Source organism: Geotrypetes seraphini, chromosome 1, assembly GCF_902459505.1.
Source record: "Geotrypetes seraphini chromosome 1, aGeoSer1.1, whole genome shotgun sequence".
NCBI lineage: Eukaryota > Metazoa > Chordata > Amphibia > Gymnophiona > Dermophiidae > Geotrypetes > Geotrypetes seraphini.
In genome coordinates, this window is record NC_047084.1 from 166,007,218 (window position 1) to 166,118,911 (window position 111,694).

Here is a 111,694-nt window from a genome sequence, read left to right on the forward strand (position 1 = left end):
CTCCAAATGCATTCGGCCGAGCAGTCTTGGAAGTGGCTCTTCCCTCCCGGGAGGGACAGCAACCACTAGCACAGCCTTGACAAACACTGATCAAGTAGGGGGTTATAAATATCGACAAACACTGTTCAAGTAGGGTGTTATAGATATTGATTAAGTAGGTCTTCCAGCACTCCTTCCTAGACTGAATGTGGAATAGGCAAGTATGAATTCTCACATGCAAGTACGATTTGTCACTGTTGACCAGTTGGTTTCTCACTGTTCATTGATTGTCATTGACCAATTTCACTGTTCTGTGAGTTAAGTAGGTCTTCCAGCAATCCTGTCTAGTCTGAATGTGGAATAGGCAAGTATGAATTCTCATATGCAAGTACGAATTGTCACTATTGACCAGTTATGAATTTTCACCGTTGACCAGTTGGTTTTCTCACTGTTCATTGATTGTCATTGACCAGTTTTCGCTGTTCTGTGAGTTAAGTAGGTCTTCCAGCACTCCTGTCTAGACTGAATGTGGAATAGGCAAGTATGAATTCTCACATGCAAGTACGAATGGTCACTGTTGACCAGTTGGTTTCTCACTGTTCATTGATTGTCATTGACCAGTTCATTGTTCTGTGAGTATTATTGCTCAGTTAACACAGCACTTTATCTAAAACCATGTTTCCACAACTTCACCTGCTTTGCCTGATTACCCTGCCCGGCTTGGCCTCCACAGCCAGGCGAGGGATGCACAAAGCGCTAAGGCGCAGGTCCAGTCGGTACATCCCTCGGCTAGGGAGTCACCCATATGTGGCTGACTCATCCTGCTTGTCCTAGGAGAAAGTGTAGTTACTTACCTGTAACGTAGGTTCTCCGTGGACAGCAGGATAGTCAGCCACACACCCCACCCGCCTCCCCATACGGCCGACCTGGCCACAGATAGGAACATCCTGGGGATTAGGGGGAAGCAGGGGGAAATGGGTAGGGCTCGGGCATGCCCAGTGGGGCCCGGGCACTGCACGTGCTCAGAGAAAAAAAAAAAAATCTCTCTGAGCTATTGGAGAGCTTATCCGCAAATTGGGAGGTATTGGGACAACACTCATATGTGGCTGACTATCCTGCTGTCCACGGAGAACCTACGTTACAGGTAAGTAACTACACTTTTTTCATTCATTCAGTTAATTCATCTGGTTTGATGGTCTTTTCATCTACCCAGACAGGAACATTTGATCCTCTATTTCTGAGTGGAGTGGAATGGGCAGATGTGAATCACTTGTTTACTCTTTCCAGAAATACTAGGACTAAGAGACTTGCAATGAAGTTACATAGTAAATTTAAAACAAACTAGAAAAAATATTTCTTCACTCAATATGCAATTAAATTCTGGAATTCATTGCTGAAGAAAGTTGCAAAAACTGAGCAGGGTTTAAAAATCCTCTATATTAAAACCCTAAGCACGCATGCGCACTTACAACGCCATGTTCCCTGACAGCGTGATGCGTGCCTCCGTGCCGAATTCGATTGGAGGCGCGTGGGGCGGCTTGCGATGGTTTACGGCGCGTGCAGTGATTTCAGCGGTGGTGGTGGTTTGATTACTGTGCTGCCACTGCTGGGACACCTCTTCTCACCTACGCACCAGCAAACACAGCAGCCTTGGGGCATTTGCTAGGCCGGCCCACTTCGATAATGTGAGGTGGGCCGGCCTAGCAAAAGCCCCAAGGCTGCCCGGGCTAGCGGATGCTGGACAGGGGGAGTAGGGAAAGGAGAAGGCCTACTGCTGGAAGAGGTGCTGCTGGACAGGGGGAGGTAAAACAAAGGGAGAAGGGCTGCTGCTGGACAGGGGGAGCAAGGAAGGGGTGGTGGTGGACAGCCGAGGAAAGAGAGAGACAGAAAAAAAGAAAGACAGACAGACAGAAAGCGGCCAAGGAGAGAGAGAGAGAAAGAAAGAAAGAAAGAAAGACAGCCACACGCATCTATTCTAGCACCTGTTAATGTAAAGGGCCTAAAAGAAAAGTTCTTAAGACATTATTAAGATAGACTTGGGGAAATCAACTACTCATTTCTAGGATAAGCAGCATAAAATAATTTTTGCTCTTTTAGGATATTACCAGGTACTTGTGACCTGGATTGGCCACTGTTGGTAACAGGATACTGGGTTTGATGGATCTTCGGTCTGTTCCAGTGTGGTAATTCTTATGTGTATATATTTTTTTAACCTGTAAACCACTTTGAAGCACTCAGACCAGGAGCAGTATATTCATCCGAGTATATGTGATTAAATTAAACTAAGATAATATGGTTTCAGTTCTATAATTGGGTTTCTCCATTTAAGTGCTGCAAGGACACACAGTAGGAGACCAGTCTATAATGGTATTAGGGGCTTGATTCACTAAGGGCACAGATCACTGATTCACGAATCGCCCTCATGCATATGAGGGCGATTGGAATCATGCCCCCAACCGACTAGAGCGATCCCAACCCATGCACAGACCACCTGTAGATGGTCTGCATGTGCGCTGGCCCTCCGTGCCCGGCAGAGCAGCAAAATATCTTTAAAAAAAATTTTTTTTTTCACAAGCCGGTGGTTTTAACCCGCGGGTTAAAACCACAGGCTCGCAGTGCGGGGAAGGGCAGGAGAGTCGGGGCGGCAGGAGAGATTCGGGACCAGAGCGGGGCGGCCAGAGCAGCAGATCGGGGCTGACAGGAGTAGGAGATCGGAGCTGACAGGAGCATGGCAGCCAGAGCAGGAGAATGGGGGGCAGAGAGCAGGGTTTTTACACAAGTGACTGGTCCTGAGCAGTCGCTTGTTTTTGGATCGGCCAGCCCAGTCGGTGGTGCCTGCTTTTTGTTAGTGAATCGCGGCTCTTCCTACTTTGCATGCCGTTTCCCCTCATTTGCATGCACGGATCGGAATCGGATCGGAGGTGATCGGCCACGAGGTTAGTGAATCGGGTCGGAGGGAAATTGGGTTACAAAGGGGGTCACAAACTGGTTTGCTTAGTGAATCTAGCCCTAGGTGTCTTGGTTCCATTATAGATTACTAGCGTGGTATAACCAAATTTTGGAATATGTAACATTTACATGCCAATAGTTGCATCGGCCTTAGAGCTGGCAGAAATATGGGCGCCTAAATGTGGCAGGGATGTAAATTTGAGAATACAATTCAAGCTAGCTTGTTTAATGTTTAAAACAATTCATGGTGATAATTTCTTTCGTTTGGTTCATATGTTAAATTTCCCATCAACATTTATTACAGCTCGGAAAGAGAGAAACCTGAAGTTAAATTATCCATTGGTACAGCTGGTTTGCACTAAAACATATTTGGAAACTTCATTTCTCTATTAAGGGAGTTAAAACATGGAATTCTCTTCCATTAAGAGTTAGAGAAATGTAGGGCCTCTTCTATCAAACTGCGTTAGCAGTTTTTAGCACAGAGAGCCGCTCAGAATGACCTGCGCTGCTCCTGATGCATCCTAGGAACTCTATGAGCGTCGGGAGCAGCGCGGCTCACCGTGCTACAAACCGCTAGCGCAGTTTGATATATTGCTTATTCAAATATATTCATATTCACATTCATAATCTTCTTTCGCCATCCATTAGAGCAAAAATCAATTTCGGCTTGTCTTAAATATCAGCAGTGACTCAGGCAGATAGCAACACTCGACGGAGCGTTCGTTTCACAAGCAGCATGAGTGAAAAGCATTCAGACAGTAAGCAGCTCCCGATGAAGCCGTTGTGACATGGATGCGCCGTCGAGCGTGGCCCTCTGCCTGAGTCACTGCTGATACCCTCCGCAAGTGGCTCGCGTACCCCTAAGGGTGTTGAGAAACACTGCACTAGTTAACCTACCCGACTACTTAAGACACTTGTGTGACGCTTTAATAGGATTTCCCATACCAAGTGCTGCTGTTCTACAGACAGGTATGTACTGTTTCATTCAAATTTTGGAGGTGGGTGGCGGTCAGTGACCATTGGGGGAGTGTGTGGGGCTCGTTACTTAATCCCTTTTGTGGTTATCTGGTCAGTTTGGGTACCTTTTTGGCACTTTAGATGTTCCCCAAACAGGTCTCGTTGGAAACGTCTAAGTTCCATCTAGGTCAGTGGTCTCAAACTCAAACCCTTTGCAGGGTCACATTTTGGATTTGTAGGTACTTGGAGGGCCTCAGAAAAAATAGTTAATGTCTTATTAAAGAAATGACAACTGTGCATGAGGTAAAACTCTTTATAGTTTATAAATCTTTCCTTTTGGCTAAGTCTTAATAATATTGTAATTTATAGCTAAAGAGACATATGATCAAGTAACTGTTTTATTTTACTTTTGTGATTAAGATAAACATACCGAGGGCCTCAAAATATTACCTGGTGGGCCGCATGTGGCCCCCGGGCCACGAGTTTGAGACCACTGATCTAGGTCAGTGGTTCCCAACCCTGTCCTGGAGGACCACCATACCAATCGGGTTTTCAGGCTAGCCCTAATGAATATGCATGGAGCAGATTTGCATGCCTGTCATTTCCGTTATATGCAAATCTCTCTCATGCATATTCATTAGGGCTAGCCTGAAAACCCGATGGGCCTGGTGGTCCTCCAGGACAGGGTTGGGAACCACTGATCTAGGTTGTCCTGGGAAAGGTTTGATTATAGCTGCAGGACTTCCAAGTCTAAGATACCAGGAGCGGTGCTATGTAAAGGTGGAATCAGCCCGAACTATAGAGGAATTACTGCTACTACTATTAATTATTCTATAGTTCTATCAGATTTACGCAGCGCTGTACAGAGTCACAAAGGAGACAGACCCAAGGAGTTTACAATCTAAACAACAAAAATGGACTCCGCCTTCTTTCACCATCAGTGAGTGGAATTGGTGTTTGCAAACATGAAGCAGGGCACTCCACAGTTATGCATTAGCCATCTTGGACATGCTTCCCCATCTGCCTTTTTAAGTTTTTATCCAGTGTATATAGATCAATCGTACATCTGTTGTATGGTTAAACTAAATGTTCCTTTTGAATTTGGAGTTGCATATGTTACTTGTGCAGGTTTTCTGGTGGAAGACACACGTGCGTGCTGAAATTGCCTAGTCACTGTGCCAGTGGCAGCCTGTGAAACAGAAGATTTGTATATCCTCCCCCTCCCCCCACTATGTTTATACTCATTAACTTGAAGGAGTTAATTTTGCTGTATTAGGTTACCCCCTGCTCCAGTTTTACTGACACAATAGCCAGAGGTGTAAAGAGAAAGTATAAAAAACGGGAGGTGGGGGGTGGTGGTGCAGAGAAAGTAAATAATCAGAGGGATGTGTGACTGTCAGCAGCCCATATAAAAGCTTCTGTGCATCCGGGCAAAGTTAAGCAGAATATTTTCAGGAAATAACCCACTGCATGATCCAGAAAATTATTTTCCACAAGCATCATGAGCGGCTGCCCTTTTATGGGGAAAAAATATCAGTAAGTAATACAAATTATTCATATTTTAAGATAATTTGCTGTTAAACTGGACTACCTGCATGCACAGAACTGCAACAAATTAATTTTTGGCTGCAAACAATGCTCCATCCTGTCCCAGTTATTAATGTCCTTTCAGTAAATTTGTCTCTCTCTCCTTTTTCCCTATTTTTATGTAGGTTTACTTTTAATAAATTATCTCTCGAGGACAATGGAGAGGAAGATAAAGCCCAGGAGGGACTCAATAAGGCCAGCAGAGGGGGTCTGATCTATGGAGACTACCTGCAAGTAAGTGGCCAGAACTGGCACTGCCCTGCATTTTCAGAGGATCTAAACCCCCAGGTTTCCCTGCTCTGTAGCCTCAGATCCATGGCGAAGAAGCACATTCAGCACTTCTAAAATTTCACATACCTAAGGATTTGGGCAAATCTCTGAAAAACAGCAGGGTCTCCTTTTTTTGTGTGAATGATTTTGTTTTAAGACTGTTCAAATTCTTCAGTGGGGGGTAAGATACCCTGCTGGAACACAAATGCTGGAAGCCCATTATTTCAGACTGGCATTCCTGACCAGTGGCGTAGCGAGGGTGAGAGGCCCTTCCCCCACCCTGTACTCCCCCCCCCCCCCTGCTCCTTCCCTGGCCCTCCTGCCGTGCAAACATGCCTCTTCCCTTCCCCCATACCTCTTTAATGTTCCTGGCACGAGCAGCAACCCTCAAGCTGCTGCTCGTGCCAGCGTCGGCTCTTCCTCTGATGTCATTTCCTAGGCGTGAATCCAGGAAGTGACATCAGAGGAAGATGCTGGCGCGAGCAGCAGGTTGGGGCTGCCGCTCGTGCTGGGAACGTTAAAGAGTTACGGGGAAGGGAACGGATGCGCCTGCGGTAGTGGAGTCGGGGAAGGAGCCGGGGGGGGGAGGCGGAGCGTAGGATGGGTGCCCCCCCTTACTATGCTATTGTTCCTGACCCTATTACTGGGCTCTTTTAGTAAAGTGTGCTAGAATCTGGACTTAGTGCATAGTGCATCTTAATGCTGGACTTTACTGGACACTAAGGCCCTCTTTTACAAAGACGCGCTAAGTGTTTTAATGCGGATTTAGCGTACGCTAAATCAATGCATGCGCTAACCCCTAACGCGTCCATAGGATAGCATGCACACGTTAGTATTTAGCACGTGTTTTAGCGTGCTAATATTTAGCATGCGCTAAAAAACTTAGCGCACTTTTGTAAAAGAGGGGGGTAAGGGGCTGATTCTGGAAGCCACGCCTGCTGTGTGTCAATCACGGACAAGTGCAGCTTCCAAAATCATGGTGAGCTGGAAATGTAGGCAAGGGTTAAACAGGCCTACATTTCCAGCGCCTAGGGTCCTGTCAGAATTGTGGCCAGCGACACATAGTGACGCTGAACTCTGGCACTGTCCCTAAACACGGCCACTTCAGGGCTTCAGCGTCACTAGGCGCCGCTAGCTGCCAGGGACCTAGGCGCAGGTCCTGAAGACTGTGTAGTGGTGGCTATTTTTGTTTTTACAAAGGTTTAATTGGGTTGTAATCGCGTGACCAATTATCAAGCCACTTAAACCCAATTAAACTCCTTATGTTAGACACCGGTAGGCGCGATCTAGGCATCTGCCAGCACCTAACGTAAGGTGACTTGTTTGTGAATCTGGGCCTACGGCACCTAGAAAAACTGGCGCTGAAAAAAACCCATTGAGCGCTATTCTATAATGGCGCTTAAAGTTAGGTGTGGTTTATAGAATATCGCTTATGCCCAGAAACCATGCCTAAATTTAGGTGCATCCATTTGCACCAACTGAAACATAGTGCAAATCCTCATAAATAAATTCAGCGCGGATCCTCCTTATGTGTGTAAATCCAAGCAACGCCTCTGATCTGTCCATGATTCTCCCATTTCCCGCCCCCTTTTTCGACTCACATAAAATTTAGACACAAATTCTGTGCCTAAATTAAATCGTGTAACTTTTAATTAAAACTAATTAGCATCAGTAATCGCTCACTAAGATACTTATTATTGCTCAATTAAATTGCACATGCAAATTGGACGTGCACTCAAATTTGCATAAGCAATTTTTAGCACCTTTTATAGAATTTGAGGGTGAGTCCAAATTCAGCATGGCAGTATTTAGACCTTTGTATTTTAATTTTCTGCATAGTCCATGCTAAAGGTCCTAGCATTGAATTTCCAGGTTCATTGCCAAGTTTGGTGTCTTACGGTCTGAGCATTGCCTCCAAGTTTATTTACATTTTAATATACTGACCATCATCAGTTTACAAAGCTAACAACATGAAAATAAAATGGGGTAAAAAATAATACATGAAGTAGATGAGGACGATGACGTACATGAGCTTGTGGGAGAGAGGGGGAGGAAAATTTTTAATTACATCATAAATAAATAAAAGTAATTGAAGGTATGAGAGAAGAGGAAAATATTCCAGGAGAGGGTGTCGCGTCATAGAAGCGGTTCATTTTGTAGGCTGATTTGCAGTTGAAAAGGGGTATTGTCAAGCGCTATGAAATGCGTCTTGGAATAAGAAAGTTTTTAGTTTAGTTTTGAATTTATCAAGAGAATTTTCTTGGCGAAGGTGAGACGGCATGCATTCCATAAAGTTAGGGCTGTTATGGAAAAGTTTGTATTTCTGGTGTAGTAAAGTTCCTTGATTAGTGCGACAGTCAATAAGTTCTGGTCTGCTGATCTAAGGGACCGTGGGGGAGGAGTAAGGAATAATGAGTTTATCGAGAAAGGCTCCACTGTCTTTATTCTGGAATATCTCGATCCAAAGGATTTTTAAACTTTGCATTGCATTTTTTAAAACAAAACAAAGAAAAAAAAAGAAAGATCTTCTTACTGTTCCTCAGCTCACAAAATTTAAGGGGCCTATTCCAAAGCCCATTTTTACCATATCCCCAACAAGTGCTTTTTTATTTTCACAGATCCCATGCTAATTCATAACCCCACTTTCTTTCCATGGCATTCTCCTCAACAAAAAAAATTTAAAAATTGTTTATGCATGAGTACCATGGGCAAGTAGAGCTTACCACAAGACGGTAAGTCTTTTATGACATGCTAAATATGAATTTGGGTTTAGCACAACGGCTTAGTACAACGGCTTCTAATTTTGAAGTTACACATTACTCAGCTTTCCACCCAGTAGCTCTCACACTTGGAAATGTCTTCCATTAGACCTACATCCTGAATTTTGTTAAGCACTCTTCAAGGCCAGTCTAAAGATATGGCTGTTTAGATCTACAGTATATTTATGTTAGACTCTACAACCTACATTCAGCCATTCTTACATTATACTGCAATTCTAAACTGTCTTCCTGGCTGGAGATGTGACGGGGAGTTGCTTTGGAATAAGAAGACTCAGCGTAACATTCTGTACTCAATTATATTCATTCTCCAAAAATGTATTTTTATAATATTTTAATTTTTTATGCCAGCTGTTTATTATTATTATTTGTGTGTATTTTATTGTGATTTTAAGATTTGTGAATAGTTTACATATTTCAGTTGACATGCAGTATATCAAATGTAATAAACCGTAAACTATAATAGTAATGCAATGCAAAGTTTTCATCAGCTGGGTTAAAACTTTGGAATGCTTTGCCAGAGCAAATGCGGTTGTGTGAGGGGAGCGCAATGTTTAAGAACCTATTTGGTATTTTCATTATTCTGATTCCTTTACATTGGATTGCGCATAGATCCCATCTCGCCAGAAGTTCTCAAAAATTAAAACTTATATTTCCTTCCCTTAGGGATAAAAACAGATCCATTAGGAGACCCAGCTACTCTTTCATTTTCAAACTGACAGAGCTTTGGAATAATTTACCGCTTGCATTAAGAAGTTTAGGACCCTTTGTTTCATTCCGGAAAGCTCTGAAGACTTTTTTGTTTACTAAGCATTTTGGACAGTAACCTTTTTCTTTTTAACTTAGAGGTTTTGTATTATATTTTCTTTACTGTTAACCAAGTTGAGCTCCATTTGGTTGATGACCCGGTCTAAACAACTAAATTTTAGTTTAGTTTAAAATTATTGAAGACTTGTTTGTTTATAAGTGCTTTTATGTGAGGGAGTGAGAGGGCTGAGAAGCAGAGCAGATGATGACGATTTGTTTTACTAAATATGTATGTATTGTTTGTCTTTTAAAGAATCATGAATGCTATTTGGAAACCGCTTAGATATTTTTGGCGGGATATACATTTTTAAAATACATGAATAAATATAATGTGGGTTAATTCACAGCTTAATGTGCCTTAGCTTAATTTAGGGGCTCTTTTACCAAACAACGGTAAAAAGGGTTATTTTTACATGCTAAGTCCATTTTTTCTGCTGAGGTAAAATGGCTGATTTTTCTATTTTCCTTATTAATGGCCATGTGCCAATTTTGCCATTAGTTCATGAGCCGCTACTGCCACCTATTTTACAGGTATCAGCACAGAAGTTCATGCCCCCTCCCTCCTTCCTTCCTTCTTTCCATCCTTTGTCTGAAGTTTGTGCTCCCTCCCTTCCTTCTGTGCCCCAACGCGCCTCTTCTCTCTCATGTCCCAATGCACCCCTCTTCATCCTTCCCTCCCTCTATTCTGTGTCCCAAGTTCGTGACTCCCTTCCGCGGGTTTTTACCTGTTGTGGCTGACTCCCTCCTCCCTGCCACACTTCTCTTCACAAAGCCACAGCCTCGTTTCCTACACACAGCCTGCGGCTGACCCGCATTAAACTGTTTTCTGGTATTGTACATGTTAGGTATTTAAAAAAAATATTTTTTACAAGGGAGCGTTCCATGGGCAGAGAATGGGTTTAGAAGCGTCAACCACCAAACACATTTGCATTTGCATGAACTGGTTAATGCAGAGTTACCACGAGAGTATTTAGGACAAGATTCTATATATGGTACCTGTCAGCCTAGCATTGCTAGCCGTCAGTATTTTGGGTCTATCTGCATCAATATTCCAGAGTCAGATTGATATAATGTCCCATAGGCCTCTGCTGACATTGGTTAGGCCAACAGAAAATACTGATGGCTAGCAATGCTAGGCTGACATCTTATGTGAATTCTGTGCAGGAGCATTTAGGGTCTATCTGCATCAACATTCCAGAGTCAGATTGATATAATGTCCCATAGGCCTCTGCTGACATTGGTTAGGTCAACAGAAAATGCTGACGGCTAGCAGTGCTAGGTTGACATCACCTAAGCGTGCCTACATTGTAGGTGGTGCTCTATGCGGTTGTCAATCAACTGCTAGGCGTCATTTATAGAATCTCCTAGTGGCACCTAATGTACCAGTACTTAATCTCGGACGCCTAGCAACACCTAAGTCAACCACGCCTATTCTTTACCCCTAACCACACCTACTTTTCAGGTGTTGTCAGATATTGAAGGGTGCTACGACTTAGGTATCGCTAGGTGCTACCCAGAGTTCCATGTGGAACACTTAATTGGTTGTATTTTTTAATTTATCAATTAACTTCAATAGCACAGTCAATTAGCATGCCATTTAAGCTAATTAACATAGTTTGGGTTGCACGCAAATTTTTGTTAGGCGGCCACAAGTAGTTTAAAGAATCTGGCCCTTAGTACCTCCAAAATAAGAGCTGGTAAGTCCTGGAAGAGGGAGGATCAGGGTTCCACCTCCCAGTAACCCCATCTCTGGGATCCTCTTCTTGAGAAGGAGGGTTGGGGCACCACCCCAGGTATATTTATCTTCAAATCCACATCCAATCTTTTTTTGAACTCATAGCACATATTAGGATCCCTAAGGAAGGCGTGTTCGTCAAAACACTGACTGTATTGGGTTCTCTTCATCCTATGCACATGTGGATTGTTCCTATATTTCTGAAATAGACTGAATTAAAACCTACATCAAGAACATCTCTTCCACAGTTTCTTTTGTTTTTGGTTTAACTTTTATCAGGTAACATGTGCTATTGTAAATCACCTTGAACCTGTACTGGAAAAGTGCGAACAAGAAGTCCTGATTAGATTAGACTATTGCAAACATTAGCACACTACCTGAAAAAAAAAAAGATAGTCGAAAAATGCCTTAAATACTGCTGTATTAGAAATGGGCTTAGTCTGCAGGAAGTCCCATGTTAAAATGCACTAACTGTTGGATTCCGTATACTGTGGCCAAAGTTACGTGTGCAAATCTGTACGAATTACTAATTTGCATGTGCAATTTAATCGGTTATGAAGCACCAATAATTGCCAATTAATGAGCAATTATTGGCATTAATTGGGACTAATTCGAATTTACACGCACTACTTTCTAAGCTTATTCTATAAAGTGGTGCGCTTAAATTCTAGTACGTGGATCTCAAAAGGGGACATGGCCAGGGGAGGAGTATGCGTGGCTTGTGGGCATTCCTAAACGTTGGATGCACTGTTATAGAATACCCCCAATCCACGTATAATTTAGGCACAGGCATTTAGGCCTAAATGTTAGTCATGTGGATGAGCGCTACACATGACTCTGTAAACTGGGGAGTGTGTGGCGCAGTGGTTAAAGCTGCAGCCTTAGCACCCTGGGGTTGTGGGTTCAAACCCAGGCTGCTCCTTGTGACCCTGGGCAAGTCACTTAATCCCCTCATTGCCCCAGGTACATTAGGTAGATTATGAGCCCGCCGGGACAGACAGGGAAAAATGCGTGAGTACCTAAATAAATTAATGTAAACCGTTCTGAACTCCCCTGGGAGAACGGTATAGAAAAAAAAATTAAATAAAGTGCCTAACTCCAGAGCGCCGACCTTTACGGTCCCAATTTTTTTAGGCGGTGTATGTAGAATTTAGCCCTAAGCCCATTTCCCAATGTGTTTTAGTAAAAGGGCTTCTGAATGTGTGCAAAAAAATGAATATCCCTAAAAAAAAAAAAAACCCAACCCATGGGGTTGATGTACTAAATCGCAAGGAACCTCACAGAAAAGATCTAGTACTGCAAAGGTTTTCTCCTAGTGCAGGCTCAATTAGACAATAAGGAATTGAGAATCCCTTAATTTATCTTGCAATAAGGTCTATGATAATTGTGGACTTGATCACAGGAGAGCTCAACTACACTTCCTTCCTTCTTTTAAAGCTTGACAAAATACTCTCTGCTCAGGAACTTCAAAGTGAGCTAAAAGGAAACAAGATCCACGATGAACACTTATTTATTGTCACACATCAAGGTAAGCAACAGCAACATCTGGAATCAATGTCATAGCTGGGACTCAGTAGACCCTGGGTGGGAAGACTAAGGTAGGCCTCTCCCATTTTGCATGTGCATGCCCCGCACTCTAGCCCTGGGTCCAGCAACCCCACCAGGTCCGGTCATCTCAGCTACTTACCTGCCTATGGGGACCTCCACAGCATCAGAGACAGCGCTGTAGGCTGTGTCTATGGCTGGCGAGACCTTTCCTTTGCTGCATGGGTTGCATTAGTGTGGTGGGACATAGCTGAGGAAAAGTATAGCCAGCTAGAGAGGCAGGTTTTAGAACTTTTTCTGATGCTGTAGATTAGAGCAGTGGTATTCAACCCACCTAGTCCTCTAAGTCAGTAGTTCTCAAGGACCACCTGGCCAGTCGGGTTTTCAGGATATCCATAATGAATATGGATGACAGAGACTTTGAAAACCTAACTGGCCAGGTGGTCCCTGAGGACTGGGTTGAATACTACGGGCTTAGAGGACTAGGTGAGCAGGTAAGTAGCTGGAGGAGGGATTCTTTAGTTAAGCTGTGGCAGATTGCTCTAAATATCTCAAGCAATAATATTTTTTGAACAATGCAGTTACATGGAGATGTTTTGATTTTTTAGATTATTGTGTTTTACATGGAAAAGAAAAATGTAGATATGAATGTTGTTTGGACACAACCAGGAGAGCCAGAGAAAAAGGGCAAAGAGCAAGTCAGACATTCCTGTGTGGCAGCTGCCATGTTATGTGTGTTATGATTGGGGAGGGAAGAGAGAAAGAAAGAAAGGATGCACAGTCAGAAGGAAGTGTAACCAGAGACTCATGAAATCACCAGACAACAAAGGTAGGAAAAATTATTTTATTTCAATTTAGTTATCAAAATGTGTTTCTATATTTTGCACTATTTTTTTCTGTTTGTCTGTAGTTGTTACTGAGGTACATTGCATATTTTAAAGTCATCTGCCTTGACATCTTTGAAAAAACCTAAAATATAAATGATAACATTTTCTCTGCATACAGTGTGCTTTGTGGGTTTTTTTTGTGGTTACCATTATGTATTAATAAGATTATATTGTGTGTATATGAAAAATAGATGGAAGAAATTGCATTACAATTAGTATTATTATTATGAGGGTGGAGTCAGGTGCGGAGTTTGGGTGGGTCAGGGGCTGAGTTTGGGTTGGATTGGGGCGGGGCTAGGGTGGGATTGGGGGGGCGGGACTGAAAATTAGTAGAAGTCCCGTTTTGAGGAAAAAAAATAAATGGTCACGTTAGGCATCTGTCCTTCAGGATTCTATAAAGGACACCTGTGTTCAATTCTCAAAAAATGCTTAGGCGGCTGCTAAGACTGGGTGTCCTATACAGAACTTCCCCCTGCATGTCATGGTCAGATGAAGTCCAAAGTGGTCAGTGCCTTTAAATTCACTGATCCCCATGGACTGAATATCATGAAGATAAAACATAATGGCAAGGTAAGATCATAAAACCTGTCTAGTTTTCATGACCACACAGCAGCTCTGAAATTCTCTGTGCTTTTCTCGTCTTTTCTTGAATTCAGATTCAGGTTGATTATCTTTTATGTGAAGTTCTAAAAACCGAAAAGCTCCGAAAACTGAGGGTTTTTTTTTTGAATGCTGATATATTACTAATCTATACAATAGCTCAGTATTGGCATCAAAAGTAAGCCCTGGTCCCCCACAGTGACCTTATCTCATTGATGTACCTCTGAGGTGTCCCAGGTGGTGATAGCAATTCATATTTGTTGCCTGCTGCAGCCCCGCAAGCTCTGCTCTGTCAAGCCCAGCTAGGGGAGGAAACAGGAAGTGATGTCAACAATGGCAGACTGTGGCACAGAGAAGCCTGCATGGCTGCAGCAGGCAATGAATATGAATCTCTTCGGCCACCGGCAAAACCTCATTCCAAAAACCGAAAAATTCAAAAATCCAAAAAGTCTCTGGTCCTGAGCATTTTGGATAAAGAGTCATAAACTTATACTATCCTGGTTTTGTAATTTGCAGTGAATTTTTTTTTTCCTTCTGTTTGTTTGCCTATATTTAGGCACCAGATATGTACATACATGCTGAATTTCCACTTAAGCACTATTCTATACATAAATGTATATCTTTTGAGGGTATAGTAGTTTGAAAAGTTTGGTAAAAAAGCAACATAGCCTCTATCGATGGCTATGCACGTAGGCTCCTCTTTTACTAAGGTGCGCTAAGCGTTTTAGCGAGCACTAAATCAACGCGTGCGCTAACTCCAGTGCATCCATAGGATAACATGCATGCGTTAGTGTTTAGCATGTGTTTAGCATGCGCTAATATATACCACGCACATAGCGCACCTTAGTAAAAGAATGGGGTTAGTCCAGTGAATTTCAAGTTTTTTTTCATAAGCTATTATTCCTAAGATACACAAAAACCTGGAAACTCGCTGGACTAATCCCCTCCTTAACTAACGTGTAGAATTTGTATGAACGTCAGAGCTGTTATTGCAGCTGCCAGCGCTAAAACCCACGCTACATGTTAATAAAGGAGGGGGGTAAGTGTATAGGCCTCAATGGAGACTACATTGTTTAACTTGATTTTTTAGCAAACTATTCAATCCACCCTTGTAGATAGCACAACGTTTTTTGGGCGGGTGTACAAATGGACATGATACAAGGTTATGTCTTCAAACATAAAGGGGAAGACGAGTAAAATGTACTAAAAACAAGAAAGGGAGAACTCCAATTCAAAATAAATCTAAACTAATCAAAGTTCAAATAATTAAAACATTCAGGAGCCATTCATCGTATCCAGCAACTAATCAGTATCTTTCCCATAAATTGTTTTATTTCTCTGTAAATAATCATAGTAACAATGATTTTCTTGTTTCAGCGTATGAATTATGGTTCAAGCAGATCCTATGGGAATTAGATTCCGTTCGGGAGATTTTTCAGAATGGCCATGTAAGTAATCTGCAAATTGGAACAGCAGTAGCTAATTTTATATCCTTCACGTTTGTAAATTTATTGGTAGAAAGAAATCAGTAATAGATCTTTTTAAAATCTTATTTTATTGGTTATAACCACAACATTTCATTAACACAACAATGAACATATGGGCCCGGATTCTGCAAAGTGCGTCCCGATTTTAGGCAGCTGCCTATATTGAAGGCGCCTCTGGGAGCCTAGGGAGGCCTGCAAGACTGCCTAAGCTCGCCTTAGGCTAGGTGGTAGCCTTATGTGAACCTAGGCGGCCCTATGCGTCTCCCTAGTAGAGTGGGAGATGCTTACAATGTAGACCAGCAAAATGCTGGCCTACATTGTAAGATACGGCCGCTATATCTATCACGGCAAGGGATATCCCTGCCACAATAGGTATAGCGGCCCCTGATCGCCATCAGGAGTGTCCAACCCCTCCTGCCGGAAGGCCGACCAACCTCCCCCCGATCGCCGGCAGGAGGGTGTCCAACCCCTCCTGCCGGAGGACACCCCCCCTCCTAACCCCCCATTGGACCTCCCCCCCACTAACCTTTAATTGTTGGATGGCCGGCCGGGTCTTCCTACCATCCGTCCGGCAGGCCCACCCTGTCAAAATGACCTGCCCCTTTCAGACCCATCCCCGATAAGCCTAAGGCCTGATTGGCCCAGGGTTTAGGATCCTGGGCCAATCAGGCCTTAGGATTATCAGGGATGGGCCAGAAAGGGGCGGGCCCACCTCATTTCGACTAGGTGGGCCTGCAGGCCAGACAGTAGGCAGACCTGTCCGGCCAGCCAACGATTAAAGATTAGTGGAGAGGTGATCTGGAGGGAGTGTTAGTGCGGGGGGGGGGGGTGTATCCAGAGGGGGTGTCCTCCAGCAGGAGGGGTTGGGCACCCTCCTGCTGGCAATCGTTGGGGGGGAACAGGCGGCCATTATACCTATCACGGCAGACCCTTTGCCACGATAAGGGTAGCGGCCGCGTCTACACTAACCCGGTTCTGTAACCGGCATCTTTAACATGGACATCGGTTACAGAAACGGGTTTATTGTCCCGGGCGTCCTATACAGAATCCAGGTCCCGATGTCTAATACAAATGCATATATAGTCATTTCATATCTACATCATACCTTATAAAAGCATCAAAACACAAAAAACATAGCAGTGAAAAATTATAAGACTTGATTTATTTCTAGAAGACTGGGTTGCACTAGTAAAATGCAAATAAAGGGGTCATATTAAACAGGAGTTAACTGTTGGGTCTGCTGAGAAAGTGTTCATAACATGATCAAATTTGAGCTAATATCTGGAAAGACATCGCTACAGAAATCTACTGTAGTGTCACTTTATTTTCAAAAGGGCTACTATGATAAAATGAGGAAAATTGTTAAAAAGAAGCTAAAAGGATCAGTAGCAAAGGTTAGAACTGTAAACCAGGTGTGGATGTTATTTAAAAATGCCAACATGGAAGCCCAGACCAGATGTATTCCACATATCAACAAAGGTAGAAAGAAGAGGAAACAAGAGCCAGAATAGTTAAAAGGTGAAGTGAAAGAGGCTAGTAGAGCAAGAAAAATTTGGAATAACTTGCAGGTTTCATGGCTCCACAACAATCTCTTCCTGATTGGGCTGATAACTTTTCAGCAGCCCCTCGTATGTACTGGGTACTACCTAGCTTCCGAAAGGATATGAAAAAAATAATAAATTAGGGGGGTCAATATTCAAAGGGGTCCTTTTTACTGAGCTGAGGTAAATGCTAGCGTGCACTTACCAAAGATTAGAAACGCTTATTACGGGATGCGCCTTTTTTGTCCGGTAGTAAATGGACACTTTAACGCGTGTACAGCGTGCTGAAAAAATAATTTCTATTTTTCTGCAAGGAAGCATGTCAGGGGGTGGAGTGGATGTGACAGTGCTAATTGCTGTGTGCTAATTGATTAGAGTGAGGTTAACACAAGGGACCTTCCTGCCTACAAAATAGCAGGCGCTAATTTTTTAATGGCCATACACTAATGTCAAAATTAGCGTGGCCATTAATTCGGAAAATTGACTATTTTCTGGCCATGGGAAAAATGGCCTTAGTGCATGGTCAAGACCTGCATAAGGAGCGCATCAACGCCCCATTTTGCTGAAGTTTACTAAAAGGACCCCCAAAGTGATTTAACTGGGCAGGTGAGGCTCTTGGCTAGTTAACCTCCCCTTTTACTAAGCCGCGATAGAGGTTTTTACTGTGACCCAGAGTGCTAAGTGCACTGATGCTCATAAAATTCCTTTGAGTGTTGGAGCATTTAGGCCCGGATTCTCTATGGGGCGCCTAAATCGATGGCCACCTACAGAGCGGCTGCCGATCGCATGCCAATCACGCAATAATACTGGATTGATAATTGCGCCTCCGCGAATGATAGGCGCTGGAGATGTAGACCAAGGTTCTCGTGCCTACGTAGGTGCTTTAGGTCCTTTTACCAAGGCTCATTAGCCGTTTTACCGCACGTTCATTATAGTCTATGGATGCGTTAGCGTTTAGCGTGCGCTATTTAGCGCACACCAAAACGGCTAGCGCGCCTTAGTAAAAGGACCCCGCTGTTTGCTGATGAATTAATCATCTGTCATCAGAAATGTGTTAACAACTCTAGAGTAAGAGATAAAGTAAAAGCACCCCCTCTTTTACTAAGGTGTGCTAACCGATTAGCGTGCGCTAAACGCTAATGCGTCCATAGACTAACATGCACGCGTTAGCGTTTAGCGTGCGCTAAATCGATTAGCGAGTGCTAATCGGTTAGCGCACCTTAGTGAAAGAGGGCCACAGTATATCGTTCTTGAAGCATCAGCTAGAGGCCGTTGACTCGCAGAGAAGTCACTCTATCCAAGGCTCATGACATGGGCCTCGTTCTACAAGCCCTACAATATATTGTGCATGTTTAGGGCAAATGTTCTAAATATTTATTACCTTACTGCTAAAATATCCCTCCCCCCTCCTTTTATCAAGCTGCGTTAAGGCTTTTTATTGCAGGCCGCGGTGGTAAAAGATCCAGCGCTCACAGAGTTCCAATGAACATCAGATCCTTTACCGCCACGGCCTACAATGAAAAAACCCTAATGTGGAGGGGTTGCCATGTAGCTTATTTGGAGAAACTGGAAAAACTGGGATAGGTTAAGTTATTCATTTTGGTGGGAAACCCTATGTTTTACTTATAAAATGGAACGTTGTTTGGGCATACAACAGGGACGATTTAAGAATTTTATGGATGTTTGGGAGCTATTGGCTAAATATTGTAAAGAGGAATAATTTTTCATTTTGTGGACATGTAAACATACACATCCTGGAGGGGTGGGGGGTGGGGGAATGGGAATGGAAATGGTATTGATATAGGAATTTATGAATAGTTTCATGAAGATTTTAATATATTTGTATTGGGTGGAAGGGAGGGGATAAAAATAATAGAGCATTAATGTTATACATTTGTTGTGCTTGGTTTGTAATACCCATATTTGTGATTCATTTGTTGCACAATTGTAGCTTAAGAATCAATAAAGATTTATAAAAAAAAAACAAAAAACCAACAACCCCAATATGGATTGGTAAAAGAGAGACTAATTTGCTTATTTTCTATTCCTCTAAGGTGAGAGATGAAAGGAACATGCTTAAAGTCATTACTCGAATTCACCGCATTTCCATGATCCTGAAATTACTGGTGGAACAATTTTCGGTACTGGAAACAATGACGGCACTGGATTTCTTTGACTTCAGGTAAAGTGGAATATGTATATTTTGGTGGGGGGTACGTTATCAACATGGGCTACCATTAAGATGGGTTATTTTATCACCAATCCTGCTATTTTAATAAGACTGGAACCTGTTGATTGCTGAGAAGCTGGCTTGAATAAAGTTGGGTTAGTCTCACAATTGATCACCTGCTACTGTAGGTATTTGCCACTGCAGTTGCAAAAATAAAAAAATATGAAGTATTAAAATAAAAAAATGAAGTATTTATTTTCTTTCTCCATGGGCTGGCTGCTGCCTCACTTCCTCTTCTGCTCTGCCTGCTATATTGCCCCATTGCCCCAGGCACATAGATAGAATGTGAGTCCACCGGAACAGAGAGGGGAAAATGCTTGAGTACCTGAATGTAAACTACTTAGACTATAAGTGGTATATAAATACATAAGAACATAAGAAATGCCTACACCGGATCAGACCTGGGGGTCCATCCAGTCCAGCGATCCGCACACGCAGCAGCTCAGCCAGGCGTACCCTGGCGAATACTAAAATAAAAAACCTCCAAAATATTATTGGGGCTGTGGTAGGGTTGCCAGATTTTACAATTATAAAATCCGGACACCCTAGGCCAGGGGTGCCCAAATGGTCGATCGCGATCAACCAGTAGATCGCAAAGGCAACGTGAGAGTCGATTGCATTGCCTTTGTAATCTTGTTCTTGCTGCCAGGCCAGGCACCGGACCCCAAGCGCCGGACCCCAAAGCCTTCACCTTCGACGTCAATTCTGACGTCAGCGAGGAAGTTCTGGACCAGCCAATCGTTGCCTGGCTGGCATGGAACTTCCTCTCCGACGTCTGAATTGACATCGGGGGGGAGGGGGGGAAGGGGCGGAGAAGGCTTGTGGCTCAGTGTTTGTACACGCCAGGCCTGGCTCGGGGAAGCAGGGAGAAATCAGCGGGGTGGCTTGGGGGGGGGGCAGGGAAAGAGAATGAATCGGGGAAGTGGAGAAATTGATGCGATGGCTGGGGGGTGCAGGGGGAGAGAGAAAGAAAGACAGAAATAAAGAGGAGGCAGGGGGAGAGAGAAAGAAAGACAGGCAGGCAGGGGGAGATAGAAAGATAGAAATAAAGAGAGGGGCAGGGGGAGAGAGACAGAAAGAAAAGGGGAGGGGGAAGAAAGGCAGAAAGAAAGAAATATTGGATTTACAGAAGAAGGAAGTGCAACTAGAGACTCATTAAATCACCAGACAAGAAGGTAGGAAAAATGATTTTATTTTCAATTTAGTGATCAAAATGTGTCTGTTTTGAGAATTTATATCTGCTGTCTATATTTTGCACTGTGGCCTCCTTTTACTAAACCTCGATAGTGGTTTTTAGCACAGGAAGCCAATGAGTGTCGGGAGCTGTGAGGGGCATTCAGCGCAATTCCTTGTGCTAAAAACCGCTACCGCGGTTTAGTAAAAGGGGAGGGGATATATTTGTCTATTTTTGTATAATTGTTACTGAGGTGACATTGCATAAAGCCTTGACCTCTGAAAAAAAAAAAAAAACCCGGAATACAAATGATAATTAACATTTTCTCTGCGTACAGTGTGCTTTGTGGTTTTTAAAATTATAGTGTTGGTAGATCATTTTGACTTGGTCATTTTAAAAGTAACTTGCAAGCCAAAAAAGTATGGGCACCCCTGCCCTAAACCCACCCCCAGGCCCGCCCATCTCTGCCCCAGTCCTGCCCTAGCTCCTTGCCCCGTGATAGTAAATTACACTTTTGGTGACACTAGATTCAGCTGTACGCTGTACTGGCATTTCAAGGGAAAGGGGAAGGAATTTGATATAGGCCCGAATTCTCAAAGCGGCGCCAATTTTCAAGGTGCCCATACCTGCATTAATAATGCCGTCCAAGTGTCATTTTTAACTGAGATTTGAGGCACATACTGGTGCCTAGAAAATCATCACCAGAATAATGCCTATTTAGGCACTTTAGGCTGTCGAATTAAAAAGTAGATGTGGCCAACGCTGGACGTGGCATTAGGCGGCGTAAAGTGTCTACGTAGGCGCAATTCACGCAAAGATAGGCACCGGAAATGTAGACCCAGAAAACCCTGGCCCTACGTTTCCGGCGCCTATCTTTCGCGTCAGTGTGATTATGAAACTGAAGCCGATGCGTGATTGACACGCGATTGGTGGCCGCTGTAACAGTGGCTACAGGTATCAGCACTGATTTGAGAATCTGGGCCAATCAAAATGGCTTGCATATTATATACAGGTACTTATTTTGTACAAGGTTTCAAAGTTTATTAAAAATTTCTTATACCGCTTAATCCAAAATTGAAAGCGGTGTACAATAAAATCCATGATCAGCATACAATGGCATAAAACAGATTAAAAACAAAGCATATCATAACTGGGGATTGGTTAGTAAAAAACCCCCACATACACCAGACAAGTAAAACAAGAGGGAAAAGGGAGGAACTACAATAAGTAAAGAAAAGAACAAATAAGGAAAAAACAATAAGGAGAGGGTTGACCTGAAGAACAACAGTGAGATTATTGTCCTTACGAGGGCAGTTATATATCGAAAGCATCTAAGAATAGGAAAGTCTTCAATTTTATTGGCCTTCAGAAGTTTCTTCCCTTATGTAATTGCAAAATTATTGGATTTTAAAGTATTTGCAAAATTTTGTAATTGCAAAATTATTGGATTTTAAAGTGTTAATATACTGTAAGGATGGAATGTTAATGAGATTTTGGGCTGCAGAACGGAGAGATCTGGATAGACTATATGGAATAAGGAGTTTATCGATAAATTCTGGCTGATTATATAATTGGGTTTTGAAGGGTAAGAGGAGGATTATGTAACTAATTCGGTGCTCAATGGGTAGCCAATGTGCCTCATGCAGAAGGGGGGGAGACGTGATCATATTTCCTTGCGTTATAAATTATTTTTACTACGGTATTCTGCACAATCTGAAGACGCCTAAGTCTTTTTTTTTGTTATTCCTTTAAAGAGAGCATTACAGTAATCTATGCATGAAATAACACGCTATTGCATTAGCTAGGGTTACCATATTTTTCTTTAGGAAACCCCAGACATGTAATCCTGCCCTGTTCCATCTCCATCCCAACCCTGTAACACCCCAATCCTGCCCAGTTCCGCTTCCAGCCCCATCCCCACAAAGCCTCATCTCTTCTTCTGGACGAGCTCCAGTCACGTCTGGAGGGCCCGGAGCATGCGCAGATGTGTGTGACATCATCCATGCATACTCAGAGGCCCTCCAGATATGGCTGGAACTCATTGCAGCTTTCTAAAAACCCGGACAAATGCTGGGTTTTGGAAAGTCCATCTGGGAGCCCGGACAGTCCTCTAAAAAGAGGACATGTCTGTGTTTTCCGAGGCGTCTGGTAACCCTAGCATTAACCATTGGACCATTTCTCCATTGGGAAATGCCCTGTGATTACAAATTGGTTTTTAGCTTATGCTCTAGTCAGATTTAAAGACAGCATTGGAGAGACTGGGGCTCTTCTCCCTGGAAAAGCGGAGACTCAGAGGAGACATGATAGAGACCTACAAGATCATGAAGGGCATAGAGAGAGGGCATTCGGAAAAGTTGAAAGGAGACAGATTCAAAACGAATGCTAGGAAGTTTTTCTTTACCCAGCGTGTGGTGGACACCTGGAATGCGCTTCCAGAGGACGTAATAGGACAGAGTACGGTACTGGAGTTCAAGAAAGGATTGGACAATTTCCTGCTGGAAAAAGGGACAGAGGGGTATAGATAGAGGGCTACTGCACAGGTCCTGGACCTGTTGGGCCGCCGCGTGAGCGGACTGCTGGGCACGATGGACCTCGGGTCTGACCCAGTGGAGGCATTGTTTATGTTCTTATGTTCTTATATATGAGGGTGCTCCTTTTTTTCAACTAAATTGATTATATAATTTCTAAGAAATTGTAATCTTTCACTTACAAGTTTTACACATTATAAATGGTGCTTTGGTGATATTTGCAAGATCTAGCGCTACGATGGGCAGAAAGGAGATGACCAGCAATAACACAAGGAGGAGACAGAAGAGGACAGAGGGGTGGGACATCTTGATTTCCTTGTCTGGGGTCCATTCAATCCCAGCTTCACCACTGCCACCAATTTACATTTCTAGATAAGAATACAGGATTTACACTCCTGTAGTGGAAAGAAAAAGTGTACCAATTTAGTAGATCTTTCATTTAAGTATCATTTGCTCTTCTTTCTTTGGCAAAGAGACTATCTGAGCCCGGCTTCCGGTTTCCAGAGTTTGCAGTTCCGCCTTTTGGAGAATAAGATCGGAGTTCCAGAGAGTCTAAGAGTTCCATATAACAGGAGACATTACCGTGATAATTTCCAAGGGAAAGACAATGAATTACTGTTGCAGTCTGAAAATGAACCAACACTTCTTCAGCTTGTGGAGGTACTACATATGGTCAATTGTTTCTTTATTACCCCCCTTTTACAAAGCCACAGTGGCAGCTGCCACTCGGCAAATGTTCTGATGACCATTAAATCCCTATGGGCATCAGAGCGATTACCGCAGCAGCTGCCGCCACTGCGGCTTTGTAAAAAGAGCCCTAAATCTTTTTCGTTTTTAAATTCAAAAACGAAAAGGCATGAAATTGCTGATCTGCTGTAAGTGATCTGTAACCTGAAGATTGGAGGGTGGCCAATGTTACGCCAATTTTTAAAAAGGGGCGGTTTGGGAAATTACAGACTGGTAAGCCTGACTTCAGTGCTGGGCATATAGTGGAAACAATTACGTATAAAAATCAAAATTGTGGAACGTGCAAACATGATTTAATGGGACAGAGTCAGCATGGGTTCAGCCAAGGGAGGTCTTGCCTCACCAATTTGCTTGTGGCACACGAGAATAGTAGAAAATCTCATGCCCTATTTACGTTCCCTTCAGCCAAGGGCTGTAAAAGTAAGAAACATCATGGGCATTGTCTTTCCTACCAAGCAGCTTGCTATGACAAAGATTTCCATACATTATTAATTAGATCTACGTCTTATGAACATTTTAGAATACTGATGAAAACTTTTCTTTTTTCTAAGTTTCTGATCAACTAGATTTCTGTACAGTGTATCATATTACTCCTGTATTTTTTCATAGCATAAATCTTTTGTTAACCACATTGAACTTATGGCTAGAAACTTGCTATTATGTTATGACTTCTGTGAAGATTTGAATAAACATGTAGATAAAGGTGAGCCAGTTGGTGTAATGTATCCAGATTTTCTCCAGAGGCTCCTGAGAAAATTAAAGAGTTATGGGATGAGAGGCAAAGTTCAGTTGTGGATTAGGAATTGGTTATCGGATAGAAAATAGAAGGTAGGGTTAAATGACCATTGAGACGGACATGAGGGAAGCCATTGCTAGCCCTGGATAGGTAGCATGGAATGTTGCTACTATTTGGGTTTTGCCAGGTACTTCTGACCTGGATTGGCCACTGTGAAGATGGGATACTGGGCTAGATGAACCAATGGTCTGACCCAATAAAGTTATTCTTATAGTGCAAATAGAGATCACAAGTTTTGCCTTTTCATCATGATCACAGGAGCCATTTGTGGTTCTCTAGTTTGGCAGCATTAGGTATGTCTTGGATATCTGAGGAAAAACAAGTTATTATAATGTACTGTATAAAGAAATATCTTGCAAATAGAAATCAAAACAGAAAACCAGTTTGGAACAACAGTACAAAAATCAATGAGACTAACCCCTTCTTTTACTAAGGTACGCTAACCAATTAGCGAGCGCTAAATGCTAACGCATCCATAGACTAACATGCACGCATTAGCGTTTAGCGAGCGCTAAATCAATTAGCACGCGCTAATCGGTTAGTACACCTTAGTAAAAGGACCCTTAAGTTTCCCAGTTTATTTCAGTTGGGATAGATCACCCATCAAACAATGCCAGAAAAATCTAGTTAGAGATACGAGGTCTGTTCAAAATGTTCCAGGACAGTTTGAATTGCGCACTAATGGTAAATTCTTTTGAGACATGCTAGATGGCGTCGAGTAGCTTGAAACCTCACGAGTAACCTCCTCTTTTATGTTTGTTGACATCTGTTTTTGTCTCTGAGCTACAGCAGTTTTTGTGAAAGTGTGTTTTCGTGATTGGCTATTTTTCATCATGTGTGACCTCAATGAGCAACGCTACAATGTGAAGTTCGGTTTTTAATTGGGTAAGACCGCTACAGAAACTTATGAAATGTTGAAAGAGGTTTATGGGGAACAGGTCATGAGTCATGGAAGGTGTTTTGAATTTGTCAAAATTCCCAAATTTTGTGCAGAAACGTGATGACAGTTTTTCCCCAGCCACCTTACTTCCTGGCTTGACCCCTGCTGATTTCTTCATGTTTCCTAAACTTACATCCACACTGAAAGGAAAGTGATTCGACACCATTGAAGACATGAAGCAAAATTCAAAGCAACAACTTTTGACGATTCCTAAAGATGCATTTAAGGACTGTTTTTCCTGAAGTGGAAATGACGTTGGGAAAAGTGTATACGTAGGGAAGGGGACTGCAGTGTTCCCTCTAAGCGGGCGGGTGTTGTGAGCAAACTTTTTTCACTGTGAGCTAAAAATATCGGGCGCCAGCAAGTTATGAGCCAAATAAATATGTTGTCAAAGTTGCTGATACATGAGGACGAGGTATTCAAAGGAATTTTAGGCCTAAACGCTAAATTAAATAACGTTAAATAATATTTTTAAGAACACAGAAATTGTAGGGATGAAATGATATCTTAATAAATGTTTTACAACAAATGTAGTTATGTCTGTTACATCCATATGTGTAAACTGTAAATTAAAAACAGTCCAGAAGACAATACGTTTGATGCTTTCAATTTCTAGACCAGTGTTTTTCAACCTTTTTTGGGCAAAGGCACACTTGTTTCATGAAAAAAATCACGAGGCACACCACCATTAGAAAATGTTAAAAAATTTAACTCTCTGCCTATATTGACTATATATAAAGTAATTCTCTTGAATAGGAATCAAATAAACACAAAGAAAGTATTTTATAATTACTTTATTATGAAATAAAAATTATAAAAATTATAAAATACTTTATTCAGTGCGAAACCTGGGCCTGTTTGGCTGAACACAAAGCTGATATTCTGGCTGGAATGGAAGAAAGACACACACGTAGCTCTTCGTCAACAGCTCTCAGTCTCTCTCTGTATTTGGTTTTTATAGCATACAAAAATAGACAAATATACCCTCCATCCTTTTTATTAAACCACAATAGCAGTTTTTAGCGCAGGGAGCTGCGCTGAATGCCCAGCACTGCTCTTGACGCTCATAGGCTCCCTGCGCTAAAAACCACTATTGCGGTTTAGTAAAAGGGGACCATATTGTAAAATATAGACAGCAGATATAAATTCAGAACTGTGCATAGTAAGTGAAGGGAAGTTTTCATCTCTGGGAATTTACCCAGTTAACTATTAAGTTATTTGGGCAAATTCCTTTGAAAACTGTGGTAATACTGCCTCCACTTTGCTAAATTTAAAATAAAATCATTTTTCCTACCTTGTCTGGTGATTTCTGGTTGCACTTTCTTCTTCTGACTGTGCATCCAATCTTTCTTCCCTTCTATCAGCCTGTATGCTTTCTCTCCTCCACACCTCATTCCCTCCCCCAACTTTTTCTTCCTCTCTCCCTGACCTTTCTTTCTTTTTTTCTGTTTCTCTTCTTTCCTTCTGTTTCCCTGCCTGCCCCCTTTCTTTTTTTCTCCCAGCCTCCTGTCCAGCAGTAACTCTCTTCCCTTCCTCCCCTCCCAGCAGCATCTCTCCGTCTCCCTCTCCAGTAGCAGCTGTCCCTTTTTTTTCCTTGCCCAGCAGCTTCCCAGATTCCTTTCCCTCCTCCCCTCCCAGAAGCATCTCTCCGTCTCCTTCTCCCTCTCCAGTAGCAGCTGTCCCTTTTTTTCCTAGCCCAGCAGCTTCCCAGATTCCTTTCCCTCCTCCCCTCCCAGAAGCATCTCTCCTTCTTCTCCTTATCCAGTAGCAGCTGTCCCTTTTTTTCCTTGCCCAGCAGCTTCCCAGATTCCTTTCCCTCCTCCCCTCCCAGAAGCATCTCTCCTTCTTCTCCCTCTCCAGTAGCAGCTGTCCTTTTTTTTCCTGGCCCAGCAGCTTCCCAGATTCCTTTCCCTCCTCCCCTCTCAGAAGCATCTCTCCTTCTCCCTTTCCAGTAGCAGCTGTCCCTTTTTTCCCCTGCCCAGCAGCTTCCCAGACTGATAGTGGTTTTCTCCCCTCCCAGCAGCTCTTCTTACTTCCCAGCGCAGCGATTCACGAAGGCAGCCTCGGGTCCTTTGTTGTGTCGCGCCGCCTCTGAGGAAAGAGGAAGTTGCATCATCAGAGGCAGCCGCGACTCAGCAAAAGCCCCGAGGCTGCCTTCGTGAATCGCTGCGCTGGGAAGTAAAGGAGAGCTGCAGAGAGGGGAGAAAGCCACTGTCGGAGGCTCCCCAAGATCTCTCCGGCCCAGCGCACGCTTCCGATGCTGATCTTGCAGAAGTTCAAATGAGTCAATCTTGCCGGTCCTGCGCTGTGACGAGAAACTTGTGCGCTGCGACCTAATATTTTGTGCGCCAGCGCACGCCAGCGCAGCTTAGCGGGAACACTGAAGGGGAGTACAGTAAAACCTTGGTTTGTGAGCATAATTCGTTCCAGAAGCATGCTTGTAATCCAAAGCACTCGTATATCAAAGCAAATTTCCCCATAGGAAATAATGGAAACTCAAACGATTCATTCCACAACCCTAAATCTTTAATACAAAATATTGTATGTACTCGTATTTCAAGATTTCACTCGTTTAGAACAGTCACTACATTCCTGCAGCGATGGAGAGAGAAGAACCATCAGCTCAGTTGTGAAGATGTGATGCTTGTATGCTGTATGTACTCATATTGCAAGACCTTGCTTTTTTAGAGCAGTCAATACACTTGCAGCATCAGAGAGAGAAGAACCATCGGCTCAGTTGTGATGATGTGACACGTGTATACTGTATGTACTCGTATTGCAAGACTTTGCTCATTTAGAACAGTCACTACACTGTTGCAGGGTCAGAGAGAGAAGAACCATTGGCTCAGTTGTGACGACGTGACGTGTGTATACTGTATGTACTTGTATTACAAGACCTTGTTTTTTTAGAACAGTCAATACACTTGCAGCATCAGAGAGAGAAGAACCGTCGGCTCACTTGTGATGTGTGTAGACTGTATTTACTTGTATTGCAAGACATTGCTTGTTTATCAAGTCAAAATTTAATAAAATGTTTTGCTTGTCTTGCAAAACACTTGCAAACCAATCTACTTGCAATCCAAGGTTTTACTGTACTTTGAAGCGGACCCAATGGAATAAGTTGTAAGATTGTTTAATAAATTTTTATAAAATCAGTCCTGGAACTTTTTGAACAGACCTCGTATATTCAATTTCAAATGACTTAACTATTGTACCAAGCAAATGAAGGGAACTTATATTGCTCCTTTCTAAAGAAAATCTTTAAAAAAAACCATTTAAGCATCTGTTATTCAAGAAAAGAAAACAGAAAATATAATATAAAAGATTAAGTTAAAATGAATATATTTAATAGACTAATCAGTTTATTTCACAGATTAAAGATCAATGTATTTTTCTTTGAGCTGATAGCGCTACATGTTCTGTTTGGAAAACTTACCCTCTCTTTTACTAACGTGCGCTATGCTTTTTAGCACGCGATATTAGTGTGCGCTAATCACGCACTAAATGCAAATGCGTGCATGCTATCCTATGGATGCATTAGTGGTTATCACACGCATTGTTTTCGCATGTGCTAAATGCAGTGTCAGGTCAAAAGCGCGCCGTGACAAAGGCGCGCCCAGACAATTGAGCGCAGCGCGGAGGCGCGCGCCGCTCTAAATTACTGTTTTTAGGGCTCCGACGGGGGGTGGAGGGAGGAACCCCCCACTTTACTTAATAGATATCACGCCGCGTTGTGGGGGCGTTGTGGGGGGTTTGGGGGGTTGTAACCCCCCACATTTTACTGAAAACTTAACTTTTTCCCTGTTTTTAGGGAAAAAGTTCAGTTTACAGTAAAATGTGGAGGGTTACAACCCCCCAAACCCCCCATAACGCCGGCGCGATGTCTATTAAGTAAACTGGGGGGGTTCCCCAACAAAACCCCCCGCCGGAGCCCCTAAAAACTGTAATTTTGTGCCTTATAGTGAGAGACTGGAGAAACTGGGCCTATTCTCCCTTGAAAAGAGGAGACTGAGAGGGGACATGATCGAAACATTCAAAATACTGAAGGGAATAGACTTAGCAGATAAAGACAGATTGTTCACCCTCTCCAAGGTAGGGAGAACGAGAGGACACTCTCTAAAGTTGAAAGGGGATAGATTCCGTACAAAAGTAAGGAAGTTCTTCTTCACCCAGAGAGTGGTAGAAAACTGGAACGCTCTTCCGGAGTCTGTTATAGGGATTCAAGACAAAGTTGGACAAGTTCCTGCTAAACTGGAACATATGCAGGTGAGGCTGGACTCATTTAGATCCCTGGTCTTTGACCTGGGGGCCACTGCGTGAGCAGACTGATGGGAACGATGGACCAGCAGCGGTTGTTCTTATGTTATTCTTATGTTATGTTGCATTTTACTTGCTGTACACCACTTTGGGTGAATCTCTTCCTAAAGACGGTGAATAAATCCAAATAAATATATGTTCATTTATAAAAGAACAGAAACTATTGTTTTGTTAAAAAGCTCCCATCAAATCATTTCTTATTTTTTTAGGCTTGGCTGGAAAGAACACCTGGACTTGAAAGAGAAGGCTTTAATTTCTGGGGAAAACTGCAAGTAAACATTTTTAAAGGACTGGAAGAGGAAGTAGGCACAGTTAGGGTACGTAATAACTATTCTGTCAACTACTGTATTAAAACAATTGTCACCATGAGCACATTACAGGATCCTCATATTGAAATGTATTACTTCTAGTGATGTTTTAAGCATGTTATATTTATGTTTTATGATTATTTAAGATTTGATATACCGCTCCTATATTTTACTGACCTAAGCGGTTTACAAAGCATCAAACTAAAATGAAATTAGGTACTTGAGAAAAACTACCTTATCTGTCCCGAAGGCTCACAATCTAGCTAAAGTACCTGATTAAACTAAAAATAAGTAATAACAACATATAATGCATTTCCAAGATCAAAAATCAAAGAAATAGAAAATAGAAATAATGAAAGAAGATAAAACCTAATTAGAACCTAATAGTTAGATTATGTTATGTAAAGTAGTCCTCTGTGGGATAATCTTGTAAAACTCTTTTTTGCATAATAAAACATGGGGCTGGAGGCAGAACAGGGCGGGGTCATGTGTCTGGGGTTTCCCGGAGAAAAATATGGTAACCCTATGTAAAGGTCAGAAACAGAGATTGATTGTGACCTTTACAATAACTTCTATGGCATCTATTGATATTTTTTATTATATAGTAGAAGTGTAGTTATTTAATTTTTTTAAAAAAAATAAAACACGTACATGCAGAATATGGATACTGTAAAACTGGGTGACAGTATACCTAAATAAAGGTTGGGTATAGCACCTGCCATTTTGTAATCTATGCATCGGCCTTTGAAGGGAGCTGAGGTAGAGGTGTGACGTATATATACGTTTTGCAATATATGTGTACAGTGCTCCCCCGCGAATCTAAAAAAAACGCAAATATGGTTTTTCATGGGGGAGCCTGAAGAGGGCAGCGGGAGAGGGCAGCAGGAGAGCAGCCGGAGCACCGTGAGTGCAGGAAATCACGCGTGGTACGCTCTGACTGCCTCTTCCTGCACAAAGTCAGGCCTTATCCAATCAGGAGCTCCGTGTCAAAGCAGCCTCTCCTGCTGCCTCTCTCCTGCCTCTCCCGCTGCCCTCTTTTTGTCGGCAGTTCGCGGTCAGAAAATACCGTGAATTTTACTCTGTACAACGCTTTGTAGAATCGATAAGGCGTTTAATCAAATAATTAAAATAAACAATAAACAATAAACAATAATGACCGGGATCGCGAACAACCGGGGGAACACTGTACACTCATAAAGGCAATTCTATATACAGATGCTCACATTTATGCACCCCTTGCATGAGCAAATTTACAGAATACTAGCACATACACGTTTAAGTGCAAACTTACCCATATAAGTGTTCATGGCGTGCCTAAGCTCTATTCTGTTAGAATGCAAGTAAGTGGCATAAGTGTTCTTCAAAGTACGGCTTCAGGACCAATGATGGCCCCTTGGAGATTCTCTGGGGCATTCCCTTTTGTCTTTCTGGGTTTTTTTTTCTACACCTGGAGTACTGTGTGCAATTCTGGAGGCCGCATTACCGAAAGGATGTGCTGAGACTAGAGTCGGTCCAGAGAATGGCCACCCGGATGATCGCGGGTCTCAAGGATCTCCCGTACGAGGAAAGGCTGGATAAGTTACAGCTCTACTCACTCAAGGAACGCAGAGAGAGGGGAGACATGATCGAGACGTTCAAGTATCTCACGGGCCTCATCGAAGTGGAAGAAGATCTCTTCCTTCTCAAGGGTCCCACGGCAACCAGGGGGCACCCGTGGAAAATCAGGGGAGGGAAACTGCACGGTGACACCAGGAAATTCTTTTTCACTGAAAGAGTGGTTGACCACTGGAATAGTCTTCCACTTCAGGTCACTGAGGCCAGCAGCGTGCCTGATTTTAAGGCCAAATGGGATAGACACGTGGGATCTATTCACTGAGTTAGGTGGGGGAGGGTCATTGCGGTGGGCAGACTAGATGGGCCGTGGCCCTTATCTGCCGTCTATTTCTATGTTTCTATGTTTCTATGTTACTACTCTGCCTTTCTACCCAGGCTCAGGACAGAGAGGGGAAAGTGAATGGGGGAAAGAGCTGCATGCTTAAAGGACAAGGTATTTGGAAATGCTCATGATCAGGGAATACCCCCCAATGAAGTTTGAAGGTTGGCCGCTGGGGATGGATGACACACATTAATCACTAACGTGCGTGGGAAAATTTTTGGCAGCTCTTCTTCAGCTCATTAGAATGCAAAGTTGCTCCAGGTTAAAAATGAATGAAGACCACTTACTTACATGCAAAATTTACAGAATACTGTAAATTACATGCATCCCCGCCACATTCACATGATTCAGTTACACCAGGTCTATGGCTCATGTAATTGCAAATACGTAAACCTAATACCTTCAGTATTACAAGTGATACACAGTAAAACACCTGAACCTAACAAGCTGTTGCTAAAAAGTAATAGAATAATGTTCTAAGTACAGAGACAAAGGATCTCAAGTGTCTGCGGTTATTACCTTAGAGCTAATCATAGCAGACTATCATTGGTCCTACTAGTCTCAATTAAATATAATGATTGTATCTAAAGAGTTAATTGTGACTTTCTAATACTCTACTTTTAGGGATTTTTTAAATAAATATATAGAAAGTATCCAGTGCAGTTGTTGCTCAGCATCAATTCATATAATATTGTATACCATACTTTTAGGTGAACTAATTTTCATTCAGTTCAAAGCAGTACTTAGCTTGGGTTTAAGGTCGCTACCCAGCCACCCGGAAATAATATTGTGACGGAAGATCTCCGTTTCACTCTGCTTGCATTAACTAGAGCTTCTTCAGGAAATTAGTGCTTTGCAATTGAGAAAACTGCCTTTAAACGCACTTCAGCATATAATCGCCATTTTGGAAGCGTCTTGAATCGTAAACATAAGACATGTCCTCACTTTCCCTCCTTTTACAAAGGCACGGTAGCGGCTATGATGCCCATTGAATTCTTATTGGTATCAGAGCGATTACCGTGGCCTGCCGTGATAATCACCTTTGTAAAAGGAGGCCTTTATGTGGTAACCCATAGCCAGTCAAGTGCTGAATATCACAAGTAAGTGACTATGGGCTAACCAGTTCTGGAAGCCCAGAAATTCAATGCCAGTACCCAGACATGTCCTGGCATTGAATTTCCAGGTTTAACATTGGTGGCGGTCAGCAAAATGCAGAGTGGCGCTGGCTGAATATCAGGCCCCTAGTTTATAACAGCAACAATGTTGCCTTTGTATCAAGACACTTTTGGGGAACATTTACCTAGGTCCCCTTTTATCAAGCCGTGTAATGTTTTTTTTTTTATTGCAGGCTGATGCGGTAAAAGTTTCGACGCTCATAGAATTTCTATACGCGTCGGAACTTTTACCACAACGACCCACAATAATAATAATTTAAAAAACCCTTAAGTGGCTTGAAAAAAGGGGACCACAGGCTTCTAATTATGAAATTCCTAAAATGTCTGCCTGCAGCTTAGCTACCTGCAATAACTAGTGTATGAATTTATTGCAATCTTCTCCCTGCATTTCTGAGAACATTACTTTGCAGGAGAATCAGGAGCTGGCATCTAACCTTTATCCTTGTATTTATTTTTTTTTTTTTTTCTGTTTGATAATTGAAAGCTTTGACATGTGTTTTCCATATTTTCCAATTCATCTTTGGATCTAAAAAAAAAACCAAAATAGAAAATCTTGATGGAATGAAAGCACTTACCATAAATATTTCTTCTTATTCATAGGCAAAAGAAGAGTCTGAGGACAAGAACGAACAACTAGCTGAACTCCAAAAGCAAAAAGAAATGTTTACATTATTATTTGATGAGAAACGTCATGAACATCTTCTTAGTAAAGGTCAGTTGCCTTATAACGCAAAAGTGATAGAAAGAAATGTTGTATTAGTTTGACTGTATAGTAGGTGTAGAAGATCCTCTTGTTTTGGGGCTGAGGGTGACCCCCTGAGGCCATACAGATTATTTTGAGGTGTCAGTGGTTTCTCTGCACTCACTTCTCCTTTATCCTCAGCACACAGAATAAAGGATCCTTGGTGAGCAAAGATAGTAGAATAAGAGAGCATAGGCCTCATTGAAGGGACCATTAAAATTAACTCCTCGCTTATGTGTGGGAGGGGGAGAGGGGTGTCCGGCAGGAGGAAGTGGGCATCCCTTCTGCTGGCTGACTTCGCAGTGGGTGGGATCCCTGCCACGGCCGCTAAGCTGATTGCGGCAGGGAAATTTCCTTGCCACAATCAGCTCAGCGGCCGTGTCTACATTTCAAGTGTCTTTTGCGGCCCTAGGCCACTTAAGCTCGCCCAAGGCCACTTCTGGGCAAAATCACACCAACACCCAGTCTTGGACGAGTCCCAGTGTATCTCCTTAGACCTGTAAAATCGACTACAGTGTAGGCCACCTACCTTGGGTAGGTTTTTTCTAAAATTGTGCATCCCAATTGGCTGGTTAGACAGTGGTTGGATGCTTACCACTGCCTAAAATCGAGACCCTTTGTGTTTACAATCCAAATAGTTTACATATTGTATAAAGGGATTTATTTTGTACCTGGGGCAATGAAGGGTTAAGTGACTTTCCCATAGTCAGGGGGAGCAGCAGTAGGAATCAAACACGTTACCTCGGGGTCTCAGGCTGTTGCATTAACCACTAGGTTACTCCTCCACTTAAATGCACATTTAAGGGTAAAATCAAGAAAGGTCGCCTAAAGTTAGGTGTCAAATATTTCATTCAGATTCTATGGGCTAGATTCACTAAGCAAACCGATCGGTTTGCGACCCGATTTCCCTCCAACCCGATTCACTAACCTGTGTCCCGATCATCCGCCGATCCGCATGCAAATGAGGGGGGAACGGCATTCAAATGTAGGCAGGCAGCGATTCACTAACCAAAAAACTGCAACACCAACTGGGCTGACAGATCAGCAAACGAGCGACTGCTGGGGACCAGTCATTCAACTGCATTCCGACTGCATCTCTTGCTCTCTGCCCTGACTTTCCTGATGTCTGCCCCGACTTTCCAGCTCTCTTCTCCTGCTCACTGCCCCGAGCACTGCCTTGCTTCTGCCGCGACTCTCCTGCTCTCTCTGCCCCCAGCGCTGCCCTGCTTTTGCCCCGGCCTTCCCCCACAGACATGATCGAGACGTTCAAATATGTCACGGGCCGTATTGAGGTGGAAAAGGATCTCTTTTTCCTTAAAGGACCCACGGCAACAAGAGGGCATCCGTTGAAAATCAGGGGTGGGAAATTTCATGGCGACACCAGAAAATATTTCTTCACCGAAAGGGTGGTTGATCGCTGGAATAATCTTCCACAACAGGTAATTGAGGCCAGCAGCGTGCCAGATTTTAAGAAAAGATGGGATTGGCATGTGGGATCTCTTCATGGAGGTAGTTAGGGGGTGGGCCATTAGTGTGGGCAGACTAGATGGGCCGTGGCCCTTTTCTGCCATCATGTTCTATGTTTCTACAAGCCCGTGGTTTAAAAGTGGGTTTAAAGCGGGTTAAAACCACGGGTTCGCAAAAGTTAGAAAAGTTAAGAGTAAAAAATAAGGTCGCTGATGCTTTAAGCAAGCACAGACCATTTACAGTGAATCTAGCCCTAAATTTAGGTGTCTAGATCAGTGTGACTAGCCAATCTAGGCACCTAACTGACCCTTTCTTTCACAAAGTCCGATAGCGCGGTCTGATGTGGTAAATGCTCTTATGCGCGACTTTGTAAGAGACCCTTAATTATTTAAAAAGCTTATTCGGTGCCAATATGCAATTGGCACCTCATAATTAGCTTAAATGTAATTGTATGGTAGGCGCCTACCACATTCAGATAGGCACCTGGTCCAAGGAACCTTCCAGAAAGTAGGCTTGGTTAAGGGCGGATCATGGGCTAATTTGGCATGCAGGCACCTACAACATGGTGCCCAGTGGCACTTAAGGTCAAGGTAGGCGTGTTTATTATTATTATTATTATTTTATTTCTTATATACCGCTATACCATGAGGTTCAAAGCGGTTTACAATGAAGATAGATTAAAAATACATTAAAATAAAATAAATAAAAATGGTACTTTGGATTTCCCTAGCTAGGGGTGGAGATGACCTTAGACATCACTAGGTGCCGCTAAGCGTGATTCTCAAAATAATTTAGGCACCAGAAATATAAGGCCTTTAAAACCCTGACCTACACTACCAGCGCCTAAGGCCCTCTTTTACAAAGGTATGCTAAGCATGTTAGCACGGATTTAGCATGCACTAAATCAACACGCTAACGTGTCCATAGGATGACATGCACGCGTTAGTGTTTAGCATGTGTTTAGCGCACGCTAAAAAGCATTGCGCACCTTAGTAAAAGAGGGGGCAATTTTTTTTCTTCGGCGCTAGTAACCACGATTCTGTTAATGGTGGCTAAGTGTGATTTTTTTACAAAAAAACTCAAAAGTCAAGACAGGATGTCAATATAATATCGTCAATACAATACATCCAGTGATCTGCCCAGCACTACATTCAAAAATACATACAGATTATATTCAAAATGGAGAAAAGACCTCAGTGTCTAATAGGAGTATTTTTATTTAAAAAAAACCAAACTCCCGCAAAGTGGAACATAAGCTGAGAGCAGAGCAGCTATACAATCTTCGCCGCCTGCACACTATCTTCACACATTCCAACAGGGCTCCCTGTTTCGCAAAAAGCTTTGTCGGGGAATTGAGCGTAACATTATCCAGCTTTGAAGCTTTAAGTTGCGGCAGGTTAGGCAGTAATGAGATGCAAAACATGTTTTGCATCTCATTACTATGCAAATACCCTAATTTGACTTGTGATGATACACTAGAAGTTGCATTAAGAACATAAGACCATGAGAATTGCCGCTGCTGGGTCAGACCAGTGGTCCATCGTACCCAGCAGTCAGTTCCAGATTTCTACCACTCTCTGGGTGAAGAAGAACTTCCTTACATTTGTACGGAATCTATCCCCTTTTAGCTTTAGAGAGTGCCCTCTCTTTCTCTCCATCTTGGAGAGGGTGAAAAACCTCTCTTTCTCTACTAAGCCTATTCCCTTCAATATTTTGAAGGTTTTGATCATGACCCCTCTCAGTTTCCTCTTTTCAAGGGAGAAGAGGCCCAGTTTCTTTAGCCTGTCATTGTACAGCAACTCCTCCAATCTCTTAACCATTTTAGTCGCTCTTCTCTGGACCCTTTTGAGTAGTACTATGTCCTTTTTTCATGTACGGCGACCTGTGCTGGATGCAGTATTCCAGGTGGGGGCGCACCATGGCCTGGTACAGCAGCATGATAACCTTCTCTGATCTGTTTGTGATCCCCTTCTTAATCATTCCTAGCATTCTATTCGTCCTTTTTGCAGCCGTTGCGCATTGCGCGGACGGCTTCATTGACTTATCTATAAGTACTCCCAAGTCTCTTTCCTGGGGGCTCTCTCAGAGTACAGCACTGGAATCCTGTATTTGTGCATATGATTTTTGTTACCAACAAGCATCACCTTGCACTTATCCACGTTGAATCTCATTTGCCATTTTGCGGCCCATTCCTTGATTGCGATTATGTCTCGTAGGTCTTCGCAATCTTTCTGTGTCTCACTATTCTGAATAACTTTGTATCGTCCACAAATTTAATCACCTCACTCGTACCAATTTCCAGGTCGTTTATAAATATGTAGGACCCAAACAATTAATGTAAAATAATCCCTGCTTTTTACTGGGATTATTTCACCACCTTTGAGCAGCGGGCTACAAAGCCACATCCCAGTGCTCCTGGGATAGGGTTGCCAGATTTCCTCTTTGAAAAGGATGCCTGGCCCTGCCCCATTCCACCCCAGTCCTGCCCCATTCTGCCTCAGGCTCTGCCCCATTTCTCCCCCAGTCCTGCCCTCACACAAATCTCCCCGAGCTCGAAGGCCGAATTTGGAAGCCTTCACGCATGCACAGACATCGCTGCAATGATATCAGATGCATGCGCACATGCGTATGATGTCATTATGGTGATGGCCGCACATGCGCAAAGGCTTCTAGATGTGGCCGCACATGCTCAGGACCTCCTAAACCTAGACAAACTACCGGGTTATGGAAATCCCTCCAGGCGCCTGGACAGTCCTCTAAAAAGAGGACATATCTGGGTTTTCCTCGATATCTGGTAACCCTGTCCTGGGATGGCAGAACGACATCCCGCCAACTCAAGCTCCACCCAGCTCCTCACAATCAAGACCCACACTCCCCAACCTTAAAGGAAGCCCTTTCCCCCTCAACATCATTGGTGGTTCAGGAGGGTCTTCAGGGGTCTTTGGGCAAAAGAGAGGCACAGTTGCTCCTGGGCAGTCCGACCGCCATTTTAGATGCAACACCAGACTGGAGAGGAGTGATTGGTTATCACTTCTGCCCTAAGATCCCCAGAGCCAGCTCCTCAGACCACTAATGATATTGAGGAAGCCCTTTGAGAGGGCAAGGGGTATCTTTATCTTAGGAGAGGAAGATTGGGAGTCTTGATCCTTTGGTAGAGAGGACAGGGCTTGAATCAGGAGGGCCTTAAGCTAGAAAGGCCCGGAAGCTGGTGGAGGAGCCCTGGTCTGATGTTACTGGAGCATTAGGCTTTCCAGTTGAATGATCCTGTGCACATAGAATAATACTGCTTCTGAGGATGCGGACAAACAGCTTCATTCTCCATGGGATTCAGCAACCTATGGTACCAACATGCCACAGCTTGCTGAATCCAGTGTAAAATCAAAGTGCAGTAGAAGGTGAAATTTTGCCTTACCTTGATGAAGTCCTCTCTAATCAACTCAACACCCATTAATTCACAGGTTAACATATGTTAAATCGATTTAGCATGCGCTAAAATTTTAAGGGTGCACCGAAGAACCTAATGGGCGCTAACATATTCACAACCCTATTAAAAAAATGTATGGATATGGTCAATGCATGCATTATGTTATTCCTTTAAATGCAATTTATGATATGTTCATGGTTTCTATTACCACCTGTTTGACAAACACAAACCTGCAGGTAGCGTACATTGGAAAATGATATGGGCATACATAACATTTGTCAGTTAGGTCAGTGGAAATATAGATAATCTCTGCTTTTCTTTCATTATCATACTCCTGGAATTGTGATCACACTGTAGAGGCAATTAATTAGTCAAGGAACATCTTTAAGGAATTCATCAGTTCAAAGGATTTCACTTTTGCGTTTTTTCAGGAGACAGACGACTGTCATACAAAGCACTGAAAGGAGCTTTAATGATCAACTTTTACAGGTAACTCTTAACTATCATTTTTACTTTTACAGGTAACTCCCCACCCCCCCAAGGCTCCAGATTTTTGCCAGGTACTAGTGATCTGGATTGGCCACCTTGAGAACAAGCTACTGGGCTTGATGGAAAATTGATCTGACCCAGTAAGGCTATTCTTATGTTCTACCATTTAGATAATTTGTGGTCCAGGGGGTCTTCAGGTAAGAGTGATGCCCAGTCACTCCTACACCAGTCCAGCGCTGTCATTAAAATAGCACCCCTAGCAGTACTCTTGCATGACTATCACTAGCAGTCATATTTCCGTATAAGGAGAGATATGCTGGAATGTAGGTAGGAGGGAGAAAGGAAGAAGAGATGCCAGACAGTGCGTGCGTGTGTGTGTATGAATGGCCACAACCACTGACCCACAAGCTTTGCTTTGAAGAATGCTGGTGTAGAAGGACTAAGGTTGAAATAGACACTAGAAAATGACTTGGGATTATTTCCCGCGGTTATCCACGGGGACGGGAACGGTGATGAATTTTGTCACCATGTCATTCTCTAATTCATGGCTATTTCACTTCCAATGAATGATCACCCTGGATAGTTTGGATTTGCTAAGCATCTTGTTTGCTGTGTTTGTTTCAGAGAGGAGCCCCGCTTTCAGGTTCCATTCCAGCTTCTTACCTCCCTAATGGATATCGATACACTTATGACCAAGTGGAGATGTGAGTTGTATTTCCAAGCATAATTTATCTTGGTTTCTACCACATAAGTTATTTTGATACATTTCTTTGGATCACTTTAGCTGAAAATTTTCTCTCTCAAATCTTTCAAACACAACGTTGGTTGAAATAGACGCAAATAGTTAAGATGGGATTGAAAATGATAATGATTAGCACGTGCAGTGTTCATTACAGTTATCATCAAAGCAGTACCAAAAGACCAGTTGTGGACTATGGAAAAGATTAGCATCAGAGATATTATGGATTTTTCGTTTTTAGATAACCATGTGTGCATGGTACATAGAATGATTGGCAGTAAGGCTGGCACAGGAGGATCCTCTGGATACCAGTATTTGCGCTCAACTGTGAGGCAAGTCCAAACACATTTTATTATATATACTACTGTCATATGGGTGTAGGGTTACCAGATTTTGCATCTGGAAAAAAAAAAGGACATCTGGCCCCGCCCCTTTAAGATGGCCCCGCCCCATTAAGCCAGCCCTGCCCCTGTCTCCGCCCTATTCCACCACCCCCCAACCCCTGCCCCATGCAAACCTCGTCTCTTCGGTCCGAGTATGGAATGCATGCGCAGATGTGACATGATGAAGTCGCATGCATGCGTGTATGTGTGTGACATTGCTTCGCATCCATGCATGCGCAGATGCACACCAGACTCGGCCCCAATCTCAACAGCTTTTCAAAACCCAGAGAAAGTGCCGGGTTTTGAAAAGCCATCCGGACGCCCAGATAGTCCTCTAAAAAGAGGACATGTACAGGTATTTCTGGACGTCTGATAACCCTATATGGGTGGCACAAATGCTAAAACGTATATTAAACAAGAGAACTGGCCCAACCATTAGTTAAGGTTAAGTGGTTGCCTAGGGCAGAAGCTTGGAGGGAACAGTAAAGTGATGCTGCAGCCAAAGCAAGGCTATTGTACTGACTCGTAGAGGCCAACTAAATTTCTGTTTCAGTTTCATTGCTGAAACTGGACTGAAATCTGGGTTTGGGTTTCGGCCCAAAATGCCTGTCCATTTTCAACTGAAACCCAACACTCACTCCACCTTCTTCACAATCACTTCCCGCTCCCCCCAGCGATCACTTCCCTCTTCCAAGGGTTGCTAGATTTTACGATTGCAAAATCCAGACATGCTAGACCCACCCCCACAGGCCCGCCCATCCCTGCCCACGACCTGCCCTAGCTCCATCCCCCGCTGCTTGCTTTGATTGGGCAGGAGGCAATCCATGCATGTGCGGATTGCCTCCTGCCCGATGCGATTGAGAAGGAGGCTTTTCAAATCCTGGACAAAGCGCCGGGTTATGAAAAGCCGTCCGGACCCCCGGACATGTGCTCTAAAAAGAGGACATGTACAGGTATTTCTGGACGTCTGATAACCTATATGGGTGGCACAAATGCTAAAATGTATATTGAACAAGAGAACTGGCCCAACCATTAGTTAAGGTTAAGTGGTTGCCTAGGACATGTCTGGTGGAAATCCAGACATCTGGTAACCCTAATCCTTCCTACTTGTAGGCCCTCCTGAGGCCTAACTGAAGAAGATCTAGTGGTATTTTCGGGGCAGGAATGAACCCCAGTGCTTCCTGCCCTGTGCTGCTGTTGCATCACAATGGCTAGCGAGACTGCCACATGCCTAATGCAGAAAAAAGTTCTCAAGTGGGACGTGCTAATGTGTTCTGCATTAGCTTTGGGATGTGCATGCACTAACTGCACCTTTATTTTTTTGAGGTTGGGGGTGGTGTCAGAGGCATAGAGTGGGTGTTCCCTGCATTAGCCAATTGGTGCATCTACGTTACTCTGTGCTAATTGGTTAGCGCATGGTTAATGTGGGAAGCCTTACCCCCTCCCTACGAGGTGGCAGGAATTGCTCCTGTAATAATATTTAAATAGGCTGCACACTAATGGTAATAGCACACGGCCATTAATTAAATAGAAAATAGGAGGTTTTGACAGCCCTGGTAAAAATAGCCTTAGTGTGTGTGAAAGGGATTTGTATATTGCCTTTTTGTAGGTTTTACAACCACACTCAAAGTGGTTTGTGTATTTCAAGCTCACAATCTATCTAATAATCAGGATAATCGAGCGCTGACAATACCGAGCAGACAATCGCGCGCAGGACTTAAACTTAATTTTAAAGTGCTCTGAGGTGGGATTTGGGGAGGGAACCCCCGCAGTTAAGTTAGTACAGTTTGCGCTGCCGTTGGGTGGGAGTGTTGGGGGGAACCCCCCATTATATAGTGAAGAGGCATTTTCCCCTTTTTTTTAGGGAAAAACGTCAATTTCCTCTATAATATGGGGGGGTTCCCCCCCACACACATACACCCCCCCCAATGGCAGCGGCAACAGTACTAACTTAAGTAGGGGGGTTCCCCACACACACAGCCCCTCAGAGCACTTTAAAATTAAATTTAAGTTCGGCGCGCTGATGTCCTGCGCACAATTGCTCGGTATTGTCAGTGCTCGATTGTCTCGCGTGCTTTTGTCCCGTCACCGTCAGTCACACAGGGTGCAATTGGTGCTTGTTATGCAGTGGAGAACTAAGTGACTTGCCCAGGGACAGAAGGAGCAGGTATGGTTTGAACCCACAACTTCAGAGTGCTGAGGCTTTGACTCTAACCACCACTACACTACGCACTCCTTTCTGCTTAAGGATGGGCTAAGGCCAATTATTATCACAGCCTTGTAAAAGGACCCCTAAATGTGTATTAATGAATGCACATGCCTATGACTTATACTGCAGTAACAGCTGAACAAACGTATATCTTGCGTTGGTGCCTCAGTGCTTCTAAAATACATTTACCATTATCTTTTAGCCTCTGAATACAACAAATCAGGAGCATAACAAGCACCAATTGCTCCCTGTGTGACTGACGGTGACGGGACAAAAGCACGCGAGACAATCGAGCACTGACAATACCGAGCAATTGTACGCAGGACATCAGCGCGCCGGACTTAAACTTAAATTTTAAAGTGCTCCAAGGGTGTGTGTGTGTGGGGAACCCCCCTACTTAAGTTAGTACTGTTGCCGCTGCCATTGGGGGGGTGTATGTGTGTGTGTGGGAACCCCCCCCCACACACATTATAGAGGAAATTGATGTTTTTTCCTAAAAAAAGGGAAAAATGCCTCTTCACTATATAATGGGGGTTCTCCCCAACACTCCCACCCAACGGCAGCGCAAACTGTACTAACTTAACTGCGAGGGTTCCCTCCCCAAATCCCACCTCAGAGCACTTTAAAATTAAGTTTAAGTCCTGCGCGCGATTGTCTGCTCGGTATTGTCAGCGCTCGATTGTCCTGCGTGTTTTCGACCATGGACTATGACTGACATGGTGCACTCCTGTCCCGCCCACCTTGGTGATGTCAGCATAAGGGAAGCCAATGGGAATCTTTCCTTGCACCCTGTGCAGCCATATCTGCCACACATAGCTTGCTATAGCCCTGTAACAAACCACTCACATTGTACTTTTTTTGTTTGTTTCTTACAGTGACAGGTATAAGGTGTTTTGTGGACTTGTTCAACCTCTCAACGTTTTTGGTACCGAGACACTGGATACCAAAGCTAAACCCAAGTATTCATAAATTCCTTTACATGGCTGAATATTGCGACAGCTCCTACTTCAGCAGCGATGATTCAGACTAAGGGCTCCTTTTACTAAGGTGTGCTATGCTTTTTAGCGCACGCTAACCATGCGCTAAACGCTAACACACGCATGTTAGTCTATGGATGCGTTAACGGTTAGCGCGTGTAGATTTAGTGCTTGCTAAACACGTGATAAAATGCTTAGCGTACCTTAGTAAAGCAGGGGGTAAGTTATCAAACATCCATGTTCCTCTTGAACAACCTTAGAAGGGCTATGATGAACTTTTGTGCAATCATTCTCGGATCCTTTTACTAAGCTGTGATAAAATATGGTCTTAAGCGTGCCCATATGGAGGTCATTCACACATACTAAGGCCACTTTTACCACAGCCGAAAAAAGGCCAATTTTCCATTTTCCCAGTTAACGGCCATGCACTACTTTGCCATTAGCACATAGCCATGAACAAAACAGCACATGAGCCCCAACCACCACCAATTAGTAAAAACAAAACTGTTTAACCGTTTTGTCACTTAAGAATTTGTTGGTCATTACCTCGCTTATTCTGTATACCGACTTCATTGCTTCTACATTGTAACTATGTCGCTGACTATCCAGCTTTCCTTATTGTACTGGCATTCATTGTACTTGTATTCATTGATTCTATTTTGTGATCTATATCGATTCTATTTTGTAACTATATCGCTGACTGTCCAGCTCCTCTTATTGTAAACCGCCTCAAACTACCATGGCTTTGGCGGTATATAAGAAAATAAATTATTATTATTATTATTATTATTTTGTAGGCGGTAAGGACTCATATGATAATCCCGTTCTAATGAGTTAGCGTCCAGTAATGTAGCTGTGCTAACTGATTCGTGCTGTTACGCCTACTCTTTGCCCCCAGACATGAATCCTTTGAGAAAAATTCAGAATTATTTTAGTGTTTCAGCAAACATTGAGATTTTATCCCAAGGCCCCTCAGAGTGTCTTGCGGTAAGCCCATTTAAGTTGCAGTAAATGCACGTTCGTACTTAGCAAATCTTAGTAAAAGGGCCCCTCAGCGTTCTACATCAATATATCTACCCCCCTCTTTTACATAGGTGCGCTGCTTTTTAGCGTGCGCTAAACCTGCGCTAAATGCTAACGTGTGCATGTTATCCTATAAACGCATTAGTGGTTAGCGCATGCGTCAATGTAGCGCACACTAAATCCGCGCTAAAACGCTTAGCGCGTCTTTGCAAGTTTTAAAAGGGTCATCAGCATTGCATCAGTGGAAGGTTAAAATCATTCATACATCTTTTGACTGGAAAATACATTAACCCCCTTTTTATCAAGCTGCGCTGCCGAGCCACCCACAGCTTGACAAAAGAGAAGGTAAATTAAGTTGCTGTATAAAAATATATGTGTATTTTTTTTAAAAAAATTTTGCTTGCCATGTAACTACTCAAAATATACTAATGCAATTGTGTAGGCATTTTGTTTAATAGGATTTAAATGCTCTGCAAAGGAATACCATACCTTCCCAAATGGTTTTGCAAAATGCAGCAAAATGTAAATACGATATATAACTACTCCAGAATCTTGGAAACTGTTTTTATTTTCATTGCAGTAATATTATTGTGTGTTGTTGTATTTATAATACACAGACAGAAAACACATTTTATCGCTAAGTAAAATTATATCAAGCGAATAAAGCCTGTTGTTGTTTTTTTTTTTCTCTGCGTTCCTCACTGATACATTCTGTTGACTGGTGGGCATAAAGGGCCGTAGATTTGATAAAATGCAGCTGTAAGGATGATCACAGGGGTGTCTCATTATGAGCACATTTCTCCAGTACTTAAACAACTGCATTGGTTGCCTGTTGAATATCGCATTGAGTATAAGATCTTGACAGTCATACACCGTGAACTTTATGGGGAAGCGCCACAGTACTTGATCCAGGCCCTGAAAAAATATGCTCCAACCCGTACGTTGCGTTCACGATCGTCAATGAAATTGTCACTCGAATGTGCCCGGGATGTGCATTATAAAAAGACCTGGATGTCGGCTATTTCTTTAGCTGGCCCAAAATTGTGGAATGCATTGAATGGACCATTAAAACCCTCTTTTACTAAGGTGCGCTTAATCGATTAGCACACGCATGCTAAATGCTAACGCATCCATAGACTAACTTGTACGCGTTTGCGTTTAGTGTGCGCTAATCGGATAGCGCACCTTAGTAAAAGAGGGCCTAAGATTATGTTCTAACTTTTGTGTCATAAAAAACTATTGAAAACCCACTGATTTGTATAAGCCTTCTATGAATAAGGAATTTCTGCTTTAATGTATTTTTCCTAGGATCTTTTTATTTGCTGAATTTATTTCTATTTCCTGAATTTATTTTTTATGGAGTTTGTATTTTAGTATGTTTTTAGTTGAGTTTGTATTTTTTTTGTAGGTTTCATTTTATGTACGTTAATTTGTAATCCGCCTAGTTGATAGGCGGAATAGAAATTTTTTAAATAAATAAATATATACTGGTACTTTGTCCCTACTGAGTTCATATAGTCTAAAGTTTTATACCTTGGCTAATGGAGGATTCAGGAGCCCTTTTAACAAGCAGTGTTAGCAGTCCTATGGGGCAAAGACCTAGACCGGGGGTCGGCAACCCGCGGCTCCAGAGCCGCATGCGGCTCTTTTCCACCTTTGCCGCGGCTCCGGTAGTGTGTCACGCAGGCATGCAGCTTACAAGTCCGGCGTCACGGCGGGAAATAGCCATGCTGAGCAGTGAGCTCAGCACGTACACAGATGAAAGCCTTGCTTGCTGATTGGTCCAGCGGCCCCGCCCTGCCGTGCCGCCGGACCAATTAGCAAGCAAGGCTTTCATCTGTGTACGTGCTGAGCTCACTGCTCAGCATGGCTATTTCCCGCCACGACGCCGGACTTGTAAGCTGCATGCCTGCATCGCCAGAATTTAGGTAGGCTGTTTTCATCCCTGTGGGAGTCCTGTGGGCCAGGGGGCGTCCCCGTGGGAGTCCCGTGGGTCAGGGGGGGCATCCCGTGGAGTCCCGTGGGCCAGGGGGAACAGGGAGACAGAAAGAAAAAGTTGGGGGAGAGAATGAGGTCTGGAGGAGAGGAAACATACAGGGAGGCTGAAAGAAAGGAAGATATAGTGAGATGGACACAAAGAAGGGTGATGCTGGAAAATAGGTGGAATGGTAATTCTGACAAACACAGTAAGGGAAATGCTGGATCAAGGAGAGATGGGACTCAGGCTGGATGGAATGAGGGAAGAAATGCCTTGTTGGCCCGGAACTTCCTCTCCTACGTCAGAATTGACGTCAGGGAGCGGAATGCTGGTCAGCGCGACGCTTCTGCAGGGAAAGCTTGGACGGCGGTGGCTTGGGGGCTATTCCCGATGGCGGTGGCAGCAAACCGAGTGGCTTGGGGGAGGGCACGGAGAAAAGAAAGAAAAGGGCAGATAGAGACAGAAGAAGGGGGAACAGGGAGACAGAAAGAAAAAGTTGGGGGAGAGAATGAGGTCTGGAGGAGAGGAAACATACAGGAGGCTGAAAGAAAGGAGAAAGATTGGATGCACAGTCAGAAGAAGAAAGTGCAACCAGAGACTCATGAAATCACCAAACAGCAAAGGTAGGAAAAATGATTTTATTTTCAATTTAGTGATCAAAATGTGTCTGTTTTGAGAATTTATATCTGCTGTCTATATTTTGCACTATGGCTCCCTTTTACTAAACCGCAATATCGTTTTTTAGCGCAGGGAGCCTATGAGCATTGAGAGCAGCTAACTGCATGATCCTGTATATAGCATTAAGATAAGAAACAATATATACAGTGTTAGATTTGTTTTATAATGGTTTTGCGGCTCCAAGTTTATTTTTCTTTTCGAAAACGGGTCCAAGTGGCTCTTTATGTCTTAAAGGTTGCAGACCCCTGACCTAGACCAACTGCTTTCGCCCACTACATACGGGGAATTCAGGAAACGCCTAAAAACATACCTGTTCCAGAAATACCTAAACAATTGACCCGCTCTCCCTCTCCCTCCCCCCTCCCTATTCCACCTGAACTTACAGCACTGTTATAAATATAATCTGTTATCTTCATCTTATCATAACTTTACGTTGCTATTTATCCCCAACAGGTCCTGTCGGACATTACCTACTAAAATGTACATATTACATTTTCGCTCAGCAAATTGTATTTCTATACTATTGCCTCCTGAGGTCTCTGATCTCTGTATTTCTTCTGAATATCTACTTATTGTATTTCGCTGAATGTCCAGCACTCTTGATTGTAAACCGCCTAGAAGTCGCAAGATTGTGGCGGTATAGAAGAATAAAGTTATTATTATTATTAGCGCAGCCTTACTCACATTTTTCCTGTGCATTAAGGCCTTTTTATTTATCACTGGGGTAAAATGGCAGAATTTCCTTTTTTTCATATTAATGGCTCCCTGATTTCGATTTCTCCTGACATGGCGGGATATGCCCGCGAAACAAGCGGCCCTTGTTGAGATTTTTTTTTTTTTCAATAGAAGATGAATGCAGATAAGAGTTTTGTTTCGTTTCTAGCTGAGCAATACATATACAAGAACTGGGAAAAACCGGCACCTTTGAAAGCCCTACTTTGATTGCTAGTTTCGGGTGTGGTGCAGTTGCTCTGGGGTCGGGAGGGGGCTGGTGTTTTGCCCAAGGTGGAGGAAGTATAAGGGGATTTTGCCAATCGCTCTGCCAGTGAATGAGCTCCTGCCATAAATAACAGATTGGACTGGCCTCAGCTGGAAATTCCAGATAAGTTTTTGCTTTGCTCTTTTTTTCTATTTGGAGAACTTTTTGTGTAGTTAGTTCTATTTCCTGCTCTGGGAACATTTTTTGTTTAATTTTCTATATTACCATTTTTTTTTTTGAGCATTTTGAGGTATATTTTTTCAGTTTTTAAGTGCTCTTTTTTCCTGGTAATATCAGCCAATTATATGATTCTGAGCTCCAGTATAGCATAGTTTCTTTAGACAGCTAAGACTGTTTTCTATGCTTGCTCAGCCTTTGAGGCTGTTTTGAGAAATATTTTCTTATCTAGGTGGTGTTTCTGCAGCAGGAAAGGTACTGCAATAATATCTTTATTGTTTTCACACTAAGGGCTCCTTTTACTAAGCTGCGCTAGCGGCGTGCGCTACATTGCCACGCGTGTTAGACACTAACGCCACCATTGAGCTGGTGTTAGTTCTAGCCGCATTAATATTCTGCGTGCGCTAAAAACGCTACCGCAGCTTAGTGAAAGCAGCCCTAAGGTGCGCTAGTGTTTTTAGCGCGTGCTACATTGCTGCACGCGCTAACCCCACGCTATGCACCAAAAACTAACGCCAGCTCAATGGAGGCGTTAGCGTCTAGCGCGCGTGGCATTGGCAGCGTGCGCTAAAACCGCTAGCGCAGCTTAGTAAAAGGAGCCCTAAGGCCCTCTTTTACTAAGGTACGCTAACTGATTAGCACGCACTAATCGAGTTAGCGCACGGTAAACGTTAACGCATGCATGTTAATCTATGGATGTGTTAGCGTTTAGCCCACGCTAATTCGATTAGTGCGTGCTAATCGGTTAGCGCACCTTAGTAAAAGAGGGGGTAAATTTTAGGTAATTGATTCATATGCTAATTTTGTTATTAGCGTGTGGCCATTAATAATAATAACAATAATTTTATTCTTATATACTGCCAAAGCCTTAGTAGTTCGAGGCGGTTTACAATAAGAAGAGCTGGACAATCAGCGAAATAATTACAATGAAAGTCGTCGAATACATGTAGGTAGGTTAAAGAGGTAATCAGAGAAAGGGAGAAAGTCAGAGTAATAGTCACATGAAAGTAGAATCTAATATAATAAAGCCCTAAGCGTGCATGCACACTCCCACCTGCGTGCTCCCGTTTTCCGTGCGCTGTAGGGACCCGCAGGAAGGAGTGCGCAGAGCTTGTCGGCCACAGCAGCTCTTGCCGTCTGAAGGATAAAGCCAAGAAGCACGGAGCTGGAAGGGAGAGGAGCTGCTTTCCTCCCCTCCCAGAACGGACTTAAAAACCCCCAGAGCTCGCTTCGGGTCCGGCAAGGGTTGCGGGTCCTGAAACCTTCCGATTCAAACAGCGTCTGCAGCACTCTACATATGCTGCTTCGGGCCTTCTACTGCCCTGATTTGCTGGGCAGTAGAAGGCCCCGAAGCTGCATGTGTACAGTGCTGCAGACGCTGCTGGAATCAGAAAGTTTGTCGGGACCACGAGAAGGGAAGAGGGGGGGGCAATAAGGGACTAAGGGAGCCGGCAAGACCATGGGAAGGGAAAGGGGGGGTAGGGGAAACGCTGCTGCTGCACAGGGAAGTGGTGTGGGGGGAGCTTGAAACCCAATTTGGGTTAATAGCTGCAGACTCTGAGGCTTTTTTACCCCTTTAAGTAATTAAAGTAATGAGAGTAATTAAAGGCTACACTTTGGGCTCCTTTTACTAAGCTGCGTTAGGGCTTTAACGCGCGGAATAGCGCGTGCTACATTGCCCCGTGCGCTAGACCTTAATGCCAGCATTGAGCTGGCGTCAGTTCTAGCCACGTAGCGCACTGTAATTTCCTGCGTGCACTAAAAACACTAGCGCACCTTAGGAAAATGAACCCTCTGTGATACATATAAATAAAAAATAAAATAATAAATACAGGAGTGAAGTAACTAAGGTAGATCTCAGGAGTTCTTGATTCCATAGGTGGGGTTTCATATACTATATATATATACACTATTCTTTTTGAATCAGGCACAGTTGGAAACAGGTTGTTGGACCTTTGGTTTGACAATGTATGACAATTTTTATGTTCTTATATCCCACTCCTCACCCTACATCAGTGGTTCCCAAACCTGTCCTGGGGGACCCCCAGCCAGTCAGGTTTTCAAGATATCCCTAATGAATATGCATGAGAGAGATTTGCATACCTGTCACTTCCATTATATGCAAATCTCTCTCATGCATATTCATTAGGGATATCTTAAAAACCTGACTGGCAGGTTTGGGAACCACTGGACAGGTTTGGGACAGGACAGGTTTAGGAACCACTGTTACATGGTGCCAAGTTGGTCTGTAGGAATTTTAGGTCCCACTATTCAGTTGCTGCTGAAAATTGGCAGTTAGGGCACTTACATGTAGAGTGGCTTAATTAAGGGCCTCTTTTATTAAGCCGCAGTAGTGAATGCTACGCAGGAAATGCACCGAAGCCCATTCAATCTCTATGGGCTTCGGTGCATTTTAGAGAATGACACGGTGACAAAATTCATCACCATTCCCGTCCCCGGGGATAACCACGGGAAACCATCTTCATGTCATTCTTTAAGGAGAGAGGGAAGAATCAGAGTATGAATGGCCACAACCACTGTCCCGCAAGCTTTGCTTTGAAGAATGCTGGTATAGAAGGACCGAGGTTGAAACAGACACTACAGAATGACAGTCTCTGGTATCCAGAGCAGATATTGTGATGTCATAATGCCTCATTCCACCAGTGCCTAAGAGCCAATCACATCAGTGATGTCACAATGGCTTCATTATCCTTGGCTCACATGAGTATGAATAGCCACATCCACTGACCCGCAAGCTTTTGCTTTGACAGAATGCTGGTGTAGAAGGACCGAGGTTGAAATATACACTAGAAAATGACATGGGATTATTTCCCGCGGTTATCCGCGGGGATGGGAGCGGTGATGAATTTTGTCACTCTCTAGTGCATTTACCACTCAGCTTGACAAAAGACGCCCTGTACTAGTAAGTGCCTGTGAAGATCTGTTCCTTATTATTATTTTACCAGTTCTAATAGCTGGTACAGGGAGTCATGAAAATAAAGGATGATCAATTATTGCAATATCTCTCTACAAGGATTAAATACATCTATTGACTTGCTTTCAGAAGCTAACACCTGAAAGCAAGTCAGTAGACACATTTATTTCGTTCAAAAAAGCTAACACTTTTTGATGGATTTATCTTTATTCCTGTGCACTCAAATGGACTAACACAGCAACCATGCCAGTTTGCCACAGAATTCGTGACTTTGGTCCCGGGATCTACTCTTGATCTGCTGCAAGAAATCATGAGAGGGGGGAGGGGGCGCTTCTTGAGCTGATGTGTATGGTAAACAACCTGTTCAGTGCTGGAAATTGGATTAGCCAGATCTCTTCTACTCTCGCTTAAGACCTGGAAGCTAGATCATCTTATTTGACCAGGTGTAGGATTGGAAAAAAACAGTTTATAGTCAGTCGCGCACGAGACACCAGTGCGCCGACAATGCAGGGCAAAGACAATTCAGCGGAAGACACCAGCGTGCCTTGGGAAAACTTAGTTTTAAAGAGTTCTGAAGTGGGGTATGAGTGGGGAAACCCCCCCCCTTTACTGCATAGTGTTTGCGCTGCTATTGGGGGGGGGGGGAAGTTGGGGGGTTGGAACCCTCCATTATAGAGAAAATGGAACTTTTTCCAATTTTTTTCTGGAAAAGTTCTGTTTTCTCTATAATGTGGGGGGTTGCACCCCCCACGCCCCCCCAACGGCAGCACAAACAGTATGCAGTAAAGTGGGGGGTTCCCCCCACGCCCCCGTCGGAGCTCTTTAAAACTAAGTTTTCCTGTGGCGCGCTTGTGTCTTGTGCCAAATTGTCAGTGCTTGATTGTCGGCGCGCTGGTGTCTGGCGTGCAATTGTCCCATCACCATAAAAAAATCATGACAAAATCCCAATATTAACTTTAGGGCTCCTTTTACTAAGGTGCGCTAGCGGTTTTAGCACGCGCTGCATTGCCGCACGTGCTTGATGCTAATACCACCATTGAGCTGGCGTTAGTTTTTACACGTAGCCTGGGAGGGGGGGCGGCGTGCGCTAATCTGCAGTGTGCGCAAAAAACGCTAGCGCACCTTAGTAAAAGGAGTCCTAAGTGTTGCTTCTAAATGGATTTACAAAAGCGGTTCATAGTCATTCGCAGCGCGAGACATCAGCGCGCCACAGGAAAACTTACTTTTAAAGAGCTCTGATGGGGGGATATGGGGGGATCCCCCCAGTTTACTTCATTCTCTTCGTGCTGCTGTTGGGGGTATAAAGAAAACTGAACTTTTTTCAAAAAAATCAGAAAAAGTTCAATTTTCTCTATAATGTGGGGGGTTGCACCCCCCCACTCCCCCCAACGGCAGCGTGAAGAGTATCACAACCTCCCGTTGGAGCTCATTTAAAAGTAAGTTTTCCCACGGCGTGCTGGTGCTTTGCGCCGAATTGTCTGTGCTCCAATGTCGGCGCGCTGATGTTTCGCACAACTTTTGTCCTGTCACCTACAAAAGCTATACCATTTTCAGTCTTCTTCAAAACATGCCATTTTAAAACATGCTATCTTTTCATAAATGTTTGAATATCCTGAGAGTAACACCAGTTCCTGTTCAACCAGCAAGTATCTGACGTTTTCAAATGAAGACCGGAGAGTGTCATTCCTTTATGATGATGCCATCAGGCTGGCAAGTTGTGTTACTTATTCCTTCTTTCAAGTTTTATTGTATAGAGAGCATAGTTTCTGTCCCCTGCTGCTTGTTTTCAGTACTAGGATCAACAGCCAGAATCTGGAAGCAACGGTTTATGTTCTCATTCTATGTAATATCGTAACATCTGTCCACCGTCTTCAATATTACAATCACTTGTCATACACGTGCAGCTGAAACTGTATCTGCTATGCCTAAAATAGACATAAAATAATTTATTTACGTCTTTTTAGACCCTCTTTAAACATCTGCAAAGAAATAACTTTAATATGTGTTCATATAGAATTCAGGTTTAACCTAGAATTTTAGTTGGTGGTCAAAACACATGATGAAAACTAATAAAAAATTCTGGAAAGTATAAATAAAGTGGTTCATTTCTCCACCAAATCATAACTAGAGCTGATGGCTCTTGAAAATGTACGTATATAAACACACTGCCAATTGGAAAATAAGTTATAGGTGCATGCTCTCTTTTCATATCATCCACTTAGATTTATTTCATACCACTTACCTCAAAAATTAAACCCCTCTTTTACTAAGGTGTGCTAACTAATTAGCACGCGCTAAACGCTAATGTGTCCAAAGCCTAACATGCATGCGTTATCGTTTAGCGCGCACTAAATCAATTAGCGCACGCTAATCGGTTAGCGCACTTTAGTAAAAGAGGGCCTAAGTCTCCAGTTGATATTTCAGCCCACAGCTTGCAGCTTTTTTTTTAAAACACTGACCACAGCAGGCAGAATTAGTCCAAAATATTCAATGCTGGGCCTCATTCACATTATTCTGTCTCTCCTGGCTGAGATTCAGCCTAGATCTGCATAAGACACTTACCTCCCCCCTCTCCTGCGCTAGAGGTTTTCAGTGCAGACCAGTGAGGAAAGTGCTCCAAAGCTCATAAGAATTCTATGAGCATTGGAGCATATACCTCACTAGTTTCTACCGTAGCTTTGTACAACGAGCTCTAAATATGTGGAGGGGCATAATAAAAAAAACCCGTCTAAGTCCCTTTTTGGCCTAAGGTCTAGCCGTCCAAAGTAGGCAGCAGGGAAATGTCCATTCTCGAAAAAAAATGTCCAAAATGTGGTTTTTTTTTTTTTTTTTTTTTTTCGAGAATTGCCTAAACTAAAACTAAACTAAAGCTTAACTTTGTATGCCGAGTCATCATTCTGAGAAAGCTCGACTCGATTTACAGCAATTAAATAAACAGGGAATGATTTACAAATGATAAATAGAAGATAATAGCAAATTTCAAAATAATTAATTTGTAAAATGTTTGGCACATAGAGTGGTTTTTAATCACTCAGACCACCACTACGTCTACCTCTAAGCCCTATTTCTGAAAAAAAAAATTCACCCAAGTCCCAAACGCCCCAAACAAGAACTTTTAGGCATAGGAGAGACCAGTCCTTCGCTTAAAACCATGATCCTCTAACCAGCGTCTGTCATAAGCGCCAGTTAGAGGATCATGGAACTGTCCCCCCCATGCAACGATCGCAGCAGGAGGGATGCTGAACCACCCCAACCCACCGGATCCCCCCCCCCTATAAGAGGGGCCTAGGGGATCTGGCCAATCGGAATCTTGGCCACTCCCAGCACATTCCCGGGTGTGCTTGGGGGGGGGGGTCCAGTGGGGGTGTGCTTGGGGGGTCCGAGTGGGCTACCTTTGGGGGGTTGGGGTGTCCAGCAGGAGGGACTGGGCATCTCTCCTACCAGAGAACTTTAGGGGGTTTGAGGGACTGTCCGGCAGGAGATATTGGGCATCTTGCCTGCCAGCAATTGTTGTGTGGGAGTTGCGGCGGGTGTAGGTAGGAGGGACTGGGCATCCCTCCTGCCATCATCAGGGGGGTCATGGCAGGTTCTGGTAAGAGGACTGAACATTCCTCCGACTATGATTGTTACAGGGGTGGGGGGGGGGGGGAAAGATTGCCTAGGCCGGTGAGCTGACCGCGGCAGCTGCATTCAGTTCAGTGGCCCAATCCGGAACTTATACCTATTTTGACTTCGTCTAAGTCAAAACATATAAGTTTTGTCCAAGCAACCTGTCAAAATTTTGATTATTGCTGCAGGATGACTAAGGGCCTCCTTTTACTAAGCTGTGCTAGCGGTTTTAGCGTGTACTTAGCGCGCTCTAACAATTCCCCGCGTGCTAGACGCTAATGCCCTCCTTTGAGCTGGCGTTAGTATTTTTCTGCGTAGCTTGGGGAACAGCGCATGCTAAAAATGCTACCGCAGCTTAGTAAAAGGAGCCCTAAGTCTAGGTAGGCCCACATACCGCCCACCTCCCGCCCTAACCACTCCTCAAAAAATGCCTCTTTTCACTCTGGGTGCACAGTAGCAATGAAAAGGCTTCAGCTGCTTTTAGATACGTCTAAAACCTGTTTCGATTATCGGTACTTGGACAACCTGTCTTTTTGATCGTCTAAGTGCCAATTTAGGCGGGTTTTTAGATGTATTTTCATTTTGATTATGAGCCCCATAATATTTTAATATTATCCTGCTCTGGCAACTAAAAATTGGTAAATAAAAAAAGCCCAAGAGCAGAGTTTAACGCTCCATGAGAGGTTTGCTTTTTTTTTTTTTCTATCATATAAGAAAACTTAAAATTATTTATCCTTTGTCTAAAACTTAAATCTGTTTTGGTGTCTTCACGATAATTTCTTGTATCTGTTTGTGCAGCACTGTATGGAGAAACATTAAGCAGTAATACAAGTAGCAACTTACCGCATACATTTTGTCCAATTTTAATATGGACGTAGCCATCTATCCCCCAAGTACTACCCCATGAGTTCTTCACTATCCAGTAAGGAATATCGCCTGTAAAATGAAAGCAAATGTAAAATATATACCTAATTTCAGTCTTAGTATTTATAGTTGTATATAAAAGAAGGTAAAAAAGTGGATCCATACATTAACCCCCCATCTTTTACGAAGGTGCGCTATGCTTTTTAGTGCACGCTAAATAGCGCGTGCTAAAACCTGCGCTAAATACTAATGCGATGCATATTATCCTATGGACGCATTATGTGGTTAGCGTGCGCTAAATCCACGCTAAACGCTTAGCGGCACCTTTGTAAAAGAGGGCCTCACTTGTTCTATTCACCAGATGGATTGATATACAGTGGCCTGATATCCAGAAAATATCCAGAATAATCCTTAACCAGACAGTCAATGAAGTTAACTGGATATCTTCCACTGTTGAATATAACTAAGGGCTGCTTTTTACTAAGCTGCGATAGCATTTTTTAGCGCGCGCTAAACCCGCACTACTCAGCTAGAACTAACGCCAGCTCAATGCTGGCGTTAGCGTCTAGCATGTGCTAAAACCGCTATCGGCAGGTCTAGTAAAAGGAGCCCTAACTTTATCCAGATAAACTTATTCTGATAACCTTAGGCAAGCATTACCATATGGCTCCAGAAGAACATCCAGGTTTTACTTCCATCGAAGGCAATGAAAGTAAGGAGGACAGATTGAGACATCTGGGTTTACTTCCTTCAATGGAAGTAAAACCCGGATGTCTCAATCCGTCCTCCTTTTTCTGGAGCTACATGGTAACCCTAGACAGGATTTCTGGGGGTTATCACTAAATTGCAAAAAAATAAAAGCATTTTACCATAATGGAAGAGTAGTCTAATGGTTTTAACAGCAGTCTGAAAACCAAGGGTCCTGGGTTTGATTCCCACTGCAGCTCTTTGTGATTCTGGGAAAGTCACTTCACCCTCTGTTGTCCCAGGTACAAAATAAGTACCTGTATATAATATGTGAACAGCTTGATTGTAACCTTAGAAAGGTGGTATATCACACCCCCTTTCCCTTTTTTAGCTAGTAAAATGAATAATTACTAGATTGTTGGTTCAACGTTGCCTTGATAATGGATGGACCATGCAGGTCTTTCTCTGCCGTCATTTTACCTTCCCCAGCCACCTTCTGATGAATCTTCTCTTCATTCGTGTTGACCCACGTTGGGAAGAGTTTGATAAGTTTGTAACTTGATTATTGTTGTATCTCTGTTTATATGTATGTTTCACCAATTGTACAGTCCTTCATTTGTTGTGAACTGCCTGGAACTTATGGTTGGGGCGGTATACAAGAATAAAGATTATTATTATTATCGGTTTCCATGCTTCTTATCTCATTTATTCTCTGAATAGCCTTGTTTCTTTCTGTTTTAGTTTTATTTCTCATAAGTTTATGCCCTATTCCTATATGTATAAGCTATGTATTGTGTATGTTCTCTTATAAACCACCAAGAACTTTGGATTTTGCGGGTATATATAAAAAAAAAAAGTACTGGGTTACTCTGATTAATTAACATGGAAGTCAGTAATTTGTGTTTATCTCTGTACCAGAGGTTATTGACTCCCACTGTAAACATGATTTTGTGCTGCTGAAGCTGGGAAAATGCAGATTTCTGGCTGCTGGAAAGCAAATAACAGTCCACAAGTCAGGCCCATTATTATTGAAAGGATCCAGTGGTCTCCCAATGATCATACCCACTTTGCATCTTTCTGTAACCTGGACATGTCAAGTACCAGGTCTAAATTGCATTCATCTGAAGTCCGAGTTAAAGGTCCCATATTTTAGCCCCTCCCTAGTCCTGCTCAAAATACACCCAGGCCACACCCCTGTGATAAGGACATACTGCAGTTTTATAGACGCTCATGATCCTGACTTTATACAATTGAAATTTGGACATCCATAAAATATGGATATCTAAATGCTGGTTTTCAGACATCTAAACTTGAATAGAGTTTCTAAATTAAGAAACTTAGGGGGGAATTTCTCTCTGAGCACACTTCCAAAACACTTATCCTTGTCCTCATCGCCTGGCGCTTAGACGACTGCAACTCACTACCCTCAGGCCTTCTGCTAAACCATCTTGCTCCCCTCCAATCCATCCAGAATTCGGCTGCATGACTCATATTCCGGGAGAGCTGCTTTACTCACGTTACCCATCTCCTAAAGTCACTTCATTGGCTTCCCATCTGTTTCCGAAAACAATTCAAACTCTTCTTACTGACCTACAAATGCACTCACTCAGCTGCCCCTCACTATCTCTCTTCACTTATCTTCCCCTATGATTCCCCCCCCCCCACCCGTGAAGTCCCTGCTTTCTGTGCCCTTCTCTTCAAACTGCCAACTCCAGATTGCTGTCCTTCTGCTTGCTGTGCTGTATGCTTAGAGAAGCTGCCCGAATCCCTATGGCGGGCTTCGTCTCTGGCAGTGTTCAAGGCCCAGTTAAAAGTCCACCTCTTTGAGAATGCTTTTGACTTCTAACTCCTCTCATCTTGGGTTCGTCATCCCCAACCCTAAAAGTCATGTCTGTCTGTTCCAAGTTAGACTGTAAGCTCTTCAGAGCAGGGACCTGTCTGTAAAATGGGTCCCAAACATCTCTATTTTTCCTTTTTATTGTTTGTGAAAGGTAATCTTTTGGATGTGTGCACAATTGCAATGATATTGCTCCTATAATGGAAATAAAAAAGACCTATGAACAAAAACACTCCTTTAAACAACACAGGAAGATGGGCAACTGGGCTAGATGGACCACTGGTCTGACCCAGTAAGGCTAGTCATATGTTCATTTCTGAATATTTCAAAATATGATTATAAAAAACAGAATTAGTCAAACACAGCAATTCTTTTACCTGTTCTGTCAAAGCCCGTAATGAGAACTGCGTGATTTGCTTCTCCACTAGAGCAGTGATATTGGATAATGCCGCCAAGATAATCCTGCCAACTCACCGCATCCACCGTTGCTGCCAAAGGGCCTAGATTGATAAGCTGTGTCATCATTTCTTCTTCAATGTCACTGAAAGTTCAAAGCAACATCATGGTTGAGTCATTAAGGTGATAATTTTATAACCATGTGCACCCATAAAAATATATTGTCCTTATATGGACACACAGCATCGGTGAAAATAGTGTTTATCCCCTTTAGACAATACTGTATTTGGATAAAGCAAAAAGATGAAATTAAATATAAGTGTTACTAGCAGCTTTATTTGTTTGGGGGGGGGGGGAGATGAGAATAAGTTATTTTAAATTAACCCTAAACATTTAGGGCACGATTCTCGAAAATGTGTGTCCTAATGACAGGTGGCAGTAGGCATCTTTCCGCCATCTGGCAGTCAATCGGGACGCATGTTAAAAAACCCCAAAAACCTCTCCAAGGCAAGATGTCCACATTGTAACCTCCGGAGCATATCTATGGAGCTTTCTATATGGACTTACCAATTCACCTGGCTTCCCTGCATACCTCTATATCTCAAGTCAGGAAGCAGGTAAAAGCATGTTGCTTCTTCCAAGCCTTTAATATATATGGTGATTGATTATACACTTATTCCATACCTGGACTAGCTTGCTATATACACTAACTTAGACCAGGTCCTTATATCTTGTTTATTTCAGTATTTATATACCACGTATAGCTAACGTGACCATTTATTTTTTTCATCAAAACGGGACAGCTATTAATATTCATCCCCTCCCCCAATCCTGCCCTAGCCCCGCCCCAATATCTTCCATTCTTTTTTCATGTACATACAATATCTTATTAATTCATAATGGTAAACATAAAATTAAAAAAAAACCCCACAAAGCACACTGTACGCAGAGAAAATGTTAATTATCATTTATGAGTTTCGGGTTTTTTTCAAAGATGTCAAGGCAGATTACTTTAAAATATGCAATGTCACCTCAATAACTACAGAAAAATAGACAAATATAGTGCTAAATATAGACGGCAGATATAAATTCTCAAAACAGACACATTTTGATCACTAAATTTAAAATAAAATAATTTTTCCTACCTTTGTTGTCTGGTGATTTCACGAGTCTCTGGTTGCACTTCCTTCAGGCCCCGCTTTTCAACTCAGCCTGCAAACGTCTACGGGACAATCCTCATCGGTTTAATCCTCCAATTTAATACTTTAACTTCTCTTTAATCTTAAGACAGTTTATATTTTATTAAATCATATTTTTGGGGGAAGTACTTAGCTCTTAGTGCTAAAATGCCAACAGCTTCCTTGTTCACTGCTCAGCATTCTGTGTTCACTGTTTAGCTGTCCATTGCCAACGAAGGCTGCCCGCGTTTCGCTTTAGCTGCATTAGGGTTTTGGACAAAATATCAACGAAAATCGGCAGCTACTTCTCTCTGTGAGCTATCACGCCTACATTTTCAGTTTAAGAACTGAAAAAGAATTTATAAGCGAAGAGAGTATTTTTCTTTTTGAATTTAAAATTTTCTCTCACATTGCCTGTATATGATAATTTGCTTGGTACACTAGAAAGTTTCAAGTTTCAAGTTTCAAGTTTATTATGGGCCTTGATAAATCGCTTAATCGGATATTCTAAGCGATTTACATTTAAAATTTACAATGTAAAATCAAAGAACAATAATAATGCAATACATAATAATACATACAATTTAAATAATGGCTAAAATATTCTAAATTTAAACAATATAAAACACTAGGAAGGGAGGGATGAAATATAATTTTAAAGTAAAGAAGAAACATTAAGGGCATATACAAAAAGGATAGACAGTAATTAAAACATGTTCAACCAAATGATTAATTCATGAAATATAAAATTATGTAGAAAAGGCATCTTTAAAAAGAAAAGTTTTTAACTCAATTTTAAATTTTCCAAGGTCTTTCTCCTCCCGTAAAGAAATAGGGAGGGCGTTCCATGTTTGAGGTGCCGTACAAGAAAAAATAAGTTGTCTTCTTGTATTAATAATTTTTAAAGATGGGATCGAAAGCAGATTTTGTTCACTAGAACGTAAAATTCTCTTTGCAGAGTATGGAATCAGTAATCTATATAAAAAAGCAGGGGTCTTATTAATTAAAGTTTTAAAGATAATTAAACATAGCTTATAAGTGATTCTGTAGTTAACAGGAAGCCAATGAGCCTCTTTGAGAAGTGGTGTTACATGATCAAATTTTTTAGAGTTATTTATTAATTTTATAGCTGTATTCTGGATAATTTGTAATCGTTTTATTTCATATTGTGCAATTCCTTTGAATAAAGAATTGCAGTAATCAAGTTTAGAAATCACCAAGGAGTGAATCAATATAGTGAGTGATTTAGCACAGAGAAATTTCGAGATAGAACAAATTTTACGTAATCTATAAAAGGTGATTTTCACAATGTTGCTGATATGATCATGGAAATTTAGTTTATCATCAAAAATTACACCTAAAATTTTTATATTTTTAACTAATTGAAGGGGAACATTATGAATTGAAATCGGATGAACGAGAGAAAAGTTCTCTTTCCATGGAAATAACATAACATTGGTTTTTTTAATATTGAGCGCCAATCTGTTTTTGTCTAGCCAATGATATACTTGATCAAGTTTCTCATTAATAGATGAGATTTCAACTGTATTATTATTATTTAGAGGGTGTAATAATTGTATATCATCAGCATATGCAAAAACATGAAATCCTACTGATTGGCATAATGTCATTAATGGAGCTAGAAAAATATTAAAAAGTAAGGGTGAAAGAATAGATCCTTGTGGAACCCCATGAAAAATCTGAGATGGAAGGGATGAAGAATTATTGAAATTAACTATTGAAGTACGCTCACTGAAGTAAGATGTGAACCAAGCTAGAACTTCATCTATCACCCCAATAGCTTGAAGTCTAGCAAGGAGTAATTGGTGATCGATTGTATCAAACGCTGCTGACAGATCAAGAGAGACTAACAGCACCGATTGATGGTGATCTAGGAAATATTGAATTGAAGTAGTCATTCCAAGAAGAGAGTGTTCTGTGTTATGGTGTTTTCTAAAACCTGTTTGATTTGGATGTAACACATTAGTTTGTTCTATAAACTCGGATATCTGATTGAAGACAATTTTTTCAGTTAATTTAGCCAAGAATGGAATAGTGGATATTGGTCTATAATTAGAGATTTCATCTTGACCTATATTTTTATCCTTGATAATTGGACGGATAAATGATTTTTTCCAATTTAGGGGAACCGTATGTTGATTTAAAGGGTGGTGCCGTGGTGGATGTCTGGAATGCCCTCCCTGGACAGGTGGTAAAGGCAAAGACAGTGATGGAGTTCAAAAAATGTGTGGGATAGAGACACAAAGGATCCCTGAATAAAAAGAGGCTAGTATCGACACAAAACTGTATAGTTCAAGAGCTATAACATTATTTATTTAATTTTCTATACTGTTCTCCCAGGGGAGCTCAGAATGGTTTACATGAATTTTTTTTCAGGAGCTCAAGCATTTTTCCCTGTCTTTCCTGGAGGGCTCACAATCTATCTAATGTACCTGGGGCAATGGGGGATTAAGTCACTTGCCCAGGGTCACAAGGAGCAGTGAGGGTTTGAACCAACAACCTCAGGGTGTTGAGGCTGTAGCGTTAACCACTGCACCACTCTGGAAATCAAAATATAGTAGAAGTGAGCCAGGTATAGGCCAATGAAGCCATTGTGACATCACTGATGAGGTTGGCTCTTAGGCACTGGTAGAATGAGGCATTATGATGTCACAATACCAGCTCTGGTTATCAGAGGCTGAAACTTTGCACACTATTTATTTATTCAATTTTCTATACTGTTCTCCCAGGGGAGATCAGAACAGTTTATATGAATTTATTCAGGTACTCAAGCATTTATCTCTGTCTATCCTGGTGGGCTCACAATGGGGATTAAGAGACTTGCCCAGGGTCAGAGGTAGCAGTGTGGGTTTGAACCCACAACCCCAGGGTGCTGAGGCTGTAGCTTTAACAAGTGCATCACACTCTCCCCCTTCATTAAGATGAACAGGAGTGTGCAGGATTGGTACTTAAATGGCAGCCTCAGCCAATGAAGCCGATGCCGGACGGACTTCCACGGTCTCGGTTCAGTATGTTGCAAGATGGATAGGGATAAGTTGGAGTCAGCTTGGACAGCAGTGACTCCAGCAGTGGGGCAGAGTGGCCAATGAGGGCGGACTTCTACAGTCTGTGTCCTGTGTGCAGCAATATGGATCAGGAGCAAGAATGCACTTTTTTTTTTTTTACCACATTCAAATAATCGAAGTACGGGTCTTGCCCATTTCAGGGGAGAGGGTAAAATCATTTTATAATGGAACTTAGTAAGTAATGACTTGTTTTGTCATTTTGGATCTTTTCCTACCAAATTTCAAATTTGCGACCGATGAACCTTCCTACCAAAATTCAAATTTGTGACCAACGGACTTTCCTGCCTCACTCACTTCAAGCCCCAGACAATCAGGTTTGAGAACCCGTTACGTATAAAGACAAACTGCAAACCTCGCAGCCCCAGCATGACGGCTGAAATATTGCTTCTGCCTACCCAGAAGCGGTGAGATCCGGACAACCGCAACAATCATGACACTAGCCGCGAAAGCCTAAGAGAGCGTTTGATACGGTTGACCAAGACCTGTTACTTTTTTCCCTGCTTAAAACTCTGAGTACTGCAGCATGACAATGGTTCCTTTCCTGTCTATCAAAATTAGTCACAAATGATTTTCTGGTGGAAAAAAAACAAATGATTTTCTGGGACGATTCGGAGTTCTGGCCAGTAATGTGTTGGGTATGGTTCTACCTATTCAGATGCAGTGAGACCCAGAAGACTGCAACAAGCATGATGCCAGCTACAGAAGCCTAAGAGAACACTGGCACCCAAGTTAATTGGCACTCAATAAAGTTTGCATATACATCTGCCTGAGCGCTATAAGGTACAGCACTTAACTCACCGATCCTGTTCTTGCAGATAACCACAGGAAACTATCCCATGTCATTCTTTAGTGTCTATCTCAACCTAGAAACATAGAAACATAGAAAGTGACGGCAGATAAGGGCCAAGGCCCATCAAGTCTGCCCACACCTCAGTCCTTCTACACCAGCATTCTTCAATGCAAGGCTTGAGGGTCAGGCTGTGCCCATTCATACTCTGAATATAGGATAATAAAGCCATTGTGACATCACTGATAAGCTTTGTTCTTATTGGTGGAATGAGACATTATGACATCACAATATCTGCTCTGGTTACCAGAGACTCTCATTCTCTAGGGTTCAGAGGAGAGCGACACGTCTGATAAAAGGGATGGAAAATCTTTCATACGCTGAGAGATTGGAAAAACTGGGACTCTTTTCCCTGGAGAAGAGAAGACTTAGAGGGGATACGGTAGAGACTTACAAGATCATGAAGGGCATAGAGAGAGTAGAGAGGGACAGATTCTTCAAACTTTCAAATAATAAAAGAACAAGAGGACATTCGGAAAAGTTGAAAGGGGACAGATTCAAAACGAATGCTAGGAAGTTCTTCTTTACCCAGCGTGTGGTGGACATCTGGAATGCGCTTCCAGAGGGCGTAATAGGGCAGAGTACGGTTCTGGGGTTCAAGAAGGAATTGGACAATTTCCTGCTGGAAAAGGGGATAGAGGGGTATAGATAGAGGATTACTGCACAGGTCCTAGACCTGTTGGGCCACCGCATGAGCGGACTGCTGGGCACGATGGACCTCAGGTCTGACCCAGTAGAGGCATTTCTTATATTCTTAACTCTATTAGTGTGGATGACCATGAGCATAGGGTTACCCGATGTCTGGATTTCCACAGATATGTCCCCAGATATGCCCTCCAGAGGTCCAGACGTCTTTTCAAAACCCAGCATTTTGTCCGGGTTTTCAAAAGCCTCCTCTAAATCGCGTCGGCAGGAGGAAATCCCTTCATGTGCGGATTTCCTCCTGCCTGACGAGAGCAGCCAGTGGGGGGGGGGCAGGGCTAGGGCATAACGAGGCAGGGATGGGTAGAACTGGGCGGGTCTGGGGGGCGGGTCTAGGGGGGGGGTCCAGATTTTACTATAGTAAAATCTGGCAGCCTTATGTGGGCATGTCAAGGGCATTCTGAAAGGTTGCGTTTTCAATTGTAGGCTAAGGCCTCAGTTCGCCTAACTTGGGTGCCAGTATTTTTTACTAGCTTTACGCAGGCACCAAGTCAGGTGCCTACAGTTAGGCATGAGAATCAGTGTTAAGTAAGATTCTATAAAGGGCATCCCCTTTTATAAAACTGTGCTTATTGTCAATTTTTTTCCCCGTCAAACATGATTTATTGAATTCAGCCCATGGTGAGGGCCAGGTTATAAAATAAATAAATGGAACTGAAAAACAGAGGGGGTCTTTTACTAAGGCACGCTAGCCGATTTAGCACACGCTAAATGCTAATGCGTCCATAGAATATAATGAGTGCGTTAGCATTTAGCATGTGCTAAATCGGCTAGCACACCTTAGTAAATGACCCCCAGAATGACCTACTGAGCATATGTCTTGCTCCAAAGCGTGCCCATTGATTTATAACAGAAAGTGTAATACCACCATTTTTTTTAAAAAAAAGTCTCACCTGAAGTTATAAGCTTTATAGTCTCTTATTGAAACACCAAAGTCTGAGCTTGGGAAATAGTGGCAAATTCCAGTCTGAGCCTTAAATTCATATTCTGAGGCTCTCACCAGTTTTACCCTTGTCTGTAAAAAAAAAAAAAAAACCAAAATAAAATTTAAATTATCAACCCAGTGCTTATCTCTACAGGCTCTTAAAATTTCTTTGACTTGAGGCGTATACATATAAAAAAATACAAAATTATTTTATGAGCCCCTTTTACAAAGCTGCGGTAGTGATTCTACCGCGGTAAAATCACTGAAGCCTATAGGAATTGAATTGGCTATGGTGCACTTGCTGCGATAGAATCACTACTGTGACTTTGTAAAATGGGTCCTAAGAGTCTGCCCTGTGATACTAACAAAATCGTTATTCTGAAAAGCAATATTTTCTTTAGGAACAAGTACCACCTGACAGTAGGATTGTCATTGCCTATTGAGGTCATCAGCAGTCCAGGGGTGTCAAAGCCAGTACTCAAGGGCCGCAATCCAGTCGAGTTTTCAGGATTTACCCCATGAATATGCATGAGATCTATTTGCATGCACTTCTTTCATTGTATGCTAACAGTTCTCAGGCATATTCATTGGGGAAATCCTGAAAACCCGACTGGATTGCGGCCCTCAAGGAGGGACTTTGTTAGATCCCTGATCTAACATATTTAACTGAACACAGGGAGAATTACTTCTAACTAGCAAACTAATATTTCACAACACTGGAAGCCAGAGGGCAGATATACAAAGAACCTAGATAATCCAAACATACAACTTGAAGAATCTTAACCCCCTCTTTTACAAAGGTGCGCTAAACTTTTTAGCGCGCAGTAAATATTATCGCAGGCTAAACACGCGCTGAATGCTAACGCCTGCATGTTATCCTATGGACACATCAGCGTGTGCAAAATCCGCGCTAAAACGCTTAGCGCGCCTTTGTAAAAGAGGCCCTAAGTTACTCAAATTGCAGTCTCAGTAGTGAAGAATCTTAGAGAGTAAACTTGTACAGTGTTAATCTAACTTGGGACTTCATCCACCCAGGACACTAATCGAAATTTCTTTTGTGCCCTTACTGGGGTGGTGTATTCATCATTGGTCCATTTGTAAAATAGTTTCCAATTTGGCCAATATACCAACTCATATGTGCATCTGAAAGAAGGAAAGGGCTAAAGTTAACTGCTTCCTCCTTTTTTCTTCTTTCAGATGCACATATGAGTTGGTATATTAGCCAAATTGGAAACTATTTTACAAATGGACCAATGATGAATACACCACCCCAGTAAGGGCACGAAATTCCGATTAGTGTCCTGGGTGAATGAGGTCCCAAGTTAGGTTTAACACTGACCATACCTCTCCCTATGCGCCCCAGCATCCTTCTAGCTTTCACCGTCACCTTTTCAACCTGTTTGGCCACCTTAAGATCATCCCATACAATCACACCCAAGTCCCGTTCTTCTGTCGTGCACCCCCTAAACTGTACCGTTCCTTTGGGTTTTGCAGCCCAAATGCATGCCCATAAACCCCTGTAATCACTGCATTGATATTGAAACATGTGCACTCCCCTATACACCCCCAAACCATTTTTTACTAGCTTATAAGTGACTCCTGCAGCCATAAGGGCTAATGGGGTGGTAGATAAGTGGGTCTAGGGGATTCTGGAGGTGGTTTGGGGGGGGGCTCACCATGACCTATAAGGGAGCTGTAGTGAGATGAAGACATGGCACCCTTTTTGTGAAGTTCACAGCAGTGCCCTGTAAGGTACCCCACTATTTGGGTGCCATGTCTGGGTGTTCAGTCCATCACTTTGCAGATCCCTCCCACGTCCAACAGGGCTTGTTCTAGGCGTTTTTGACTTGGATGAAAAGTTGGACGAAAATGTGGTATAAAGATGGACGATTTAGCGGCTTGGACGATCAGATCGGCAGGGCATATAGTTAGACGATTTTCGAAATGAAAAAATTTGGACGTATTTTTCGAAAATGTGTCCTAAACTATTTTTTACTTTGGACGACTTGTGACTTTGACAAAAACGGACTTAGACATTCCTTTCGATTATGCCCCTCCACATGTTTAAACACCATATAGTTTCTATATTACATATATTGCTTCATGCTTCTCTGATACTTTTAAGACTGTACATTCTGAGGTCAATATTTATAGGCAAATTTTTGGAGTTAGTTGGTCAAACCTTGGTGGTTTAAGTTTTTCACTCTACACCCGCTACATTTTATCTAGGAAAAAGATTACCATATTTATTTAACCGAGTTATCTGGATATATTTAATGGCACACTGATTAGTCTGAAACAGTTATCCAAATAAAGCTGCATTGTTAATCTTCCCACTCAGTGTCTTTCTAAATATGGACCTTAATTTGCTTAGAAGAAACCAATTCTGATAAATCTATATCAAGGCTGGTGTTAGAGGAGTACAACCAGGGCAATTTCCTCAGCCACCATGGTGCAGTACAAAACCAAAAAACAGCAAGGGAATATATTTATCCAAGGTGATACTTATAAATCACTGTTGTACTAATCACCTTTGTTTTACTTCAAACTCTAATTTCAACACAAAGCTGATGTGGTTAAGTGAACACTCAGACCCGCAGCTGAGGTCCGGTGAAACAAGTTCTCGGAGCAGCTGTTAAGGAGACCATCATGGTTGTTCACAGTCTCCTCCACCAAACAAAGACTAAATAACAACAAATAAACTTAAAATAAAATAAAATAAATTTAACAACAACTTAACTTTGAATGGTGTAGATCAGGGGTGCCCAACACGTCGATCGCGATCGACCGGGTCGCTCGGGAAGGCAATGCGACGTCGATCACGGAACCCCATCCCGGGTTCCGTGATAGACTCATGTTGCCGTCCCGATCGACCAGCCGATCAGCCTTCCTCTCCCTGTGGTTCCCCACCGGTCATCACTTCATGCACACCCATTCTCGCTGCGTCTTCCTTGCCCGACTGCCAGAAACCCGTCTCTCTTGCGCGCCTTTGTCCCCGGCGCGCTTTTGACCTGATACCCTTGCTTTGTCCCGTAGAAAATCTTTGATAGAGCTGGGGGATGATGTCACTTCCTTTGGGAGAAAGCGGGAGGGAGGTCTAGGGAAGTCACGTCACTGGAGAGCTGAGCGCGCGGCTGCCCCTGGCGGAATCAAGCCGCCAGACTGGAGAAAGGCGGTTCAGGAGCAGGAGGTGCTCTGCCCAAAAATGCAAGAACTGCTGCTGCTCTGGCATATTGAGCCTGAAAATGGGAAGTTGAGGAGGGGGGGGGGGGCTACGCATTTTTGTAAGTGCCGTGCTGAAAGGAGACTGGAACGGCTCTCATGGAAGGATTTATAGTCTGGCTTTTTCTTTTCCTCGGCCCTGGGCGTCCGGAGATTTGGGCCTGCAGAAGCCTCGCGCTGACCAGCATTCCTCTCCCCGACGTCAATTCTGACATCGGAGAGGAATTTCTGGGCCAGCCAATCGCTGCCTGGCTAGCCCGGAACTTCCTCTCCCACATCAGAATTGAAGGGGAGCGGAACCCTGGTCAGCGCAAGGCTTCTGCAAAGAAAGCTTGGGGCGGTGGTGGCTTGGAGGCCTGTTTCCCGGTAGCGGTGGAAAACCTAGTGGCTTGGGGGAGGGAGGGAGAAAAAAACAAAGGGGGCAGGCAGGGAGACAGAAAGAAGGGGGGACAGGGAGACAAAGAAAGAAGGGAAACAGAAAGAAAGAGGGAACAGGGTGACAGAAAGAAAGTGGGCATGGAGAGAAAGAGAAAGAAAGAACAGGAGGCAGGGAGAAAGAAAGAGAAAGTTGGGGGGAGAATGAGGTCTGGAGGAGAGAAAGCATATAGGAGGCTGAAAGAAGGGAAGAAATATTGGATGCAGGAGTGGGCTGAAGTCAGAAGATGTCAGAAGAAGAAGTGCAGCCAGAGTGAAGTGAGAAGAAGTCAGAAGAAGAAAGTGCAACCAGAGACTCATGAAATCACCAGACAACAAAAGTAGGAAAAATGATTTTATTTTCAATTTAGTGATCAAAATGAGTCCATTTTGAGAATTTATATCTGCTGTTTATATTTTGCACTATGGCTCCCTTTTACTAAACCTCAATAGCGGTTTTTAGCGCAGGGAGCCTATGAGCGTCGAGAGCAACGTGGGGCATTCAGCGCAGCTCCCTGCACTAAAAACTGCTATGTGGTTCAGTAAAAAGGGAGGGGGTATATTTGTCTATTTTTGCATGGCTGTTATTGAGGCGACATTGCATAGTCATTTGCCTTGACCTCTTTGAAAAAAACCCCGGAATATGAATTATAATTAACATTTTCTCTGCCTTTCAGTGTGCTTTGTGGGGGTTTTTTAAAAAATTATTTTATTGTTGGTAGATCATTTTGACTTGGTCATTTTAAAAGTAGCTCGCAAGCCCAAAAAGTGTGGGCACCCCTGGTGTAGATGATACACAAGACTGCTCCGGAGGGTCGGTATTGTGAATAAACGGAGGAGCCCGGAGCAGTCTTGTGTATCATCTACACCATTCAAAGTTAAGTTGTTGTTAAATTTATTTTATTTTATTTTATTTTAAGTTTATTTGTTGTTATTTAGTCTTTGTTTGGTGGAGGAGGACTGTGAACATCCATGATGGTCTCCTTAACAGCTGCTCCGAGAACTTGTTTTCACCGGACCTCAGCTGCGGGTTCTGAGTGTTCACTTAACCACATCAGCTTTGTGTTGAAATTAGAGTTTGAAGTAAAACAAAGGTGATTAGTACAACAGTGCAGTACAAAACCAACCATAGCTGAACTGTTGATAGGCTTTAGAGCTCACTCCCAAATTTCTGTCCTAGGCCCCCAGCAAAACACCCTGACCTACACAAAAATGACACGGAGACAGACTTTGTCTCCATCCCCAGGGATAAACCGTTGGAAACCATCTCATGTCATTCTTGAGGGTCTATCTCAATCTCAGTCCTTCTACACTAGCATTCTTCAATGCAAGGTTTGACGGTTAGTGGCTGTGCCCATTCATACTCTGATTCTTCCCACTTTCATTAAAGAAAGACACTGGAATGGTTTCCCACAATTAACCGCAGGATGGGGACAAATTCTGCCCCGTGTTGTTCTCTGAGACATATCATATTAACATTCTAAGAAGCAGCAATTCACACATTAATAGATCTTAATGAAAGGTTAATAACCTTATTTAACCAATGCAAAGCATTAATAGTGGATCCACCGTTGCAGCCATTATCCTCATATGAACAGTCAATGACTTGCTGAACACTGAGCTCCTCTAGTAAATTCTCATTAATTGCATAGGCTGATTCTATTCCACCTACAATGCTGAAAGCCCAACAGCCTCCACACTAGAAAACAAAGAAAGAAACAGAAACCAGCAAAATAAAAAGATCACTAAATATAGGTAGAATAGGCAATACTTCTGAAAAAGCTAAAGGTTTTAACCCCTTCCCCTAGCTCCCCAAAAGATTTCTGATCTGCAAGTGGGGTATTGTTGCCAGGTCATTTGTTCGGAGTCGGATAACAACATCAGGGTTCGAATCCTTTGTTTCTTCCCTAATTATAGTCACTATGTATCTGTGTTCTTGGTAGCCGAGGATCCCGGAAGGCATTTCACTATTTTGGGCTCCTTGTCCTGTGTTCCCAAGTATATTAGTGAAAGGAGGAAGACAAAAAATGGAATTGCGAGGTTGAAAGAAGATATGAACCACTATATAGAGAGTGATGAGAAAAAAAGCAAACATGCTATGCAAATACTTCTGTTCTGTGTTCACAGAAGAAAATCTTTGAGAAGGACTGTGATTGGCCGGCAAAGTTACACATGAAAGCAGAGTGGATACTGCGTCGTTCACAGAAGAAAGTGTTGATGAACAACTTGAACAATTGAAGGTGGACAAAGCCAGGGGACTGGAAGGGATCCAGACCAAGATATTGAGGGAGCACAGAGTGGTTCTGGAGGATTCTTTTAAAGATTTATTCAATAAATCTTTAGAGACGGGAGAGGTTCCACGAGACTGGAGAAGAGTGTATGTGGTCCCTTTTCACAAAACTGGTCGCAAAGATGAAGTGGGTAACTAAAGCATGGTCAGCCTCACTTAAGTTATTGGAAAAATGATGGAAGCGCTGCTGAAGGAAAGGATAGTGAATTTCTTGGAATCTAATGGTTTACAAGATCTGAGGCAACATGGCTTCACTAAAGGTAAATTGTGCCAAATTAATCTAATTGAATTCTTTGACTGGGTAACTAGAGAACTGGATCGAGGATGTGCGCTATATGCAATTTACTTAGATTTCAGCAAAGCCTTTGACATAGTTCCTCATAGGAGGCTCTTGAACAAAATTAACAGGCAGAAGTTAGGGCCCAAAGTGGTGAACTGGATTAGAAACTGGTTGACAGACAGATGCCAGAGGATGGTGATTGACGGAATTTGCTTGAAGGAGGGGAAGGTGAGTAGTGGAGTGCCTCAAGGATTGGTGCTAGAGCTGATTCTGTTCAATATGTTTGTCAGCGACATTGCCAAAGGATTAGAAAGTAAGGTTTGTATTTTTGCGGATGATACCAAGAATTGTAACAGAGTGGATACCCCAGAGGGAGTGGAAAACATGAAAAAAGATCTGCAAAAATTAGAATGGTCTAACATCTGGCGACCAAAATTCAATGCATAGAAGTGCAGGATGATGCATTTGGGAGTAGAAATCTGAGGGAGCCATATGTGCTGGGAGATTAGAGGCTAATGTACACGGACAGGGAGAGGGACCTTGGGGTGGTAGTGCCTGAGGATCTGAAGGGAACAAAAAGCAGTAGTTGTAGTCAGAAGGATGCTAGGCTGTCTAGAAAGAGGAGTAACCAGCAGAAAAAGGGAGGTGTTGATGCCCCTGTATAGGTCGTTGGTGAGAATACACTTGGAGTATTGTGTTCAGTTTTGGAGGCTGTATCTAGTGAAGGATATAAGAAGACTTGAAGCAGTCCAGAGGATGGTGATGAAAATGGTAGGAGTTTGTGTCAAAAGAAGTACAAGAAGAGACTGGAAGACCTGAATATATATATTCTGGAGGAGAGGGGAGATATGATTCAGACGTTCAAATACTTGAAAGGTATTAACGTAGAACAAAATATTTTCCAGAGAAAGGAAAATGGTAAAACCAGAGGGCATAATATGAGGTTGAGGGCTAGTAGATTCAAGAGTAATGTAAGGAAATTTTTCTTTACAGAGATTCCTGGAATACGCTTCTGAGGGAGGTGGTGGAGAGGAAAACGGTGACAGAGTTCATAAAATTGTGGGATGAACACAGAGGATCTCTAAGCAGAAAATAATGGTATATATTGAAGAACTAAGGCCAGTATTGGGTAGACTTGTACGGTCTGTGTCACGTATATGGCCTATTAGTTGAGGATGGGCTGGGATAGTTTAGATGAGCTGGAGTGAGCTTTGACTGAAACATTACATTACATTATCATTTATATACCACATAACCTATTCAGTTCCATGCGGTTCACAATTTAAGAAGCTGAGACAATGTCAGGAATTACACAAGTAACAGATAATTAAGTCCTGATTTTATATTACAAGAATTTTTCAAATAGATAGGTTTTCAAGAGTTTCATGAAATGTTTATACGATTCAGCCTTAACAATTAGTCGACTAAATTCCTTGTCCCTGGTTGCTGCCTGAAACGAGAATAACCTATCAAAATATTTTTTATATCGACATACCTTAACAGAAGGAAATGCAAAATATGATAAAAGGCGATGAGGCCATTTAGATGTTACCAATAGATGAACAATACCTGGCAGAGCTCTGGGTTTCTGGCCCAGAAATATCTAAGAAGAAGAACAAATTAAATTAAATCATTAAATTATAGAGAGTGTATGTTTGGGCAGAATGGATGGACCATTCAGGTCTTTATCTGCCATCATTTACTATCTTGCTATACTGATGTGACCCAGTATGGCTATTCTTATGTTTTTATGTCATTTCCACAGTGACCAATCCAGGTCAGAATCACCTAGCAGAAACCCAAATAGGAGCAATATTCCATGCTGATATATTTATTTATTAAAAAAATTATATACCGCATACAACTAGTGATTACAATTTGAGCATTAATTTTCAGCGCTTTAACTGGAGGTTATTAGTTTTTTAGCATGGTATTTTTTCTCCAGTTCCTCTTGAAATCTTGTTTTCCTAAACAACATCATTAATCGTGAATGGTGAGACCTTAGCTAGAACTTCAACAGAACGAGACTTGGGAGTGATCATCAGCGCAGACATGAAAACTGCTGATCATGTGGAGAAGGCTTCATCTAAGGCAAGACAGTTGTTAGGTTGCATCCGCAGGAGTTTCGTCAGCCAGAAGCCTGAAGTCATAATGCCATTATACAGAACCATGGTGAGACCTCATTTGGAATATTGTGTGCAATTCTGGAGGCCACACTACCGAAAAGATGTGCTGAGAGTAGAGTCGGTGCAACGGATGGCCACCGGGATGGTCTCGGGGCTCAAGGATCTATCGTACAAGGAAAGGCTGAAAAATTTGCGGCTGTACTCTCTCGAGGATCATAGGGAGAGAGGAGACATGATCGAGACGTTTACGTATATTACCGGCCATATCGAGATGGAAGAAGAGATTTTCTTTCTCAAAGGACCCTCAGCCACAAGAGGGCATCCGCTCAAACTCAGGGGCGGGAAATTTCATGGCAACATCAGGAAATATTTCTTCACCGAGAGAGTGGTTGATCCTTGGAACGAGCTCTCGGTGCAGGTGATCGAGGCAAACAGCGTGCAAGAATTTAAGAGCAAATGGGATGCCCATGTTGGATCCCTTGGAGGGTTAAGCCAAGGGAACCTGTCACCAGGAGTGGGATCCCTAGGATAGTAGACTTGGGGGTGGGTCAGTAGAGTGGGCAGACCTGATGGGTTGTGGCCCTTATCTGCTGTCATCTTCTATGTTTCTAACTTTAGGTAAGCTATATAGAATTTGGTAGTAATTGCTTAACCTTCCCAAAAATGCTTGAAATTTTGTAAGGAATGATTTTATTTCATAGACTCGTAAACATACACATCCAGGGTGGATGGGGAAAGGGAGTTGCACTGGAATTTGATTCAGGGATTTTATGGATTGTTTCTTGAAGGTTTTATTTTATTTGAGTATTGGGTGGGAGGGTGGGGGGGAAATATAATTGTACATTAATGTCTGAAAGTTTATTGTGCTTGTCTTGTAATATTTTACATTTATGAATTATTTGTTGCACAATTGTAGTTTGAAAATTCAATAAAGATTTTTTTTAAAAATTCCTGAAACAAACACTCTCGACATTTAACAGAGATGGTTTGCGGTTACTGTGCATTCATTTTGACAGCTATCGTGTGGCAATTGAAAAACCTTACCACACTTCCTACACAGATTTATGAGATCATCACTTTCAGATAAAGTGCCATGACCCAATGGGGTTGTAAATGTAGACGTGGACCACATGCTTACTGACACTTTTTTTTCTGGTCGTGTTAAACTTATAATACAAAAATAGGAAAACTCTGAAACTTACTGACAGCTGATTTCTCACTGGTGTCACAAGGTTCTTGTCCCTCCAGTCAAATCTAGCAGGTAAAATTGCCTCTTTTGCAGACGTTGTGACATACTTTGGAAGTTCAACAGCTTTGCTTTGTAGGTAAATAGCTTAAGAGAAACATAAATCAGGCATTCAACATGCACAAAAACGAAAAAGTTATTTTGTGGTAACTTCTATCTACACATCCGCTTAAACAGGATATCTTACGGTTCTATGCATGAACTTTGCTCTATTTCTTTTTGATCCAACAAACTTAACTATTGTTTTCAAGCCAAACATATTTAAGCATACGTTGCTTTTGATTTATTTACAGATCCTGCTTTTCATGACCTTACCTGTGACTAGACTTGAATTTTCTTTGTAAGATATTCCTCTTCAACTGCTTTATTGATTTTGATCATACAGTACCTTGCCTTCTCTACCCACCATAGCCTCAGGGACATTCTTAATCTAGAAATACTGACCTTAAGTCTTCTTCGCTGCTTTCTCTTTTGAAACACGCTTTCAACATACAACTAGTTTTTCCTTTATCCACTTTTCTGTATTATCTGATTTTTCAAGTGTTGGTACCCAGACAAGTTAGGCCAATATAACACCTAGTTTATCTTGCCTAGATAGTTATTAAGATACCGATGCTGATTATCAGTGAGACCCAAATAACTTCCAGCTCTGCCTTAGCTCTGTGCCTGCACTGTCTTGGAACTATTTGGATAGTGCTGAGGCGATCAGGGTGTTATTAAGACATGGGGGAAGCTTCTGCTTGCCCTGGATGGAATGTTGCTACTCTTTGGGTTTTGGCTAGGTACTAGTGACCTGGATTGGCCACCGTGAGGACAGGCTACTGGGCTCGATGGACCATTAGTCTGACCTATCACTGATGAGGCCCATTGTACCATCACTGATGAGGATGGCTCTGAGGCATTGTGGAATGAGGCATTATGACATCACAATCTTAGCTCTGGAATGTTGCTCTTATTGGGGTTCCGGAATCTTGCTATTCTTTGAGATACTAGAATGTTGCTACTCTTTGGGTTTTGGCCAGGTACTAGTGACCTGAATTGGCCACTGTGAGAACGGGCTCCTGGGCTTGATGGACCTTTGGTCTGACCTAGTATGGCTGTTCTTACGCTCTTATGTCTGCCAAGTATAGGACAATCAAGCCATTGTAACATCACTGATTAGGTTGGCTCTGAGGCACTGTGGATTGAGGCATTATGACATCACAATCTCAGCTCTGGAATGTTGCTCTTATTGGGGTTCCAGAATCTTGCTATTCTTTGAGATGCTGGAATGTTGCTACTCCTTGGATTTTGGCCAGGTACTAGTGACCTGGATTGGCCACCGTGAGAATGGGCTTCTGGGCTTGATGGACCCAGTAAGACTAGTTTTATGTTCTTATTATCCGGATAAAGCTGCTGGAAATCACTGAGAAGAGATTCCAGCAAATGCGCATGGATTCGCAAAATAGATCCATTGAAAGAACAAGAGGTCATTCTTTGTGGGTGTAGAACCAGCATCAAACAAACAGAAGTGAGGTACAAACAGAAGCGCAAAGACACCAGTTTTTAAAGTCATTGCATTTATTCATTTTGCAACATAAGCGGAGTGCAACAAGAGACGTGACACAACTTGTGCCATGCTTCAGCAGTGCTAGCTATGCCAGAAGTCCAGTTCTCTAGGACAATATATCTTTGGGTTCTTTATATCGTAAGAAGGTACAAAACTGAGAGGAAAAAAAACTGGTGTATTAGCGTCCAAATTCCAAACTCTCCTAGCAACTCAGTTTCTTTGTATCTGAAGATGTGGAGGGGCATTTTGATATGACGTCTAAGTTCGAATTTGGATGTTTTGTGAAGTACGTCCAAAAATCAGGTAGGAAAAAAAAAATTGCCATTTCTAGACGTGTTTGCCCTTAGTGCATCTATCTTTTATGGCCATTTTCAAAAAACAAAATATCCAAATGAAAAATGTACATAACAACAAGCCATTTTTATGTAGGAGGGACCAGCCTTTTTTTTAGTAGAATAGTCACACAGATATGCCAGCAGAGCAGTGAGGCACTACAATGAACTTCACATAACAGGCCCCAGTTACACATCCCACCATAACCCCCTTACATTTTATGGGGAGGCCCCCATAACCAACGGTACCCAACTGTCTAGCACCCCAGTAGCCCTTATGCCTGCAGGTGTCACCTAGATGATGGTACAGTAGGTTTTGGTGGGTTCACCCTTTCCACCACAAGTTTAAACTCTTCTTGCCGACTTACAAATGCATTCACTCTGAAGCCCCCCGATATCTCTCCTCACTTATCTCCCCCTATGCTCTTCCCCCCCCCCCTCCGTGATCTCTGCTCATCGGGTAAGCTCCTCTTATCTGTACCTTTCTCTTCCTCTGCCAACTCCAGACTCCGTCCCTTCTTTCTTATGACGACGTATGCCTGGAACAGGCTGCCGGAATCAATACATCGTGCTCCATCCCTGGCAGTGTTCAAATCCAAGCTAAAGGCCCGCTTTTATGAAACTGCTTTCAACTCTTAATTTCCACTCTGCTGTCAGATACCCAGACCCGCTGTGTCATTTCTTCTAACATAATCTCTCCAACCCTGTAATGTCCTGTCTAAATAACACTGTAAGCTCTTCTGGGAAGGGACTGTCTATTGTATGTTAAAATGTACAGCGCTGCGTACGCCTTTTCAGCGTTATAGAAATAATAAATAGTAGTAGTAATAGGGTGGCACATGGGTCTGGGTCCCCTTCTCTGGAGTCCACTGTACTGACCATCAGGTTACTCCTGACACTTGTTTGCTGCTCTGATAGGACTGGTCATTACATCTGCTGCTGTCAGAGAGACAGATATGTACTGTTTCATTCAGATCTGGGGGGGGGGGGGGGTGGAAGGGGATTAGTAACCACTGGGAGGGTTATGCTTTCATCCTTCCAATGGTTATCTGGTCATTTTAGGCATCTTTTTTGGCCCTTATTCATTCTTAAAACAGGTTTAGCCCTGAATGTTTAAATGGTGCTCCAGATGTTTTCTGTGATGTTAGATTATCACTGCAAAATGTCCCAAGTCCTACTCTTGCCCAAAACATGCCTCTAACACCCTCCCCAATGAGATTTAGGTGCATTGCAGACAAACAGTTTAGTAAAACATCTAGGCAGTCAATTTCCAAAATGGAGATTTGGACATTTTGGCGATTTAACACACGTCCAAGTTCCACTTTATTTCATTTTTGGACGTCTCTTATATTTTGAAAATGAGTGGCATGGGTGTCATAGAGAATTGGACTTGTGACACGGGCAGCACTGCCAAAACACAGCCCGTGTCAAGTCGCAACTCTTGTTGCACTCAACTGGTGTAATAAATACAGTGGACTTTTAAAACTGTTTTCCTTGCTCCTGGGTTAGCAAAGCCATTGTTCTTACCTTTGAACTCTTCTGGTGACAAATCAGAAAACCGATTTATTCCATAAATAGCACTATTGTTTTCATATGGTGCTAAAACTGGGGAGTTCAAATACTCATGCCTTCGAATACTTTCCTAAAAAAAAAAAAAAGAACATACACAAAAAGTTGCAGTAATTAACTTTTAAAGTTCACAAGTAAGAAAAATCTTAAGTTGTTAATTTAAGACACTGGGTTTTATTTAAACAGTTCCTTGGGTAAAAAAAAAAAAAGTTAAGGCTTGGCTTTACAGCAGCATTTAGTTTTGAATTTCATAATACTGCGCCTACACAGATTATCTCCACGTTCATTTTTGATTATGTTTTTTTCATCCAGTCTGGTTTCCTGATTTTCTATATTATCAACGATTGGGAACCCTGAGGAAGAAGCGTTTCTTCGAAACACGGACCGCGTCGGGTCTGATCCACATGAACATTAGGACCAGTTTTTGGATGTATTTTATGTGGTTCATGCATTTGTCTTGTTTTTAATTTGGGGTTATTTTAATAAATTCCTGTCCTTGTACATTTTCCTGCAGTTTTGTTTTTGTTTTCTTTTTTTGATTTGATTACATCATAAGAACATAAGCATGGCCTCTGCCGAGTCAGACCATGGGTCCATCATGCCCAGCAGTCCGCTCCCGCGGCGACCCCCACAGGTCCATGACCTGTAAGTGATCTTATACCTAAAACATTCTATTCCTTAATCCTTTAATATCCTGTATGGTAACACACTAACTATACCCTTCAATCCCCTTTTCCTTCAGGAAATCATCTAATCCCATTTTTGAAACCCAAAATCGTACTCTGCCGTACCACTTCCTCCGGTAGCGCATTCCAGATCATATACTGCTTAATACAATGAAGTGTTAAAGTAGTTTACAAAATTCGATATAAATTATATCAGTTATCTGAGGCCCCCATTTTGCTAAGGCACAGTAGAGGTTTCTACCATAGCCCAGAGCGCTAAATGCTCCGACGTTTCTCCAACGCTCCTAGGAATTCCGTGAATATTGGAGCAGCATTGGAATATTTAGCGCTCTGGACCATGCCTTAGTAAAATGGAGGGGGGGGGGGGTAAAACATTATACACCATAAATTAAAATCTTAATAAAATTTCTAATGAACTTATAATATATAGTAACATAGTAGATGACAACAGATAAAGACCCGAAGGGTCCATCCAGTCTGCCCAACCTGATTCAGTCTAAAAGCTTGCTCAAAAAACCATAAGAACACAAGAATAGCTATAATGGGTCAGACCAATGGTCCATCTAGCCCACTATCCTATTTCCACAGTGGCCAATCCAGGTTACAAATACCTGGCAAAACCCCAAAAAGTAGCTACATTCCATGCCACCGATTCCAAGGCAAACAGTGGCTTCCCCCATGTCTGTCTCAATAGCAGACAATGGACTTTTCCTCCTGGAACTTGTGCAAACCTTTTTTAAACCCATCTACATTCATCGCTATTACCACACCTTCTGGCAATGCGTTCCAGAGCTTAACTATTGTCCAAGTGCAAAAAAATAAATATATTTCCTTCTATTTGTTTTAACAGTATTTCCCTGTAACTTCATTGAGTGTCCCCTAACCTTTGTAATTTTTGATGTTTTCAAAACCTTACGAAAGCCAAAATAATCAAAGAATTGAGAAAATCAGAAGGTAAAGAATACCGTAAAGACAGCCCTGAATAAAGGCTGTTTTACACGTAGAAGTTCATTTTACAGCCTGAAGAGAAGGGCGTTGCAATAAACAATGTTGATGGTGACAAAATTCATCACCGTTCCCGTCCCCGCGGATACCTGCAGGAAACAATCCCATGTCATTCTTTAGTGTCTAGCTCAAACTCAGTCCTTCTACACCAGCATTCTTCAGTGCAAGGCTTGAGTGTCAGTGGTTGTGCCCATTCATTCTCTGATTCTTATGTGAGCCAAGTATGCTGCATAAAATAATTATCAAGTATTGAGTGTCTAGGATCTCATAAGAGTGTTTTGCTCCCACTAAACAATTTTGACCTGATCAAATCTCTCTAAATGGTAATACATACAAATAGCACTCTAAAACCTCTCCAAAAAGTCAATGAGGAACATCTAAGATAAGTGATTTTTATTGAACATTCTCTTAATTGCCTGTGTAGAGCTATTTACATAACATAACTTTATTCTTCTATACCGCCATAATCAAACAACTTCTAGGCAGTTTACACAGAAGAAGGCTGGACAATCAGTGAAATACAATTAATTAAAATACAGCAATTTCCTAAAATATACAGTATCATTTTTTTGTTAACAGTAGTGTTCTAATTTAAGTAATAAATTTGTCAAACAACGTTGACTTAATTACTTTTCGGAATGCACCATAAGACAACATAACTCCACCAATAGAATTACCCCACCAAGACTACTGCTTACCTGCTTAAAATGCAAGAATCCTATCCAAAAAAGTCTTATATCTGCAACCAGTAATTTTTGGATAGGCAAATAAATTGAAATTCCTCATTATCCTCGTTGGACTATATAACTATATTTGATTTAGGAGGTAGGGAGGGTGTTGTGCTATGATGTAAAGAGGTAACACCATTAATCTCGGCTTGCCAGTGGCATCACATGGTGTTTATTCACTGAGCACAATTATGATTATGCAGTGTATGATTTGAATTCTCTTGATCTGAATGTTATTTAGAACTTAGGACAGCTACACGTGGAAGTTGCAAAATCACCACTTTCATGTGTAAGTGCCAACACCTCCACTTGGAAGCTGTCGTTCATTTTTTCAATCCATTTCTTTGCAACATGGCTGCTCCCGCTGTGTTTGCTGGCATGCACACTCCTCCACAGCAAATCCTTTTCTAGAATACCACCCTCAATTCTGATTTCTACATTCCTGGGAGCACAATCGACGATTGGAGCCTAGCAGGAGGCTCTTGGGAGTACAACAAGGCTTTGAGCCTGACAACAAAGACTGGCCAAACTAGACTGACTCAGTTTCTCATTAGACATTCAGCAGTCACTGGTCCAGAATGCTCCAGCAGGAAAGTGAGATCTGGACAAAGAGAAAGACTCAGTAAAGGAGCAAGAGGGACCTAGTTAATACTGCCACTCCAATAAAAAGACAATAAAGGACCAGGGAAATGTATTTAAAGTTGTGCATTTGCAAGGAGATTAATTGGGTTCAAGAGCACGGTTTTAAGGTTGTTTTGTAGTTTTCTTGATTATCACAAATACATCTCATTAGCAAATGCCTTAATGCTTTCATATACAGTAGTATAATTTGTAAATAGTTCAATAAACTTTTGACATTTCTGCTCGTGGCCCTACATAGAAGGAGGATTCACTCAGGGACATTTGACTGAGGGATGGTGAGGAGGGAACAGTCAGCAGGGGGTACGTGCTTCTTCCTTTGTTTTCAGTGGCACAGGTTGGCTGACCACAGCGTGAGTTCATGGATGTGAGCTCTGGCAGAAACAGCAAAGTGCTGTTTTTGCTGCAGGGTCTGGTGTGCATCTTCAGGGAAGTGTTGCAACGATGGGCAGGGAGCTGCAAAGGAAAGAGTGAGCACATTTGGACGAAGTGGCAGTGGGGCAAAGCCCTTCAGATGTGGTACAGAGTCGACAAAGGAGGGAACCTGTTGGGACATGGGAGGGGCACAAACTGGGACAAAGGCTGGAAGGGAGGAGTGGGGGGGATGAACTTGAAACACAAGGGAGGGAGGAAGGGGGCACGAACTTGGGACATAGGATGGAGGGATGGAGGGAAAGAGTTGCTGAGGTAGGGGAGGGAAAAGAAAGGGAAATTGTTGGGCATGGAGGTGTGAGTGACAGGAAAAGAGATATGGTGCACATGGGGAATGGAAGAAAGAGGAAAATTGTTGGGCATAGGGAGGGAGAGTCATGAGGGAGAAATGTTGAAGGAAGGAAAAGATGAGAGGGAGAAATGTTGGATATGGTGGTGAGGAGGGAACAGTAGGGCAGATTGAAAAGGATGCAAAAGGGAGAAATGTTGGACATGGTGATGGAGGGAGAGATGTGGCATGGTGCTGGAGAGGGGTGATAAAAGGAGAAATGTTAGGCAGGGGCAAATGATGCTGCACATGGTCCAGGGCATGAGAGAGGGAGAAATGTTGGATGTGGCACTAGAGGGGGTGGGAGAGATGCACCCTGGATCCCTCTTTCTCTCTTTCCTCACTCTCTTTGCAATATGGGAGGGAATTGAGAGAAATAGATATGGTGGACAGTGAGAAAGAGAGGAAGACGTTGCACATAGGGGTGGAAGAGAGAGGAAGAAATGCTGTGCAGGAGTGGGGAGAGGAAAAAGGGACAATGATCCAGGATAGACGGGAGCAGTGGCGTACCTAGGGTATGTGGCACCCGGGCCGGGCCCATCATTTTTTGACACCACCCCCCCCCCCCCCATGTAAAAATTTTTTTTTTTTTTTTTTTTTGCAATAACCATGAAATGGAATAAATGGTCAGAATAGAAACAGGCAGTGAAAATTTTCTTTTATTGAACCTCATATATGTAACCATTATTCCAAACATAACATAACATAAATTATGTCTAAATTGTCATGACATTAGAAGTACATATGGAGTAGTTGCAGGTGATGCTTGGGACAGTTCTGATTGTGTTAGTTCGGTTTTATGTGTTTTTTGAATAGAAGGGTTTTTATTTCTTTTTGAAGGTTTTGCAGTCTGTGGTTGATATCAATTGGTTGTAGAGTTGGGGGTCGAGTGTTGCAGCTCGAATGGCTAGGAGGTTGTCGAACAGTTTTTTTTCTTTTGACGTTTTTGGTTGGAGGGTGTGTGAATGGTGCACAAGTTCTCCTATGTCTGTTTGAAGTGGATTGAATTATTTAGCTGAAGAAATTAGTTACCCCCATTCCACACACATTAATTCTCTTCCATTTTTGTTCCCATTATAAAAAACACTGATAAGTTCCCAGAAAAAAAATACATTAAAATAAGAAGTGAAAACAAAGGCCCCTACAGATGAGAACATAACATAAGAATAGCCTAACTGGGTCAGACCAATGGCCCATCATGCCCAGTAGCCCATTCTCATGGTAGCCAATCCAGGACACTAATACCTGGTCAAAACCCAAAGAGTAGCAACATTCCATGCTACCGATCCAGGGCAAGCAGACACTTCCCCCATGTCTTAATAACAGATTATGGACTTTTCCTCCAGGAATTTGTCCAAATCTTTCTTAAAACCAGCTACACTATCTGCTTTTACCATAACTTCTGGCCACTTCATTTTTAAGTTTAGATCTTTCCTTTCAAACAGAGACCTTGCTAGATGTCAAATACAGCACAAGGTAACTTCACATGGACTTAGCTGTGCAGGAAATGTGAATCTCCTCATACACCCACCATATAGTGCAAAAATGTGCAAAGGTCTGTTTTTTTCTTTCGATCACTACATAGCCTAATGCCACACAAGCAGCGCTGTTACAAACATATTCTGTAGGTCAATGCTAAGAATAACAAAGTTTCCTTCCTTGGACCAGAAGGAGATAAACCACTGGAAGAGATCCCAAAACAACACCCAAAGACCCACTCAGTGTGTGAATCAGTTGAGTGGAGTGGACTAACTGGGGGGTGGAAACGGGCCCGGAGTTTGCTCAGCAGAATTTCCCAGACCACCTCTTCCTCTCAACACATTGACACGCTGCCACCATCACCACTAGGAACACCTCACTGGGTAGGCCAGCTATGCTATAAACTTTATAAAACACATTATTATATTTTCTTATAAAGCACATATTTTAACTGACCTCTCTGACATCCTCAGCCTTTCCATTCACAAAAATAGAAGGAAGAAAAGTTCCCATTTCCTGCTGTCTCATGTCCCCCGGCCTATACAATATTTTTTTTCTGTAGACCCTTCAAAAGTCTGACCAAATCCTCGTTTCACTTGCATTATAAAGTACTGAGGATGCCATCTCTCCCCAATCCCAGGTCCTAAAGTCTAAGACAGTAGCGCAAACTAATGCTGCCAGATACAGGAAAAAAAAATTTTGATTCGATTCAGCCCTATTGAATTGGTTTTTCAATTCGATTTTCCTGCCCAGTTGGGTGATTTTTTTCAAAACTCCTGGTGGGTTTTATAGCTTTTTCACCCCCTTTGGCTTCTCCTAACCACACTGGCGCTGTGGTGTAAATAAAATAAAGAAACAAAAAGGACTTTTCCTCTTTCTGTTAAATCCTAGCTCACGTTTGCAGTCCAACACCAGCTCTGGCAGGATACACATTTCAAATCTGACATGTTATAATCACAAAACAGAAAATAAAATTAATTTTTCTACCTTTTGTTGTCTGGTTATATTTCAAATCTTGTTGGTCCAAGGCTCTGGTTTTCTTCTGATAACTTGCTTGCCAGGGTCTCCTTCTTTCTGCATGCTAACCATCCATCTGCCAACTCTGTCCTCCCTTTCCATTTCCCTTCCCTCCCAGGAAGTCTGGTATCTTTCCTTTTTTTCATCTCCCTCCACAGATCCACCTTTTCTTAAATACCCTTTCATCCGGCATCTCTCCCTCCTTCCCCACCACCCCAGAGTCCACCATCTCTCCCTTTCTTTTCCTAATTACCCTCCTATCCAGTATCTCTATCCCTCCTCCACACCATCCCTTGTGTCCAATTTCTCTCCCTTTCTGTTCCTTCCCTCCCTAAATCCCATGGTCCATCATCTCTCTCCCTCTCCTCTATTTTCAGACCCATTATTTCTTCCCCCCCCCAAAGTTTGGCATATGCGCGTCTCTTTGAACACCCCCTTCCCTCCGTGTACTTCTAAATCATGGTCCCCCCCAAAGGCCTGTCCCCCCTTAAAGGTCTGCCTGTCCCCCCTTGAAGGCCTGCACCCCCCGAAGGCCTGCACCTCCCCGAAGGCCTGTCCCCCACTTGAAGGCCTGTCCCACCCCCTTGTAGCTTCTCCCCCCCCTTGTAGGCCTGTCCCCCCTTGAAGGCCTGCCTGCCTGCCTTTCCCCCCTTGAAGGCCTGTCCCCCCTTGAAGGCCTGCACCCCCTTGAAGGCCTGCACCACCCCCCTCGAAGGCCTGCACTCCCTTGAAGGTCTGCACCCCCCTGAAGGCCTGTCCCCCACTTGAAGGCTTGTACCACCCCCTTGTAGCTTCTCCCCCCCTTGTAGGCCTGTCCCCCCCTTGAAGGCCTGCCTGCCTGCCTTTCCCCCCCTTGAAGGCCTGCACCCCCTTGAAGGACTGCACCCCCCCCCCCCCGAAGGCCTGCACTCCCTTGAAGGTCTGCACCCCCCCCGAAGGCCTGTCCCCCCCTTGAAGGCCTGTCCCACCCCCTTGTAGGCCTGTCCCCCCCTTGTAGGCCTGTCCCCCCTTTAAGGCCTGCCTGCCTGCCTTTCCCCCCCTTGAAGGCCTGTCTCCCCCTTGAAGGCCTGCACCCCCCCTTGAAGGCCTGTCCCCCCCCTTGTAGGCCTGTCCCCCCCTTGTAGGCCTGTCCCCCCCCCTTGTAGGCCTGTCCCCCCCTTGAAGGCCTGCCTGCCTTTCCCCCCTTGAAGGCCTGTTCCCCCCCTTGAAGGCCTGCCCCCCCTTGAAGGTCTGCACCCCCCCAAAGGCCTAAACCCCCCCCCAAGGCCTGCACCCACCTGAAGGCCTGCCTGCCCCCCTTGAAGGCCTGCACCCCTTGAAGGTCTGCACCCCCCCCCGAAGGCCTGTCCCCCCTTGAAGGCCTGCCTGCCTGTCACCCCCTCCCCCTTGAAAGCCTGCTTGCCTGCCCGCCCGCCCCACCCTGAAGGCCTGATGCCCCGACCCACCCCGAAGGACCGCTCGCCCCCTTGGCCTCCCCGCACCACCTATGAACAGCCGCAGCAGGATCGCGAAGTCAGCGTCAGCGATCCCTGCGCTGCTTCCTGCGCCACGGTCCCGCCCCTCCTCTGACGTCAGAGGAGGGGCGGGATCGCGGCGCAGGAAGCAGCGCAGGGATGCTGACGCTGACTTCGCGATCCTGCTGCGGGCTGCTTCACAGGTGGTGCAGGAAGGTCAGTGGGGCGAGCGGTCCTTCGGGGGTGGCGGGGGACTGAACGGCAAGGCCGGGAACACCCCCTTAGGGCTGGTACCCGGGGCGGCCCGCCCCCCTGCCCCCCCCTAGGTACGCCACTGGACGGGAGTGAGGATACTGTACAATGTTGAAGTACGTGCTGACCCATGCTGTGGCTGGTGGGGATCCCCAAGCACTGCCAGCTGAGGACCTCCTCCAAAGGCAGCCAGAACTTCCTCCATCAAGCATAGCAGTTACTGGCAGCTTCCCTGAGCTACTGAGGTGCCAGTGTCTATGACTCAGGGACGCTGCTGCTGCCTGGCAAGCTTGGCAAAAGTGACCCTCAGCTACCTTCAGAGGAAGTCCTCAGCTGATATAACTTAAGGGTCCTCATCCGCTGGAGTATTTATAATTTTTATCAATATTAAAGGCTCTGGCAGAGTCCCATTTACAAAGTATGTATTCTTCCCAATTAATATTTCCAAATTAATAAAGTGTCTTTGCTTCTTTGTAAATGGGTCTCTTTTAATTCAGTAGCATAATTAAATGAAGTAACTGAAGTTTAAGGGGATGGAAGAGATTACTTGCGGGGATGGGTGTGGACGAATTTGATTCCAGCGAGGACAGGCAGGGACAGATTTGATTCCAGCGGGGACGGGTTTGATTTCTGTTCCTGCACAACTCTCTACTTTCTTCCGCAGCTAGAGGCTCCAAGCACCAACTGTTCCAGGGCCTGATAGAACATGCCTGAGAGAAACTTCAGTCAGGTTGGCTTTGGACCTAGGAATGCTCACAAGAACTATTTCAAAAAATGTATGCTGTCACTTTAGTTTTTGTTCTGACAAGCGCACTTACGCTAAAACGTCTCAACTGTTTTTCAGAATTGCAAGTACTTGTTCTGGTCACTGAAGAAACCCCCCCCCCCCCAAACCTTATTTAAACCCCATAAGCTGGCACTAAATCTTCTTGACCGACCCTTTTTTGCTGCCCTGAATCTGACGAAAAATGACTCATAAGAACATAACATAAGAACATAAGTATTTCCCCTGTCGGGTCAGACCAGAGGTCCATCGTGCCCGGCAGTCCGCTCTCGCGGCGGCCCCTCAGGTCCATGACCTGATAGTGCTCATACCCTACAACTCTCGTACACTTTTCGCTTAATGTCCTGTAGAATAACCCTCTATCTGTACACTGCAATCCCCTTCGCTTCCAGGAAGTCATCCTGTCCCTTTTTGAACCCCAGTATTGTACTCTGTCCCTATCACCTCTTCTGGGAGTGCATTCCAGGTGTCCACCACCCTCTGAGTGAAGAAGAACTTCCTTGCATTCGTTTTGAATCTGTCCCCTCTCAGTTTTTCTGAATGACCTCTTGTTTTTGTTGTCCCCGCTAGTCTGAAGAATCTGCCCCTCTCCACCTTCTCTATGCCCTTCATGATTTTATAAGTCTGTATCATGTCTCCTCTCAGTCTCCGCTTTTCCAGGGTAAAGAGCCCAGTTTGTCTAACCTTTCGGCATATGAAAGGCTCTCCATTCCTTTTATCATCCTAGTTGCTCTTCTCTGGACCCTCTCAAGTATCGCCATGTCTTTCTTAAGGTACGGCAACCAGTATTGGACACAGTATTCCAGATGTGGGCACACCATCGCTCGATACAATGGCGGGATAACTTCCTTCATTCTGGTAGTGATACCTTTTTTGATAATGCCCAACATTCTGTTCACTTTCTTTGAGGCCACTGCACATTGCGCTGCTGGCTTCATTGTTGTATCCATCATGTTGTCTGCATGTTACAAGCCACTCTTCTGTGCATTACGAAGGAATACACAAAGACCTCATTTAGGGTTACCAGATTTTTCCAAAGGAAAATCCGGACCCATGCCCACGCCACCAGGACCGCCCTGTTCCGCCCCTTTCTGCCCTAGCCCCACCCCCAGATGGCATCCGCGCTTCCGTGGATGTGATGCAGTGACGTTGCACGCACTTGCACGTGCGCATGATGTCACCGCATTGCATCTGCGCATGCGCGGACGCCCCTTCCCGGCACGATTTTGTCGGGAAGCTTTTCAAAACCCAGACAAAGTGCTGGGTTTTGAAACGCCGTCTGGATGCCTGGATATGCCCTCAAAAAGAGGACATGTCGGGGAAATCCGAACATCTGGTAACCCTAACCTAGAGAAAGACACGGTGACAAAATTCATCACCGTTCCCATCCCCGTGGATAACCGCGGGAAATAATCCCATGTCATTTTTTAGTGTCCATTTCAACCTCTGTCCTTCTACACCAGCATTCTTCAAAGCAAAGCTTGCGGGTCAGTGCTTGTGCTTATGTGAGCCAAGGATAATGAAGCCGTTGTGACATCACTGATGTGATTGGCTCTTAGGCACTGGTGGAATGAGGCATTATGACATCACAATATCTGCTCTGGATACCAGAGACTGTCATTCTGTAGTGTCTATTTCAACCTCGGTCCTTCTACACCAGAATTCTTCAAAGCAAAGCTTGCGGGTCAGTGGTTGTGCCCAATTATGCTCTGATTCTTCCCTCTCTCCTTAAAGAATGACATGAAGATGGTTTCCCGAGGTTATCCGCGTGGACAGGGACGGTGATGAATTTTGTCACCGTGCCATTCTCTACCCTAACCTCATTGCCATATGTTTTAAAGCAGTGTCTGCCCATTTGTACTGCACAATTTAACTCTTACGCTCAACCTCTTTCTGTATTGTACAGCCAGTAATGTATGCTTTGGCTCCTACATTAATCCAGTAGAAAACTTATCACCTACAACTTGTTTACTGGCTCTTTTTTTTTTCTGTAGCTGGAAAAAAATGAAATTTGAGGGGAAACAAACACAAATTCTGGCACAGAAAAAGCATTGAAGCTTGCATCCTAAAGCGAAGGGGGTAGGCATAGACTTATTCAAAGTTGTTTAATTGCAAGAAGATTGTGAAAAAATTGTAAGAGGACCTTGTAAGACTAGAAGACTGGACATCAAAATGGGAGATGACGCTTAATGTTAGTGAGTGAAAATGATGCATGTGGGAAAGAGGACCCAAACTATAGCTATGCGATGCTGGGTTCTGTGTTTGGAGTCGCTGCCCAGGAAAAGGATTTAGGTGTCATTGTTGAGATACGCTGAAACCTTCAGCTCAATGTGCAGCGGCTGGTAAGAAAGCAAATTGAATGCTAGGAATTAACAGAAAAGGAATAGAAAACAAAGATGAAAATGTTATAATGCTCTTGTATCGCTCTATGGTATGGCTGCACCATGAATACTGTGCATAGTTCTGGTCGCAGTATCTCAAAAAAAGATATAGTGGAATTAGAAAAGGGTGACAAAAATGATAAAAGGGATGGGATGATTTCCCTGTGAGGAAAGGCTAAAGCAGCTAGGACTCTTCAGCTTGGAGAAGAGACAGCTTGAGGGTGATATAAAATAATGAGTGGAGTGGAAAGGGTAGATGTGAATCACTTGTTCACTCTTTCCAAAAATACTAGGACTTGGGGACATGCGATGAAACTACTAAGTAGTAGATTTAAAACAAAACAGAGAAAATATTTCTTCACACAGTGTGTAATTAAACTCTAGAATTCATTGCCAGAGAATGTGATGAAATCAGTTAGCTTAGCGGGGTTTATAAAAGGTTTGACTAATTTCCTAAAAGAGAGATCTACAGGCCATTATTGAGATGGCTTGGGAAAATGCATTGCTTTTTCCTAGGATAAGCAGAATAAGATCTGTTTTGCTGCTTGGGATCTAGCTAGGTTCTTGGGACCTGGGTTGGCCTCTGTTGGAAACAGGATACTAGGCTTGATGGACCTAAGGTCTGTCCCAGTATGACAATTCTTATATTCTTACATAAATAAATATAAAACAAAATCGAATATACAGATACGTGCAATACCACAGGCAACAAAATGGGATGCTTAGGTTGGGTTGGGTAGGAAAATTAGTCCCCTCCAAATAAAACATTCTAATCTAATCTTTCGTCTTGTTATACCGTATCGTCCCTTACCATTGTTAGGGCTCAAAGCGGTTCACAATAAAAATGATTAATACAATGGCAATAGCATGGTATTAAGATTATCATTCTAGGAATGTTTGAAAAAGAAACATTTTCAAATATTTGCGAAGGTGTACACATTCCCCACCCGTAATTCCCTTTTCCCGCCTTCAGCAACCTGGGCTGGGCATAGCCTTGCCTTCCCCTCCCTATGCAATGGCCATATACCTCCCTCCCTCTACTACCACTGCTTTTCATTTCTCTAGTGTTACCAGATGCATGCAGGGCTGTACATTAACACCCAAGAGACAATCCCAGCTCAAGAGAGCTTACGATCTATGACAAACAGGACAAAAAGGGTGAATCTGCACATGTTTCTCAGGAAGGGAATTACAGGGGGAATGATAAGGCACGTAGGATAGAGAACTATCAAGCAAGTGTGTTGAAGTTAGGACTTAAAAGTGGGCTTTTAGTATGGATTTGAATACTGCCAGAGACAGAGTATGACATACTGAGTCAAGCAGTTTGTTCCAGGCATACGGTGCAGCAAAGCAGAAGGTTCAGAGTTGGAAGTTGGCAGTAGAGGAGAGGTGTACAGATAAGAGAGACTTACCCAATGAATGGCGCTCCTAGGGAGGAGTATAGGGAGAAACAAGAGAAGAGAGATACTGAGGAGCTGGAGTGTGAATACGCTTATAGGTCAATAAGAGGAAACGGATAGGAGAGGGGGGATGTGAGTATAATGACACCGGTGGGCAGCAGAATTCTGAACAGACTGAAGGGGAGAGGGATGGTTTTGCAGATCTGTGAGAAGCATGTTGCAGTAGTCTAGGCGAGAGGTGATGAGAATTATGGATGAGGGTCTTTTTAGTGGATAACTACCCTCTGTTTTCCATCCAATATCGAATTTCTGGTCCACAGCAGAACACTGCCTCCCGTCCCATGACCCTCCAATCTTCTCAGGAGTCACTCATGAGGATCCCTGTTGAAAACCCTCTGAAAGTCCAGACACACCAAGTCAACCGGCCCACCTCTATCTACATGTTTATCTACAACCCCAAAGAAATGAAACAGGTCCGTGAGGCAAGACCTCCCCCAGCCAAACCCATGCTGACTCTGACTCATTAAACCACGTTTGTCTAGCATGTGTTCTGTAATTTTATTCTTTATAATAGTTTCCACCTTCTTTCTGCACCATATGCCTGGAACAGACTGCCTGAGTCAGTACGTCAAGTTCTGACCCTGGCACTATTCAAATCCAGGCTAAAAGCCCAATTTTTTGTGGCTGGTTTTATCTCATAACCCCCACTCATTGTAAAGCCTGAAAAACTCCCTAACCCTCTTCTTGTCCTGTTTGTCTGTTTGATTAGATGGTAAGCTCTGCTGAGCAAGAACTATCTCTTGAATGGACTTGAACCTCCCCCTGCCATAGGTGCATACCTCCTCTCTTTCCATTCTCTCTCTCTTGGTCCCTGCTCCAGCCAGCCGCTGCGGTAAAAGCTCTGACACTCATAGAATTCTTATGAGCATCGGAGCTTGTATTGCAGTGGTCTGTGTTTAAAAAAACCAAACAAAACACAACAACTCGTTACACAGCTTGATAAAAGGGGGCCTTAGAGTTTTGGAAATCCAACTTTGAAAAAAAAAGATTTAGAGGGCCATTTTCGATATGACGTCTAACCCCCTCTTTTACGATACTGCGATAGCAGTTTCTAGTCTGGGGAGCTGCGCTGAATGGCCCGCGCTGCTCCCGACGCTCAAAGGAACTCAATGAGCATTGGGAGCAGCGCGAGCCATTCAGCGTGGCTTCCCGCGCTAGAAATTTCTATCGCAGTTTCGTAAAAGGAGGCCTAGGTCCGAATTTGGACAATTTGTGAAGTGCGCCTAAAAATCAGGTAGAGAAAATGACCATTTATGAAACTACAAAATGTCTTCTTCTTTTTTTTTTCAAAAATTCTATTCTATTCTATATAACATTTATAGCCCACTCTAATCTCAAATCAGATTCTAGGTGGATAGCAATATTTAAAAAAGGTACATCTATGCAGATAACAATATTTTTAAAAATAATACATCATAGTTCTCAGCAAATTTACAATAAATCAATTAAAATAATGAGTTTTAAAAGTGTTTCATAAGATCTAACATTAAGAAACTTTCTTTAATTCGGTATGAAGACTATTCCAAAGTTTTTGAGCATGCTTTTTTCTCATTGTAAAGCCTGAGAAACTCCCTAACCCTCTTGTCCTGCTTGTCAGTTTGATTAGATGGTAAGCTCTGCTGAGCAAGAACTGTCTCTTGAATGGACTTGGACCTCCCCCTGCCACAGGTACATAACCTCCTCCTTTTCCATTCTCTCTCTCTTGGTCCCTGCCCTAGCCAGCCCTTTCATCCTACCTGAAAGAAATGCTCTCTCTTCTGGAACTCCAGACTGCCAGGGCTATAGCGCCGGCCGTATCTAGTGAGGAAATGAAGAAACGGGCTCCCTGCCTCTTCTGTGTTGTTCCCTGGTGCAGCCCAGGCAGAGAGGCAGAAAAGGACGAAGACAGAGAGCCCAAAGAGCAGCATGTGGCTCCGTGCAATAAGCCTGCCGGGCCAGATCAGCAAGCAGAATGTGGCCATTTGTACTGCATCAGTTAACTCTTACACGCAACCCCTTTCTGCATTGTGCAACCAGTAAAGTGAACTTTGACTCCTAAATTAGTCCAGTAGAAAGCTTATCACCTACAACTTGTTTACTGGCTGCTCTTTTATAGCTGAAAAAAAAAAAAATGAAAGGCTTAGGACAAATGAACACAACGAATCTTGGCTAACAAAAAGTATAGAAACATGAGTCCTAGAGAGAAGGGGGTAGGCATAGACTTGATACGTATGTGTATTATTGCAGGCAACAGAATAGGATGCTGCTACTCCTATTAATTATTCCTATAGCGCTATCAGTCACGAAAGACACAGTCCCTGCTTGAAGGAGCTTACAATCTAAAAAGACAAGACAGACAAACAGGATGCCAAGGATACAGTTAGGGGGAATGGTTAATCTACTGGCTGCTAAGGAAATGGGAAGTAGGGTTACAGATTGAAAGCGACATAAAAAAGCGGGTTTCCAGTTTGCTTTTAAACAAAGGAATGGGAGGAGCATGGCGGACTAACTCAGGTAGTTTATTCCAGGCATACGAATGCCCACCTAGAATGCTTGGGATGGGGTAGGGTGCAGTAAAAGGTGCAGAAGATGAAAAACTGAGGACAAATGGAAACAACCCACAGCGACCGAAATCCTCACTGCTCGGATTCAACACCAGGATGGCAACAAGGCTTTCAAAGTCATTAATGTCAAAGCATCCAACAACTGTACGTCTGGCTTCAGCTCATTTCATTGCCTCCTTGTGTGGTGTAGATTGTCTATTTACTTATTGATCCAGAAATAAAAACTAGTAGACAGCATAAATTATTTTTACTTATCGTTTTAATGCAGTGTCTCTGGCATGCCCCGACAAAACCCGTTTTGCCCAAAAGGCTTTCTCAAAGGTTCGTGTAAGTGTGTGTGGGGGGGGGGGGGGGGGGGAGGGGGTTTGTGTAGATGGGAGATTTCTGCCCTCTTCTTCCATACTTTTTCGCTTTCATTCTTCTGGGAGAGTAGATCCCCATCTGTAGCACTGACTTCCCGCCCCTACCCTGACCCTGTTGTAGTTTCCAAAGCTACTTTCAAACTCAGCAGAGTTTGGAAATGTAATAAAGATTTTTTAAAAAAGAAAAAAAGATAAGAGAACCCACAGGATTGTTCACATTTCCTCTCAGACTCTGTCAAATGCAGTCCCCACAAATATAAATAAATACCTGCCCCAGAGACTTTTTTTTTTTTTTTAATCTTTATTCATTTTTAAACCTTCAACAAGTAATTTAAATATACATTCATATATACTTTAATAACACTTATTAATCATACATATATTGTATCATAATAAAATTACTCCACACCCCCTCCCTCCCATATAATATTTTCAGAAATAACTAAAATTGAGGGTGGGTGTAATTTTTAGTTATTTCTGAGACTTTGAAACCCAGGTGCTTGTTTGTTTTTTAATTACTGTTATTAATGTAATACAGTCCCAGATATGATTTATGGCCATCACACTATTTCTGTTTCACATTTTTTCCCCTTTCCTCTCACATGGAACCAAATAATTAAAAAAAAATCATTTTATGAAGACTCCTGCTGCAGAGTACAGGTCCAGTTTTGATTGTACTCACATGGCAGGATTTACTTCTTTCAAATTCCCTTAGGTTCAGGATCTTTAGCACCGTCTTACTTCCTCCACAGCTGACTTCTCATGCTTGCCATAAATAAATGAATCCTCTTCTGTTTCCCTCCAGGCAGCAGGAGAGCTGAACCTCATACTTTCATCTGTCTTCTCTGCTGATTTCAGTCTGGTGCTTGAAGGTCTGAAATTTCAGGGCCCTGGACAGTTCAGAGATCTTGTGTGCTCAATAACTTAGGCCCCCCTTTTTATCAAGCCGCATTAGGGTTTTGTTTTGTTTTAATCGCCAGCCGCTGCGGTAAAAGCTCTGACACTCGTAGAATTCCTATGAGTGTCAGAGCTGATACTGCAGTGGTCTGTGATAAAACAAACAAACCCTTACACAGCTTGATAAAAGGGGGGCCTTAGAGTTTTGGAAATCCAACTTGGAAAAAAAATAAAAAGATTTAGGGCTCCTTTTGCGAAGGCGCATTAGCGGGTTTAACGCGCGTGACGTTTCATCACGCGCTAACCCCCACTTGCTGGCCGAAAAAATACCGCCTGCTCAAGAGGAGTTGGTAGCGGCTAGTGCGGCCGGTGGTTTAGCGTGCGCTATTACACACGTTAAACCGCTAGCGCGGCTTTGAAAAGGAGCCCTTAGAGGGCCATTTTTGATATGACACCTAAGTCCGAGTATGGATGATTTATGAAGTGCGCCCAAAAATCGGGTCATTTCTGAAACTGCAAAATGTCTTTTTTTTTTTTTTTTCTTTCAAAAATTCTATTCTATATAACATTTATAGCCCACTCTAATCACCAGTCAGGTTCTAAGTGGATAGGTACATCTAAGCAGATAACATTATTTAAAAATTATACATCAAAGATATCAGCAAATTTACAATAAATCAATTAAAATAATGAGTTTTTAGTTCAAATCATTTTTTTTTTTGTTAATAATCTCAAACAACAACAATTTTTTTTTTGTTAATAATGACAAACAACAACAGGAATAGCAAAGCACAGTATAAAACTCACATCAAGTGCAACATAGGAGAGCAGAATATATCACTGAAGGGCAGTCATCAACAAATTTCTTTTTTCCCAAAAGAAGTATACACCCTCCTCCATTGCAATCCATCCCCAATTCCACCCCCCCCCCCCGAGTCTAACAACTAAATCCCTCCCCCAAGGTAACCCCCCTATTTCCCCCCATAGCCTCTTCACCCTGTTCCCCAGACACCCAAACTGAATAGAGGCCCTTAATAAAGAAAAATAGCTCAAGGGGAACAGCTTGCAACATGCGTTTCGAAACCAACAAAGTGGAGAAAGAACCTCCCCTAAGACCCAAACCCCCAATCCCTACAATAAGAAAATGCAGCTTAGACACCCATCAGAGAGCTATACTCTGATACTCTCCAACAGCCAATGATCAGCTATCCCCCCCTAAACATGGACATTACAAAAAATCCTTCCCCCTGCGATGATCCCCCCTAATCCTCCTCCCCCATGTTGTTCAGACCATTCAACACCACAGCCACACACTGCTGTACACCCCCAACAAACACACCCTGGTGAGTACCAGAAAGCCAAGAAAGAAGAAAAGAAGAGAAATATCCCCAAATTAGAAGGAATTCCGGACGAAGCTCTGAGCCCAAGAGACAAAAACTGTATATAAGCATCCCAGATATGCAGGAAAACGCATTTCCGCTTGAACGTGATACAGGCATGCCTTTGTTCCAGGGTCATCAACCCATGGAAACGATTGCGCCAGGCCCAGAAAGCAGTTGTGGCCGATTGCATCCAAACAGAGAGAATTATCTTCTTACCCAGCACTGCCGCCCGCCGCATCAGAATCCGATGTTCCCTGTTGGATATACGAAATGATTCAAAACGATCCAGAAGAAAGCCAGCCAGGGACAGCGGAAGAGATTGGCCAAAGAGCCCCTCCAAAAATCTAAGGATAGCCCTCCAAAACCCCTTAACCTTCGGGCAAGCCCAAAAAGCATGGCACTTGGGGCATATCGGGGAAGAGATCCCTCCCGCCTTATGTACTTGCTCCTGAGAGAAATAGGCTCTATAAATCACTCGAAATTGGCATTCCCTCCGTTCTGCGTTAAGAGAAATTAATGAGGGATGCAAAATCGATAGAAGCAACAGGCACACCCAAATCCCTTCCCCACCTCTGGCCCAACAGGTTGTAGGACTTGGGGGGTGGGGGGGGAGCTCGATGCTCAGAGTGCCATACAACAAAGCCACTAATATCCCATCATCTTGAAATTGTTTAAAAAAGGTGCATATCTTATGACCCAGCTGAAACTTCAATCCATCCACTGACAAGGAACCTATATAATAATGGATCTATTTGTAAGCAAATACTCCGCCAAGACCAGAGTGGTATAATTCAGGAAAGGACACCCAAGATTTGATGTTTCCCTCAAAATCCAGGAGATGTTCAAGAAGGAGCAACACCTGCCGAGTCCAAAGTACAAAATTGGGGTTATCAAGTCCAGTAGAAAATTGGGGATTGCCTTAATAGGTAACTGATCAGACTCCCTGAGATCCCCCCTAGCAAACTGACCAGCTCCTTCCAGCAAAATGTGCCATGATCGAAGTAGAACACTCAATTTCAATGCAGAGGGCAACAATCTTGCCGGTATCTGAATCAAAGAAAGAAGATGTCATGGGTGAATAAAAGCAGATTCGAAAGCCAGAAAAGTATAAGCCTTACTCTGCAAATACCAGTCCCCCAAATAGCGAAGTAAGCATGCCACGTTGTATTTGTCAATATCCCGGAGTCCCAAATCCCCATGTCACCAAGGCCCAAACAAGAAGGTAAAGGAGATCTTAGACTTCTTACCCTGTCAAAGAAAGCGGCCAAGCAACCGATGCAGCTCTTGAACATCTCCCCTATGGATACGGAGAGGCAGCAGCAGAAGCATGTAGAGCCATCGAAGGAAAAATAATCATTTTATATAATTGAGCCCTGCCATAAAAGGAAATAGGAAGATGCAGCCACTGAGCCAGACAGTGCTTCATCGTGGCCAGTAAAGCATCCACATTGGCCTCATAAAGAGACCAGACAGAAGAAGTGAGCAAGACCCCCAAGTACTGGAACGAGCCCTCAACCCAGTGCAATGGAAAGTCGTCAGGCCAGTCCAGTCGAACGGAGGCTGCGGTCGCCATACCCAATGATTTATCGTAGCTGAATCGTAAACCAGAAAAATCCCCATATTCCTCAAAGAGCGATAAAAGAACCAGAAAGGAATCCCAAGGCGTAGTTAAATGTACCAATAAATCGTCTGCGAAGGCTGAAATTTTTAAACTCGCGCCCCCTTATTCACACCCCTCTTACCTCCAGATTTGATGTAATTTCCTGCACCAAAGGGTCCAAGGATAACACAAAAAGAAGGGGTGAAAGAGGGCAGCCTTGCTGGGTACCCCTTCAAATAGGATAGGCCGAGGACTGAACCCTATTTACAAATACTGTAGCCTGAGGCTGGCTATATAATGCTCCCACCGCTCTACTGAAAAATCCCCCCAAGCCATAATGCTGTAAAGTACTAAACAAATAGGCCCACTCCACTCTGTCGAAAGCCTTATTGGCATCGAAGCTGACAAGTAAGGGTGGAATACGTTCCCGCTCCACACACTCTAAAGATGTCAAAATAGTACAGTACGTAGATTCCGAGGCAAAGTCCGACCCTTAACAAATCCCATCTGTGGTTCCACAATCGACAGAGGTAGAACCCGAGCAAGGTGATTAGCCAATAATTTAGCAAAAAATTTGGCCTCAACTGGCAATAAAGAGATAGGCCAATATGAAGGAGAGAGGGGATCCTTCCATGGTTTAAGTAGCGCCATGATCTGAGCCATCTGCAGCGAGGGAGGAAGGGACCCTTCTTCCACCAGCTGATTAAATATACGTACTAGTGTTGGCATAATGTCTGGTTGTAGCATCCGATAGAACTCCGAATAGAACTCCGATAGAATTCCGAAAGTCATCCGGCCCAGCAGTCTTTCCAAGAGGGGACTGTGCACTACGGGTTTTAATGCACACACCGGATTAGCGCACGCTATAGCATGTGCTAGCCAAAAAACTACCGCCTGCTCAAAAGGAGGCGGAAGCGGCTAGCGCACGCGGCATTTTAGCGTGTGTTATTCCGCGCGTTAAGGCCCTAGCGCGCCTTTGTAAAAGGAGCCCTATATATTCCTTACAATTGTGCATTAATTTTTGCAGCTAAAGCACAGTAAGTGCAAATCTTTACCACACTTTAGTAAATGGGTCCCTTAATGTGCAGTTATATTACTATGTGCTAGCTGCAAATCATAGTCCATGCCCGTTCCAGGCTAAGCAGTTAGTATGTGATTTGTGTATGATAACTGTAATGCCAATGCAGTAGTTATGTGCTAATTTACATGCTGTTTAGGGAAAGGGATTGGGACTTGTATACTGATTTTTTTGTAGTTTTACAGCCACATCCAAAGCGGTTTACATACAGGTACTTCAAGAAATGGCTGCGCCGGGGGAGTCCCTTTTTAAAGTTGTCCCCTCTGCCTATCCCTGCCTGGCCCTCTTGTCCTATCCTGCCTCAGACACCCCCGGAGCCCCCCCCTTTACGCCAGCCCCCCACTAATCATTCCTGGGGGCTTCTTTCTATCTTGGTGGGCTCACAATGTAGCTAATGCACCTGGGGTAGTAGAGGATTTAGGCCCTCTTTTACTAAGGTGCGCTAACCGATTAATGCACGCTAAACGCTAACGCGTGCATGTTATTCTATGGGCATGTTAGCATTTAGCACGCGCTAATTGGTTAGCACACCTTAGTAAAAGAAGGGGTAAGTGACATGCCCAGGATCATATGGTGCAGCACAGGGTTTGAACCCACAACCTCAGGGTGCCGAGGCTGTAGCTCTAACCACTACGCCACACTCTCCCATTTTTTTGTGTTACTGTTCTTATTTAGCATTTTAGTTCTTCAAAAAGAATGTGAGCGGTCTTTGAAATGATTTTTTGTTTCTCCAGGGTTTTGAATAGGGTTACCAGATTTTCCCAAAGGAAAATCCGGGGCCATGGCCATGCCCGCCCAGTTCCACCTGCATTGTATGCCATCCCGTCCCTACCCCACCCCCTTAACCTGTTCGTTCATCGGGGCTGCATCTGCACATGCGCGGATGTGATGCGATGATGTCAAGCGCACGCGACACAATAATGTCACGCGTTGCATCCGTGCGTTCGCGGATGCTGTCCCGACATCGGAAGCTTTTCAAAGTGCCCGGTTTTGAAAAGCCGTCTGGACTCCTGGACATGTCCTCGGGGGATATACGGATATATGTTCCCTCTAAGCTGAGCAGGTGTCCTCCAGCTGCATTGCTACCACTAGGGGGTGGAATATTTTCAGTCGCTAAGGACAGGTATGTTCCCTGGAGTCCTGCAGAACTTGCCTGTCCCTCACAATTGAAAAATGTGACAGTAAAACAGCACCCTCTATTGGTGAGACTGTGGGTGGAGGACTCCTGCTCAGCTTAGAGGGAACATAATTTAAAACATTCATCACAATGCCTGATTCCTCCCTTTGAAATGTTGAATTTTTGTTGTACTTTTAAGTATGAACCACTTGGAGGCAGCAAAGCACCTTTTAAACTAAGCGACGCATTATAAATGTTAAATCCGGTATTTCTAGTCCAGGGCATCGGAAAAGTGAACAAAATGAAACTCACAAGTAAAATATGCCTACATAATGAGGAAAAAGTTTGAGACTTTTTCGCTGAAATGGCACAGAAATGAAGTAAAAGCTATTATTAGCAGGAACCTGCTTTTTACTGTTAAGTATGTGGGAGAAGAAGCTGAATCTAAAAAAAAAAAAGTCTTTGGAAAGATGGAAAATTCCCACAGTCGCTGTTATCTAGCAAGCAATTATATGGGATGTGGCAGAAGAAGAAAAGAATACCAAAGCTGTCTGTTCAGTAGAAAGGGGCGTAACCTCCCAATAAATATACCATAAACCATACCGTGTCTGTTTATTAAATCACCCCCAAATGGCTCATTGTATGCAAATGAATCAGAACAATGGAAAGTTAGAGCTTGAAGCAGAAACTCGGTTCAATATGAGAGAGGCAGAAGAACGATGAAGTGTTCAAGGTTCAGGACTGAAGTACAAGGGGTTGCTGAAAATTTCTCAGCCCAGCCAAGAAGAGAATGACGTGGATAGGGTTCAATCAATGATCTCAAACGAAGTCAAAACAGAGAATCTCATGAAATAAGATAAACACTCTTTTCAGGTAGAAACATAGAAATATAGAAACATAGAAAATGACGGCAGAAAAGGGCCATAGCCCATCAAGTCTGCCCATTCTAATGACCCACCCCCCTGACTTTACTCCCCTAGAGATCCCACTTGAATATCCCATTTTCTTTTAAAGTCTGACACGCTGTTGGCCTCAATCACCTGCAGGGGGAGTTCGTTCCAATGATCGACCACTCTTTCGGTGAAGAAGTACTTTCTGGAATCACCATGAAACTTCCCTCCTCTGATTTTCAGCGGATGTCCTCTGATGTTCGAAGGTCCTATAAGACAGAAGACATCATCTTCTGCCTCGATACAGCCCGTGATATACTTAAACGTCTCAATCATGTCTCCCCTCTCTCTTCGTTTCTCAAGTGAGTACAGCTGCAATTTATTTAGTCGTTCCTCATAGAGCCCCAAGACCATCCTGGTGGCCATTTGCTGGACCGACTCAATTCTCAGCACATCTTTCCGGTAGTGTGGTCTCCAGAATTGAACACAATACTCCAAGTGAGGTCTCACCATGGATCTGTACAGCGGCAAAATAACGCTCAGAATTTAAGAAGTTGGTTGGTTGGGCTGAGAATGTTTCAGCATCCCCTCATATATTTTAAGAAAACTAAAGTCCTCCAGTTGTATAGAATATACTGAAGGGAATAGACTTAGCAGATAAAGACAGATTGTTCATCCTCTCCAAGGTAGGGAGAACGAGAGGGCACTCTCTGAAGTTGAAAAGGGATAGATTCCGTACAAATGTAAGGAAGTTCTTCACCGAGAGAGTGGCAGAAAACTGGAATGCTCTTCCGGAAGCTGTTATAGGGGAAAACACCATCAAGGGATTTAAGACAAAGTTGGACAAGTTCCTGCTAAACTGGAACATATGCAGGTGAGGCTGAGCACTTGTCTTTGACCTGGGAGCCGCCGCATGAGCGGATTGATGAGCACGATGGACCGCTGGTCTGACCCAGCAGCAGCAATTCTTATATTCTTATATTAAATGACATCTGCTTCATAAATATTAGAAAACAGCTTAAAACTGTTTGGTTTGTGTGCACTTTCCCCAAGGCCCTCTTTTACTAAGGTGCGCTATTGGATCCTTCCTGAACTCATGGAGAATCTACCGGATTGGCTGATATTGGAAAGTCATCTTATGGCCCCATTTCGTCTTAACCATATTTTGAGTATCAAGCTTCCTCGAATATACAAGGACAATATTATTCTTTACTAGTTTTTTAGCCCATTACAATTCAGGGGTGTCAAAGTCGATCCTCGAGGGCCGCAATCCAGTCGGGTTTTCAAGATTTCCCCAATGAATATGCATGAGATCTATGTGCATGCACTGCTTTCAATGCATATTCATTGGGGAAATTCTGAAAACCCGACTGGATTGCGGCCCTCGAGGACCGACTTCGACACCTGTGCGTTACATTAACGGGTACTAGAGTAGATGTGTAGACTTAGGCATTTCTTTCTTTCTGAATGTCTATCTTTATTTCTCTCTCCCTGCTCCCTTTCTTTCTTTATGTCTGTCTTTATTTCTGTCTTCTCTTCCTGTCTGTCTTTCCTGCCTACTGTTTCTCTGTATTTATTTCTTTCTGTCTATCCCCCCTGTCCAGTAGGAACCCTTCCCTGCTCCCCCTGCCCAGCAGTGTCCCTTCTCCCTTCCTTTGACCTCCCCCCCCTGTCCAGCAGCACACCTTCCCTGCTCCCCCTGTCCAACGGTCGCCCTTCTCCCTTCCTTTTATCTTCCCCCTGTGCAACAGCAGCATTTCTCTCCCCCCCTTCCCTGGTCTTCCTTCTCCATCATTCCCTCTGTCTCCCCAAAAGGGTGCTGCTGCAGCATTCCCATCGCGGTCTCACACAGCCATTGGCAGCATTTCCCCCCCCCCACACACACACACATGGTCTCACAAAGCCATCGGCAGTGTATCTCATTCCCCCACCCCGGGTCTCATACAACCGTCGGCAGCGCAGCATTCACAATTTGCTGCTCCTGCTTGCTTCGGTCCTTCGTCGCTGTGGGTTCCCACCTACTTTCTGTTTCCGCGAAGGCAGGACCAGGCAGCGAGGAAGGCCCGAAGCAAGCAGGAGCAGCGAATTGAAGCCTCCCTCCCTGCCCTATCTTACTTCAATGCCACCCTAGCAAGGAAGCGACTTTGGCCATACTCCGGGGGCTCTAACACTGTGCATGCCGGCTTTGCTTCTTCTGTTTCCCCCATCTCCAGTTTTGGAGGAACAGGGTCGGGAAGCCGGAAAGCACAGCAGCATCGGAGATCAAGAAATCAGCTAAGACAGGGCATGGTGCCATGGATCAAGGACCCACCAACTTTGAAGTGTGTATACGCACTAAGGAAATTATTATAGCGGATTCCACCTGGAATACAAAAAAATTTATCAATACCTTAACTCCTGATCCAGTACAACAATCTATGTGTCAGTCCCTATGGTTAATCTCCAAAATACAAATCGGAGAGTCTAAAATCCTCTGAAAACATTGGTTGCAGGCAGGCATACGTACTTTAGATGATGTAATTTCAAATGGGAAAATAGTAAATTTATTACAATTGCAACAATCATTTGTCATATCAAAGTCTCAAGCTTATAAATGGTTACAGATGAAACAGGCCATTCAGAAAGGGTTCCCTCATTGGCGCAACTTAAAAAAATCAGTATAGCTTGCCGGGCCTGTGTTTCCAGACAGATTTTCAAGGGCATCAGGCCGCTAAGTGGTATAAATTAATATCTGAATATTTGGTTAAAAAACCCCCTAAAACAAGCTTAAAAGATATTTTTGAGTATAGAAATAAAGTAGCATATTTCTGCTACACAATGGCCACGGATTTGGACTTGGAGAATGAGATGTACAGCATCGGCATCTATGAGACAAACTTGGGTTTTTTTTTGTTATATTGAATTTTTTGGACCCCAGTTCGTTGACAAAAGTTGGATAGTTCAAAGTCTAATAGATGCTGGCACTGTCACCTTGAAACAGGGACACTAGATCACAGTTCTTCAACTGCCGGTCCGCGGACTGGTGCCGGTCCGCAAAAAAATGTTGCCGGTTCGCGAAGGATTCGGGTCCCCAGCCACAGCAAAAAGTGCCGGCGTTAGCTGACGTGCAACTTCCTGTTGCCGTCACTATGCCGACACTCCTGCCTTCCACCTCCTACTCCTGCTACGTATGTCTCCGCACCCCCAGACAAGTAGGGGCAGCTTTGTATGCTTTTAACTTCGGCACACAGCTGCCCCTAGGCAGTATTTTAGCCGCGGTTTCATGAGGCAGCCTTGGGGCCTTTGATAGGCCGGCCCACATCGCATCATCAAAGCGGGCCGGCCTGCCAAAGGCCCCAAGGCTGCCTCATGAAACCGCGGCTAAAATACTGCCTAGGGGCAGCTGTGTGCCGAAGTTAAAAGCACACAAAGCTGCCGCTAGCCTACATAGAGGAAGCATTTGCTGGAGAGGGAAGGAAGGAAGGGAGTAGGGGTGCTCCTGGACAAGGGAGGGGAAGGGGCTACTGCTGACAGGGGAGAAGGGAAAGGGAAGGGATGAGAATTGCTGTTGGATAAGGGGAGGAAGAAAGGGAGAAGAGGTACTCCTGGACAAGGGAGGAGAAGGGGAAGGGAAGGGATGAGAATTGCTGTTGGATAAGGGGAGGAGGAAAGGGAGAAGGGGTACTCCTGGACAAGGGAGGGGAAGGGGCTACTACTGACAGGGGAGAAGGGGAAGGGAAGGGACGAGAATTGCTGTTAGATAAGGGGAGGAAGAAAGGGAGAAGAGGTACTCCTGGACAAGGGAGGAGAAGGGGCTACTGCTGACAGGGGAGAAGGGGAAGGGAAGGGATGAGAATTGCTGTTGGATAAGGGGAGGAGGAAAGGGAGAAGGGGTACTCCTGGACAAGGGAGGGGAAGGGGCTACTGCTGACAGGGGAGAAGGGGAAGGGATGAGAATTACTGTTGGATAAGGGGAGGAAGAAAGGGAGAAGGTACTGCTGGACAGGGGAGGAGGAACATTGGAAGGAAACAGCTGGCAGGGAGATTAGAGGAGGGGAAGGAGTCAGGATGGAATGGAGAGATCAGATGAGGGAAAGGGGAGAGACAGAGGAATGACAAAGTAGAAAGAGATTGATGCTGGGAAGGGGGATCAGATGAAAAATAAGGAAAGAGGGACAAAGATGCTAGATCTGGTGTAGGAGAGAGGGGCATAGAAAGAACGCAGATACCATATGGAAGGGGGAGGGGTAGAGGGCAGACAGTGGATGGAAGAGGCAGATGCTGGATTGAAGAGACAGAGGGCAGACGCTGGATGGAAGAGAGTGAAAAGAAGATGAAAGCAGAAACCAGAGACGACAAAAGGTAGAAAAAAATAATTTTATTTCTATTTTGTGATTAGAATATATCAGATTTAAAATATGTATCCTGCTAGAGCTGATGTTAGACATAACTGGGGAGTGCAAAGCCCAGGCAGTGCGTCTTTAGCTTCCAGCTGGTTTAGGGCTCTCTCTGACCAGGAGGCAGTTGTCCTAGTTCCACTCCCCTAACACCATTCCTGCCATGTGTGACTGTGGTATTCTGTTAGCATGATATTTGTGTAGCATTCTATAATAATTTGGCTTATTCAGTTTTCTTGATAGTAGAGGGGATATATGTGAAGGGGAGGGGAGACGGGGGTTTTGTTGATCCTTTCCCTGTATTATTTATATTTATAAAATGACAATTGTACAGAATATTGTTTCTTTTTATACTTTAATAAAATATGTTCACTATAAAATCATAACTATTTGAGGCTTGTGCGGATGGGATCAGATGGTTAATGGGACCGAGCTCGCGGGGATGGGGCGGCAATGGAGTTTTAAAAAATTTCAGTCTTATTAATTTGCCGGTCCACGAAATAATTATTTTATTTCCGCCGGTCCATAGGTGTAAAAAGGTTGAAGAACACTGTACTAGATCATTTGTTATTTTATTGTCCCTTGATGCTCAATTTTTGGGAAATCAATATGGAGGAAAATCAATATGATACTAGGGGCTCCTTTTACTAAGCTGCGATAGTGGTTTTAGCACGCGCTTAGCGCGCGCTGAATTGCCCCGCGCGCTAGACCTTAACGCCAGCATTGAGCTGGCATTAGTTCTAGCCGCATAGCATGGGTTTAGCGTGCGCTAAAATCCTGCGAGCGCTACAAATGCTATCGCAGCTTAGTAAAAGGAGCCCTAGGTGTCTCTATACCGTTGTCCTATGATGTGGTCCTTTTGGGGACATTGTTGAAATGTAAGAGCCCAATAGACACCCATAAAAGTAGATTTCTTTTGATTATGACAGGGGTTGCCATGCAATTGATAACCAGAAAATGGAAGAACTGGGATAGATTAAATTTGTCTTTTTGGTGGGAAACACTCTGTTTGTACTATAGGTATGAAAGAATGAATGCAGAACAAATGGGAAATATTAAAAGGTTTAAAGAAATATGGGGTCCATTAGAGGCATTTGTTAAACAAATGACTGATCAATTGATTAACCTTTAATTCCTAGATGATTTCTACACACATCCAGAGAGGGAGGGAAGGGGGAAGGGGCGGAGTAAAGTACTTTGTGTAGTAATTGTTCGAATATAAGTGCTGTTATATGTATTTATCTGATTGTATAATTGTTTGCACTTTGTATAAGTTCTGAAAATTAATAAAGATTTACAAAAAAAAAAAAAGTCATTCCTCATTTTACATTTATACACTTGACTTTTCCATCCTAAGTACAGTGCCTTTTGCTGAACTTTGTTGTATTACATTTTAAATAACAATAGTAACACAAAGCTCAAAACAAACAGAACAGGGTTCAATCCCTTATGCAGCTCTCTGTGACTCTGGGCAAGTCACTTAATCCTCCGTTGCTCCAGGGACAAAATAAGTCCCTGTATGTAATATGTAAACTGCTTTGATTGTAGCCACAGAAAGGTAGTACATGAAATCTCATCTCCTATCCTATATAATAATACCCTTAGCGCGCATGTGCACTTCAGTCTTCGTGGCTCTGTGCGTCTATAGCTCCGTGGCTGGCAGAGATATGTTGGAGCGTTTGGCGCATGCACATTCGGCGCGTGCGGCGCACATTGGGAGTTACAAGGCGGTTTAACTTTCCTGTGTGCCGGTTGCCCTTTCCAACACAATGCGTGATAAAATAAAAAGGTAGGTGGGAAAGTGGGCAGGGATATTGACAGACTGACAAAAATAGAGACACACACACTAAAACACAGGTAGGTGGGAGTGAAAGACTCACACAGGACAGGGGGCCAGGGAGAGAGATTGAAAGAAAAACAAACAAACCAAAAACAGACAGCGGTCAAGGAGAGAGAGACACACAGAAAAAAAAGACATGGAGCGGCAAAGGAGAGAGACAGCAACAAAAGAAAGACAGACAGAAAGCGGTCAAGGAGAGAAAGAGAAAGAAAGACAGACAGACATACAGCGGCCAAGGAGAGAGACAGCAACAAAAGAAAGACAGACAGAAAGCGGCCAAGGAGAGAGAGAGAGAGAGAAAGAAAGAAAGAAAGACAGACAGACAGAAAGCGCCCAAGGAGAGAGAGAGAAAGAAAGAACACATCTATTCTAGCACCCGTTAATGTAACGGGCTTAAAGACTAGTTTAAAAATATCCTTCTAAACTTAATTTCACTATAAATTATAAACTTTCACGTCTCTGTAGAGTGGCCTTTCTTTCAACTGTTTGTCAATAATTAGTACTGATTTTCTGGAACCTTGAGAAACTGAATAATAAAAGTTTATCACAGGGGGAGAAAGAAAAAAAACAACCTTTTGAAATAAGGGTTTCACACGCATCACTCTGTTATATGTAATTGGCCAATTTTCTAAAGATGTTAGGGCTTTTGTATTTTTCTCATGCTAGAAAACAAATAGTTGGACTGGATATTCAGCTCTGCTCAATGGCAATTTACTGCACCTGTGAATTTTGTAGAGGTCACAGTGTTTGCCATATGGAGTTCCAATGTTTGGATTTATTTATTGCCTTAGGCTTTGAGAAGGTCTTAAGAATACAAAAAAACTACCCAATATAAGTAGATCACAAAAATAGTTTGGGAATACAGATTAGTTATAAGGTATCTATCTCATACAAGACAGATTTTGATGCCCTTGCAAGAGCTTTACAAAGTGTGTCCTTGACTATGCATTCATTTTTGATCACACCTGACAATATTACAGTCTCACCATTACTCCAATGATAAATAACATAAGTCAAATATTTTTACTCAGTGTTCTGCAGGAAGACACATCATCTGAGGAGAATTAGTCACACTCACGTAAGTCGGCCTAGAAATAATTGAAAACATCATTAAGTTGTGAATTGTCTACATGCTCCATATTTCAAAAGTACTATAGATGGATCGTTAAAGGAGAAATACGCTTTTGGTGAACAAACAACTTTATGATTGATGGTGGTTGATTTATAGACTCTCAGTTTGAAAAATTATAGCCGGTAGTGAATTTTTCTGATACTTTGTTCTCAACAAATTATATTGCCCTGTTGAAGAATAGCCTGTTCCATTCATGGGGTTAGTTTAATAAACTAGTCTATAGTGTGAAGCAGGGGTGTCTAACCTGTGGCCCGAGGGCCCCATGCGGCCCCATGAAGTATTTTGTGCGGCCCTGGTCAAGGGTTATGCAGTGTTTTCCTCTACTGCCCCCAGGTGTTTACCATCTTGCCGGCTCCCTCCTGTGTCTTGCTGCAGCGTTCACACCCGGAAACATTTTTTTCGGCCAGTGTGGCCCAGTGAAGCCAAAAGGTTGGACACCCCTGGTGTAAAGCATGATTTGCACATGGAAACGGGCTCTTACAAATTGCACACTGACATATATATATAAAAGGACTATTTGCACATGATCTGTTTATTTTTATTTGATACTAGCTGATGCCCCGGCGTTGCACGGGTATTTAATTATAGCAATAACACTGTAAATGGATTTAAATAAAGATACTTTATAGTGGTGAATGAAATAATTTTGTTACAGCTTTATAAAAAGTAAAATATTCAAAGTATAATGTGAAATATTTGACAAAATGAATACAATTCAACTAACACAAAAATTGATTATAAACAACATTTTTAGTTTCACCTCCAGGAGCAAGAACATATACATTCTTGGGTGAACCCACCCTTCCCACGTGTGCAGGTGGGCCACGAGACCCCCAGAACATATCAGCCCAGGTAGTGAGGGATCTGCATACCAAGTTTCGTTCAAATCGGTCAAGCCGTTTTTGCGTGATCGCGGCACATACACACACACATACATACCTCCGATTTTATATATACAGATACTTCCACAGATTTCGAAGCAATTTACAATACACTGAACAGTAAGCAGGTATGTGTTTATTTATTTATTTATTTAAAAATGTCTTATATATCTAGAAATCTAAGTGGTTTACAACATATATACCGTACATAGACTAGATATAACATTAAAACATACTACTCTTCAAGACATACCATATTCTAAAACCTGAACAATGACTTAGGGCTCCTTTAAGAAAGGTGCGCTAGCGTTTATAGCGCACGCACCAGATTAGCTCCTACTATAGCACATGCTAGCTGAAAAACTACCACCTGCTCAAGAGGAGGCGGTAGTGGTTAGCACACGGCCTTTTAGCGTGCGTTACTCCGCGCGTTAAGGCCCTAACGTACCTTTGTAAAAGGAGCCCTAAAATTTCTGTTTTAATTTATAAAAATGCCTGAGAAAAACAGATGTGATTTAAAAAGTTTCTAAATAGTTTATAGGGTTTAAAAAAATTATTTATACTCTGCTTTATACAAAGCAGATAATAATAATAATTTATTTTTTGTATACCGCTAAACCATAAAAGGTTCAAAGCGGTTCACAATACATACACAATACATACAATACATACACAATAAAACACAGAAATACAGACACATTTCAAAAAATTCATTAATAAACTCAATTCTCAATTCCTTTGGAAGGGAGTTCCATAACTGAGGTCCCATGACCACAAAGATAGAGTCTCTTAAGCATTTTCCCTATCTGTTCCAGGAAGCTCACAATTTAACTATGGTACCTTGGGCAATGGAGGGTCGGGTGACTTGCCAGAGCCACAAGGAAGGATGCTGAGCTTGAAAACCCACAATCTCAGGCAACAGCTCTAACCATTCAACCACTCCTCCACTCCTACTATGCATATGTGTTTAGGAGTGGTACACTGACGAAAGCGCGCAGGACATTGGCTTGCCGACAAGCTCACGCCGACATCTGGGTGCAGGATCAATGCGCGCTGGCATTTCCAGTGGTTGCAGGCCTTACCATTAGCATTCTGAGGGGTGGGGGTGGGGGGGACCCCACCAATACACTGAGAACTGCTCCCGCTCCTGCTGGGGGAGGGGTTGTGGGGGGCGAGGAATTCCACCAATACACTGAAAACTCCTGTTCTCCTTCTGTTCGGCAGTTTTCAGTGTAGTGGTAGGGTTAGCCCCCCACACACACACCCAGCGAGAGCGAGAGCAGTTCTAAGTGCAAGTAACTTGGTTTGCAAGTGTTTTGCAAGACAAGCAAAACATTTTATTACATTTTAACTTGATATACAAGCAATGTCTTGCAATACAAGTACATACAGTATACACACATCACAACTGAGCCGATGGTTCTCTCTCTGACGCTGCAGGAGTGTAGTGATTGTTCTAAACGAGCGAGGTCTTGCAATACGAGCACATATAGTATTTTATATTAAAGTTTTGGGGTTGTGGAATGAATTGTTTGTGTTTTCATTATTTCCTATGGGGAAATTTGCTTTGATATACGAGTGCTTTGGATTGCAAGCATGCTTCTGGAACGAATTATGCTCGCAAACTGAGGTTTGACTGTATAAGGAACTGTTTGAAGCTTGTTTTCTAATAGAAGAACAAAGAACTGTTTGTTTGTTCAACTGACAGAAGGAAGTTCACTCCAGTATGAGTGAGATTCCAGTGCTGCGCTGGCAGATGCCTTGAAACTCAGTTAAAAACATTATTTCAACGACGTGGTTGGTTTGTTTTTAAAAAAAATATCTTTATTCATTTTAAAGCCAAAAATAAGTACAACATATTATACAGACATTTTACATTTTAACAGCACTTCAATTCTATCAAATTATATTTATGATAAAAACATATATCATCCCCCCTTTCTACATATCCAACAATTGCACTCAAATAAAATTATCTCCCCACCCACCCAGGATGTGTATGATCCAAGGGCAAAATCAACAATCACTCCTTACAGAATTTTGTCATTGGCTCCCAAACATCCATAAATTTCCTATAATGTCCCTGTTGTATGGCCATCATACATTCCATTTTAAAAGTATGGCATAGAGATTCCCACCAAAAAGTATAATTTAACCGATCCCAGTTTTTCCAGTTCCTCAAAATAAGTTGTATGGCAACCCCTGTCATAATAAAGAGAAATTTATTATTACGGGAAGATATTTGACTTTTAGCCTTCATTAACGTGCCAAATAGCACGGTATCGTATGTCAATGCCACAAGATTTTCCAATACTTCATT

At 43.1% G+C, this 111,694-nt stretch overlaps 2 protein-coding genes across 3 annotated transcripts; one reads left to right on the forward strand and one right to left on the reverse strand.

Moving 5' to 3' along the window:
• The first annotated feature begins 5,262 nt into the window (after positions 1-5,262).
• Positions 5,263-45,407, forward strand: TDO2 (tryptophan 2,3-dioxygenase). Its single transcript, XM_033940325.1, is given in 13 exon segments — positions 5,263-5,421; positions 5,598-5,706; positions 12,499-12,589; positions 15,471-15,541; positions 19,176-19,303; positions 23,527-23,713; positions 30,063-30,170; positions 33,873-33,984; positions 39,337-39,394; positions 40,019-40,098; positions 40,375-40,465; positions 43,601-43,616; positions 43,618-45,407. Coding segments are annotated over 13 exon segments (1,224 nt in total). The 5' UTR covers positions 5,263-5,386; the 3' UTR covers positions 43,756-45,407.
• A 7,504-nt stretch (positions 45,408-52,911) lies between these two features.
• CTSO (cathepsin O) lies at positions 52,912-93,208 on the reverse strand. Of its 2 annotated transcripts, XM_033941621.1 has the most exons (8): positions 93,013-93,208; positions 78,590-78,704; positions 75,138-75,268; positions 70,771-70,938; positions 65,572-65,693; positions 58,847-59,010; positions 55,925-56,017; positions 52,912-53,397 (listed from the first exon to the last, which is right to left on the reverse strand). In XM_033941621.1, the coding sequence occupies exons 1-8, from the start codon at positions 93,181-93,183 to the stop codon at positions 53,363-53,365; spliced, it is 999 nt and encodes a 332-aa protein (XP_033797512.1). In that variant the 5' UTR covers positions 93,184-93,208; the 3' UTR covers positions 52,912-53,362. The 2 variants fall into 2 exon arrangements, with proteins under 2 accessions (XP_033797512.1, XP_033798408.1); XM_033942517.1 differs by lacking the exon at positions 70,771-70,938.
• Between the last annotated feature and the right edge of the window lie 18,486 nt (positions 93,209-111,694).

What these genes read in the sequence shown, in the direction of transcription:
- CTSO (XM_033941621.1), bottom strand. Translation starts at nt 93,183, where the DNA reads ATGCTGCTCTTTGGGCTCTCTGTCTTCGTCCTTTTCTGCCTCTCTGCC. An exon ending in AGAGAGAGCATTTCTTTCAG is followed by an intron (nt 78,705 to 93,012) that starts GTAGGATGAAAG and finishes TTTTTTTTTTAG; the next exon opens with GAAAGTATTCGAAGGCATGA. An exon ending in AATTGGACAAAATGTATGCG is followed by an intron (nt 53,398 to 55,924) that starts GTAAGTTGCTAC and finishes TGTCTATTTTAG; the next exon opens with GCATAGCAGATACAGTTTCA.